Source organism: Apus apus, chromosome 2 (genome assembly GCF_020740795.1).
Source record: "Apus apus isolate bApuApu2 chromosome 2, bApuApu2.pri.cur, whole genome shotgun sequence".
NCBI classification, from domain to species: Eukaryota; Metazoa; Chordata; class Aves; order Apodiformes; family Apodidae; genus Apus; species Apus apus.
Window position 1 is genome coordinate 141,961,814 of NC_067283.1, and position 142,488 is coordinate 142,104,301.

The 142,488-nt window shown below is 39.3% G+C and overlaps 2 protein-coding genes across 2 annotated transcripts; one reads left to right on the forward strand and one right to left on the reverse strand.

Moving 5' to 3' along the window:
- Positions 1-8,069: 8,069 nt before the first annotated feature.
- Positions 8,070-96,894, reverse strand: EIF3H (eukaryotic translation initiation factor 3 subunit H). The gene is made up of 8 exons (XM_051609792.1): positions 96,749-96,894; positions 76,053-76,209; positions 23,620-23,787; positions 22,042-22,141; positions 20,513-20,662; positions 13,014-13,134; positions 10,342-10,474; positions 8,070-8,328 (listed from the first exon to the last, which is right to left on the reverse strand). The coding sequence occupies exons 1-8, from the start codon at positions 96,866-96,868 to the stop codon at positions 8,231-8,233; spliced, it is 1,047 nt and encodes a 348-aa protein (XP_051465752.1). The 5' UTR covers positions 96,869-96,894; the 3' UTR covers positions 8,070-8,230.
- A 12,755-nt stretch (positions 96,895-109,649) lies between these two features.
- On the forward strand, positions 109,650-113,797 carry UTP23 (UTP23 small subunit processome component). Its single transcript, XM_051609794.1, has 3 exons — positions 109,650-109,866; positions 112,251-112,425; positions 113,298-113,797. The coding sequence occupies exons 1-3, from the start codon at positions 109,679-109,681 to the stop codon at positions 113,655-113,657; spliced, it is 723 nt and encodes a 240-aa protein (XP_051465754.1). The 5' UTR covers positions 109,650-109,678; the 3' UTR covers positions 113,658-113,797.
- The last annotated feature ends 28,691 nt before the right edge of the window (positions 113,798-142,488 follow it).

The window sequence follows — 142,488 nt, forward strand, 5'->3', positions numbered from 1 at the left end:
CCCAGCAACTCCCACCACACTCCCCTGAGCTGGAACAGTCCCGAGAAATCCCAGAGCTGCTGCTGGAGGAAGCACAGAGTGATGAGGGTCAGGAGAGCTCGAGCCCGGGGTCAACGGTGCTGGATGGACGGAGTCCTCCCCGGATGCCGGCCATGGACAGAAGAGAAGGGAAGAACAAGAAGGAAGGAAGTTGTCTTCTGTGATCTCTGACCTTCCTCTGAGCTTACATAGATACATGGAATGGAATATCTCTGGCCAGTTTTGCTGTCTGTCTAACTCAGCCTCCTACGGGGGGGTCATAGATCTCCCCATAGTGTCTGAGCCGGCAGAGTGAAGGTGCGACCTTGAAGACCCAGCAGTTAGAAAAACATTCCAATGTCTTATCAGCCTAGCTAGAACAGAATGTTGCTAGTTAAAAGAAAGTTTACTGAAGGAAAAAAAATCAGTGAAAAGGAAAATTGGCTTCATCCTGGCTCAAACCAGGACAGTCCTTAGTCCAAGTCCCCTTTCACCTTTTTCAATGAGGAAAACCCTCCTTCGTTTTGTAGGAGAAAAGCAAGGCTTCTGTTGTCCCAAGAGAGGAAGCAGCAGACGCCTACGAAGGGAATGAGAAATTTCAGATAGATTCCTGATTTGTACCACAAGTAATTTAAGACAGCTGAAAAATACCATAAATATATGAGACAATTTTTCTAATAATGTTGTGATCTAATGAAAAGCACAATAACGAAATATACCAACAAATGCTATAGGATTTGACTTGTACGCAAGCAACTGCAATTTGCAGACAGCCACAAACCAGTCACTTCATAAGTGTGTAACTGGTTTCATGCTCCATTCAGAAACCTCTTTTCTTCTTTTAGTATTTCCCTTCTGCTGATACATAAAATTAAAATGCCTAGGTATCATTCCTAAGTAGAAATTTTTCCTTTCAGAGTAGGGATACACTGAAGATTCCTTGAAGTTTTATGAAAATCAGTTAGCAAACTGGAGAGTTTTTCGTTTCCCAGAGCCTTGTTCAACTGCAATCTTCGTTATCCATCCCAGGACAGATGCTGATGGTCCCTGCAAACCCAGATCTTCACAGATGCCTCTTCACACACATACTGTGCTATGCACAGCTGTTAAAAACAGCAAAAGAAAAGGGTTACATTGAGCTTTTTAAGGAAATAAGGCTTATGCAGTTATGCTGTTGCTTTAACTCCACTCTGATAACTTCAAAACTAATTTGTCAAGGTCAACGAGATGACAGATTGGTGGGATAAGCTGCTGAGAGGAGATCTGCATCACACACAGCCCAAGAGGGGCCGGGAGCAGGCAGCGCTGCTGAGCCTCCCACCTGGCCCGCCAAGAGCCAGGCAGTCAAGGTCAAGAGCTGGATCAGCACCCACTCAGAAGAGGAAGAGTAAGAAACTCCTGCAGGGAACTGAAGATGTATTGTGGCAGTTGTGTGTAGGAGTCATTGTGAACAGCTATTTGTGGTTGAACTAAAAAGACCAAAAAGCCACAAGAAACCAAGTCCATGACTGCTTGTGCTCACATATGGAACTGTAGAAAGTGCTTTTCTATAAACAAAGTAGTTGTTTTTTATCCCTGATTAAAAGCCTAGTTGTACTAGAAACCTAGATAGTCCTAGAATATGAGGAGCCAAGGTTAAAAATTGTTAAATTGAATGCTATCTTGTTGTCCATGTAAACAAGTTGCTAACATCATTGAAGCTCGTAATTGCTAATACTTTTGGAACTAGTTTTTCCATTGCTAGTAACAACAGATTTGCTTGACTACAGTGTTAAGTTAAATGTTACAGCAATTAATATAACCACACTTTTTGCTTAGGTATAGCTACAAAAAAAAAAAAAAAAATCAATATGAAAATCACACACTTGGTTCAAAGCAGAAACTGCTCAAGAGTTATGAAGTTTTAAGACAGACCCGTCTTGATCAACATATTGTTTACTGCTTCTCCTAAAATATATAAATTGGTTATTATTAAATTTCACTTTTAGCTATATTTATTACCACAGCTTGAAACAGGCAAGCCTGTTGTCACTGGTGCATGTCAGTTCTATGTTTTCTTGTCTTACATGTGATCTGCAAGTTAATACCTAAATCACTCACGTTAAAGAAGCCAAGTGAAAGATTTGGGAACAAAAAATTAACCAGTTCTGTGATAGACAAAACGTAGATTTGTTTTCAACCATCACGATATGCAAGTAAAAAAATGAAACTCTGAGTCTTTCAGTCAATTTTCCAACCTGTTGGATGTGACTCCTACTCCATCAGTTTACTAAGACAAAAATCACACACTGAACGATGAAAACAAGACACTTTTTCATATAAGACTAAATTTGCATTGCTCAAATCCAGAAAATAAAAAAGATTAAATGACCTATTACACAATATTTAAGGAACACCACCATCAGTAATGATAAAAGATTAATAAATTAATAATTTGAACCAGAATGGAAATCTTCATGCACACATTCTTTTCATCTTATAAAAGCTTCTGAAGTCTTTAGCTGTGTTTTCCCTGGATAAATACCTTGCTACCCTTGCCTGTTTATTTTACTGACAACCCAATCCCTTTTATTATCATTGTAAAATGTATCTGGCCATTTTTCCTCCCATATAAATGCTTGCTTTAATTGAAAGAAGACATTATTTTTTCTCTCACTAAAGAGACTTTTGCCAAAGCTGTTGTTTTTCAAGACATCCTCTACAGCTCTGTGCCATTCGCTACCGCTCAGCATATGACGAGCTGTGTCACCAGCAATCTGGTCTGTCAATTAAAAGATCAAAAAATAAAACACAGGTCTGACTTTGTGTAAACCACTTTCCAGTTGTAAAGATGGTATGAACAGCTTTTGAATCACTCCCTCTGGACTAGTCGCAAGGAGCAGCACCACCAACTCCTGAGCAGTGTCAATGCATTCAGTCCCCTGCAGCTGAACACCAGGGTCATGAGAAAGTTGAACTTGGGGCAATACCTGACCTCTGAACAACCAAAGCTTCCACTGTGAATTTGATATTCAGCTCCCAAAATTTAAAATATCTTCCCAGTTGCAAACAAAGCTTTCCAAAAGAACTAATGGAAAAGTAAAGCACATGCTGACAGAAGGCTCTGGATTTAAAGCAGCATGTTCCTTTTGCTTAAAAATCAACAAGCTGTAGGCAAAATCTGAAAATTAAAAGCAAGTATAAAATCCAGGGGAAGAAAATTCACAGGCATGGAAAATCATGAGGGACGTATCCTTCACCCAAGGGCTGGCAAACTGGATGAGAAGTAGTTCTACTGAGAGCAGTTTGATTCCTCTTACTGCACACATTGCACATATTTTGGATGGTGATATTATTTGCATCACCAGCTCCTAACAACTTCTTAACAGAGCACCAGGAGTCCATCAGCTACCAAGGGAGAATAATTAAGTAGTGCTTGCTTCTTAAAGACTCCTTTTAAAGATTCTTCTCAGATTGTCACCAGTAATTTTTGTCATTTCAGAAATTTATCAGAAGGTAAAAAATCAGGCAAGGTTGACCAACAAGAAGATTAACTAATGACTGTGCTCAGGAACTTGCAAAGCACAAGGAACATAATAATGAAGACATCAGATATTCTTTACAAGTGTTCCCGTTTGCCACTGCCAATCCCACCCAACGTCAAGGATCATCTGCCACCTCACTCAGACTTTCTATACTCTGTGCAGTTGTTTACATCTGCACAAACCCTACCAATTCTTACCTGGCAGTATCTTACGCTCAAGCTGTTCAGCTCTGCACAGAAGTCCAAGCTTTGACACAATGCAGAGGACTAGAAAGTTATCCTCTATAATTTGTAAGTATTTGGGGGAACATGGTGTGGACCTGAGAAAAAGCACATTATAACCTATGTACAAGGGGGGAAAGCACCCCACGTTTCCTCCCTGTGGGCAGTCAGAAGCAGAATGCTGTAGTTTAGGTGAAGTTTGAGAACAACAAAAGGAAAATTGAAATAGCGCATCATATCTTGATGTTAAGATAATGGGCACACCAAGTATGTCTGGATTACAGAAAAGTTCTCCCATGTAGTTTCATTTTCCTTAATCATAGAACCATAGAACCATTTAGGCTGAAGAAGACCTTGAAGATTATCAAGTCCAACCATTAACCTAACTATACCAAGTCCACTGCTTAACCATGTCATTAAGCACATCTACACAACCTTTGAACATGTCCAGGGACGGTGACTCCACCCCTTCCTAGGCAGCCAGTTAGAGAGCTTGACAACCCTTTCTGTGAAGAAATTTTTCCTAATAGCCAGCCTAAACCTCCCTTGGTACAACTTGAGGCCTTTTCCTCTCGCCATACCACTTGCCACTTGTGAGAAGAGACCAGCACTTGCCTCTCTATGACCTCCTCTCAGGTAGTCGTAGTTCTACCGTCAGCCTTCTTTCCTCCTGACTAAATAGCCCCAGCTCCCTCAGCCACTCTTCATAAAACTTACCCTCAAGACCCTTCACCAGTTTTATTGCCCTTCTCTGTACTTGCTCCAGAACCTCAATATCCTTCTCACACCGTGGCGCCCAGAACTGAACACAGTCATGAGGAGTGCCTTGGTAAGCACATCTGCTAACTCCTTTAGCACTCCTGGGTGTAACCCATCCAGCCCCAGAGTTGTGTATGTCTAGTTGATGCAGGTGACTAACAATTTCCTCTTGGATTAATGGAGGCCTCCTTCTCTTCCCATCTCTGTCTTCCAGCTCCAAGGGCTGGCCACCCAGCAAACTAGTCCTGTTTTTAAAGACAGGGGTAAAGGAGACATTAGGAACCTCAGCCTCTTCCTCATCCTTTGTCACTATGTTTCTCCTTGCATCCAATAAAGGACAAAGACTATCTCCAGTCCTCCTCCTGTTGTTAAAGTCTTTATATAAGTATTTTTAATTGCCTTTTACAGCAATAGCCATTGAAATTATTTGGGCTTTGGCCCTTCTGATTTTCTCCCTGCATAACTTTGCTGCATCTTTGTAGTCCTCCTGAGTGGCCTGCCCCCTTTTCCAAAGGCCATAAACTCTCCTTTTGTTCCTGTGCTCCAGTCAAAGCTCTCCTTAATGTTAAGGACTAGTCTGTGACAACTGTGGTATTTGACCGTATTATTACATTTATTTTTTTACTTAAGGAAGTCGATGGTCCAAAGTTTAGCATCCTTTCCTACTGCCTGCCCTGAAGATAACCTCAGGGCTGTCAGTACAGCCACATTTTGGATTGTTAAAAAGGCTCAGAGATTAACCTATTCCACTTCATGTGACTGAGCAGGAGCACAAACCGCCCATTACTGTGACTCCTCAGTGAGTGTCACCTCAAACTATAGGAGCACTGACCTTCCAACTCCATGCAACACCCCACCTTGAACCAGCAAAGCCCTTATGTTTGGACAACACATTGAAAATGGAGTTGGGACAGAGGCCCACACCCTCCTGTAAGCAGGCAGTCACAGCGCTATGACCAAGCTAGAGCACTGATTAAGGGAGATGACACTTCACTTCCCACAGACGCTCTAATTATCAGCACAATTGGAACATGGTACAAGTAGGACTGGAGCAGAGGCAGTAAATGTCACAGCAAAATTTGGGCTATACTGGTGAAGATTCCTCGTATTGACCAAGTAGAAGAAATAGTGTTTTTATTTCAGCATCAAAAGTAAAATAATCATCCCTTTTCTGTTCCTTTCAATCTTCACATCGTAAAGACTTGTATAAAATCAAGCTTGGAAGACTTGCCTGTAAGACTCATGCCAATTAGAGCTGGACTCCACAGTAACATTTTCTCTTAGGAGTTCCACACAAATAAAAACCAATTACAAAACAATTATCTCAACACACACTTGCATGGTTAGGAGCATGGCAGGACAGATGATGGCTAGATGTGGACTCTGTGTGTAACTCATGACTGCAGGGAAGGTTTTCTCTTCCACACACATTTTGTCTCCTGGGTGCATAGGCATTACCTGTGGATTCAGGACAGAGACAGAATCACAGGGCAGAGGCCTTGCTTGCCTCTGCAATAAAAATAGGTTAACTGACCAAAAATATCTTCTAATTTCTTTAGCAGTGATTTTAAAAGACTCAATGTCACTATATTTTTATTAGTATACAGAAAAGCATTTCACAGCCAAGGATAAAAAAAAAATAGGTAGTGCTATGATAATTAGACATAGAAGGGACTTATCTTATGGTGAATGAGCTGCCAGCTCACTTGCATTAGGAAGAGAACATGTAAAGCAAAGTTCCAGGAAATGAGAAATAGTGAGGAAGGCTCACACCAGAGACATAGCCTAGAGACACAGCCCCATCCCTTTTTAATTCCTCATCTCCACAGCTGTTGATTCTCATTTACAGGCTTCATTTGACTCCACCTCCCTCGTTCAGGGAAGATTCCTCTAATGATTTTCACCACGACAGAACAAAGTGTGATTCTGAACAGAATAGTCAAAATCATCACCAAAGTCTACTTCCATCTCATCCACTTCTGTATCTCATTTCCTTGTCTGACTCAAGCACATAGTTTTAGAAGCCACAAACCTTTGCCAAAGTCTTCCAGATTTACTCATGGACTTTAATTGACATTTATTTAGCACACTTGATCTAGCTATGTAAAAATTCATTGATTTTGCTAAACTCCAACACAGCAGAATATTACTGCCCTCTTTCTCACATTTACATACTCAATCTTAAAGAACTAATTCAAAACACACAGCTTGTTTTTAACATAGTCCAAGTACTTATTTTGCTAACACCTCCTTTGCAGGCCTTCTAGTATGTATAATGTTACTGATGCTTCCGTCTATACACAGGCACTACAGAGCCAGTCTTCTATCCCCAGTTATCCGGAAGATCATTTTTTCTATCTCAAATGCCTCATCTTAGTCTAATTATCTGATCCTATGTTTGTTCCCTGGGGGTTATTTTGATCCTTCATAAATTAGAAAATTAACACGGCTTGAGTATTATTTGTATAGGAAATGAAACTCAATCATGTAGCACTGTAGCAGGATACTTGACTAATCTTAGATTTCAGAGAAGTTCACAAGTTCACTGTAACAAAGCTAACAAAAGGGTGCCCAAAGTTTCCAAGGCAAAGGATCAAGCTGGCAAATTGCAATTTGCCAGATATGTGATAATGTGATTATATATATATATATATATATATGAGCTATATATATAAAGATCCATATATATAGATACATGTAAATGCTTCAGTTACTATAGTTTAGACTGGAAAGAGTAAGTTCTTCGTCTCACCCTCAGTTTTCACACACTTCTGACTTTCCAAAACAGTCACTTTAAAGGCTGAAATAGTCCATGCTACGTCCATATTTAGAAGATGTTACCAAATCACATCCTTCAGGCATTTTAATCTCTCAGAACTCAAACAATGACATACAAGAAAGAACCCAAGAAAAAAATCATATATTTGTAGTCACATGCCAATCCTTTAAATTAACACGCTTGTTAAAAAGATAAGTAGCCCAAGTTCAGGAATAAAGGTATGTCCAGATGGCAAAGTTAATGTAGAGTAAGCACGGTGTCCATTTACACCACACTAGCTGCTCCAGTTCAGCTACTTCTACAGTTTCTGTCACGAATGCTTTAGCAGCATCACTGGATTTCAATCCAATTGGTGGTGACTACGGAAAATGGGAACACCCGTTAGCATGATATGGTGGGGATCAGTCTCCACATAACACTAGTTTTGTATGTTCTGAATGTGAAGTTGTCCATGAAATATTTGTCATATGGAAGACCCATCACACCAGGCTGTCCAAACAGATTAAACTAAAAATAAGCAACTGCTCCGAGTGACTAGCACATTGTGGTTCAAAGTTCTCAACCGAAACTGGGAAATCTTAAATTTTGTCTGTGAAGCTGGCTATACTGAACATTTGTAATAATTTGTTTTTATTTCATATTCCAAGTTAAATAAAACCTGTATTATTTGCTATGACTAAACATGAATAATTGCCAAGCATTCAGAAAACTTGAGTGACCACAGAAAATTCCAGTCCAGTAGGGCCAACAAATAAGGAAATACTAAAATATCATTAAATTTTGCTTTTATTTGTCTTACAGGAGAATTCTACACAAACCAAGGTGACTGTTTTACAAGACTCTTTTACCAATATACTAAATTTTCAAGAGAATTATGAACAGCATAAAACTGTAAATAATTTTTTCTGATGAGGGCTACAGCAGTTTGTTCAGTTGTTGTAATCTTGGAGAGCCTGAGCCATGAAAAGCTTGCCCAGGTTCTGTGCATTGAACTCCTTAATATTCTGGCAGTAGGTGTTAATTTGACCTGTTAAGAGAAGAGTAAACCCTTGTCAGTTTTGAAACTTAAAACAACATCCTAGAACATAATTTTTAAAAAGCCAAACATGCATGAGTCATTCATGATTTATACAGAGATGCAACCATCAGCTTGACTATTCTACACTTTTGGAATACTGAAAACATAATTCCTAACAGATTTGGTAACAAGAAGAAACTAAATTAGCAGAACAGGTAAGCTGGTATACTCAAACACCTCTTAATTATCCTACAATTCTATTACGTAACATTTCTGAAAAGATATGGGACAACAAAAAATAACTGTCCATTCATGCTGCTGTACTGAAGCTTAATCACATTAATTGTCCAATTTAGTTGCCCAAGAGATACTACAAGACTGAATTTCAGTTCTGTTTTTGTGCATCTGCTGTCCCTATTAAAATATTTGTAACCGATATTTTCCAGTAGCAGACTGAAAATTGTGGTACTCCTTTTTTATATTTTGCTAGCCTTTTTTTCCACCTAATATTTCACTTTACTAGCTATTTCAGAAATCATCAGGGTACAAAGACTTGCCAGTGCTTTACAAATCAAACATGCCCAGCAAAACATCTTTATACAAGTAGTGCTACAAGTTATTTCCCTTGTTAGGTAGGAATAGCAAAATATGAAGCCAGTTTAATCAAAATTAAGACTGTTTATAAGGCCTATAAACTCTCAATTTAATGCTCTATTCTAGAAGTTTTTAAATGTCTCAGAGACAAAAGAGCTAAATTTTTATTCTTTATCCACAAACTTTACTTCATCTAAGCTGAACTGGATGCTTTCAATTTTTCCCCTGACTATGCTAAAAGCAAACAAAGAGAGTGCTTTGGCTGAAAACTGTTTTTCCCTTTAAGTATAAGAGTTTCAATTCCTCCTCTTACAAGAGATGATTCACCCTAAGCTATCATTTTCATAAAACACAGATGTACACACATACACACTTTTGTTGCATTTTTAAGCTATGCTAAAGCGAATGTTTAAATACTTTAATGCTGCTAGTGTTCATTAACTGGTAAAAACTACAAACCCAGTATTTTTTTAAAAGACTCTGGAAGGAATAATAAATCAAGAACATTATTTCTTCTAAAAGCAGTATGTATTAGCAGCACAAAAAAGTATTAATATTAAAAAAATAATCTCTTGGTCACTCTAAAATTTAAGAGTGTTAGCTCAAGTTAACTACCTCTTTTTCTTTTAAAATGTCAAATCATTCTTTTGTATACACTAAATCGCCAGGACTTGAGCTTAGTTTTCTCTCAGTACAAAACATGTTGATAGCTAACATCCAAAAGGCCTGCTATAGTTAAACAACTGCCTTTCTCTTGATATTTTCCAAATATTGTCTCAGGGCATGTGGGCATTTGGTCTCTACTGCCATTGTAAGGTCCCAGGTACTTTTGCCCCTCTAGAAGGCACAGGACAGGCCCTGACTTTTGTACCCACCTGCAGCTACATCCTAAAATATACCAGAAAACTGAAGAAAGTGAGGACACAGGACACTGCCAAAAATACCTATGCTTTGTTACTATTTACATCCTAATTTGCCTTGGGGTGCAGGGAGATGAGGACAGTTTCCCTATAACTCTGGACATAGAGATAAAAGAAATTCCTCCAATTCAATCCCAATGACTTGCTTTCAAAACAAAACAAACCTATGTTCCTATCAGTAATGACCCAATTACTTCCCTAGGTGGTTTTAAATACTTTTGTGTGTGTATGCTCAATTTCTGACAGAGGCGCGGACTGCAACAAGGTTGTTTTTCTTAGCTACTTTTATTCCCCCCAGCTCTTCAGATACAAGGGCTGTAGATCACAGGTCGAAACCACTGCCTTTGTCCAAACAAAGGCATATGTGGAATACTGCCAGTGCCAAAATATCACACCATAACTGCAAAGCTAATGAAAAATGAAGATGCTTTCTAAGGTAAGAACTGTATTTTTCCTCCAAGATAACATTCATATGCAAGATGAGTTGAGAAGGCTGCTAGAACATTACCTGCAATAAGGAGTGACTCCATTCTTGGAGGGGGTTGTGGTGGTTTAAAAAGCTTATTGATGTCCTCCTCAGGAAGAGGGGCTTCTCCTCGGCTTTGACGCTGTATATTTTCTTGCTGACGTCTCTGCTGGTACTGAAAATAAAGCAACAGAAACTGAATGCAACAGGACTTCCAAAGCAACAAAAAGTTTTTATTTTCAGATGCTCTTTACCTAACCAGCAAGTACATTTTAAAAATTATACTTAGTCAATGCAACTCAGTTTATTTCAAGTCATGCAAACACAGTTCAGTTTATTTCAATTCACTGGTAGCAAGTATTCCCCCATCTCCCCCACAAGCAAGGTACTGGAAAATTATGTGGTACTGAGGTGTTTGGGTTAATTTATAAGATATTTTTTTTTTTTAACAGACATAAATACTGTATCTGATGGAAAAAAACAGATCATACCAGATAAAAGTCTCCATTTCCCCAAGCAAAAAAGGAAAACAAGGATGGTATATGTAGGTATGAGAAGCCATTACCTCAACTAGTTCTACAAACCAGAAATACTTGATTTAATGCAAGTTAAAGGTCAAAATGATATATAAGGTGAAAGGGGGAGAGAACTCGATTAAACAAGGTATTTTAAGCCCAAAAATATTAACTCTAAACTGAGAACAAAGTGGTGGCTGAAACAAAGCATAATGGTTCATTTCTCTATTCCGTTTATTTAGATATTCTGCCACTTTGATGTAATTTTTTGTGGGTTACCAGAGCACACACTAGAGTGGCAGTTTGTAGAAATTATTTTTCTATTAAAAAAACCCCTCAGATTTGTTTTCAGTGCTTCCCTTTGCCACGTAGATTACTCAAACTTTATAAAAAATAAGGCAGACCATTTCCTCAGCTATCGGATAAACATTTGATCCTGCAGAAGTACATACATTCCAAAACACATGTATTGTGTGTCACAGCCAGGAATTAGGTGTAAGGTTTGTCTATCAAAGCCTTCATATTCAACACAAAGAATATTTAAATTAAACAGGCCAACTAGTATAGTGTGTTTTCTCTCATTTATTTAAACATATTGCTGCATAGGAGTCTGAGAACAGTTCATACTTGGTGGCATACTCAAACGAAGTAATTTTTTTTCCAGTAGTAGTGACAAATACATGTTTTTGGACAATGTTAAAAATAAAATCTTAAATGCCCATATTTGTATGTGAATTGCATGTAGTTTCTTCTTTCTTTGCATTACTCCATTCACTTCTCAGCAGTCTGCCTATTATTCTCTATTGAAATGGCTTGCCCTTAATCAGAGATGCTCCATTTTTAAAATGAAGCTAAGACCACTAACTATGCTACAATGTGCCACTACTAAAGCAGCTATAGTTAGTAAAGAAATGAAGAGAGGCACCATGGAACCAATTTTTCAATATAAATAGGGCCCCTTGCTTTTAACAAAAACCTTTTAAGATGATGCCATCTTTCTATTCAAATTAAGAAGCAAAGGAAAATAATTTTTCTGAAGATAACATGGATGAAGCTTCTATATCCTCAGGAGTTACAAAGCCAGGAGAGACCACTGATGATGTGTTGCTTCCCTCAAGCACTCCCTGTTCAAGCTACACTTTACTTAAGTGAAAAAAGCCAATTTTTATTTTAAAACAGTCAGTGATGAAGCACTTCACATGAACCACGGGTGCCCTTTTTAATAATTAGCTGCTTTGTGTAGCAATACCTGCAATATTTTATCTTTCAAGTGGCTGGCCCATTTTCAGTTGGCCGATACTGAATCTTGTCATACCTCTGTCTGCTAGATTAAAGAGTTCAAATTTATTTTCCATGCAGGTACTTCTTGAGTAAGCAAGTCACTCGTTAATTTATCACGTGAAGTGAATTGCACTCACTAAGATCTGCTTTCCAAGCTGTTAAATCATTCTCAGAGCTTTTTTCCAATTTACCAGCATTCTTCTATAATTAGACCCAGTAATGCTTGATGAGATGCAGAATCAGCAAATCAAGTAATACTGTCTCCAAATCACAGAATGGTTGACGTTGGAAGGGACTCTGGAGGTCACCTTGTCCAACCCCTTTGCTCAAGCAGGGCCACCAACAGCCAGTCTCCATACTCACTATTCTCTAATCAGACTATTTTGGATTTTGAAGAGGCCCTTTGGCATCAGTAGTTAATGTCAGCATCACCTGACCAGTTTCACTATCTACTGAACAACAACAACAAAAAAAATTCCAATCAGAGGACAATCCACTGTCTTTTAAATATGGGCTATGTTTCTTTATTTCTAGATGCATGACTACACGTGGTCGTATCAAAACATGGTTTGTTTTGGTACCGTTTACTTGTAGTTTCAGCTTTCATTTCATTTACTAAACCTCTAATCCCCATGTCCGCAGCATATTTATCATTTTTTTTTTGTTTTATCATAAATCACTAACAAACATGTAAAATGGCAAAGAAAGAGGAATCCACACTACATATCAGCAGAAGTGAATTTATTTGATGATTCCCCACTGACTAGCACATTTTATAAATCTACTTAATGGATATGTTTCCATAAGAATTTTCTTTTGCTTAGCTCCAAATCCATCTGCCTTCAACAACAGAACCCAAACCGCTCTTTGTGGGGGGTGGGAAAAAATCCTCTCATTCAGGTTTTCCATGTTACCAACCTGGTGTTTCTGCTGCTGCTGTTTGCTTACATTCCTCAGGTAGGTATTGTATTTAACAATGTCTTGGCTCATCTCATCCACTCTGTCCATCAGTAGTTGCAGACTCTTTCCGAGGTGATTACTGAAATACAATACATTTATTTCAAAAAAAGAAATTTAAAATTCATCTCAAGTCACTTCACCAGCATTTCTGCACTAATGGCACAGTTTGTTAAATTTTAAGTTCCTCATTATCTTTGTTTATATATGTATTTTATGATAGTTTACATGGCACTTCCTTTAGCACCTTTGCCATATAACAAATACTTAAGTGTTTTGGTCTGTGCAGGGAAGCTCATCATTATGAAAAAGCAATGCCTTGTGTGAATTTACTGATGAATTTACAGATGCAGGTGAAATGTTTATAAGAAAAAGTCTGATGCTTTTGTGGCATGCAACCCTGAGCAACATTCCAGGAGTTTGGTTTCAAGTTCCTGCTAGCTTTTTCATGGAAATTTAACTATCCCTCTGCAGGGATAGTTAAAATCTTCTTTAGAACTCCATCTCATTAACTAGTCTATCAAACCACACCTGGAAGTTCAGTAGGTATGGCTTGATCTTAGCTGTTGAGAGTGAGTGTTGCATTCTGTCCAGCCAGCTCCACATTCCATACCATAGGCAACATGGAAGCAGCTAGGCTGGGCGTGTCCAGTTCCAGTTAAGCGATCGACTCCCTTGGCCAGACAAAGGCAGTCTGTTAAACAACTTTTATTGTAACCATTTTTAGCAATGGATTCAATATTTTGCAGGAGCGTTCAACCTAAAGTATAGCTTCCAAGTTAAAGTTTTGGAAGTTTTTAGACTGGTGCCCATGGAGACAGTATTCATCTGAAACTGTGTTTACAGGGCAGTGCAGTAAGAGATGGATACTTAGTGCTCTCTACTGATCCCTTTGATCAGCAGCTAGTTTGCTGGCTCTGATCTAAGCCTTACCCAGTCCTACTTGGCTGAAGACCAATAACTCAAAAAGCCAAACTCCATCTTCCTCCTCAACTGAAATCCACTACTGTTCATGAGAGCTTGTCTTACACAAAGTTTGGTGCACTTCTATGTCAGAATAATATCCTTCAGTCACTGCAGCTTCACAATATCCAAGATTCTACATGTTTACAACGCATTCCCATCATCCTACTGAGGACATTCTTAACCGGAAGACACAGGCATAAAGTGAAAAGGGAACCACATATGTAATACTATGCATACCCCTTTCTAAGTATAAATTATTCCCCAAAACCATAGCTGGAGACAAGCTGGTAAAGTACTGAGGCACTGGACGATACCTGCTGAGAATGTAGCTAAAGACACCCTTATCTCCAAGCACTAGAAAAGCTGTTTCCCTACCTAAGCTGCCTGCTCCCTGGAAAAAAGGCTGTATCAGTAACTTTAGACCACAATTTATTTACAAGCCAGAATTTTAAATCTAAGTTGTGTACAGGGGCAGATGCTGCTACACAGCAGCAAGAAAGGTGCCACTATAGTAACTATTCTTAAACTTCTTAGGGTTTTTTTTAGGTTGAACATTTCAAGCACATGATATTTAGAACTGTGGACTATTGCCACGGCTAGGGGTGTGCATTTTTTTTTTTTTTAATGGAGTTTATATTATACAGAGTTAGTGTTAGAACTGGATATTATCAGAAATGCCTATGTAGGTATATACTAACAGCCTTGTAGGGTGTGTGGACATCAGGAATACGTAATTATTTTAGAGATAGTGTCCATGTGAAATATAGGTGGTTACAAAAAATAATTTTATGTGAACCTCTTTGGGACCAGCTGAGTACAGAAGAATACAGAAACAAAGTTATTGTTAAAAACTGTGGTAATATAGTGTTTGCTCTCATTGTCAGGGAAACAAAAAGCTAAAAAGAGATAACTTAAACAGATGTGAACTGAGACATGAAGTGATAAGTTATGCTACAGCCACAGATCCAGCTTTTTCCTCAGTTCTCATCTAGTTGATACCCCTTTTTGCTCCATCTCTTTAAAAACATAGAAAGACCAACATAAAGTAATTTGTAAAAAAGTATGTATCCAATATTTAAGCATTTTCAAGGGATGCATTTCAGTCAGCTGATTCAGCAAGAGAGTCAACTAAATCAAGTTTATGCTTAGATTAGCAAGTAGTATAGACCAACAAGAATAGATCAATAAAGCAAAACAGCTGGTGCTAAGAAACCAATGTTCATGCTATATGTGTTTCAGGGTGGTTTCTTACCACTATAGTTCTGATGTGGTCCAGTGATCTGAAAGCCCATTAGTGGCTGAATCACAGTAGGTATCCTCCTAAAACCTAATTTTAGTTTAGTTTCATCTGAAACAAGTCAGGTCTGAGATCATGCAATGGTGATGATCTGAGCACAGTCTTGATTTGAACTAAAAGACATAGCTCCACCTTAAGATAGCACCAGAAGAGAACCCCATCACAGGCATCAGTGAAATCTCACGGGAGAAATCTTTCACCCAAAACGGCAGATATGAAATCAAGTCCTTGGCACATGGATGACCTCCGATTCCTTGTTTAACTATCAAATAAAAAGGTCAAGTAATTCTGAGGATAAGAAGTAGAAACCTGTACAGAGTAGCCTAACCTGCAGATAACACTCCTGGCCCTTTCTGTCTTGTTCTTCCCACTGTTCTACCTTGTATTTGGCAGTGTTATGGTCTAGAATTCACAGAAGGGGGAAGAAACAACCATGTATTAACTAAATTCACATATCAGTAACTACACAAGGGCGTCCTGTTACGATACGGATTGGGCTAAGAGACCTTAATGCCAGCCTCTCTCCTCCGGAGGGAATGCTCGTACCACCAGAGCCTCTGCAGATATATTTGAAGGAAAGCAAAGGTACAGTTTACTGTTGCCAGCAAAGTCAGTTTAAGAGATTCCAGCACCAGCATCTTCCTGCCTTTCTCTACCTCTTTGCCCAAGGATTACAGCACTCTCAGCTGTACGGATTCAGCTGTTTGCGTGGGCACACTTTCAGTGAAGTAGTCTCCTGTCAAGGCAAAAATGTTCTAATGGGATTTATTTTTTCTTTTTTAGGGAGGCTGAGGGAAAGGCTGGAAGGGGAGAGTGGGAGCCTGACTTTTTCCACCAGACTATTTCACAAAGCTATTTGTACAGCCATACACTGAAACAGATGATGGGAAAAAAAATCTTTTGAGGACAGGAGGGGTGTAGAGATTAAATGGGGTAGTAGGGAAGAATGATGCAAGCAGCTGGGGCTGGAACCTCAAACTGGCTCCACTTCTATAGGATTCATAACAGGGAACTACACATGAAGCCCACATTTATTTCAGCATCTTTAATCAGGAAAGGACTTCAGACACACTTGCTGAGGGTCTGAAATACCCAAAACTCAACCTCAAGTCAGACATCAAAGCTTCAAAGAGAGGCAGCAATTCACATCATTCTCAGCTTGCCCTGTCCTGCTCATTAGTTTTAACGTCTCTACACAGAGCTCAGGGGCCTCAGCTTGCACTTTTGGAGAAGCCCATCTACATGCGTTGGCCTGGAAGGGAGCAGATGCACCCAGCCTCCAAGACCTGAATCACTGTGCTGTACCCAGGCACCTAAATTTTGGGTGTAACAGTTCTGAAACTGGAGGTACCCAAGAAACATTATTCCCTTGCCTACAAATGACATAAATGGACACCATGCTTTCCTCTCTCCATTTATTTAATTTTATTTTCCTGGCTAAGGAGGATGAGAACAAGAAGCAGCAACAGGAAGTGTAAGAAAATACAGTATCTGCTGCTTGTTTTTTCCACTTGCCATCAGCTCTGCTGAAGCTCCTCTATGAGTTGCCATTTTTTGGGAAAGGTGCCACCCTTTAGAGCATTTCTCCTGGTAGAACAGCTTTGAGTGGATTAGAGAGGTACTGCTGGGCAAAGAACATCTTTTTGATTAAATATTTCTAAGGAACGTTCCCACCACTTAACAGAATTTGTTTACAATTCAGCATTTCAGCTCGAGTTCAACCTGTGCTCTTTTTAAGAGGTTTTTGTCTGAATGAGATATGTAAGTCAGGAATCTCGAGCTCCATTCCCCTTTCTACTCAGACTTTGATGTGTGCCTTTGGGCAACACATTTACCCCCTCTGTGTCAGCTTCCCCCATCTGCAAATTAGAGATTTTCATAATTATCTTAATAATCCGCTAAGCACATTGAGATTTCTGAATAAGCAGTACAATGTATAAAGGTTAATATTGTTTTCAAAAGCCAGAGTAAGTCTCCTTATGTCACTTTTGCAAAAATACTCCATCTGATGTTTGAAAAAATGTATCTGCCAAGTAGATGTTACTGCAGTAAATGTTCAGCACATGTTTTGCTTCTACTGACGCACACTATTAGAAAAATTGCTTGAGACAAATTGAGATATTATAGAACAACCCTATTATAAAGCTAGACCACAAAAAAGCTTTTTTTAATTTAAACTAGATCATCAATAGAATAGGGAAGAGATGGATGAGAATGAGAAAGTTGGTTGTAATTATTTCTCTGAAGATCTGGAACATTATCTGACAGGATTTTAATTCTCGAGTCTCTATCAAAAGACTGGCAGTACTCCAAGGTCTTCAAGACATTTTGGTCCTTAAGGGTAGCAGGAGGATAACAGTTTGAGCTAAAGGCCTTTACTTGCTATTACTTGCTAGCCTTGTGCTATTCTGCCTTCAAATTCTTTCCCTAGAATATTCCAGTCAATTCAGATTTCATAAGAGAAGAGAAACACAAATTCATGCCCAAAAAAGTAAACTACTCCATACAATTATCACAAATGTACTTCAAAAGAAGAAAGATATTAAGGTGCAGACAAAGTACCTCAAATAGGTATAGCTTGAAACTCTGACAAGGTGGGTGGCTGAACATGTGAGAATCTTGATGAAACAAACTCTCCAGAGAACTATGGGTAAATAATTTAATTGCCAAAACCATTGCTTCAGAAGATTAAAAAAGGTCCAGGGATGCTCCCAAAGGACAAAAAAAAACCAACCACCACTAAACCAAAAAAAAGCCCAACGAACACCAAACCCTAACAGAAAAAAAATAGTAGGCTTAAAATTACTGCCAACTAATTCTATAACAGCAAAGTTAAGTAAGGAGGACATGCACCAAAAAATAAGGAAATGCAAAGTGAAAATAAAATTCCAGAATAGTGAGGATTTGAATTCCCCTACTTCAGGCAACATATTCATTGACAGAGAAATCTTCACAGTTGAATTCAAGAAAAAAACTACTTAAATATTTCAGCAGGCAGTATAAGTCACTCTACCTTGAATAAACGAGCATTAAAATGTTTCAATTTGCCAGCTGCTGAGTTGTACAGTTATACTGAACGTAACCTGCCTGGTAACTAAAAGCAGCTATCAAATATTTTTTTAAAAGACACATACAAAAACTCCAAATAAATCCACTGGGGTAATTTGCAAAACTTTCTCCCCTTGAAACCAAACTAAACACCTTAAGATCCTCAAACAAACCAGATGACCTAGAAGAACGCTGCCAGGAAAATAAGCTCAAGAGACATAATTCAGAAACACCTCTGAAAATTCTAGACTTCACATGGCTCAAGAAACTGCTGCCAGTATGTAGAATAATAACTGGGAGAAACACACGTAATTGGAAAGGTGCTCTTAAACCAGGTTTATCAAGAATCCAGTTCCACCTGTGTCATTGTGAAGACTGCTGCACTGCTTCAAGGAAACACACACTTAAAAAAACCCTGATTCACTAAGAAAAAAGATATCCCCTTTTTTTCCTGTTGTGAAGGATTCCTAACACAAACTATTAAGTTTTCTTTTTCTCTTGTTTTGGGCTCATGCTTTTCTTGTTCACTTCTCATCTCAATAACTGATACAAGGACCAACACAGAAGTCTGTCTTGCACCAGGTTACTAACACCATCATTCCAAAAAGGAAATGAAGTTGGACAGTTCTTATCTTTTATCCTCTGTCAGGGCAGTGGTATGGAACAGTTACTACGTAAGATGTAAAGCTGATGACAAACATCAGCTGTGGTTTGTGATCTGCTCAAATTAATTTCCATTTCCAGAACTGTATTGCGTGAGTAGTAGCAGCAGCCTGTGCTAGGATCCAGGATGTTGGGTAATCCCATCTCTTTTTAAAGGAGTAAACCCATAGAAACAATCAAGGACAATGCTGCAGGTCCCCTGAAAACCTGCTGTATCCTCAGCATGGTCCTCCTTTTCACAGAGAAGTGGTACAGCTCATAAGGAATCACTATCATCTCTGACATCCAGTGCTCAGCCTCTCCTTAGACAGTAAAAGGTCTGTGGTCTTTGACCAAGAAAAGAGCCTCACAGAAAGCCTGAAAAGTTAAGCAGACTGAACATCTTGGCAAAAATTCTTCATTTTGTTAATTTCAAGGTTTAAAGCCACAACTTTACTGGACAAAATTACTAAGTATCTCTTGCAACAGTTGTAAATTCCCTGGCAGATTTCAACCTTATACCTGTTCTCGCTTGACTGATTTCTCTAAGAGCAATCAGATCCCTCAGTACATACACAGAAGCTCGAGTAAAGAAAACAAGTAAAGAAAATTTCTGCTAACTGAGGCAACATACAGATCGCTTGCAACAAGTATCAATTACCAGAACCTTTAGGTGGTAGGTGGGGAGGAAGGAGGGGTTTGTGTGTGTATAGTTCAGAAGAGGGTAAAAAGAAAAAAGGCTGCTAGTATTCAGCTCACTTGGTTGGGGATCAGAATCTTGACAGAAAGCACCTCCACGTAAAAAATAGTTTTACATTGAAAAAATCTGTTAGTGAACACATCCCACTTTTTACATGCAACAAGATACAGCATAATTTTGTGTATCTGGTTATTTTGGCCAGCCCAATAATAATCCAATCAACTGTACTGTGTTATCTAAGATTTATCTAAGTATAACAATTTTGTGGTGCTTAAAGTTATCAGAAGATTGTTCTAGAAACTCTTATAAGATTTCTGACATCATGAATACTGGCTGTCATGACAATCAGTTTGAGCGTTTTTGCCAGTTCCTCAGACTGGCTTTATAATTTCATTTTCAAATGCATTATCTTGCCAAAGTAGAACCAATGTGAATATTTTAATTAAATAATTTATAGAATTAAGGAATATTTAATAAAGCCATATTTTCTTTCCAAAGCTATTTGCTTAAATTTACTGAATGCAAGTATTTTCTTGAAGAAATATACACTGCTGAAAAGATTATACACTTCAAGCAGTACAGGTATATGCAGATTACAGTCTGAATTCAGTCCTTGAATCTAATGCCATAGTTTCATCAAGCAGTTTTTCCTTCAGCAAAAGAACATGAAGGGTAAAGTCTTAACCCCATTAAAAGTCAAGGCAAAGCTTCCACAGACTGTAATGAGACTGGGATTTCACCCAAGGTGTTAAACTGTGGTTTGGGAAAGCGAATCAAAATACATCCATTATTGTAACAAGTACTTACCTGCTAGCCAGACTGAGCAATTCATGTCTATCGGCTACTGCGGATTTCTTTTCCAGTTCCCATAACATCACATTGATCAGGTATGAATTCTTAATTACAATGGGCACTTCTTCAAACATGTTTTCATAAGCAATATTTGCTTTTTTCAAACTGTGAAAAAAAAAGTTTAAAAATATTTATTAATATAACCAGTAACTCTCTTGTTCTTTTTGTTGAATTTGGTATAAACTCTTGATTTTCATAGCTCCACAATCAAACAAGAGTGAAATTTTTGTAAAAGAGCATTTGCATGGCAAAACCTCACATTTAGAAAGACTAGGAAAAGCTGCTCTAGGAAAAACTCTCAGAAGTCAAGCAGCCTGCTTTGCTTGCTAATATATTACTTACATGAAAAAGCCTCCAGCAAAAGACTCTACTGACAGGATTAACTCTGCCCCTTCCAAAATACTTTACTGATTTCCCTGCCATCAGGATTTCTTAAACAGAAGTGAACAGGTAATTAACACATGACATTGAATCGCCTTTAAAATCATAACTACTACAATGAAAAACAATTTCCCCAATAGCTGAATAACTAAAATTTTTACTAACCCAAAAAATTACATCGACAAAATAGTGTTTTGGAATAATTTCTTTCTTTTTTTTTTTTTTTTTTTCCACAATATACATAGAAGAACTATTGTTACTGCTTTATAATAAAGCAGACAGTAATACCTTTCATAAAATCTGGAAATAAATGCAGGATCTCTAAGTTTTTAAGGAAGTGTAAATATGACCTGTACTTCTTCGTATTGTTTTGTTAGGGTTTGTTTTTTTTTGCTAAGCACAGATTAGTTTGTTCGTCATGGAAATGTTATGCTTAGACATCAAGCCATAAAATTATTTAATTTTTCCTCGACAAAGGAAGTTTAACAAGTGCTTGTGCTTTTGCCCTTAAACACCAAGCTGTTCGAGGAAAAAGATGACAGGCAAGGCCTACATCTATTACACGTGACTAATCTTTTGAACCAGAGTAATTATCCTACTTTACTCCAAGACTGTCTACGTGGGTAGTTAATTTTGAATAAATACAGAAGAACAGTTACTCCAGAATACCTGTTCAATTTTCCTTCTGGAAAAAAAGAGCTTAAAGACAGACCAGTTATTTCCCCTTCTCCATTTCTTTTCTTTTTTTTTTAATTATTATTTTTTACTCTGTTTCTAGATACAGCTATCCTCACTGCGGTCCTTACAGCCAGCCCACTGACCATTTCCAAAATCTGCTCAAGTTCCACCACTTCAACACTTATTTAGATGCTCAAAGATTGACTTTCCTGCCTTTTCAGCCGACTGTATCAGTGTACATCTGTCACTAGCTTATATATATATATATATATATATAACAGGGATATATATATATATATCCCTGTTTCCCCAGTACACACTGTTACATGGGATTTCAAAATACATTATTTCATCACCCCATGTACCCTTCTGCCTCCCAAATAATCAGCATAACCTATGAGAAAACATTCTTTTAGGTTACTTACGCTTCTGGAGAGAAGTCTTTTTCTTTGCAAACTTCCATCAGTTTGGGAGTCAGCCTATATGCCTTTAGTGACAAAGACCCTTGGGCAGTCTTGATGGGATCTATAATTAAAAATTGAGAAAGCACAGTATTACTAACCACAGAATGCCTTTTTTTTAATAATATCTGAATGACATAAACAGGAGGAAAATAATTACATAGTCCTATTAAAAAAAAAAAATACTACAACACAGAAAAGACACTATAGCAGAAGTAAACCTGTTGTACTGAAATGTAAAATATATCCAAATATATACAGAGAAGCTTAACTTGGAGAACATGGGGGGACCTAGATCCATTCTACTCACATTATTTCTCCATTAAAGGTCTAAGTCACATTTTCTTTTTTCATATGAACCATCCACAGAACTTATGTAAGAGCTACCTCATTTAAATAAAGATTTTTCCCTCCAGTAATTACGCAGTAAATTAAAATATTCATTAAAGTACAATTTATACAACAACCAAAAAAAAGTAATTTTAGAGAAGCAATAAGCTCATTCAGATCAAGTCGCCCTGCTGCTTCGTGCACAACAATGTACCTGGTATATAAAAAGATTAGTCTTGCCTCGACATACTCTTCTGAATTTCTAAACAAACTGTTACATTCCTAGGACAAAGAAGCTTAACACTTGCAGCATGATAACGGCTGAAGCATGCCAACAGGAGAATAAAAGCTGTGTTAACATTCATGTTGTCTGAAACTTAACACAGTAAAACTTTTAGCAATCGGTGATAAAATGAAAACCAAAATAGACTGAAACAAGTGGAAAATTCATCAAGGTCTGATGATGCAATGTTTCCAGCCAATATAAGTATACTTTAACAACTTGTTCTTTACTGTAATCCAATTGTTAACATACTGAAACAATTTTGGGGCAGCTCATAAGATTGATCGTATTCATTAGTATTTTTTCTGACAGATACTCAGGACGTTACATTTACTTCTCAGCTGGAAACTATATGCAAGTCTGCCAGATATGGCAAACTGTGAGTGTTTGGGGAGGGGGAGGCTATAAAGCTGTTAAATTGCCTATGGTTCTGATACAGCACAGAACATCTGGTCTGGAGAGCTTGAGGAAACACCATTAAATAGGCAGAAAAGAAAAAAATCTTTGTGCTAAGAAACAGTCCAGGTTTTGTATGCTTCTGTCAGAGGTATAAAAAAAAAAGTTGGCAATTCATGCGATGATTGGTCAGTCACGTACAGAGCCAGACACGCTAGCAAGCGGGGTTTGTTAGACATCTGGTCGGGTTCCACCAGCCCCTTCAACGAGGGAGGGGAGATGAAGGAATAAAAATGAAGCAGCTACTCCAGCATTCCAAAACGTACACATCAGGGCTCTGATAGCAAGAAAAATAAACAGAAAGAAGGAAACCCTGTCTAGACTTAGCTGCTGCTGAGGCTGCCGTAGACACAGGGTTGGTATTTACTTGAAAAGGCCTGCCAGGCTACTCTTACAGGCAAAAGACAGAATACAAAAATAGTAGTAATAATATTAAGAGGGGAAAAGAATAATAAAGGAAACCTCATACTAACCGTAAATGAGAACTACAGACTCCTCAATTGCATGCTGGTAACTGAACTGGGAGTCCAGGAGGGCACGAGTGACAAAAGAGCCATAGTACGTGGACTGGTACCAGCCAACGTGAAGATGATCAATGTTTACGTGGCGAAGGCTTCGCATCATTTCCATCTGGTATTGAACTAGATTAAATAAAAAGAATGTTTAGAAAGTAAACTTACACGAGCTGTAGTATTTTGAGAGAGAGCTCAAATGAATAAATTGTGTTTTATTTCATTTTAATTTTTGCAACTGCACAGAAGTGTGTTTATTCACTGCTGGAGTGTTTTCAGCAAAATCCAGAGCTTTCTCAGAGAATGAGAGGAAGACCAGCCTGAGTAAGCAGACTTTTTTCAGCTGCAGTTAATTGCTAAAGTGATCAGCAAACAGTTACACGTCATTTGCAGTGTGTATTACCTTGCTCATTCATGAAAAAAACCTTGACAGTGGGTTTCATTAAGCAGTAACATTTTACCATTTAGTAACAAAGAAATATTGTGATTTAAGTTGTAATACTGTCTGGAATTAGATAACTTTCGGAATCAAAAGGAAAACTATTTAATGAGTATATAAAATAGAAGATACACCATTTAGGTTTTTTTCACAACGTAAAAGAACATTTTCAGTATTAAGAGTTTGGGGGACCAGCTATAGATGTCAGATAGTTTTGTCTGCATTTATGTTCAGTTTTTCAATACTGTTTATTCTTTTTAGATGCATATAAATGCTTAAGTATGCATGTATGTATATATTATAAATAGTACACATACATTTATATACAGTAAGTCACCTTGGACAGTAGAGAACATTTTTGTCAGGCTTTTTACACCAACAGCTGTAATGCTTCATTGTACAAATGCATAAATTCTGTTTCTTCTAAATGCATCATTCAAACAGATTGTCTTGATGGAAAATAATTTTATTCAGGAATGTTTAACTTAATCCTATCAAGCAGATCAATACACCTTATCACTTCTCAGACCTTTTAAACAGACAGACATTGTGCCTGCTGGTTAAATTTAAGGAAATAGATTTCAGTGTTATTATCAGATGAACCAACACTCACAGCCAGCTGACAGGAATTCAAATGCAAGAACACTAAATAATCCTTAACTTTTGTCTGCAGCTGCAAAATTCACAAAGATTTAAAAGAACACACCATTTGTTTTTGCTAGTTTTTTTCAAAGCTTCTCCTTGGACATACAAAAATACAATATTAATTATAAAAGAAAGCAACATAAACTAATTAGAGGACAGAATGTGCTACATTTTCAGACCCCACTTAATGTTATTTAAAGAGAAAAACAACCAAATCCAACCATATTCTTTAAAGATATGAGTAGACATTTTTCAAGATTGGGCAAATATTTTTCCAACTTATCATCCTTACAGCACAAACTACATTCTGCAGCCTGCTGGACCTTTTCATTAAATTGCCATATGTTACTGACTGTATTTTTAAAGTAATCTATGTACACTTACATAAACCCTTGCAGACTTTTTTATCAGCATATGTTGGTGCTTGCATTCTATTTCATAATTTCTTAATAGAAATTACTTGCCATTTGTGTTTCTTCCAGGACACCATAATAGTAGAGCATCCCAAAACTAATACAGCAAAACCATCCAGGCTACAATCTGAAATCCCACAATAACACTACAGGCAAAGAAAAGGCCAGCAGCCTTTGGCTGTCTCTAAACCAAGGCAAATCTAAAGATGCCACTACACTCTTCAGGACAGTCAGATAGCAAAACTGATCAAACAGCTAATTTAAAGTCAGCATGAAAGCCTTCTGCCTGAAAAGGGGGAACTTGGCAGATAAAAATCAGTTTTAATTCCGCTTGCATTGCACAGCTTCCAGGAATAGTGGCCAGCTTCAAGCAAGCTCCTTACACAGCAGCCCTGATGCTTTAGCTGGTAGCATCTCAGTGCTTCTCATAAAAGCAAAGTAAGATCTAGCATGTCAAAGAAGCTCAGTCCTTAAACATCACAGTTTTGTTGGGTTTTTGGGCATAAGATCTTAAATTTCTAAATTTTACAGTTAAAGCAAAGAACACAGACCACTCCTTGAAGAAACTAAGAGTGTACTGTGAACACAATTTTGAAATGAAAAAAACATATAATCCATTTATTAAATATAGCTAGAATAAACCATTTTGGTTAAAATAAGCTTTTCAAAGATATATCTGAGTGGAAAGCAAGCAAGACTTACTTTTGACATAACATGCTACAACATGCTAAAACATGAAATCATGGTTAGATCCTTTCTAGGCAAATGAAGTAACAAAGAAGAAAAGCTAGAAAGAAATTTTCAAAAGCAGCTGAAAGAGATAATTTTTTGTTTGAGAATGAAGTTAAATGTGGATTTTTAGATGGCTGACCTAGACTGCTCCCTGCAGTACAATTCTCTTGTAATTGAGGACACTGTCAAGGTAGACGTGGTCATATAACAATGGGAAAATTACTTAGATTCCTATGAAATCATGTGGTTGAGCCATTCAGACAATTTCTCCCTTAAGAGATGTAATACTAAAGAGGAAATACCCTAAGAAAACAAATTTGATTGCCTTCTACGATGCAGGTTACAGCGCTGGTGTTAAAGTAAAAGCAACTGATGTAATTTATGTGGGCTAGTGCAAAGCATTTAACAGTGTCCTGCATGACATCCTTGCCTCTAAATTGGAAAGACAAGGACTTGACCAATAGACCACTTGGTGGATAAGGAATTGGTCAGATGGTCACACTCAAAGAGCTGCGGTCAACAACTCGATGTCCAAGTGGAGATCAGTGGTGAGTGGTGTTCTTAAGGGTCATTTCTGGGACCGGTGCTGTTTAACATATTTATTGATGACACAGACAGTTGGATTGAGTGCACCCCCAGAAAGTTTGTTGACAACACCAAGATGAGTGATCTGATTGACACACTGGAAAGAAGGGAAGTCACCCAGAGGGACCTTGACAGGCTGATGGGCCTGTGCAAACAACATGAAGTTCAACAATGCCAAGTGCAAGGTCCTGCACATGGGCCAAGGCAATCCCAAGCACAATTACAGGCTGGGTGAAGAATGGACTTGAGGCTACTGGTTGATGGAAATCTCAACATGAGCTGGCAGTGTGCACTTGCAGCCCAGAAAGCCATCCATATCACAGGCTGCATCAAAGATACCAAGGTGCTGGAGCGAGTACAGAGGAGGGCAACGAAGCTGGTGAAGGGCCTAGAGAATAAATCTTATGAAGAACACTTGAAGGAGTTGAGAATGCTTAGTTTGAGGAAGAGGAGGCTGAGGGGAGACCTCGTCAGTCTCTACAACTACATGAAAGGTCATTGTAGAGAGGTTGGTGCTGGTCTCTTCTCACAGTGACAGAACAAGAGGGAATGGCTTCAAGCTGCAACAGGGGAGGTTTAGACTGAGCATTAGGAAAAACATTTTCCCAGAAAGAGTGGTTAGACACTGGAATAGGCTGCCCAGGGAGGTGGTTGAGTCACCATCCCTGGATATGTTTAAGGGTCATTTGGATGTGGTGTTGGTGGGTATGGTTTAGGGGAGAACTTTGTAGGGTAGGGATGATGGTTGGACTTGGTGATCCCAAGGGTCTTTTCCAACCTGAAGAGTTCTATGATTCTGATTCTATGAAAAGAAGAATGATCAGCAGGTCAAAGGAAGTGAGTCCCCCCTATTCTTTATTGTGAGGGTGGTGAGATATTGGAACAGGTTGTCCAGGGAAGTTGTGGATGCCCTCTCCCTGGAAGTGTCGAATCATGACAATTCTGAGATTCAGTGGTTCAGTGTTCAAGGACAGGTTGGACAGGGCTTTGAGCAACCTAATATAGTTGGAGATATTCCTGCCTATAGCAGAGGGGTTGGGACCTAGATGATCTTTAAAGTCCCTTCCAACTCCAACCATGCTATGAATCTATCGAGATCTTTTACAAACTTGAATAAAGTTCCACGCTCTTCAAAGTGTTTATCTGAGAGGTAACTCGTAACCAAGTTCCTGGACAACTTTTCTTAAACACAGTATAACCAGCAATATGTAACTGAATGTAAGTGTTAAGTGATACCATCTAGAAGAAAAAGAACTCAGTGAAAACCATCCAGATCTCAAGTCAGCAATTCCTCCTCTCAAGACTGTTAGCAGTTAGATGATAATGAAGGCAATAGCAGAAAAATCTCAAAGAACCAATAAAGCATCAATAGCTAACATCTCTGCCTTGGGAAAACAACTGCAGAAATTAAAACATGATGCAGTCCCCACCAGGGAGAAATGGAAACTCTTTTAACCAAACATGTATACTTTATAACATGTATTAGTAGCTAGATAACTCCAACAAGCTGCCAACTTGCACAAATGGATAACAGGCCCCAGTTTCCTTTTGTTGATTTTGGTACCAGTGTTTCTTTACATCTTTTGCCCAATCTACAGAACATTATCTTTTTACATAGAAGTTTAACACAGACTGGGTAAGAGCTCTCTCCTCCAAGTCCTCAGTCTGCTAGGACTTGGGGCAATCATCCACTACTTCTAACGAGGAGTTCACTGCTTCAAGTCATAGCCCTTCTCAAGGCACATGCAAAAAGTGCCACTAAGTCTGAGAGTGTCCAGAACTGAGATGAGCAAGGAAAAGGGCAGGGGAACAGGTACATCAGGGTATTTCCCCCCCTCTCCCCCACATTTCAATGGTGTACCTATCTTTTAAAGCAAATTATTTGTTCAAGAGTATCCTTATGACAGTCATGCTTGCACTTCTCAGTGTGCTTCCTACTCTGAGTGTGTAGAGCCTCTATCCCCTGAGCCATCATGCATCTCCTGAGCACTTCTCTCGGGTAAGTATTTTTTTAAGAGAAGATCCATTATTATTAAAAAACAAAAGCAAAACAACTAAAAAAACACAAACCAAACCAAACCACAACCTCCTTCCTCTAAAAGGGTAATGTTTTCCTTTGCATGCAAACAAATCGGGGGGGGGGGGGGGGGGGGGCAGGGGGATTAATGCAGCGAGAAAGTGTTACTATCATTTGTCTATAAAAGCTTTAGCTAGGTTTTAATATATAGAAGATATATACCCCACCTTACCAACAAGAAAACTACATATCCAAAATTACATAATAAATGAGAGACAAAGCCAAATACTGAATACTAATGTGATGACCCATTCAACGTTGGGACAACTGATCCATGTTCTCTAAATACCTTAAAATATCCTTGGGTCAATAAAGTCACTATTTGAAAACCTAATTTAGGGATAGGTCAAATCAACTGAGGCGCTGAAAAAAATGTTCATGCAATGATTTAAAAATATAAACAAATCTAAAGACAACAGAGTTTACAACTTGGAAATTCACATCCTTCTTGAAATAACAGCTTATTTCTAAAACACTTCCAAAACAAGTGTTCTTAGAGGAACCTGATACACGATGCAAGTTTATTTATCATTAAAACTGTATTATTTTTATTTCTTTATAAACAATTCATTAAAATCCAACTCTCAGAAGGTCATATATCAATGTATGTGTTGACGAAATTTAGTACCTAAATAGCTGTTATTACCATCAGATGCGATGCATTTCAGCCTGGCCATGTTTAGACTGCTGGTAAATATTACGACATGTGAAATCCTGAACAAAGATGGCATGAAGACAATACATTTGGTGGCACCTTGGATGCTCAAGGCCTTAATTTCCAAAATGTATTTTAAGTTGATACACCTTAAGTAATGTGGTTTTAAGAGCACCAACAAACATATTTCCTAAAAAAACAAGCCAACCAAAGCAGAAGCATGCCATACCCAGTATCATGTACCATAGACTGGTTTAACACTGCTGCTCGCCCAGCTGCCTGCAGCGTCCACTGGACACAGGCAGCGCTACCAAAGGAGGTAACAACCAACTCTATGCTATGAACCACTAACATCTGCATAGCCTTCAGCCTCAACAGTTAAGTGTTTGTCTTGACCTGCATTTCCAAATTTGTCCTTAAACTATGAATTCAAACAGTTAACACGTCTTTATGAAGACCAGGCACTGACTGAAGAACAAGACAGACCTTCACTGCTCCCTCACCTGCAGTGGCCTTGTCAAAGGGACTCTCTGGAGTACCTGAGGACTAATATTGTTTCCCTGCAGAATCCTTGGCATTCACAAAACAGATGAACTAAAACTTGGGGTTGTCACTTACCAAAAATTTACTTGAGACTGGGCATACAAAAATTCATCAGAAGAAACAGCATCCAGCCCCTGTGCTAACACTTCTCTGAATTTAGGTGACAATAGGAACATGACCAATTTTGTTTCTTCTGGTCAAACTGTACAGAAAAACAGCTAAAATATTATTTTTATAGGCCCACTACTAATGGATAGATCTTTTAAGGCAATAATTTGTCTAGTCTGAAGTGCTACCATGTGGTAGTATGCATACTGAACAAGTGCTGTACACTACATGGTACTTTTTAGCAGCACAAAAATTTCTGTTTTTTCTATACATACTAAGCTTTGCCAAACCACATTTATGCTTCAGACAGTATCTTCAATGACTAAAACAAATTAGCAGATGCTAGTTCAAGGAACCAGTGTATGCATTTGAAAAGAAGGAAAATTGATTTATTTAATTTAATTAAGCACAGAGAATTATGGAGACAACAGATTAATTTCTTTCCCTCTACACACACAATCTCAATTAATTGTCTAAAAAACTATGAATCACAATGACTGAATCTAATGATAACAATTCCAATGGTGAAGATGCAAACATAATCAGTGCCACAACCAACTTATTCTGGTTAAAAAGTACAAACATAAAGGATAGACAAAGAGAAATGAGAATTCATTTAATTCCAACTCAGGCAAAGTTTTATCTGAAAAAGCCCTTAGATACAGCTGAAAGACATTTCTTAAGCTTAAGCGTGCAAAACATATGCATGCACAAATTTGCAGATTTTTATCTACATCCAACTCACTCACACTTCTCCCAAGACAAATGCACAAACTCAGTAACTCAACAATTCTCCTATTCAGGGAAAAAAAAAAATTAAAAGTAAATATTGCCTTCCTCAATAATATTCATTTCCTTCTCCAAAATATCAAGTCAGGGTTACACAAAACAGTACTCTATTTTATGCACTTTTGCTATACTCGGCTGAAAGCACCTGATCTACTCAACTTGGAAGCTAAGCAGAACAGGGCCTGTAAGTAGCTGGATGAGAAAAAATCACCTGAAAATGGGCAAAAGTCCAAGAGTCATAGTCACTCAGAAGACCACAAAAGCAAAAGCAAATCAAAAGATTTAATTCAACTCCATTTTAATCGCTAAATTTGACAATGAAAAAAAGGGATAGAATACATTTGTCCAAAGTGGATTAAATTTTTCTTGAAGAAGTATTACATATTAATAACATAGCAACCGTGGTGGAAAAACTGCACACCATCTGAAAAGCATGCTTGACAAATCTGCATTTTCTTTATAGGCTATGGGATAAATTGGAAGCAAATCTGTAACAATCACCTTCATCTACGTCACCGATGCTACTGCTTTAGGAAGAGCAGACCCAACTGCCTTCTGTTTGCAGAAGCTTATTAGAGGAACTGAAGATTTGCTAGTGTCTTAGTTCTTTCTAAAGAAAAAAGTCCTACACTTTATGAAAAGAAGGGGAGAATCTAAAGTAACTATTAATTGTCTATGCTCAGTGAACTCACTCATTTTTTACCTCAATCACAAGTCAGTATTAGTTTTATTACTACACTGTGTGATATTAATTGTGCTGTAGAGAAAAGTAGGGGACAAACACCCAGAGGGGATATCACAGTAGGTGAACAGTGAAAAGTAACAGGAACATTAAAAAAATAATTGGAGTGTTTATATCTGGAGACACTTATCCAAGATGTAAGCTTGTTTCTCCAGACTGGCATTTATTACCAGTTTAGGCAGCAGTTGCCCGGGCATAGTCTCCACCAGTTGATGACTAGAAGCTTGGAAGCAAGGCACAGGTAACCATCCTGGAGTCAGGGACACCACACCAGTGCAGGCAGTGACTGTCCATCACTACCTTGTTGCTTTACAGAGGTGGCTCCAGCACATGGGCCAGCACAAGGACATACCTCCTAGCAAAGCAGGGAAAGGTAGGAAAGGGTAGCTCTGTTGCTGGTGGGAAGAGAGGAGAATAAGGAAAAGTTTTCAGAGAAAAGGAGTAAAACAGAGGAATGGGAAGCAAGGGGACGTGCGTGACGGGATGACGGGAAAGCAGCAAATGGAAGCACACCACTTCCTGCACATGTGCTGGCACTCACCCAGTGTTTGCTGACAGCAAGCCTGGGGCTCTGGTCTAAGCACACAACCACTAAATTAGGAGGCAATCTAACCCATTAAGATATCAAATAATTTTATTAACACATGAGCAAACGCTCAGATAAGCCTTTGGACAAACTAAATACATCTCACTGACCACACAATTCTCTACACAACCCAAGATAATGGAAATACTAAAGCACTCAAGTCTTCTAAAAGCAATTGTTACTTCAGAAATCCATTTTAAACTAGTCTTGAAATTAAAGTTGAAATCAAGCAATACAATTTCACTATTTTGTTGACAACGATCTTTAAGAAACAATTGCTTGAAGAAAATGCAACATATTTTGAAGGTTTTCTGCCATACATTTGAAGTGGTTTTCTTGGCATTTATACACAAAGCTCCATCTCTACAGTATCTTACAAACAACACTTAATGTCTTCCTTTATGGCAGGTAAACATTATCCATACGGAAGCAAGCATTTGGCTTACTGCACTACTATTTTATGTTGACTGGAGCTGGATTTGCTACAAGATTAAAATCTTTATCAAGAAAAAAGTTTCAGTCAGCCTACATTGTCATGACTGCAGTAAAGTTTCCTACTAAAAATGCCATTTGAGCAACTTAATTCTTGCTTTCCTTGTAAAAGAACAAGAAGATGCTATCTCATTTCCTAATAAATATCAAATGCCTAATGAAAGCATTGAATATTTTCTATTAGGAATGCATTCCCATGAACTTCAGCATCTTGAAGCCTTTACTTACACAATTTTTGTCCAATGAGTATCATTCTAGCAAGTGCAAAGTAGGATTAAAGGCATGAAAGGGAATCCACATGGTCAAAAAAACCACTATACATTAGAGTAACCTATGCGACTAAACACCTCCTTTAAAAAAAATCAAGATAAAAATTCAAGAGTTTATTAAGATTTCCTTAAGTTTCTTTACTGACCACTGACTTTTGCTTGTTTATTCTAGTAAGGCTACATCAAGAGGTAAAAACTCTTTTGATACAAAATATTTTCAATTTACCTACCTTAGTGATACAAGTTACAAAGCAATTAAGCACGCAACAGCACTAAAATGTGTGGTGAAAATCTAATTCCTTTCCTACAGAAATGTCAAACAGATCCATGTATTTCTGTAAGGTTTTATATTACAGAAATGCTCAGAGAGGTTATTAAATTATCTGGAAAAAGATTAGTAATGTTTAAAGATTAATGATTACAGGGTCATTTTTACTTTTTTAATTTATTCAGTAATTTGAAAGCAGAATGGGGACAGACACTGAAAAGGAAACAACTTAGCAACCACTGAACCTTGAAAATCAGTAATGTCTTACAGCACACATCACATAAAAGTCATTTTTTTAAGAACTTTTCAATAAGTGGAGATAAATAATACTGACTTCACATCAGGGGTTTTGAGGCTTTTAAATCCCCCATATTCACTTGAAAAGCACAAGAGACTCTTATTTTTTGTAAAGCTTCGAAGTTTGGGTATGGTTTGCACTATTCTTAATGTTTGCATTGCAAAAATTCAAAGGGCAAGGGGAAGAGAACAGACATCTTCAATAGCTTACTTAACGCCAAAATACCTACCTTGTCTTATCAGATCCAATAAAGCAAGTGGTTTTCCAATGCCTTGGTATTAAATACCCACACGTCTGTTTTGAAGAATCTCTCACACTAATCTTAAGTTTCAAGCTCACAAAATGTGGTCCAAACACTGAAGCAGACACAGCCTCTGCATACCATTTTCCTAAATTGTCCTAACAGTAAATCAGGATTCATGCAAAGAAAAATCACAGCTACAGACAGCTTTTAAATTTGAAAGTTACATACATTATTTGTTTTCCATCAGCCCATGGTGTAGGAATAACAGTGTTAAATGTTTGGCAGGAGTAATTAATCAATCAAGTTCCAATTTTTGGCAAAACAGAACAATATGGTAGCTATCCCTACAAACATGGCTTTAGAATCAAAATCACACAAGTATCTTGTTTTCAAATGTGCTAAATGCACTTGGGGGGAGAAAAAAAGACAGACATGAGCATGTCTTCAGCCTCAGGCTTAGAGCTTCTTCCATCAGGGCCCTACGGTGCAGAGCAACATCTTCCAGTTCACCAGGAAGGCTTGAAGAAGTAAACATCTATTACACCTTTAAGGGAGAAAAGAAGACCTCACACACCCCAAAATTCATATTAGTTTTATAAAGTCTACCAGTTTCATCTATCCAGGTGCAGGTACTCACTAATCAGACAGTAGAAAAATGCTGCATTAACTTAAGTAAGAACAGCACTTATATCTCACCCCTTATTTAAAGCAATAACTAGGAGCTTTGTATAATGAACACAATGTCACAAGAACATTTCAGAATACCTCTTAGAACAGTCTTAAAACACCACCTGATATCTCTCCATAACACATCCCATTGAGCAGATAGTCATTTAATTGTCCATGACAAAAAGAAAGACTGGGACATCCTAACCAACTAGCTTAGAGAGCAGTGATTAAACCATATGAAGGCTCAAAGGGTAGCTTCATGTGGATGTCTGCTGTACTACTGGCTGCGTGCACTCCTCATTGCTGTCAGTAAAGTCCCCAGGCCATGAGCAACCTAACTTGAATTCACAGAAGGTATGAGTGAGTCAGAATGCAGGCAAATTCCTACCCAGTAGACAGATGAGAAACAGTATCTCCACTATGAGATCTGGAGTAGCCATCTGCTCAGCAAGCATTGACTTTCTGATAAAATTAATCAAGTCCTCCTCCTTGTATAATCCCTGCCACAATAAAAATCTTTACCCTTCCTTAGTTTGCAGAAAGAAAGATCTAAGAGTGATGGGTCCCCTGCTGGTTTAGTTCTCGAGCTACAGATCCAACCACTACACGGAAGACAGACACATTCAACATCACTTATTACCACTCTTTAAAAGAGAGGAGAGAAAAAAATAAACTTTTACTATCCCAGTGCTAACACAAAACATTCTTAACATTCAGATTTCTGAAAGGATATCTAAACAACCCTTCCATCTAAACATTTCTATATATGAAATGAAAGGCTTATGTTGTGAATGTGAATGCTGTGGATCCATACTTAGCTGATGCCTAATGAGAGCCAGAACTGAGTGTCTGAAATAACTGCTGTATTTTTAAAATATGTTAAAAAATTCATAAGGGATACATATTACGCTAGTATTTTATTGTAGCGTGTTGGTTACCAAGAACTGTTCTCAATTGTCTCTTAGGATAGCTTAGCATTTGTGTAACAATATGAAAGAAACTGATTGTAGGTGCACGCGGCACCTACTGGGCACCTGCTGGGGAAACTCAAGTGGAAGAGGAAAATCTATAGGTCATGGAAGGAGGGACTGGTCACTTGGGAGGAATATAGGAATGTTGTCAGGGAATGTAGGGAGGCAACTAGGAAAGCTAAGGCCTCCTTGGAACTTAACCTTGCAAGTCGGGTTAAGGACAGTAGAAAGGGCTTTTTCAAATACATAGCCAACAAAGCTAATACCAGAGGCAATATAGGCCCACTGCTGAATGAGGTGGGTGCCCTGGTGACAGAGGATATGAAGAAGGCAGAGGTGCTGAATGCCTTCTTTGCCTCTGTCTTTACTCCTGCAGGCTTTTCCCATGAGCCCCAGATTCATATAACCCCAGAAGTAGTCAAGATAGGTGAGGACATAGTAGATGAGGATTGGGTTAGGGATCAGTTGCATAATCTGGACATCCATAAATCGATGGGTCCGGATGAAATGCATCCAAGGGTGCTGAGGGAGCTGGCGGAGGTCATTGCTAGTCCACTCTCCATCATCTTCGGTAAGTCATGGGTAACTGGAGAGGTGCCTGAGGACTGGAGGATAGCAAATGTCACTCCAGTCTACAAGAAGGGCAAGAAGGAGGACCCGGGTAACTATAGACCGGTCAGCCTCACCTCCATCCCTGGAAAGGTAATGGAACAACTTGTCCTTGGCACTATCTCTAGACATATCAAGGAGATGGGGGTCATCAAGAGCAGTCAGCATGGTTTTACCAAGGGTAAGTCATGTTTGACTAACCTCATAGCCTTCTATGAGGAAATTACTAGGTGGATAGATTATGGTAGAGCGGTAGATGTGGTCTATCTTGATTTCAGTAAAGCATTTGACACCGTCTCCCACAGCATCCTTGTAGATAAGTTGATCAAGTATGGGTTTGATGATCAGGCAGTGAGGTGGATCAAGAACTGGTTGAAAGGAAGAAGTCAGAGAGTTGTAGTCATGGGGCAGAATCTAGTTGGAGGCCTGTGACTAGTGGAGTCCCTCAGGGGTCGGTACTGGGACCGGTGTTGTTCAATATCTTCATCGACGACCTGGATGAGGGCACAGAATGTACCCTCAGCAAGTTTGCTGATGACACCAAGCTGGGAGGAGTGGCTGACACACCAGAAGGCTGTGCTGCCATTCAGAGAGACTTAGACAGGCTGGAGACTTGGGCGGGGAAAAACCTGATGAAGTTTAACAAGAGCAAGTGTAGAGTTTTGCATTTGGGGAAGAAAAACGCCATGCACCAGTACAGGTTGGGGGCTGACCTGCTGGAGAGCAGTGTAGGTGAAAGGGACCTGGGGGTCATGGTAGACAGGAGGATGACCATGAGTCAGCAGTGTGCCCTTGTGGCTAAGAAGGCCAATGGCATCCTGGGGTGTATTAGAAAGGGTGTGGTTAGTAGGTCAAGAGAGGTTCTCCTCCCCCTCTATTCTGCATTGGTGAGGCCACATCTGGAATATTGTGTCCAGTTCTGGGCCCCTCAGTTCAAGAAGGACAGGGAAGTGCTTGAAAGAGTCCAGCGCAGAGCCACAAGGATGATTAAGGGAGTGGAACATCTCCCTTATGAGGAAAGGCTGAGGGAGCTGGGTCTCTTTAGTTTGGAGAAAAGGAGACTGAGGGGGGACCTCATCAATGTTTACAAATATGTAAAGGGTGAGTGTCAAGACGATGGAGTTAAGCTTTTTTCAGTGAAGACCAGTGATAGGACAAGGAGTAATGGATACAAGTTGGAGCATAGGAGGTTTAAGATGAATATCAGGAAAAATTTTTTTACTGTAAGAGTGACAGAGCACTGGAACAGGCTGCCCAGAGAGGTTGTGGAGTCTCCTTCTCTGGAGACATTCAAAACCCGCCTGGACGCCTTCCTGTGTGATGTACTCTAGGTGACCCTGCTCTGGCAGGGGGGTTGGACTAGATGATCTTTCGAGGTCCCTTCCAACCCCTAGGATTCTATGATTCTATGATTCTATGATAGGTGGGCTCCAAAGTAGAAGAATCCTGATTAACATTTTCTGGTGAGCTTAAAGAAAAATAATCAAAAATGAATCTACTTCAATTCCTGAAGCCAAATAATATTATGTAAATGTCAACATGACAGGTGATAGAATTAGTAGGGTAGTAGAGATGCAAAAAGTTATTTAGTGGCCATAGATGCTAGCAGGCAGCAAGAGCTCACAGTGATGAGATACATGACATTTTGACCAGAAAATTATCATCCAGAACCGATGGCATCCAAATTCTCAACACATCTCATCCCATAAAGCTAAGCACCAATGTTAGAAGAAAAATAATGTGTTAAGAATTTTAGAGGTAATCAATTGAGGAAATATATTATGCTTCATCAGATGAAACCTTGTTTTTATGCCAATTCCAACACAAAGATGTTCAAGAACACCGCCACATCACTGTAGTGTCTCCTTACATGACTGCTGCCACAACAGCTATCAATTAAGTAGTATATGCAACATTTAATTAGCAAAATAGGACAAAGGTATCTAACATTTCAAAAGTGTATGATTTCAGGCACAACAGTACAGATTTCTGATAAACTCCTATATGATGCTGTAACACAGGGTTAGCAACTTACAACATAGGTGCCACAGAAAGCCAGCAGGTTAAGTTTTGAAGGGCTCATAAGCAGCCTATGGAAGTAATTTTTTTTGCAGTTTCTACTACTTTTCTACCAGAACACTCACTCCTTAAGCCAGAGAAGAAAAATAAAATTTAGTATGCCACACTTGGCAGGGGAGGCAGGACAGGACATGCCAGTCTTTAACACACAAGAATCTACTGAAGTACTGAAACAAGCATTGTTTAGTCTTCAGAAGTTTTCTACATGGAGGTGAACAAAGGGAAACCTGGTACAACTACATGACATTTCAACTGGCAAAGAAAGATCCAGACAACTGTGTTGATGAATTAGCATTCTCCAAATCCCAAAACTACTTTTGTATCAGACTTCCAACCTTGTCTTCTACAACCTGAATAGTTAGCTATTACAGGTTCCATTTTCTTCCCAAAGAAATCTGATTTTTCCTCATCACTTACTGCTTCTTTGTTTTCACTTATGCGTGTGTGTACAGATACACACACATACATGAAGGGAAGGGAGGGGAGAAAAGAGATTGAGAATATACACAAACCCCCTATATTTAAGTATAATTTCACCACAAATCAAGGTGGATACTGTGGCAAATGCTAATACACATGGCCATACTTTTCTATACATGGAACAAGGGTGCTGCTAAAGCAAGTTCAACAATAAGAAATGGAAAGGCAATTTCACAGCAACAAACAAGACACATAAACCTGACAGCATGTGTGTGTTTGCAGCATTACAAGGTTCATCTCCACCCTCCTCCCTATACCCCCCCAAAAAAAATATCCAGGTTAGGATTTGACACCACTGCCCAGATAATAACCTGACAAGGAATTGAGACATAAGTAACTCAAAACAGAAATACCCATTTCATTGTGTGCTAGTGCTACAGTTAGGAGCAATAACCCTGCAAGGTATCTACTGAATGCATTGTCATTGGTATTACTCAGTAGTTTCTAAAGCCCAGGCTAAACCAGCAATGACTGTAGTTGGTATAACTTCTTCAGTGTGTCCTCATAGAAACAATTAATTAATCCCAGCTTCAAAAAGTCTTTTCCACAGCACAGCAAGAGGAACAATAAAAACAGGAGTGGTTAGATACTTGAGGTAAAAGACAGTCATGCCTTCTCACAAGCAGCCTCTGGCATCTAACAATTAGAGATCATGCACTGTGTTCATACGCAAAAGATAGGAAACCGTTTAAACAAACTTCTCAACAGTTTAAGAATATTAAATTTAGAAAACAAAGCTCATTGCTTTTAGATCAAGCCACACAAGATAGAGTTAGGGAGAATTCCTCTCCTTTCTAGGGCTTGTAACATCATATGGCAGGATTCTGCAAGACAAGCCAAAGCTAATATTTCAGCAACACAGCACTCGCAACTTTTATATCTAAGTGTGGCTTGTTATTTTAAAGTAGCCAAGAAAGAACTAAACTCACACCCTGTTTAAAAAAGCAAAAAAAGTGCTCTGTGCCAAGGAGGAAGTTATAAAAAGTAGGTTTTGTACATGGGAAACAAGTTGGGAAGCAAGGGGGCAGATCCACTCCAACCAATTCTTTAACGAGTAAGAGAAAAAGCACAGTGTAACGCGCAGTACATCAGAGCTGGGGGCAGGAGGCTGCGGTTCCACTGCTCATTCAGCTGAAGGACTCCCTGATGGGGCTTGGACAAGTCAATTCTTTCCATTCCTGCTTCTCTGAAGATTATAACCCTTGGGATAGCATTCAGCATTTACTCTGAACACAGCCCCACAGCAGAAGCCCCGTTTGAGGAAAAGATGAATCACTGAATTGCTTGGTGGTACCTACGTTTCACGGACTGCCAAAATGCCTTCATAAGTAAATTATACTTACAAACCTAAATCATAGCTGGAGAAAAACGAGTTCATCAAGATTAATGCTACCCAAACAGACTTCCAATAAAGGACACAGTGATGATGAAGCAGGCAGGTTCAGCAGCACAAAGTCCACTTGGAGGCCAGTCACAAGTGGTGTGCCCCAGGGATCAATACTGGGTCCAGTACTATTCTGTCATCTTCATTAATGATCTGGATGAGGGAACAATGTGCATCCTCAGCAAGTTTGCAGTGACACAAAACTGGAAAGAGTGGTTGATACACCACAGGTTTGTGCTGACATCCAGGGGGACTTCAACAGGCTGGAGAACAGGATGATAGGAATCTCAAAGTTCACCAAGAGGAAATGCAAAGTCTTGTCCCTGGGAAGGAATAACCACGAGCGCCAGCACATGCTATGGCTGACTGCTCGGCAAGCAACTCTACAGAAAAGACCCTGGGGGGGCCCTCGTGGACACCAAGTTGACCGTGAGCTGGCAATGCACCCTTGCAGCAAAGAACACCAAAAGCCTCCTGGGTTGCATTAGGCAGAGCATTACCAGTAGGTCGAGGGGCACTGGTGAGATGTACCTGAGGTGCTGTGTCCAGTGCTGGGCTCTGCAAGAGAGATGTGGACTTACTGGAGAGAGTTCAGGGACAGGCCATGAATATGCCTGGGGACTGAGGACATCTTTTGTATGAGGAGAGGCTGAGAGCTGGGGCTGTTCAGCCTGGTGAAGAAAAGGCTCAGGGGGATCTTATCCATGTGCATAAACATTTCAGCAGTGAGGGGCAGGGATATCAAGAAGGAAGAACTACATTCTTCTCAGTGGTGCCCAATAACAGGATTAGAGGTAATGCACATAGGAAATTCAACTTAAACATAAGACATGATATTTTCAAAAAGAGAAAAAAAAAAAAAAAGCTGTGAGAATGTACAAACTTCAGATCAAGCTTTCCAGAGAAGCTGTGGAGCCTCCAACCTTCCAGACAATCAAAACCCAAATGTACAAAGCACTAAGCAACCTGTTCTAGTTGACCCTGCTTTGAGCAGGGGGATTGGATCAGGGATCACCAGTCATCCCTCCCGACCTCAGCTACTCAAGTGACTGGAAAATATAGCTTAATAAGTTAGGACATGGTAAAGAAAAAAAAAAAAAAAACCAAAAAAACCCAAACCTTAATTCAAGTCACAAAATATTACGGTTTCTTTTTTGTAAGGGGTCAAAATCCTAAAAGTTCTGTTACACACCGAAGAAAAAATATGGTGACCTAAGTAATCCAAATTTGGTTTGAGTAAAATACAGGCTTTTAGAAACAAATCACCATAGTGTGAAATTTCATCAAAGGAGGCTTCTTGTATTTCAAAAGCAGTTATTTTCATTCTGCATTCATCTTTTTGTTAGTTATTGAAAACGCTAAAAGCTATTATGCTGAGTGCTATAAAGTTCTCAAAGAATTCAGCCTAAATACTTTTTCAAATGCAAACAAGACGCTAGTTACAATAGGTACAAAATCTTTGGTTAACAGAAACAGACTTATTTATTTTAGGCACTCTCATCGAACGTGAAAAATGCAACATAAATGGTTTCAAAAAATTAGCATGGGTAAGCCAGTCCAAAAATATTTTGTTTCACAAACTGTGCTTAGATTTGTGACTGCAGTTCAATATGGTAAGCAAACATGAAAATACAAAACTGTCAAAGGACAGAAAACAAAGCCAAGGACTGAATAACACGGAACTGTAATGTCAAGAGGACTTGAAAAGAGAGGCCTAGAGAATTTATTTTGTTCAACAGATGGGAAAACACTGCAGAAAGAAATACAAATTAAAAAGGCATCTTAGCACACTGCCCATGATCTTTTCTGTTTAAAATCACATTTACATGAACAATATTCTGTTGCAGCCGTGAACAGCGAAGTCAGTAAATTCACTTGAATAATAATATAGTCAGAATAAAATCTACATGAGCTGCTGAAGAACCTCGCTCTGCAAGACATTGCAAAGAATGCTGTTTTTTGAGGTATTTCAGTGAAACCCAAATATTTACGTGTGCCACAGATACACACACACATATCAGAAAACGGTTCATAATAATAAAAAATTAGTGACCTGAACAGTGGCAACTTTGAGCGACCTGGAAAGGTATTATTCAGGAAGAATAAGCTGAGTTTCTCTTTATATAAAATAATTATTTTAAATTTCCCAGGTTTGGAGGGGGATATTTGTTTTTTGTTATGTATCACAAGCCTAGCATCAGGTCACAGCACGAAACACTGCAACCTTTGTCAAAACTTTTATCTCCCTCAGAATAAAGATGTTTATAATGTTCTCAATCTCCAAACAAGTACCTAAAAACAGTAACTTGTGTTTCCAACATCTCCTCCATATTTTATGGTAAGAATATCCTCAAGGGGATTGAAAAAAAATATTAAAAATTCCTTCTCTTTGTAGGAAGACTGAATCACAGCATTGCTTAGCAGAGATCATTAACGTATCCATAAGATACAGAGCTTAAGGTGTGTGTGCACAGAGTCCTCAGCCATTAAAAAAGATTTTTTTAATGAATAGTAAGTAATTTCAGTTAGTCTTTAGGTTAAGCATTTAAGACACTTTTTCCACAAATAATCTTTCTTGAGTTTTTACACTTAAGAGTTGAGGGGTCTTGGAAAACATGTCCCACTCCAACAAGCGAAAGAGAAGATTCCATGTGAAAAAAAGCCTCACCAGAGTCCTGTGAGTTAGAAACACTTGACAAACTGACAATTGGGCTACCAAAATCTCAGCTTCCGAGAGCTGAATCCACAATGATTTCACAAATCAAGACTTCAACCAGGAAATTAAGCATAATCTAGTCCACAGGAAGCAGCACCATTTCTGCAACGGACAACACATCAGTCAGGTTTTTAGGCAACTGGCTAGATTAGCTATACAATCATTCCAACACAACTGAAACTTTGCCAGTTCCACTGTCATCTTTTAACAGAGAAGTGGAGCCCAGGTGGTGCTCTCTTCTCTATTCCTCTATCTTCACAAGACCATGTGTCTTTAGAAAAGTCTGTTCTAAAGGCCTCCTTTCTTGGGCATTATTTCAGAAGCATGAGGAGGAACAGAAACACTGCCCTGGACTTAAGGATATGCCAGTTAGCTTTTAAAATAGATCTTCAGATTTTGTTTTGTAGAGCAATTTTTGATCACATCATCCTGGTTCTGGTAGCCAGCTGTTGCTGTTTTAAAAGATAGCTATATGTATAGAAAATACTCTCCTGAAATTACTTTTCTACATAAGCAATTGTAGCTGCTATGAGGAGGCTATGTAACTAAGTCCCAAAGGGGAGAGATGTTTGCATAGCCACAAAAGAGAGATCCACAAACAGAAGAGTATGTACACGAAACAGCTTTTGTTAAGACCTGCTCCATGTTACACAAGAGTTCACAAGTCTTGATTTTCAGTGTTTTTTAAATAACTCTCACTTTTACTTCTCATTTCAAGGACAAAAGCAGCAACTTGTTTTCCAATGGTGTATTTCAAATGTAAGAATTGTACTTGATCTTTGCTTGATTTGTCTGACAATCTTTCTCCAGAACCCCACTGTAAAATTCAGATCTACTGAACAAAGTCAGATTTAAATATTTACTTGGTTCCTACTTACCTTCTAGTTGAAGTTGACTAACAACACACTCAGGGTTTTTGGTATTTCTATTCATGAAACTGATACAGCAATGAAAGCCAAGACAGAAGGCAGAGACAGTACCTGATCAGCAACAATATTAAATGTGCTTAATAAACAAAACCACTAAATGGACTTGACAGACATTTCACTTCTTGATCCCTACAATTTTCATTGGTAAATCTTTCCAAAATTTGGTTTTGCTATAGTCCTGACCCATGAGTGCTAAAATTCCTGTTAACAGATACAAAACACACCAGCTTCAGGACAAACATGCCATGTTTGAGTTACAAGATGACCACATGGCTTTAAGCATGTGAGCAGGTGCAGGAACACAGAAGCTGAATTTCTGACCTTTTATCCTGCACAGAGGTGATGGCTGCTGTGCAAAAACACAGACAGCAAGACATAGAAATGTCCCAAAGATCAATTCCCTTCCACAACTACCAACTGAATTACCCTCCCTGAGGGATCTCTTCTTTAGATTCACAATTGTAACTGAAAATGCTGAGGCTTCTTCAACCAAAGATTATTTTAAACTGTAAACAAAATATTAAATCACATCAACTATTAAGAAATACAAAAGTGGACAATGAGCTTAAACACACAAACAAAACCTGCTCAATTTAGGGTTAGATTATCTTTACAAGCAAGCTTAATGTAAATCAAATTGGATCAATACATGGAATTACAAAGTATCTTGTTGAAATATAGTTTAACAGAAAAATATATTTAATATGAGATATTTACAATGCTTCTTCAGGTTATGAAAGAGTTCCTTTATCTCCAAATACCCATAATACATTTAAAGTACATTCTAGATTTTGATTTCTCACAGTGTTTGATATAAAAAACAAACCAGAAGGTTGCCCTAAAGATAAATGAAACATCTGGTGAAACATGTAATAAGCTTCAGGCTCACATCTGCTACTGAAGTTAGTATTCCCGCACCATAGCTACAAGCTCTATGCAAAGCTCTATAAGAATAACTGAGAACAGGGAGGATTATAGAGAACACATTCCTCAATCTAAATTGATATTTCCTCTTCCATCTGAATCAACATTGTGCTTCCATATGTATGCATTAATGTCCAGTCCTAACCCTCAGTGGAAAATAACTTCTGAAAGTAAAGTCTCATTTAAAGCCTATCCTATTATTTTGTATCAAAGGGGGGTTTAGGCACTTTTATGCATATGCAACCATCAATCTGGGCATATTTATAAACATGCATATATATGTACGTACATCTAGATAAAACTAGATACACTTACATAGTTTTCACTAGCCTTAGACCACAAACAAGCTCATAACAATTAATTCATCCACACATCACTATATTTGACAAAACTTATTTGTCAAAAACATGACTAGACAGTTAATGCAATTAAATAAAAATGAAGAATTTTCAAGCAATAACAGATAAAACTGAATGTAAGATCTTTCCTAAGGAATCAACTATGTGCAACTCGCATTCCTGTGTCTATAAGAAGGTTGCTCAATATTTATCTTTTTTTACCCATTCACTTTTAAACTTTCAATTTCTTCCATAAACAGTGACAGCAAAATGTTTACATTTAATGCCAACATAAATTGCTTTGTATTTGTGACATTTTAAAATGACCCTTTTGTGCCACAGAGAGTTTAGAAAAAGGCAGATGTATCTGCACAGCAGGGAAAAAACCCACCTACGTTTTGCAACAGCTGTGAAAGATCAGTCCTCCAGAGTAACTGAAATCAACGGCAAACTGAGAAGTGTTTAGGAAATAAAATGTTTCCATCACCTCATACTATCATTCACTTCCATTAGTACTGATGAAAGAGAGACTGGATTTTACACAGTGTTATAAATGGTAGGAACATTACTGACAATGGAAACAGAGCTTGGTCACTAAACAATCCTAACATCAAACCTGGGACAAAATTCAGAAGGATAAATACCCTAGTGGGCATTTGGTTAGTCAAACTAAGAAGATGAAGAAGTGATATCCAGACCCAAACTTATTTTTCCTGGATAAAAATTTCACAGTAGAACTTAAAGCAATTAAAATGTTTAATGCCATCACAGGAACACTGAAACTTTTCCACCGAATAGACCACACGTTAACACAAACTGTGTTGCAGACAACTCTCTCAGTACGGGGCCCTTTTCTCCCACTTAACTTTGCATAATAGTCTTTATGATAATAGTAACTTTTACGTGTACTTAATACAAGACCTGAGACAAAAACAGGGAACAGATGACCGTAACATGGCCAACTAGGGAAAAGAGAGATTAAAAACTGGCCATGGAAAATGCGGTTATGTGAGTAATGTCATGATATAAATCATGCACAATACCAAGAATCTATCACGCAGAAGGAGAACTTCGATACCGAGCATACCAAATTATTAGCTGTTGATATTAGGCTTGTGTCCTGCTCCTTGACACTTTGCAGAAAAGTGATGAAAGCTTCCAGGAGAAGAATGGATAAAAAAGGGACCACCTCTGACACAAAGAAAACTGAGGGGCGGAGGGAGCACTTGCATTTGCGTTGTTTTAAGAAAAAGCAAGCAAGCTTCAACTTCTGTTCCAAATAGTCTATCTAGCAATGTAACTTCAAAGACAAATGTGATGTAAAAGCTTTTCATAACTCAAACCAGCTGGGGGTGGTGGGAGCGGATGGGATCATGAAAAAAACAACCAACCAAAAAAACACTCTAACCCCAAAAAAAACCCCAACCAAACCAGGACAAATGACCCAAACATTATTCTGACATGGATAGCCCTATGAAATTTGTACACTGGGGTCTATAAATCATTGTTTGTTTACCCTACCTTGTTCTTAGAGCAGTTTGGAGGAACCTCAAGCAAAGTATTGTTTATAGATAAATACTCAGCTAACCAACCTTTGTGAGGTCATATTTATTTCTTCCCTTAATGGGAAACACAACAGTTGCTCAGCTTTTCTACATTATTTGACAATTATATCTACACCTGTGATACAGATATTTTGCTCAGGCTTATTTCAAAATTACTGTAACTGATATGTTATCTAGATATTTAGCTAAGAGTAAAACAAGTCACCTCAAAAATGTTTACAGCTCTTGATCATTTTATGATAAAATAAACTCTCTGCTGTGTTAACAAACAACAAAGTAAGTAAAATGGGAACAAAACCTGCATTATTTCACATTGCACTAAATCCTTTACCCTGCATTGCTGCTGAAGTTGGTGCCCCCTACTCATTGCTCCTCCTCTCCCACCTACTGCATCAACTTGGATTTGTTTTCCAGCAAATCATCAAACTAATCTGACTCAATCTGTGGTCATGCGACCACTAGATCCCACTCCAGGGAGGAGGCAAAATAACGTGCAGCCAAGCACACAGAGCAGTCAGGACTCCTCCCATCCCTTGGCTGTTCACCTGCAGACAACAAATGACTCCTTCTATAATAAACAGTATCATACCCAGAAACACCCAATCATTTTTTAATTTATGTTTTTATACAAACATACATACATAATTCAAAAATCCTGTCCTACCAAAATAACAAAGAAGGGGCAAATTACACGTTACGGTTCATTTACCATTTTTTGAAACATCCAACTTACTCAATACAATGCTGCTTCCAGGCCTCTGTTACCAAAGACTTGCTTTGCCAGGGAGTGAGCTCTGAATGACAGATACTTGAACTACAAAATTTAGCAGCCAAGAGAATGCTATAGGAATATATTTAAATTAAACACTACCTGCAAAGGTCTCCCTGTAACAATGATCATTTGTTTCAGAAACGGTAGAGCAATGACACAGTCAGCTTCTAGTAACGTGCCCCCTAACAAGAGCTATAAGTAATTAGGAAAATCAAAAGAAATTAACTTAAATAGCACTAAAATTATTTAAAGTCATCCAGAACTTACAGATTTATCAAATAATACATATGGACAGTCTTACTTTGTTCTTCAAGTATGAGAAACTGAAAAAAAAAAAAGTTATAAAACTCAAAGCAAGAGCCCTGTGACATTAACTGGAAACTTTAATTCTCTGAAGTTTAGATTGTGAAGGAGAATAAATGCATACTCAGAGGGCCCTACATACAGATACAGGTTTTTGCAGTGAATTATTAAAAAGGAGTGTCAGAAACCCAAAAGAGTAAGTCTTTTCTGAAAAAAAAAAAATCTTCTGTGTGAAAAGCTGTGTAAAGGTTAGGCATTTGCTTTGCCAACTAAACCAGATATTTTGGGGGCAGTGTGTATCAAGACAGAAAGTATTCTAATGATAAAAGAAAGCTCCAAAACAGTTTGAAATAGCAATATATAAAACAGAATTCATACATATTATATATAAAATACATATTAACACATAAAACTGTGTTAATACTTAAGGTCTCTGGGCTGCTTGGAGTTAGAATTACAGGGCTTGGAAATGTTGACATATCTTGTTTTAAGCCATTCTGCTCCCCATCCCTCAGTGCATGCAAACCACTCCCCCTATACACATAGCTTTGTGGTGCTGTCCGCAGGTCAGGATCAAATTATGCAGAGGAAATAATGGTACACATTGTATTTCACTCTATGACCAATTAACATCTACATGAAATAAGTCAAGACAGGAACCATCAAAGGAAATAATGTCTTCCCCTCTGCAGAATTCTATATGGACAAGATGAACCACAAAGAGTATTATTCAAATTCCAACTGTGAATTTCATTTCTTGTAAGAATGAGAGAGAATAGAGATTTCTATTCTTGGGAGACTGGCAAAATAGCAGAACAATTAAAACGACTGAAGCATATGTTTAATTTTGCAGCAAATGCAGGATCAAGTCCCCAAACTGAGTTGGATCCTTCAGATTAGACTGCAATAGCATCTGTTTTCCAATGCCAGCTAACACCTCCATGCCCTTTCTAAAGAAATTACACCTATTAAATGAACGCTACTTCACTAGCTCAGGCTTTATACCAACAGTCTGAAGCACCTTTTCCCCATTTCTCAAAACCTCTCAATTTCTTCGCTATATAGGACAGCTGGTAATAACTAGCCAGTATATTTTCTACTTCCCAGCTGGCCTTCCTCCTTAGTCTGACATATCAAGCAGCTCATTTTCTTGTCAATCTAAGCAAGCTTTACTTCACATTAAAAATCCCACCTTTGAATACATCTGCTTTTATTGATACATAAAGCTCACTGAATCTACTGCTTAAAGTCACATGAAGTGGCATAAAGAGGGGACCCTCTCAAGTTCTATCCTAGACCCACCCTTTAGAGAAGTCATTCACAACTTGAAACACTTCACTTCCATTCTTATGTACAGGAATAACAAACGGACAATTAAAAGATCCAGACTCCTGATATTTTACTGATGTAAATCCAACATTTGTTTTCCTTTGGCTCTGACCAGTATACTAATAATTTCTTCTTATCAATTCGCAATGCTGATACAGATGGTTCTCCTGTACAAACACTATAATACGCTCTAATAGAGTATTAAGACGACTAGAGAAGAAGGGAAGAGATGCTATAATTACAAAAATGTACGCTTATCTCTCTACTTTTAAGACCTTTGTCTGCATCTCCATTTTCTGAATGTAAATTCTCATTAATTTCTGACAGAAAGGCTCATTTCCTTTTTGCTGTTCCCTCTCCCATAACTTTTTGTGTTATTTCAACTAAACTTACAAAAAAAAAAAAAAGGCAGAAACACTGCCCTTCTTTATTATGAGGAGTGGTCAAAAACAGCTGCAAAACCTCATTATTCTTTAAGAAACCATTCCTCTGTCAGGATGCTTATGAAAGCTTCATAAAACTCTATTAGTTTAGGAGGTTTATTTTTATACCCATGCTCAAGCTGCTAACACTTGAAGGAGGGAAATGGGGCACTGCACAAATGCAATGTGACCACACTTCGGGTTGACAAATTTCTTGACAAAAATAAACAAGCACATAGCAACCCCTTTGGGCCCACCTTCATCAGATAGGTTTTGACTACTACACCATGGAATGGACATTGCAGGGAGAAGGACACTTTGCTTTACACTTAGGAACTGAAGGACCCATGTACAACTTCTGAGTCACTTCAATGTAATTTATGGGAAAAAGACTGAATGTTACGAAAAATTAGTGAGCAGTGCAAGAATGATTCTAAAAATCCATCTGAGACACGCATATTTTAGGCACGTAAAAAACAGCACAGAAAATACTGTGTTTGAATGGAGGCTGAATACTAGGAAGGCTGAAGTACCATAAGGCACAAATAGTTATATACTGAAAGAGTTTTTTAAAAATACTAAGACAACAACACTCATAGATCTCGTCCTCACCATCTCACCAGAAGATTAAGTGCAATGACATTTAAAACATGTTTAACAAAGAATTCATGCGCAGTTTTGTAAATAAATAAATCAATCAAAATGTATCAGCTAAATCAGAGGAAAAACATTATTAAAAGCTAGTGTTTATTTTAAAATAAGTGGTGTTGCACTGAAGGCTCGTTACACCTTGAAAAATATTTCTTGTCTCTAGCAAAATACAAGATATTTCACTTTATCCTCTCTTTGCTTGCATGATTCTGTGAGGGTATAACATGGTATTGCCTTATAAAATTGAGATGACAAATTATCATCCCCTTCAGTAAATACTTTTGACATTTAACAAAGTTAGTTATGCACTACTTTAATAATTTTTACGATTTGTTGCTTTATTCCATTCAGTGATGTGCCTTTATTATGGCCAGTTCACAGATACGTTGTAATACTGTAGTAAAACACCAGTTGAGATCTTCACTGCCACCAAATTAGCTGCTCTCTTTGAGCTTCACCCTCTCATAAATGAAAAGCAAGCCTAGGGGGATCTGCCTCAATAGAATAAATTTGGCCACTGAGACATTGCCAGGGGACACTCAACAAGACACTACCCCATCATTCCTCCACCTTCATATAAACTGCTCCTTTGTCTGCAATTGCCCACCACTTCCACAGCAGCTGGAGCTAACAAGCCACCCAAAAAAACCAAAAACAAACAAACAAACAAAAACACAAACAAAAAAACCCCCACAAACAAACAAAAAAAACACACACAAAAAAAACACAAACAAAAAAAAACCAGAAGCAACTGAAAAACCTACATGTTACTTTCATGTAATTATGAGAAGTCAAAAAAGGAATCTTAAAAACAATAGGATTCCTTCTGTCTACAGCAGTAAGTGTTGAGTGTGACTACACTGGGGTCAACTCAACCTGTCAGTGTCCTTTCCCTCAATTACCTAAGACAAGTAAAATTTTCAGAACTGGGTAGGCAGCTGACTTACTCTACAGAAATGCTTAAAAATCCTATTTCAATCTGCCCATTGCAATGGACAGTGCAGTTACTAGACTTTGTACATCATCTTTTGTGGAATTTTATACAAAATAACTGAAAATCTGTAGGGTTTTTTTCATTACTCATGATTAACTAATACAAATTTCATGGAAAAAAATTTGGGAGACATTAATTAATTATAGTTAGAAAAACAAAATGTTAAAATATTTCTTAAGATTTTACTTTCTCCCTCCCGCTCTTCAGTGTCACAGTAAGAACCACAAGCTTTATTTATTTTGGAATAACTTACAACCCCTTTTCCTCTAGCTGTTTATAGTCCTGTTCACTGTCTTCTAAGAGCTGTGAAGTATCCTTTTTTTCAGTAACAAATTATACAATCTATTAGAAGATCAGCTGTTTTTCTTATTTTTTCAACTTCTATGAAGGTCATCCAGCTATAGTAATTTTCTTCAATTTATTTTCTTCTTAGTTGTAAAGAAAATAAAATATTCCTACAAAAACCCATCAGGTAGAGCAAACTTCAAATACTGAGACTCATATCTGTTCAGATCTTGTTCTCCAGTTGGTTTTACAATGATATAAACATCTCTGACAAAATTTTTTGAAAGTGTGTTTCTGTTGGAGGGGCAGGGAGAAGAGCGAAAACACTGTTTACTGCCCAGTTTTCAGATAAATTGTTTAAAATAAAATCTGGCCTGAAACATCAGAATACTAGTAAGTGTGGTGTGCCAAAAGCACGTTCCAACATCTGATGGCACCTCAAACAGATTCATCTAGTCATTAACTTTGTATGTATCCTCAAACGACAATATTTTGTATAAACAGCTCTCTTACTTAAGAAAATACTCTGGTTTTTTTGAGTAGAAGCAAACATCTTTCCTAGTATGTCAACAAATCACCTTCCATAACATCTACACAGTACAATAAGTTTTTGTAATCTGTACCTTTATGTGTCTATCATGAAATAATCTACCACAATCAAGTACATAAAGTATTTTTAGTAATTTTTTAAAAATATATAAAGCATGTGCTTCTGAAAAAAAAAAAAAAAAAAAGGAAGAGGGTTGGTATGCTCTAGCTCTTCACATGAAGAACTACTTAATGCTCAAGGTACTAGACATTTCACAGCTATTTACTTCATTTTTAGAAAAGGAAAGCCAGAGTTTAATACAAAAGGAAAGGATTAGTCTATGAAAGCCTGAGTGAAAATATATTTTAAAATCTTTTTTAACAGAAGACAAAAACTGGAAATAGAAATTACTATTAAAAAAGAAATCACTAAATGTTCTAGAACAGATGTCCAAATTTTGGTTTTGTAATGTTTATGGAACTGAAGCATTAAAAATCAGATTAGGTGACACAAGCAAAACATTACATCCTCTTGTCAGCCAAAGTACAGATTATTCTCAGTTTATCATGAAATACAATCATTGTAGTCAGATATTCAGCATTTGTGTAACTGGGAGTCACAGAAAAGCCTACAAGAAACAGCATATCTGCATTTCTGGCAAGACTAAGGGAATACAATATATTAGGTTTTCATATGAAAGTTCTCCCTTTACTTAGGTTAGCAGCAGGAGTTATTTTACAGAATTACACATCTCTCTGTGTCAAAAACTTGCAGGTCCTCAGGGTCTCTCATGGAGGTAAAATAATCACTTAACACACAGTTCATCAAATTTCCCAAATGCTGTTTTTATTCATTGAATCAAATAATTTGATTTTTAAAATGTAGGAAATAAACTTACCCATTTTAGCCTTATCTTTATGAAAAGAGAATAACACCAACGTACAACTTACACTATGGTAAATACATTTTTTCATGTATTAAACCCTCTTCCCTCCCTCTGCTTCTTATTGTTATAATCTTTCTTAGGCAATTGTCCCTGCTGCTTAAGCTTCACCTGTTTACTTATGCAAGCCTCACTGAGCAAATACAAAAGTAGTAAATTACCATATTGTAAATATAAAAGTAGTAAGCTATCACCTTTTAACTTCTCTTAAGCATTACTCTTTGATACGTTTTGACAATCCTTTGCTTTTCTACTTGCCACTGGGGACTGGGGCAAATCCATCTAAAACTTTCTCCAAAAGCCTATTAAATACATATTATTCCCCAGTAAAAGTGGTTGCTAAACACTACCTAGTAGCACATTTGTTACTTAAAAATAACAATTTGCTTGGCTCTTTCAAGTCCCAGTATATAATTGTTTGGCATGTCTCTAATCCTCAGCCAAACAAACTTGTAATACTGTTTGACAGCTATGATAGCAATTAATTACCACATAAAGTCTTCATGAATGTGGAATCATATAACTTCCATTATGTTATATAAAATTATTTATTACCAATAAAAATAAGAACATCTACTTCTAACAGCAATGTTTCTTAAATAATGAAAATTTACTTATTTTTAAAGTGTAAATTAATAAAATGGAATCTTCAAAACAATATTTAGCAGTGAGGCTGCTACTGACTTGCACTTCTTGGGAACAAAATGCAATTAACTTGCACTAAAAGTAGCCAGTTTGGGTTTAAAAAATAAAAATAAGAGAATATATATACCAATCTCCTCCAGGGCTGAATCATTAAGTACTAAAAACTTCATTTCCAGCCCACTGTGAAGGGAAACAGCAAATGTGTGTTTCGAACAGGTCAGCTGGACTATTTTCTCTAAAGACAATAAAACTACCTGCAAAGAGGTACATTTTCTTGGGCATGATTAATTTGTGAACTCTTTTGTATAAGAGGCAAAGCAAATAAATCTGTCCTTCAAATGAGCCAGACAATCTTTTAAAAGAAGTCTCTTCATATTTCTGGGGTTTTCTGCATGTTTTAAAAATAATTTTGTAAATCACTTGGGAGTTCCTACTACTTAGCATGATACAATTTAAAAGAAGGAAACATGTTCTTTTGCCAGATTCTAATCAACTTGACATCCAGGCCCGGGACAAAGAACCATCATGCTTGAAAATAACAATTTAATAAAATCCGTGGCATCTGAAGTAGCAATCTTTACCTCAGCATGATACTCACAAGCATGAAATTTACCCAAATAAAAGTTAATCAGAAGTGTTTTAATGTATTGGCAATAAAACAAATTTTATGGCCAGCAGAGTCCGTTATCTTCTGTGTGACAAATTAACTGAGCACAGAAAATGGGCAATGCATCGGTACCATTTCAACAATGAAAAACACATGCAACTCAGCTGGGAGAGAAATCCCACACAAGAGGAGTACCTAAATTAATAAAAACCCTCAAACAATATACACTTTGTACTACACAGAAGAGAAAAAACAACCAAAGGTGTTTTTCTTCAACACAACCATAACTTTACCGAGGCTACAGCAACAGGTTCTCCAGTAATGCCTGCTCTTTAATTACATCCAAATAGTCAGAAGACTTGCAGATATACTTATAAAACAAGGGATTAATTTTGTTCAGCTATCTGTCATGCAAGCTCAAACACCAGTATAAACCTCTGAAACTTGTAACATACCTAACATGACCCTAATTAACTTCCTTGAAGTTATGATGATAAACTGAAGTGAGCTGGTTAATATTACAGGTACATGATACATTACAGGAATAAATGCATAATTTTCTAAAACAGCATCAGCAGATGCACCTAGTTCAAAACCACTCAACTTGTTGTTTTTTGAACTTAAAGCTGTTAAGTTTTCTCCCTGGAAACAATCCATTACCTTTCCCATCATAACAGTCATCCTTCTGTCATCTAAAAAATTCCTAAAATTGCCTCCTCTAACAAAGACAAGCTTTATACCTCTGTTTGAAAAGACCTGTCTTCAAGAAAGTAGTAAAATTATGTTCAGCTCCAAGTTGCTCTTATTTTAAGGAAGAAGCTTTGCTAAATGAGATGCAAACCAGAAAAGTAGAACAATTAAACAGTAGATTCAGGGTAAAAAATACATAACCACTTTTTTTTTTTCTATATTGAATACTTGACCTTATGGTTTTGTCTTGCAGCATGAGATGCATTATTGCCTATTAGGAAGCAGAAAAAAAAATACTTTAGCCTTGTCAAGTCTGAATTATCTTAAGGGAAAGTCCTGTTTACTTTTTTCCAAAGCCAAGGTCAAAAAATGTGCTTTGCTTATTAAGCACATGGCTAAACTAGCTTTCTTTCACCATCTCTCACTGTCCAGTGTCTTAAAACCAGAAGAAAGTCAATACTAACAAGAACGGGTATATGTAATAAGGAAATCACATTTCATGAAGTTTGGGAGTGTGGGGGGGTATAGGCAGTGTCCATTTTTATCCATGATACTTCAAACCAGAATATAAACTGTCATGGTTCCAAAAACGTTTGAAGTACTTTTCTATCTTAAGAACTACTACTCCCAGTTGCCTTTCTAAAGATTGCTTTTTTATATATACTACTATGAAGGATGCAGCCTGTAGCACTCTTTCCCTAAAAGATAAATTTGATTTTCATATTCCAGCACCTCTTCAACTGAATACCCTATGCATTCTTTCCCAGCACATATTAAATTTTGTTTACTCCTGTCCTTATAACTAGTATAGGTAAGCAGAAATTTTATACAGACATGGTTAAAACAATTAAAAATATAGTTATGATTATTTTATACCTAAGAAGAAAAAAGGCCAATTAGAAATAAACTAACTGTGAGGGTTTTCTTTGGGCCACAGAAAGGTGTGTTCATACACTAAAACAGAAATGCAATTTTATTTAATGTTTTTAAGTTCTAACAGAGACAAAGACATGCCTTAACCTGAGCATTACTAGTTAATAATGTCTAGCTAATGTCAAGCATTGCTGGACTGTCACCTGCAACATATACATTTAGTGAATGAGTATGGTCACTTGGCCACTACAGGATTACTGGTTTGATTCCTCCACATGACAAGAACAACAGGGAACACAGAGAGACAGCTGTATGTTGAAGGGAACAGGAAGAAAGTCAAGACTTCAGAGATCTTTTCATGGTAAAACTCTGCTCTTCAGCATCTAAAAAAGGCAGACAAGCTGCAGTGCTTATAATTCACAGTTAAAAGAACACCTCATTTCCCCCTTCCAACAGTTCCCTACAGCTGCCACCTGTAAGACCACAGTTCAAAGGACCACGGGGGAGGGGGGGGGGGGGGGGGGGGGTGGGGAAGAAAACAAACAAACAAACAAACAAACAAACAGAAAAGGAACCCACACAACTGAAGAGCTGGAGAAGCAAGAAAGAGTGAAAATTGCTTATTGCCTTTTGTTTAAGGAAATTAAGTGCCATGATGTTAGACATTCCAAAGTTGGCACGAGACAAACTTCACAGGTTTCTCCCACAACTACCCAGGCATCCCAAAGATGTTACTTAAATTCTTCTATGCATCAGTTTCTTTAACTGTAAACTAGTGATAGTTTACCTCACAGAGAGGTTATGAGGCAATTAACTGATCATAAAGTGTGCCAAGATCCTCAAATGAAAGGTGCTATGCAAGTGCAGAGTATTAATCTCACACTCTAGGTACAAATCATTCTCTTATCCCACCTTCTACCTAGTGTTGGCAGCTTTACAACCATTTAAACTCTCTACTACAAATGTTGGCTAGGTTCCCCACAGCAGACATCTTAGACACAGTGCACTTTTGTGGTTCAGCTACCTACGCTTTCCTGCATAAAACAGGGCATTTGGTTCAAGACATCTGCAGCTTCAGGTAGACTGCCCAAATACACAGCCTGCGAGCTGCGTACAGACGTTGAGTTTTTGGCTGCAGTACTAGGAGATCCAAGAATCTTGTCAGCTGCATGTAACAGATATGTTGCCAGATACTATCTAACTTGCATTAAAGGTTGTAGCTTAGGAGGAGCAAAAGGATCACTTGGTCATCTTTGTAAGCTTAACTTTCAATTGTTTACTTTTTGAAACATGCATTGGGTCTATAACCAGTTTTAACGCTTACATGTCATTCATCAAACTGTTATTTGAAAAAATATATTAGATGAAGATTTCCCTCTAAATTAATAAAACAATCTTAACTTTGGAGCATGAAATAACAAACAGTGGAACATTCACAGTCATGATTCACCAGTGATATGGAACCAGCAGGCGTAGCTAAAAGCACAGTGCAGCAAAGCAACTACACTTTTATCAGCCTGGTCTGCAGGTCAGAGGATCAAGTAGAGAAAAGGTTTCAAAGCAGGAAGTGCAGGGGGAAACGAGCAGCAGTGCAAGCAAGGGCAGATCTGCTCTATGTTAACAGGACAAGCTGGGGGAAGGGAAGAGAAAGATCAAGGGGAGAGACGAAAATAGTCGTAAATCAACCATTAGCCTAATGCCATAATCTGGATGGGAGATGGGAGAAACTTCAGAAAAGAGGTGACAGTAAAAATTAATTTATCATACAGTGATACAGAAGACCCAAGAAAAAGCAGAACACTTCAGAAAGCTAAAGAAAATACAGCATTTGCAAGATTCCAGATAGAACAGAAGAACAGCAGTTTGAGTCTGTACGTGTGGATGACATGATGACAACAAAGCTGATTCAAAGACAGCCTGGTGGGACACTAGGAAGAAAATGCAAAACAAACCATGATGATGATCAAAGTTACGCAACACTGGTTATATTCACTTTAGGTCTGCATTCACTATAGCTTCTAGTTATGATTTACTAGTATAAACAAAGCTTTTTTCTTTTTTTTTTCTTTTTTTTTTTCCCTTCCAGCAGCTCAGAAGTGCTTTGCAGTTCCCCAGGACTTAAACCAAGGTCCCTTTCCATTATTTTCTTCCAAGTCTCTTGAATATTTTTCCCTTTTCACAGAGCCAACAGCAATAGTGTTTTATAGATGCTCAGTGCCCTATACACCTTTCTGCTATACAGAGACAAAAAGAAGCATGCATATACATTTACAGAAATCCTGACTGGAGAAAAGTACTCTGGGAAGAAAAATACCAATGGCAGTTCAAATACTTTAATATTTTTTAAATTAAAAGACTGGTGAAGTGTTTAAAAACACCTGATCAATTATGTTAGTCATGTCACGATATATTAATTCTATTTCTACATAACAAAAATGGGGTTTTATATTAACTTGTAAGACTTTGAATGGATTACTGGACAAAATAGTTAGCATTAGTAGATAACCTTAGTGAAAGCTTTAGCTATTCAACCACATCTACAATTCTTTTAACACTTCTAGCCATTTCTTGATAAAAGTAGAATGGTGATCTTGTTTTCATCAAGATATGACAGTGATCTTCTGTGAGAGTGGAAGCTGTATTCCTTCATTCCCATAACAGTTTCCTGTAATTTTCAACATTTTAATCCAAATTTACAATAAATAAATCATTTGATCAACTAGTTTCCATACTTAAACACATAGATTTGGCAGAAAGACTTAAAGTACCATTGAAGTTCTGTAACTGTTTTAAAATACTTTTTAAAATAAAAGAGTTAATGGGAATTGTATGGGACTAATGGAGTCCATCATATTTGAAAAGGCTTGGCAGTCCAGCTAAGTTCCCACTGACTGAAAAAAGGGAAGCAAAACCATTATTTTCAAAAAGGGAAAAAAAGGAAGACCTGGGAAACTACAGGCAAGTCAGTCTCACCTCTGTGCCCTGCAAGATCATGGAGCAGATCCTCCTGAAGGCTCTGCTAAGGCACATAGAAAACAAAGGGATAATTGGTGACAGCCAGCATGGCTTCACCAAGGGCAAAGCCTGCCTGCATAATTTGGTGGTCTTTTACAATGCGGTCATGGCATCAATGGTCAAAGGAAGAGCAACTAATGTCATCTACTTGAACCTGTGCAAAGCCTTCAACACTGGCCCCAAAACATCCTCGTATCAAAACTGGAAAAATATTAATTTGATGGATAGACCACTTTTTGAGTAAGGAACTGGCTGGATGGTCACATTCCAATAGTTGTAATCAATGGCTCGATGTCCAGATGGAGACCTGTGATGAGTGGTGTTCCCTAAGGGTCAGTACTTGGACCAGTGCTATTTAACATCTTTGTCAGCAACATGGACAGTGGCAGTGAGTGCACCCTCAGCAAGTTTGTTGACAACACCATAGGGTGTGGTGAGGTCAACACAATGGAGGGGAGGGATGCCATCCACAGGGACCTTGACAGGCTTGAGAGGTGGGCTCATGCAAACTGCATGAAGTTCAACAAGGCCAAGTGCAAGGTCCTGCACCGGGGTCAGAGCAATCCCAAGTACAAATACAGGTTGGTGGAGAATGGATTGAAAAAAGAAGCACAACATGAGCTCGCAATGTGTTCTTACAGCCCAGAAAGCCAACCATGTCCTGGGCTGCATCAAAACAGGCATGGCCAGCAGGCCAAGGGAGGTGATTCTCACCCTCCACTCTGCTCTCGTGAGACCCCACCTGGAGGAATGTGTCCAGTTCTGGTGCCCCCAACATAAGAAGGACACAGAGCTCCTGGAATGAGTCCAGAGGAGGACCACAAAGACAACCAGAGGGCTGGAGCACCTCTCTTACGAAAACAGGCTGAAAGAGTCGGGACTGTTCAGCCTGGAGAAGAGAAGGCTCTGGGGAGACTTCATAGCAGCCTTCCAGTATCTAAAAGGGGCCTACAGAAAATCTGGAGAGAGACCTTTTGACAAGGGCATGTAGCGAGTGGACAAGGAGTTAATGGATTAAAACTTGAAGAGGGGAGATTTACATTAGAAATTAGCAGGAAATTCTTCAGTTTTGGGGCAGTGAGACACTGGAACAGGTTGCCCAGGCAAGCTGTGGATGCTCCCTCCCTAAAATTGTTCAAGGTCAGGTTGGATGGGGCTCTTGAGCAACCTAGTCTAGTGGGAGATGTCCCTGCCAACACAGGGGGGTTGGATCTGGATGATCTTTAAGGTCCCTTCCAACTCTAGCCATTCTGTGTTTTTATGATTGTGAGTATACATGGATATTATGCTTTACACTTGGATACAAAAATTGACCACCACCATTTGCTTTATTTAGGCAATACTTTTTTAACATTAAGCATAGTACCACATTTGAGAACTGATCCAGATAGACTCATTCTGCAAGATACTTGGAAGTCTCTTAAATACATGGGCTAGGTGCAGATAACAGTCACAGATCTATCCCTATGCAACACTTTCCAGTTCACTCATGTACCAGCAAGGGCTCAGGTACAGATTTTGCTGGAGCTCCCGCCACAAACCATGTGAGCAGGAGCCCTGGCTGCTCAGGACCACACAACAGCACTGACTGCAAGCAGCCAGAAGCCTTTGCTCATTGCAGAAACAGAACTGGCAGGCATGAACAGGACTCAGGTCCATACAAGTCAGCCCAGCATCTCCTGTGAATACGTTTGAAGAGTTCTGCTTAAGCTTTGATGAGAGTTGAAGGACACAGTGACACAACAACGAGAACCTCTGAAGATAGGAGATGGAAGTAAGCAAGAAGGGTATGCATAAACTGCATGCATATGACCTGACAATACAAACCTCCTGTTATTTTAACTAAGATAATTTCTTTGAATGCAAAAAATGTCAACATAAAAACTAATTAAATATTGGCTTAATAATTAAACTTAATTTGTTCTGAAAGAGAAACATGGATTAATGAAGCAGCAGCTTGCATATATCCAAGAAATTTTAAATTTTACACTGAAATTCCTAAAAAAATACCAAGGAAAAATTGTCTTTTACAGGAAAACAAGTATAAGGCAGCTTTAAGTTTTGAATGTAATCTGGAAACAAGCAAGAAAAATTAAATATGGGGAGCATTTGCCTTATTTCCCACCCACCCCCCCATTCCCCAAATGACAGACTAACATCAATTATTTCCACTGTGTCAAAAGCAGAAAAACTACAACACATACAACTGAGTAAAAATGTCAGATAATTAAAACATTATTTCGCCTTTATACTATTCTGAGATATCTGAAGTAAAACATCTGAGATGTTTTCCTGTGAAGTCCAGTTTTGCATTTCCTAACTCTAAATATTTTCAGTGAAAACAAACCACCTTCCCATCAACCCCTTCACAAATGAAAACTTCCACATACGGGTGTGAGGGGGTTCGTGCATGGAAAATATTACTGCACAAGTTGATCAAATTACAGATGTTGAAATGCATAGATTTTGGTAATTTAAAAGTCTCTTTCGAATTCAGGATAAATAGGATATCAAAATCACAGCAACAGAGTTGGAAGTAATTTGATAGCTGTTTCCTTCCATTACATACTGTTTGTAGCAAGTGTTTGGGTAATGTATCCTTTAGAGACCCCTCCAGACTTCCCGTCAACATGCCACAGGGTACCACTACCCCTACAATGTTTCTCCTTGTGACTCACCTAACCCTCCCTTGATAAAAATTAAACCCACTGTTTTTTCTTGCAGCCAACTAGGGCACATTGAAAAAAAAAAATTTAAAAAATGTTGTTCTTTTGCAAAAAGCTGTTCTCAAATGAGATTTCATCAAATGTTGCTTCAACCTGTGTACTCTGACAAACTCCAAAACACACAAGAGAAATGAAGAAAAATCTCAATTGAGAACAATCATTGTTATTAAACATTATGTTCTCTTATATACTAAAAAAATTAGAAGAAAAAATTATTTTCAGCAGCAGAGCTGAACACCTGATAACTTAAGAAAGAAAAGTACTATTGTTAGAGGCTGAATAATATGCTTAAGTATCCATGACCACACCAAATACACAGATGCTATCAAACAAGCATTTCTCCTATCTCCTATTTCTCTGCCAATCAGGAAAGCATCAAAAAGTCATAGCCTAGGCATTTTGTTTACAGTGATATTTTAATTTCATCCCTGCAAAACTGCATCATGGAATCATTTAAGTTGGAAAAGACCTTTAAAATCATTTAGTCCAATTGTAAATCTAACACTGCCAACCCCACCATTAAACTATGCCCCTAAGCACCACATCTACCCATCTTTTAAAAAGCTCTGTGGGTGGTGACCAGCCCACTTCCCTGGGCAGCCTCTTCCAGTGCCTGACAATCCTTTTAGTGAAGAAATTTTTCCTAATATCCAATCTAAACCTCCTCTGGCACAACTTGAGGTCATTTCCTGTTGTCCTATCACTTTTACTAGAGGGAAGAGACCTACACCCACTGCACTCCAAACTCCTTCCCCCCAGCCTCTGTTTCTCCAGACTAAACAGCCTCAGTTCCCTGAGCTACTCCTGATAAGCCTAGTTCTCTAGACCCTTCACTAGCTGCGCTGCTTTTCTTTGGAAACATCCAAAATTTTACTAAGAGAAAGAATAAAGACATATAGTTCTCATAGTCAAGATGCATCCGATTTTCTTAATTTCTTAGCAAGAATGAGCAGGACCGGAGGTAAGTGGTCCTTCCTTCCTGTTGAAGTACCACTTAAATGTGTTAAGAGAAAGCAAAGGAAAATCATAAGGAGTGTGTCTGCAGCATAGAGAGGGCAGCACTGAAAACCTCAAACTGGACCAGACCCTGGCGGTGTCAGTGCAATGCCAAGCTGTGCAGGTGACGCCGCAGCTGTGCTTACTCGGGACACTAGCTCCTGAGGGACACAGCAGCAACATGCTGTCCTGTCCTGGTTTAGGATGGCAGACCGGAGTGCATGTATGCGCAAAGCAAAATGGTGTTATAAATTATTAAAATGATGTGATTGGGCTAAAGGACATAAATCAGAATATCAAAGTATCTACTACACCACAGTCAGCAATTTAAATGCTTCAGCAATTACTTATTAATTGGCCTTTACTAAAAAACAATAACCAAAGCAATAGTTTAAAGCAATACATTAAAACACTCATTTAAAGCTGGTTTAATTATTAAATAGGTACTTACTCTACCTGATGATGGTGGGGTAGCTCCCTTTCAACTTCTGAGGAGTAATCATTTGAGGGGCATCCCCACTCAACAGGGAGAAAAATCCAACACAACTCATGGGAAAAAGTGTGTAAGAATCCCGCACAATCAAGAGTAGGACTGGGCTGTTATAGAATAAAGTGATTGGCTGTCACTCATTCATTGCCAAGCCAAGCCTCCTCTCCTTTCTCTGGGATCCTTCTAGCTTAGCAAAATACTTCTCACTCATAAAAACACTGCCTCTTTATCAGTTTTCTGTTTTTCTCTCTGTTTGGGCCCAGCTTATCCAGAGTATCTCCCAACACCAAGGTACTGCATGACCTTCCAACTATCTGGTAGTTGATTTTCACCAGAGAGCAAATGTAGAGTCTTTTTCCACTGAGTCAAAGCATCCAACACACCCACATCCTTATTGATGCCCACCCTGATCTCTCCACCCGAGATGGCAGCAATAGCACCTCCACGTGAACTCCTCTCTCTGCTCCCAGAAAGTGTGAGTTACTAACACTGCTCTCCATGGCATGATGCAGTGTGTCCCATATCCACTGAAAATCATCAACTGTTCTACTTTTAGATCACAGGCTTTCTGTAAGAGGCGCTTTTGTTCAAAGGTCGTCAAGTTGAACCAGCATCTCTCCCATGCTGATTTCTGATTTTAGTACTACCTTGGCTTTTGCAATCCCTCTTTGTATTGTGTCAGATTAAAATCACAGAGATGACAAAGAACATTGACACTACAAACAGATAACTCTTTAAATAAAGTTGTGATCAAAGCATCAAGTAGCCTAATAAAACCCAGGTGGCTTTAGCTTATAATACGCCATACTCATTATTTCAAGTGGCCCATTTAATACATTTCCAGGTGACAGCAAAAGGTTTGTTGCCAGTTCTTTCATTTCTGGCTCTGCTTATATATTTGATGCCTTTTGATAAGACAGTCTTATTTTTAAATGATTTAATTTTTTTTAAGTTTAAAAATACTTGTTTAAAGAGTTAGGCTTTTTGCCACATAAATGGATGTGGCTTTGTATTATTCACCATCTACATAAAGCTTAGCTAAATACCAAAGGACTCATGTTTGCCATAGTTTTATGTGGGCCAACGTGCTTGTCCTGGAAAGTAAAAAAAAAAAAAATGAATGGCAACTTTAAGAGACTTAACCTGCAAGTTTCAATTAAAAACATTCAACATTTTTAACTACTTTTGAAAGTCCTTACATTTAGAATGAGTGTAAGCTCTGACAGCAAGGAGACAAAAAATATTTTACTTTTATTCTTAATGCTAACTTTGTACTTTATGCATCCAAATACATAAATTAATTTTTCACTTTGAAACATCATTTTAAGCAAAGTGACTTTGGAGTTTCAGTTAAAAAAAAATCACAGAATGGAGTATGTGAATAACAGGAACCCATTTTCAAATGTCATTTTAAAAAGTAAAACCAAGAGCTAAAATTTCTACATTTGAGGACAGACAGACTGTTTTTAATTCTACACCACTGCATCAAAGCAGAATTTTACAAGGAACTCTCTCATTCCTCAACCTGCCATTCATTATTTCAAGTAGTATCTTGCTTTCTCTCCCGTTCCAAGCATATTTTAATTTCTGACCCACTATTTCAATTCCTTTTCAAACAAAGGAGGGGATGAAATTTTTGCATGGAAACCAGGTTTAGAAGTCTATGAATTTTAAAATGCTATGTCATTTAGGCTTCCAAATCCCCATCAGTCTTCATTTGTAACTGAAATTTCAGTTTCCAAATTAGCCAGGTAGAAATGCCAATATTCCACTGAAGGTCATTAAGACCTGGACACCTAAACTGCTGTGCTACTTCTAAAAATGCTTGAGCAAGTATGTGTTTGTACAACGTTTAGGACAACCAGAGTCTGCTGACACCCCTGGGCACAAGCACAGCTAAGCATAAAACATGCTGCTTTTCCTAGTTTGAAAGCCACACAGCTTTAAGGATTGGAGCACTAACCCTGTTCCAATTTACATCTAAACATTTCTTATTCCCAGTCCTCATTTCCTCAGCATTCCTCTTGTCTTCAGCTCGGTGCCTATTAATAGGAAACCAACACTATATGCATCCAATTCTAGTTTCTGTAAATTGATCAATCCTCAGCTGTCCTTTCATCAAATAACACACCACCCAATGATTTTCAACACTGTACCACTCTAACAAGTCCATGACCAAAAAAAAAAAACCCAACAAAAAAACCTCAAGCAAAAAAAAAATTCCTGGGAGACATTTCATTCCTATTTTTTTTGCTTTGAAATTATTCTTCCTATTCCTGAGGAGAATTGCCATGTTCAGTCTAGTTCTTGAATACTTGGTGCTGCAACCTTGACTTTCTTGTACATGATGGGAGCTACATATCTACAGAGCAACACATCAAGTTTAGAAAATCCTCCTCAGAAGAATTAAAATAATAATTCTAAAAAACCTGCCCTTGTAGCTTTAGTAACTTCTTGTAGCACTCGGGAATGTTTTTTAACTAGAAGAACCACTTGGTTCAGGGGTCAAAGACCTTCAGAACTTCCTGAGGGTAAGACCTCCATTTTTAAGAGCGCTTGTTGTTCCCCTGTGTGAGAAAGGCTTTCGAGCCTCAGTGTGTACCAGGAGTGGCACCCAGTGTCCAAACTGCATCCTTACAACAGCATCTTCAATTCCCTTCTAAAATGGTCTTCCCTCATTCCTTTCTCCCAGGCTGTCGCCACAGAAAATCAGTAGCTCTAGGCTTAAACTGTACGTTTCATGAAGTATACTTTAAGTAAATCAGTTTATATAAAGCTTTGCCAAACTGTTGTAATCAACATTGCATGAGATTAATTAAATTTTCAACTATTTAAAGTGGAGAAAAACTATGAAGCCTGATAATATTCTCCAATTAAGTGATAGAGCTACATATTTAGACTCTGAATGAAATCAACATTTGCGTAGACTATGGTCTTTCAGCTGCACTCAACAACTGATTTAAGAGCCACAAGTGAATTTATTCCCCATCATTAGTAGTGCTTTAATAGCCCAAACCAATTTGCCCAAACATGCTTTGTTAGAGCAGAACTAAAAATCACTTAAAGAATTAGGGAAAAAAACCCTATTCTCATGTTTTGCAGCTACACGGGATTTTAAAGATCATCTATTGTATTTGGCTAAGACAACAGAGTAAAAATGAGACTAACAAATCTAGCAAATAAAGTCCTTTTGTTTCCTCTCAAAATTGATCAGAGGGATAAGACTTTGATTTAAAAAAAGATTCAAACCCAGAGTAAACTACAAAAACAGGAAAGTCTCCCCCAACCTGTCGCAAAAGCTGCAATTTCTGCTTTTTGTTTGTTTCACTATCTCAAACAGTTCAGAGTTGCACAAACTGGATGAAGGTAAAGCATTTAATTATTAGAGTAATTATCTGAAAGCATGAAATAGCTATTACTCTATCAGTAGGTAAGACAGTACGAAGCAATACAAGCTGCTAAAAAACAAAACCAAAACAAACAAACAAAAAAAAACAAACACAAAAAACCCCCCAAAAAACACCAAACCCCAAAAAACAAACAAGTGGGGAAAAAAAAAAGGAAGAAAGAAAACACAAACCAAACAAAGAAAAACAAACAAAAAAAACCACCCCAAAACCGGAACATGCTGGGCAAGGAGAGGGAATCTATATCCATCCTCATGTCAAAGTCAAACTGCAAATACCCCTTCCAGTAATTCTGCCACACTTCAGCTGGTCACTTTTCTAGTTCACTAACATCAAAACCAAAAATCCACCATAACCTTTTGTCCCTCAAAAATGAAGTCTAGTGCTGCCTTTCTTACTATCTGCTTTGCATGTGCTTGTTTGAGGAACATGAAATGCACCTCTTCAGGAGCCAGATGCCTTACAACTGAGTGACATTCTGAGTTCATGAGAACATAAAAGGTTAGATCTCAGTTATACTGCGAAACTCTCTGAACCAGCTTTTCTTTCTAAAGCAAAGGCACAAAACTGGCACAACTTAGCAGTTTACCGACAACTCTAAAATGCTGATGTTCAGTGCGTGTAATGCCTCCCTAACTTACCCCTTTAATTTCTCTGCTGCATAAACGCACACTATAAAGTTATCAAGATATACCACACAGATTAGGTTTATATATATATATACACACACATAAAAATAAATGTGTATTTCTATATATATATATATTCACACTCATATCCATACATAAATATTGAATAGGGTTGTTCAAATCTTGTTGAATTATTTCCCTGTTAAGATTTATTTTGCTTCGATGAGACTTCCACTTGCAAAAACATGCATACATTGCACAGCAAACATATCTCTGTTAGGTGCCTAATATGGCCAGGGAAACCATTTTGATTATTCTGTGCCTGCTTATGCATTGTCCTACAAAACAATAAGATAGAACAGCAAGAAACTAGCAATTAAGAGAGTCTGAATGCACATCGGGAATCACTAAAATCCACACTAGCCAAGTCAGGAACAATATGACTGATGAATAGGCCATATTATATTAAGATTGTTAGCAAGTGTTAAAAAATTATCCTTAGCAGATGTCCCTTATGACCTAAATATATCACACAAAGAACATGCCTGCCCTGTTTTCTAAAAACGTTTTAAGAAATCTTTCCATTTCTATTATTGACTAAAACTCTACAGTGCGGCATATCGGCTAAAGTACGTGCGTCAAGGATTTATCACACTAAACCTACAAAAACATGTATTTTATCCAAGAATAAACAATCTATTTTAATGCATATGTTTCTACTGCATGAATTTATGCTAAACTGAAGCATGTAATCCAATAAAAGAAATCAAACTGTATTCAGCAAACAGCTAAACAAAAGCTGCATACTACAGCAACTTCTCAACCAACACACCACAAACCAAAACAGAGCAAATGTCTTGAAGTTAGACAAATGAGAACAACTTCATCTGCAATAAATACATTTTGTAGATACAGTAAATAAGGAATTACATAAATTTAACCTACTATATATACACTATTACATCTGCTGCTATGCACACCCTGTTCATTTTCAGTAGAGTTTTAAAGAAGCTCTTATTTCCTCAAATGTTGCCATTATTAAGGTTCTATACACTAGCTCACCAAATTACACAAAAATGCAAGATTTGCTCAGTTTGAGCTTTTCCTGTTTCTCCATAAATTTCTGGCTGCACCTCTGGTTTTAAAAACACAGTAATCATAAACAAATAATGCTAAAATATAGGCCTAAACATAAGTTCTGCTAAGGATTTTTCTCTTTTCTATCAAAGACTAGCATTTATCTGGAAAATCTTTTCAGTTTAGTAATCTTTGTGAATCCATTTTTTATCCCTTCAACTCCACTGCTGCAGTAGGTTTCCTGTTAGCAAAACGGATTTCAACATTTTCCCTCAAATATTCAATTCAATATTCAGTACTGAACCTTGGGCCAGTAACACAACTCTGTCTTTCCACCTACAAAATAAACATTATAAACAAAAAAGGTGCAACTTGTTCTCTACAGCTTGAGTATATATCACTTCCTTCTAGAAGAGAAAAATGCTACATAACTTTCCCAGATTATGCAGCTGAAAGATCCATAAAACATTGTGGAGCAAGAAACAAGAACTTAGTTTTTTAATTTACTACTACTACTTATTTCAATTAGTTTCTTTTATTTTCCACCCAGATGTATTGATTTGCATTGTTTTTCAATAGATCTACAGTAATTTCCTTCATTTTGGCTCTCAAAATAAAATATTAGCATGTGGGATTTGTTCATTTTGCCATGCTTTTCTTCAGCTCCCTCAAGTTTATTCCAGCATTCTTCAGGGAAGGAAATGGCTAAATACTTGCATTAGCTAAAAAGGAAAGGAGGGGGAATGGAAAGAGGTAATAAGAAGGTGTTAAAAGAGCAGTCTCTTCCTCTTGGTCCAGTCACATGGGAAGAAGTGTTAGCATAAGAGCAAATGCATGCAGAGTCAAAATATCTGGCCAAACCTACAGGGAAACACAGGGACCACAAGCAATCAGGTCTCTTAAAAAAGGACATGATACAGGATCCAGATGAAAGTAAAACACACAAAAAGCACAGAGTGATCAATCTAGGCAGACCAATGGAAATGTCCGCTCCTGCAGAGCATTGTCTACGACTGAAGACTCATAAACAAGGATGAAAATGTAGAAAGCTTTTACCAGAATTGACAACACCATCTTTACATGGTCTGGGCTTCCTTCTGGATGAAGTCCTACTTCCTCCAAAAACAAAGGTAGCTTAAAACTTCTACTTTTCTAACCCTTAGGTACCCAAGGCGGCACCTACCTCAGTTGGGTACGACGAATACAAGGATCTCCTAAGATGTCTATTGTATGTTCTAGCAATTGCCTGAAAAAAAATCTCTTTCCTTAAAATACAAATGTTTATATCCAGACTTTTTTCCTGAACTGGGGTACAGCAAAATTCAATGCTCAGTAAATGACAGAGTGCATCGGGGGGTGGGAGTGTAGGGGGGAATCCAGCAGCTTCACCTTTGCCATATGTTTGCAGTATCATTTCATAAACTAATTTGTAGCAGAACAGCTAAAAAAATTACTTGGGAGTCTGCTTTTAGTAAGAATTAGTACATTAGATATTGTTTACCATAACATTTCCACAATTCAATGATAAAACGTAAAAACGAGGTAATTTGCATTCGTGTCATTCGAAGTGTGGATGAATATAAAATATTTTCTTAATTCAGAGTTCTTTCATATTCTCAAAACTGAACAATATATTAAATGAAAATGTAAAAATAAAAAACCCTTCATTTTTTTTGTGATTAATCAAAAATTGTTTTAAAAAGTTTCAAGAACTCAGGGTAAATAACCTGTACATTTTCTCCCTCCTAATAAACACTTAGTTTTCAAATTACTATCACAATTTATAACATAAACATAAAATTCACAGACTGATGCCTGAAACCAAAGAGCAGATATGAAACATCTGAATATTCTTTTATTATTTAATTGGTTATCCTCTCCTGTGCACTTTAATGTCTGTAGTCATAGCTGAATTGATATTTAGCAAGAAAAAATCAAATTCAGAATAGCTCACTTGTAATATTTTACCTAAATTTCAGAAAATTTTAAAAAAAATGGGCTTTCATATTGCTTTTTACACAAACATTAATGAGTTTCTGCAAGTGTTACAATATGAAATATCCATCTAGTAAACTGAATTATCACATATCATTATTATAAATAAATAATACAGTTAATATACAACACAAACTATAAAGTATAAATTTCCTGGCTTCAAGTTCAAAACTTGTGTATAGTGAAATGGCTGAATGCAAAACTGAGTTGGATACACTCTTCGAGCTTGATCTAATGCTGCTAAAAGAAAGTGAAATACAGCAAAACACCTCTCACTTAAAACAGATGCTTCTCTAACTTCATTTCAAGGACAATTAAGTGATGATTGTTAAGCATAATTTTCTGTCAAGTTCAGCACAAAAATTTATTTACATATGTTAATATCCATTGCAATCCTGGATTACTTAAAAAAAAATATTAAACAGTGCCTGAGTTTTTTCAAAATCTAGGCAACCACAAGGTTTTTAGGTTTAAAATTAAAGAAAAATGCCATGAAATTTGTTTTCCTTAGGAAAAAAAAGATTGTACAGCATTTCTGTGTTTAAAAGCAAATTCTACTAATTTCTTTCACAGCAAAATCTTAATGGAACTGGATTTAAATAAAACTTTGATATGGCTGGTGCTTAAAGAAGCAAAAATATTTCTCTCTTTTGATTCAAAATTAAGATGCTGAACAAGAGGATTTACCTGCCACTTTAAAGCATTGTCTCGACAGTAAAATATCAACTTGAAAATCCAGAAATGCAATTAAAAAAAAGCATCTCAGACATTTTAGGCAGTACATGTCAGAAAAGAAACAGTTTATACGCAGTTTTTAAGTCGACACAGTCTGGCAGTATAAACCTACTTAAATAAGCTGTCTAATAAGATCCATCACAAGTGTATCTCCATTTTCTTAGTTACTTGTGGTATAATTTGGAAGTGAAGAAGAGAACCTGCAAAACAAGAAAGCTCCTGTTCTGCTTTTAGGATACATATACCCACAAAAAAGTCTCTGAATCAAATTCCACCAAACCTTACAATTCAGTACAACATACAGCACATTTAGGCTGGTTTCAGAAACAAACAAAACACAGTCAGTACAGCTCTATTCAATTCAATGCACTTCGTAACATTTTCAGAATTCATCTGTATAAAAGATGATATGAACCTTATCAGATGAAAATGGTTGTTCTCCCCTCTCTGCCTGCAAGCCCCAGGTTTCCAGGCTCGGCAGCAGCCCGGCCCGGGGCCGGTGAGCTGGGTACGAGTGCCCTCTAATGGGGGCTCTGCCGAGACCGCCGGCTGCCGCGCTGCCTTCAGCCCACCGCCTGGTTTAGACGAGCTTGAAAATGGAGGTGAGGATACTTCCACTCTTCACATTCCTCTGCTATATTAAAGATAATCAAAAGCACTTTTTCGTCGGACATTACAAAAACACACTTAGGGGTTCGTTGCTTTATCTGCTACAGACAAGTCCATGTACCAGTGCACAGAAGGCACTTCAGACTGTGCCCTGAGAAGTAGCCTTTTATCTGAATTTCTTCTTCTTTGCCCAATAAAGGCAAAACCCTCCACAGGGATAACTCTGCACAGTATAAAAACTTAGGCAAAACAGTTACCATGCTGCATGCCTGCTACTCCACTTGAACCATTACAGTTATGCAAACAGTGTCGGGTATTGGTTTCCTTTCAGGAAACAAAGAACTCACACTAGTGACAGGTAAGCACAAAATAACTCAGCTGTGATAAGCAGCTTTATTAAAGAACCCTGATTATGTGATACATCTTATTACATTACAACTAAGCACATCTAACAATCAAACTCTCAGTTAATCAGTATATTCCAGAAACAGTTTTGGCAACTCACAAAAAAACCCCTAAAATATGGAAGGCTAGATGAGACTGTTTTGAGAGCTTAACAACTGATCATCTGTCATAATACTGAGAATTTCTCATATAAATTAATCCTCACCAAGTCTAGGGACTATTTCACTAATTCTTTACACCCAACTATCAGTTGGGTGTAAACCCAACTTAAAATTCAATATCATTTTTACATAGAGGTCTAAGTGAAACTTCATAAATGCACACAAACCTGATGAGCTATTGCCAGCACTTAGTAATTGAAAAGTCAACATTTACGGAGTATAGCTTTCTTCTCAAACTACTATAGGAACTTCTGAAAAACATGGTTGAGGAATTCAGATAAATGGACTACAACTGGAACCAGAACCTAGGTTAGGATTTAGGAGCTTTTGGGTTATCTGTTCCTGTCCTTAGTGAAATAAAAAATTTCACATAACTTTATTTCTGCATTTCATAAACATTCCATTTTCTTACAATAAAATATGCATTACCTACTGCAATTTTTGTCAACTGTTATACTGAAAGAGAATAAACAATGAAAAAAAAAAAACCACTATAAAATCTGTCAGCTAAAATTGCACCTGCCTATTCAGAGCACAGTTACAGCATGCTCAAATTCCATCCTGCAACAACGCAAGAGAAATAAAAGACATGCCTCCAACAATAAACCTCTGAGTTAGAATACCAGCAGATTTAAAATGGGAATAACCAGAATCTGTTTTCATAAGAAAAACTGAAAATATTTAACCTTGACAGAAGTCTTTACAGAAAGGAGATGAATCAACACAGCTAGGGAGCTGTAATTTAATGGCATGAGGACTTCTACAGCAATACTAGCAAAAGAATTCAACCTTCAGAGTCCATTTGTTCCCTACAAGGAGATTCTGGTTTAACCATAAAGGGGTTTCAAGCACCTGAGAGGTTCATGCTACCTTACCAGTTGCACTCACAAGGCTATTTGTGGAATTACACTATTCACTTACGAAAAGAAAAAAATGTAACTTTAAAAGACAGGAGCATTTTTTAGTAAGATGCTTTTTACAAACCCCAAACAGTCCACCAAACACCACTGCACCTATGCACTGAGACACAAGATGCTGGAAAGCCTAAGAACTCCAGTGACTTTAGTATTGAAGCCCCTGTAATGTCAAACCAGCGTAGCAGACCACAGGCTTTTCACTTCAAGAAATACAATCTCAAGAACAAGTCCTCCAATCATAAAACAGGAGGGGCCTAAACACAGCCAACATTCACTCCATTCTCATAGCAGCAGGCAACAGTTCAAATGCACACATTTGGTTAATTGCTTTATCTTAAATTAACTTTTCTAAGCATGTTCCCTTTAGCTGCTTGAAGCCCTCTGTTTCTGCAAGAATCACATATCGCTGATCATTGTACTAGCAGTACTGGAGGCAAGGCTCAGAAGCCTGAACTGCTCCTACCCCCAGCCAATTAAAACGATTAAAAATACTATATAGGAGCCATGACATGTTTGTTCTTATGCAACTGCATTCATTTGAGGCTAAATAGAAACTCGAAGCAAAGAAACTGGTGAGCATTTTTGTGGAAATGTTGCACCACGTTATTTCTAGTTACTGACTAATGATGCAACTAAGAACAACATGCATCACAGAAAAACAAAGGTATTATGATCTTTAAACATCTAGATACCCCTAACCTGAAACTGAAAACCAAAATTAACCTCCTCAGGTAAGAAAGAAAAAAATCATGTTGGGGGAGGGGAGCATGAGAAGGCAGCAACATCACCTTTTCTTCTGTCCCATCTCAGAGGGAATCTAATGAAACCCCCACACAGTTATGAAAGAATAAAAAGTTACAGCCTTCTAGAACTTATTTTGATTGATAATTATATAACTGTCTTGAAGTTTCTATTGGCACAATTACCACAGCATTTAATTTATTATCTCAGCTTTGTAAGTTAAGTACTAAAATACACCAGGTATGTTTCAAAATGTTTCAAATGTTTCAAAACACCTTATCAAAATAACGTCTCACAAGATCTATAATGAATCACAAGATGCATACTACATTTTCAACTGTTGCTTTCCATGAAAGGAATATAAATTCCCTATAAACAGGGTGAAGAGCTACTCAATTAATAGCACTGAACATAAAAACAATGAAGTGCAAAGGACTGAACTTAACATGTCACTTAGAGGCATGATTTATAGTCAAGAATAATGCATCTACTTCTGAGGAAAAAAATACACCTCATACATTACACCTTTTTTGTAAACTTTAACTGAAAAGAAGGAAAAACTATGCTCAGACAAGAGCTTGGAAGTGTCCTAAAGAGAAAGTAATCCTCAGAAAACCACCCTCACAAAGACAAGCTTGGGTACTGCATCATTTCAGAGAAGTGCCTAAGCCAAAAATCCTTACAGCAGAAATCTGAGGTGAATCCATCAGGTGGAGGATGGGGGGGGGGAGCACAAGAATAGGGCTTATGTGTGTACTTAACTGAAAGTACTTTCTTAAAATTAAAGATCTGTGTTTTGAGAAATAAATTTAATGCCTATGAGGATCTAAGTGCAGTAAGGAAACAGTTACTTGAAAAGTAAATGCCTGAACAAGTCCAGAGCACAGCCCCAAAATATCAAACATTCTTGTTGAAGCATCTTCTGCTGAAGACTCAACATACCTCTGTTCTGCAGTCTTCCTCCATTATTTCACACATAATCAACTAAACTTCACGTATGTATTTCTAAAACATACGTCTCTATTTCTTCCAACCCCTCCAAAAATCTCATGTTGCAGCAGACCAACCTAAGAGCTTAAGACTTTCCTGACAGGAAAATCTTACCGAAAAATTACACTTTGTAAAAAAGAACTGTAGGAAGACAACACTGCAGGAGAAACTTTCTAAGATTAAAAACACCTGTGGATTCATAAATGGTAGACAATCTTCCCAGATTTGACATAAAAATTACTCAAAGCTCAAAAAAGCCTCTCATGTTTTCTGTGGTTTCTAGAGTATTTCAATTCTAACTGCACTAAAAAAATTTCTTGCACTAAAATAAGAAGTTTGAGAATCAAAAATTTCATCTTTGAAGGACTTCTGTTGTAGGAAATAGTCAATATGCATTATCTCTGGCATTAGCAGCAAGAGACAAAATGGCACCATAACAAAAGTGTATCTAAGCATATCTGAAGAAATATGATTGTCACTAACAAGTTAAAAATACGTTTTACTCATTCTTAAATGTTATGTACACCTATTTTAAGTTCAAATTAAGGATATTTTATTAGCACCCTCAAAAATGTGTTTTACATTAGATTTGATCAGTTTAAAGAAGGAAAACATTATCTTAAATGTCTCTTGCCAACTATCCAACAGTTTGTTTGCTCAAGTACCACCCTCCTGTACATAAGCTCAATACTCCTAGCAATGATCACCTGAAGACTACATGAGAAATGAGTATTTTTCAGGGGACCTGTTCCTAGAATTCTCCAAAATGATACAGAATAAATTATTTGTTGGTGTATTAATTCAATTCTCAGCACAGCAGATTAGGAGTTTGCCAAGAGACAACCATACCACAGTTGCTCCCTGACTCAAGCACCACATTAATTTAAGACAATTAGGACTCTCTTGTGTCTTGCTTTTTTTTTTTTCCATATAGCAAACCGTCTAATTCCACGACAGAAGCAATGGGCAGCTGAGAAACCTTTACCAGGTTGCAAAGAATTCTCAATATTATCCCTGTTTTAAAGGGAGTCTAAGACTCTTTTGTAATAAGATAAAATATTAATTTTAATATTATCTAACCTCATTAGAAGACTGAGCAGTTTATACTAATCTCACTCTAACTGAACTATCAAAATTAGACAGAATCAAGCTTCCAACAGCAGCTACTTTGAGTTAAACTGTCTTTCTTAATATCCTAACAAAGAAGCATTTCTATTAGCATTATTAAATACACACACATATATCTATTACCCATATTAGAATTGTAAGCCTTTTGAGTCTATTTTATAAATTTTATACTGTTCTGGGTCAAGCCTATTATATTGATATACAGGAGTGATAACAAAACATTACAAGGACCAGTAAGGAAACACTAAGAAAGAGAGAAACCACTGATGCTACTTCTAGGTCACTTGGAAAAAGCCAGAATATCATCCAGATTTCAAGTTAACCAGTGCCTCTTAAATTCAGAAAGCTCTGCACTCCAGGCTTCCCAGGAGTACTTAACACACATAAATAAATCCACAGAGGTAATCTATATGCCTGAATACATGTACAGGTATATGTTCAGACACGTATTCACGGACAGCCATTTTCGTAAAAAGCTTTAGATTCTATATGAATTATAGACTGGAAACTTATGGAACTTCCTGTTGTGAACTGTCTTACTCTAAAATAGGTGTGTCCACATAATACAGTTTTTAATCCCTGTAACTTTCCTTATATAGACAATATTTCAGTTGGATATGCAGCGTGGCATTACGAATAACCAGTTGATACCTTGAGTCTAATAAAAACACTCTCTGACCCTTCAAACAAGTTTCTGGTGACTGGGGAAAAAAAAAATACATATTCTTTTTTTAACATATGGATTATTTTAATTTAAGTTTTGCAAAACTGTAACCATTACCTTCATCAAAATCTGCATCATCTTCTGTATGCTGGGGGAAAGGGAAGCAATTTGTAATTTCAAGTCTGTCATCCACCACAAGACCCAGCAGCACTCCCTGGACCACTTCATTCCCTTGTCCTTCTTCCTGGTAATGTTTAATGATCTTTAACACAACCTACAACATAAAAAACAAGAAAGCCATATTATGCAATGTTGTTTTTTTTCTTCAAACTATATATTTGGAATTTTTAAACAGTTGAAGTGTTTCATAAATTAGAGCTGCAAACCAAATGCGCTACTGGCTTAAACACCAGCAATTTTTACACAGGTTAAAGTACTGGAGATCGTCTTAATATTACAGAATAATAAAAAAGACCAGTAAATGAATGGTCAAAATGCATTGTTAAACCGATTTTCTGAAACATTCTTCTAAAATAAAATGTTGACCTTTTTTATTTTACCTTGTGCTGTAAGTGTTAAAAGCTATCTTGCAGCTCCCTCCTGAGGGAAACATTGCACAAGAAACTACTGAAACACCTTCAAAGTAACTGCAGAAGGTAAAATACATCAAATTTCAGTTCATTAACCTTCAAAATTACAGTTTTACTTCAGATGATAATGCAGTTAATATTTTCACAAACTATGTGTCATAGGATATTTAAGAATAATGAATGTTAACAAAAAAAGGAGGACAAATTACTCATCATATTTTAGTAATATTATTCTCACTTCCTTCCCTAAATCTGAACTCTACAATGAATAATTCTCATGTGATGATATTGCAAATTGAAACAGGATGAACAAACACATTCATAAATAGTCAATCATTTGGTACAAATGCTTTACACTTAAGTAAAATTTTATGCTTAACAAGAATGAAAACAAGACAATAACCACAAATACAGAACTGAAAGAATTTCTGCTTCATTCAGAATACATGGGGTCTAGTTCACCAAACCCTAATCCATCCAAGCAAAATAAAAAAGAACATGTCTGATGACTACGTAGCCATTAGAGCAATACTACTATACTGTCTGTTGGCAAACAGGCTAATCTAAAGGATTTCAGCTCAACCATGCCAAGAATAGATCTTCTACAAATACTAGTATTTACTGAACAGTCTAGAAAGGGGAGTTAAGCTCATATTTACACATCAGGAACATGTATTTCTCCCTAGCTTTCTCCTTTATGTCACGCTTGGAAGTGATTAGTGACATCCAACATGGCTTCACAAAGGGCAAATTGTACCTTAACAAATTTGGTATCCTTCTATGACAGGGTTACAGTACTGATGGATAAGAGAAGAGCAGCTGAGTAGTCCTCATCTACCTGGACTTGCACAAAGCATTTGACACTGTCCTGCACAACATCCTTGACTCTAAATTGGCAAGACACGGACTTGACGGATGGACAACACAGTGAATAAAGAATTGCTTTGATGGCTGCCCTGCATCATGATCAATCACTTGATGTTCAAGTGGAAATCAGTGACAATTGGCATTCCTCAGCGTTTGGTATAGGGACCAGCACCATTTAACATCTTTGTCAGTGACACGGATGCATGCTGGCAACTCATGGATTGAGTGCACCCTCAGCAAGTTTGCCAACAATGCCAAGCTGTGTGGTGCAATAGAAACGCTGGATGGAAGGGATGCCATTCAGAGGGATCTTGACAGGCTTGAGAAGTGGGCCTGTGCAAACTGCATGTTCAACAAGGTCAAGTTGAGAGAGTTGAGGTTCTTCACCCTGGAGAAGAGAAAGCTCCAGGATACCTTACAGCATCCTTCTTGCACCTGAAGGGGGCCTACAGGAGAGCTGAGGAGGAACTTTTTATAGGGGCATGTGATGACAGAAGGGAGAATGGTTTCACACTGAAAAAGGGTAGATTTAGATTGAATATTAGGAAGCAATTTTTTTTTATGTGAGGCTAGTGAGATATTGGCACAGGTTGTCCAGAGAAGTTGTGGATGCTCCACCATTGGAAGTGTTCAAGACCAGGTTGGCTCGGGGTTAGAGCAACCTGGTCTAGTGGAAGGTGTCCCTCCTCATGCAGGTAGGTTGGAACTAGATGATCTTCAAGGTCCCTTCCAATCCAAACCATTCTATGATTCTAATTTTTAAAAGACCATTAATGAATTAAAGCACCACAGTATAAGTTAAGCAGAAGAAAAAGGTAACTAGAAAGGAAATTATTTACAAATGCATTGCCTTCTTGGGGTAAAGAGAGAAAACAAAGAGCCTGAGGACGTGAGGGACAAAGAAACTGAAATACCTTTTTCCAAGTAAGCTGGATGTAAGTATTAACAGGATTAACACTCACTCCTTGTTTACTCACAATACCACTAACTTGTGCTTTCTCTTGCATCTAGACATGCTTGCATTGAAGCTTCTCAATTACTGGTAGATAACACCATTTCACTCTAATTCACATCTGCCTCTCAAATCCCTTGAAGCCATACCTTTTTATTTATCCAATTTGTCGGATTAAAAAAACAAGTCTACAGAGCAGAGGCACAAAGAGAAACTTTGGTTACGTATACCTCATTTCATGGGATAACGGTGTGGAAATTAAGACCAGTAGGCAGTGCTGAAAGCAATACAGTAAACACTATTTCAGGATCACCTGGATGTAGAAGATCTCTTCTACTACAGAGCCAGCATATAAACAATATTCAACTTGCATTTAGTGTAAAATTCAGTTTATCATATATTTGCCATAAGCTCTGTCCTTCAGTCAAGAAATCCGTAACTAACCAGACAGATTACAGCACGGCATGGTCTATACCTACTATATAACTATTCTTAATATCTTTACAATCTTGTAAGTTTCACCTTTTCCAGTATTTTTTCATTTGCTCTTGAGTTTTCTATGCACACTCAGTGTCCCTGTTATTGTGAATCCTGTTTGTCTGTTTGATTCCATTCCAGGAGCATCTTGAGAGAATGCCAATTTTATTGCAGCATTTCTGATTATAATTGCTCACAGAAAGCAGCAGCAAATGAAAAGAGCATGGGCTGTCATTAAGTATTAGTGATTTTTTAGGAGATAAAACTAGGAAGTTCAAAATCCTTAAATGCTAACTAAATACCCCAATACACAATGAAGTTATTACACAAGTCTGCAGTTTTCAACCTTCAGCCTGAAGACCACAGCAGACATTATCCAGGGAGACACAGATCCCAAATAGGCTTGCAGACCTACCTGCAAGCTTATTTTCTGAGAGGGGTAGCAGAGAAGGTCATCAACTCACTACTCCAAATTTTTACACCTGTTAGCAAGCTGCAGAAGTTCAGGTTTATGGCTGCACTGGAAAATATGTTAGCTACTGAAGTAACTTATAAAAAGATAAATTAACAAGTCTGAGAAATGACACACGATGCTTGTTTTCATTCTGTTCTTTGTTCTGGAGAGTTTTATTTAGTGCCTAAGACACAAGTCTTTAGTATAACAGGTTGCCCAGAAAGCTGGGAGACATTCAGGTTTAGGTTGGACCGGGCTATGTGCAACCTGATGTAGTTGAAGACGTCTTTGCTCACTGCAGGGGGGGGTTGAACTAGATGACCTTTAAAGGCCGCTTCCAACCCAAAACATTCCCTCGTTGTGCAAACTGTTTTTAAATACCCTGAGACCTTACACTGCTATACCACTGCTACATGAAATTAATAGTAGCCAAACAACACTTCAACTGTTTCTGTTTAAGTAATGTGGCTGGTCAACCAGAGAGACTATGTACTTAAGTAGAAGAAGTACCAAGTAATTTGACTTACTGTTTAAAAAAAAATGAAGGAAAAAAAATAAATCAGATTTCTAAATTCTGATACCTCTGAACACACAAGTCACTAATCATATGCAGTAAACACAAATAGCATGTAAAAAATATTCAGGAACACAAAGTCTCTAGAAAAGGATATACAAGTAACTCCTAAATGAAAATCAAGAGTCCCCCAGTCTTGTAAATTTAATGTGCAAAATACCAAAGCAATTTAATCACTTGGAGTAGCCACTTGTCAGATTTTAATGGCCACTAATCCTCAATGAGTGAAAAAAAAAAAAAAATAGAGCTTGCAGTTCAGCAGTGCTTACCTTTTAGATCTTAAAAGCATTTTTCCAACATTAAGAATAAAGTCATATTACAAAAAAGAACCATTCCGAAACTACTAAAAACTTCAAACTACCACCAATTGCCAGCATCTGGGGAGAGGATGAGGAGAGAGTGTAAATGACATTGTTACATAGCTGTTTTCAAACCAACCATAACCAACATGGGCATCAAAGGTGCCACTATGCCCCCGCATCGTCTCAATACTTAATGCTAGTGAAACTGTGATTAATATTTAGCTTGGCAAAAGACTCTTGAAAGTTATTACTACTAATAGTGTTTGATATATTCTGAATAAATTTGTATCACATATGGAGCCTTCTCCATATGAATCCTTAAAACTCAGACCATGAGCCTCTACATTTTAAGTGTTACAGCACGAGCAATTTCTCTTAGAATACTAGCATAGACAAAACATTGTTACTGTAGTTCTGTAAATGGATAAATTCCAACTATCATTACTAACAACAACTCATGCAACTGTATTTGAGTTGCGCTAAACTCAAGGATGCCACCTCTGGAAAAAGTTAATAGTTTAATAAAACCCAAACTAAGACATAAGTTTTATGCTTCTTTTTTTTTCCTTCACATCCAATTATATGCTACTTCAGTGGCCCTGCCTGCTTCCCCAGCTCACACTACACCAAAAGCATAACTACAATCTGCATTGTGCTGAAACTCAGCCAATTAGCTATGCAAAAATGAAATTTAATTAAACAGTTCTAAAATCCTCAGGTAAGCACAAAGACTTGGAAATAAAAACAACCAACAAACTAGAGCAAGATACAATGAAGCATGGGCAATGTTAACATTTTTTAATCGTTCCAGATGATTTTTTTTTTCTTTCAGACTACAGATAAGTGCTTATCCTGCACTTACAAAAGACAAGTTCTGGAAGCTGACCAAGCAAAAACTTGCCTTGAGCTGATCTGTCTCCTGGCTATAGCACCACTTGATAAGACAGTAAAAAAGTCTCTCAACTTTGCTGCCAGGAGAAAAGGAACCCTGAAGTAAATTAAAGATATCACTGCAACAGTTAAGAGTAAGAAAACAGATGTCTAATACACATAACGCTCTCCTCCAGGTGATTAAGAAGACAGATGCTTACAGACAACAGAAAAAATTCCAAATTAATGTGCAGTCCACAGAAACATGTTCTAGAAAGCACTGTGTGACAGATAACGCATCAAAAGCGCAAAATCAAGCGGTTGATACCCTAACATCTAAAAGACACAGATAGCTATGAAGCTTTGTGACACAAGACTGCCACCACAAAAAGTCATGCCATGAGGTGCCATACATAAGGTAGTAGAAAATTGAATTTTCTACTTTATACCGATTTTGAGAAATATGACACTCTACCGACACTCAAACCCCGAATTCTCTTATATGCACATTCTAGCTCATCTGCAGAGATTTTTTAATTTTTCTAGATTTTATTTAGCAGTGCTGATTTTTTTACCATTCCTGACACGATCAATGTCTAAACATTTATTCTTTTCTTCCTCATGCTTAACTTTGGAATAAAAGTCCTTAAAATGTCAGACCAATTTTATCCCAGGATAATTTAAAATATATATATATTGTTCTCCATTAAGCCCTTCAACATCCTAAACTAATTTTGTTTACAGATATCTTCAATCCTAACTATGATTCGTAGTCAAAAAAACACAGGTATTTTAATTCCCCGGCAAGTAATCCGTAATGACTTGATTTGAACACACTTTTCAAAATCTAAGGCCAAAAAGGACTGAGGACCAAAAACCACGGTAATTTTAAAGAAATATTGGTTTTGAACAGCAAGTTCAGAAATAAATAGTCTTAGCCCTCAGTGTTCTGTCTAGAAAGTGTAACAGTAATCTTTTGGACAGAAGGCTTCAAATGTCCCACAATGTTTTACCTTTATCTTCACTGGCTAGAGTCTTAACACCAACATTTACAAAAACTTCGAAAATACAGTTCTTGGAACTGTAAGCTTACATTTTATCTCACTCAACAGCTAATAAACATCAGATGTTAAAATCTTATTTCTTAACTTGATGGAAATTTGAAGCTTAAAACCTATAATTATAGAGGAGGCATAACAGAATGATGCATGCCATCTCATACCATCTTAATCAGGTGCAAATACCAAAGTCTTATTTTTGACATGAAAGGGAAAGTGTCCTGGAGCTGAGCCTGAATTCAACTATTATGAACAAAGCATATTGATTCCACTGTTATCAGTCTTAGTTGGGACACTCTGGTATAGGTAAAAGAAAGCTTACTGAAGGAGAAAAAAAAAAAAAAAAAATCACTAAAAGGAAAATTGGCTTCATCCTGGCTCAAACTAGGACATGATCTGAGGTGGTCCTCAAGAAAGGGATACTCTAAATCATAGGTTCCTGTTCATTGTCTCTCATATAGGTCCTCAGTACCAAATAGTTTTGGAAATCCATGTTAAAATTAATGAAATATTCCATCTTGAATGGTAGGGTTTTCTGGGATTTCTTTGAGGGGTGGGGAGGATGTCACTTGTTTCTGGACTATTTGAATACTTTTGAGTATTAGGAAGCATTTGAAGTGCTTCCAAAGCTTTTTGTTCCCTGGGTGACTTATTACATCAGTTAGTACCATATTACCTGCTTAGTTTTTAAACTTTTAAGATTTCAGATGATTTAACTACAAAAGGGAACATAGTAACCTTCAAAAGGGAGTGCAGCTCCACAATATGTATATTAGAAGAAAACTACCAAATCATAACAAATCACTGATTTAACATCAGTATTCTCTGTCACTTCTAATTGGTTTAGAAACCATATGACCCTGTAACTATAGGTATCTAGATAGTTTTCCATATTACCTCCTGCCTCATGAAGTGCTTATAGCCATTTAACTGAACACTCTCCTGTGTCGTCGTTTTTTTCCAACAGGACAAAGAAGATATCCATACATAACATTAAGCTAGATATAACTTGCCAGCTTATCTCAGTAAGCAGCTGACTCAAAGCACAACTCAAAGTCAGTGACATGCCACAAAGCATTTTATCACTCCTTCCTAACATTAACTGCTTTTGTGCACCCTTTGGGGCATGGCTAGAAAAGCTGCTTCTTGCTTACACTGAAGCTCAGTCTGAAAAAACATGACATTCAGTTTCTTTTTCACTTTCTGTAACTCTGTTACACAGATTACATGTATATCAGCAATACATTCCATGCAAACTGAATGCAAAGCTTAAACCGCCATCAGCACATGCCCCATATAAAATATTTCTGAAGTAACCACTCTTTCAGCTGTTTTGTTATTCCTCTTTTTAATAATTACTTCCAAACTGCTGTGATTCAAGAGCTTTAGAATTTCCCTTCAAGCAATGGGAAGCCCAGTTTAACAAGAACGGGGCCTTCCTCCACAGCAATACCTGCACCTTCCAGCAGTCCCAGTCTTCTGGTGCAGGTGGTGTTTGTCACACTGCAAGCCAAGGCTCACTACAGACACTGCCAAGGGGCTGACACATACATTGTACTCACTGGGAGCACACCCAGCTGCTGTTCACACGGGTTAGCTTCTCACTCATTCTATTACTGGGACACTTAAAAAGCTAAAGGATATTTGAAAAAAAAATAAATAAAAAAATAAAGCCTATTTTTTTTAAAAAAAAGCTACTACAAATTATAAAAATCACTGATTTTACATAAAACCAGAGAACATAAAACAAGCCATTAGTTACCACCTAGAACTAAAAATGGTAAATATCTTATATACAATATAAAATGAAATAATTTTGCTACTGACATAAATGGGTAGGTAGAATTCAGCCTGAAGAACTGAAATCGTACAAACAATAAGCTTGTTTCTGTACGAATACATTAGAAGGGGAGATTACTGGGTTTTGGTTAGAGGCCTGCTGGTTTTTAGGCTGTGGTTTTCCCTGACTCTCGTCAGGAACTTAGGTTAATCAACTAATGTCTTATAGGTCCCATGAAACATCTGTTTAAGTCATTTATTTACTCATGTCCAAGTGAGCTGCTTGCTCTTTCAAAGGGAAGAAGTTTAAACAGAAACTGCAGCGCACCAAAGGAAAGTCATTAAACAGTTGAGAAAAGCAAAGTTTCTTAAAACATAGAAAACTATCAGAAGTTAATCAAGGTGTGTTTTAACAAACAGACCAATCTCTTCCTGACTTTTGCCCTGGTACATATGAATTTGGGGTTTTTTTGACTGCTAAACAGTAAAAAAAAACTCACCATGGTTGTTCAAAAGCTATTAGTACACTCCAAATATTGCCTCACCCTAAGTAAAAATGCATCATTACATTTGTGCATTTAAGTTTTCCGTTGCCCCATTCATGCATTGGTATAATGTATTTTCCCCGCAATACTAAGTTTCATAACTCATTTCACAGTACATGGATTCATGCTTATTCCCATGGAAACCCTGAGGGCCACAGGCGCCACAGAATCACTTCCTTGTAGAAACATTTCCGTAAGGCAGCCCCAGGATTTCAATCGTGTGAGCAGCGGGGTATTAGATGTGATTAGCACACGGGTAGGTGGCAGCGACAGGGCTGTACTAAGATCAATATCCCAAATTCTGCTAGTCATAAGTGGGACAGAGCCTTTCCAAGGGAATATGTTGTGCATTTTTTTCTCCTATTTCACAAATCCAACTGAACAAAAACCTTTTGAAAACATCCAGTACTTCAGGCAATTTCTGCAAATTGCCAATATTATTTATTTTTATTATTGTTAATTAATTCATTACCTAACCATCATTTCAAGAATGAAAGCAGATTAATATACGCCTTTAGAGCACAACATATGGAAATTATATAGAAGCAGTAAAAGCAGACGCAGTTTCAACATTTTCCACTCGATACATCAGTCTTCCACTTATACTTCAACATACAGTCAATATGTTCTGTGTATTGTTCAAATATTCACAGTACTCACTGAGCTAGTAATGTATTTGCAAGTAAAAGGTTTTCTCGTCAGCATCAACTTACAGCAACTTCCTATAAAGATACATAAAGATGACAGCAAAAAGCCGCAGTAGCAAATTTCATTTAACATTTATTTTTAATCAGATTGTGCCACGCTGTTTAAGAAAAACCGCATGACAGTTACCCTTATCTGTTTGACATTCAAAAATTAATAAAATAGGGCAGACCTTGAGAAGAAGGAGGGAGCAAGGACTGATCTGAAACTAATGATCTTTTCCAAAGACCATACCCTGCTCGACAGAACTGGAATACATATACTATTTAAGGGTGTGTCTTAAAATCATGACTTCCATATGTATTCAACAGATGCTTCCAAGTAACCAGTAAAATCCCTACTGGACATTACTTCCATGTCACTTTAATAATTTATAAGCTCTTGTGCAACAATTTTTTCCACATTCAGGCACTTATCCTTTCTGGCAAATATGTTCTATGGGGCTGCAACAGGTAGTGCAATCCAGAGAACTGAGCCTGGACTGATACTCAGTTTTCCTGCCGACTTCAAGTAAGAAACTGAGGAAAAGACATGAAAGTCAGTTATTGCTGATAAACTTCAGCTTCCCCATCTTTCAAATAGACGACTTGTCTTTGTATCACCCTCTGAACACAGCCATGTGAAAACCACTTCCAGTAGAGCTCCATTTCTAATAACAGTTACTGTGACAGTGAGATTAAAAAAAAATGTTAATTTTATCACCAAGAACATCCAACTGATAAGGCAGTATGGCTTTCAGACTGCTCCCAAAAAGTGGTATGATAGCTGCAGTAAATACCCTATATGTTATCTGAAATTTAAAAAGCTTCAAAACAGGTAATTTACTTGCATTGACAATAATGTAAGAGTAAAAAACTGAGTCTTAAATGCTCAAAACTCATCCCTACATTACTGAAGAATTTAGTCAATGAGATTGCTTCTTTTCCTCAGATATGCATTAAAAAAACCCCAAATATTGACAAGAAGTGACTTACAGCTCCAATTAAGATCATAAATACCAAATGGGCATGATAATTAACATGAATCGGTATGTATATTGTGTATTGTATAGATAGGGGCTCCATGGAACAGAAGGATGAGCAGCAAACCGACTGCAAAGCAGGATACAACGTTTGAGCAGAACAAAGGAAGAGATGGACAAGCTCACAGCAACATTCTAATCCTCCTTTTCCAGTAGAAGACCAGATATTTACAACAGAGAATCAGCCTGTTATTGCATGCATACAGCAAAATTCAGGTGTATCTTCAAACTCCAGTGAGTAATTGTGCCTATCATCTTTAAATTAGATTTAGCAAAAAAAAAAATTTACAAAACGCTTATCTGAAATAACTATCTGCATACAAGTCATTCAAGACCACTCCCATGGTTATTATTCTTAAAGAACCTTGTGTATGCATGCTACAAAAGACATTATCAAGTCATATTGTCTTTGTTTTGCATTCTTGATATCAGATTATTGAATAATCTTACAAAACGTTAACAAGAATATTTATTACACAGCCTGAATTTTTCAAATTTATTACATTAACCATTTGTTTACTTTCCCTTAATGTGATAGCATTATATTACATGGTAACACAACTGAATTGCTAAGCATTGTTATTAAAGCAGGTATTATATTCATGCAATCTTAATGCTGGCTTAAGAATAAAACAATAAGAAAGAACAGCATGCTCAAAACTACCATCATTGAGAATGTATTCTGAGCATGTCTGTAAATATGGATATATAACAAAGTAATGTTTTGCAAAGACTAAGAAAAAACAAAAGACTTGTTCCTGTTCTTACAAGGCCTCTCATAATGTTTATAAGATTTCTTTAAAAGGTGAAAGAAAAAGTCCTAAGATATAACAGAACATAGAAGATCCTTCTTTTATACCTACCACAAATGGCCTTTCAGTATTTGTACCTAATATTTTTCTACCCATGGCCTGATTTAACTTCTGTGCTTCCCTTCAACTACATCATGCTGCATATCAGAGGTCTAATTTTGTTACAATAAAGTGAAAACCAAAGGAGAATATGTAACAAAGTTTCAGTGTGCAAGAGGATGTGATGCATTGTCTCAGCAACAAAGCCACCAATTGTTTCTTCTGCATTCAGATAACCAAGCCAAATTTTAAAACAAAATAAAAAACACAGTTAATGCTTATTATTTCATTTGTTTCTGATATAACATTTTAAACATTAAAATGTAGTAAGTTATTTGAAATATATTTGGTGGAAATACTCTTTTCCTTGGTATTAACACAGCTAAATAGGTATCACAAGAGCATAATTTACTGTTTTCAACAGCTATGCAAACATAACTACAAGGCAAGAGGCCAGTCTGATATGCAAAACAGGAACAAAAAATAATGAGAAGCATAAGTGTTAATGACAGCAGTGCAGAGGGCAACACATTTCTCCTTGCACCCAGAAAAAAAAGGCTGTTTTGAAGCAGTATTTTCCCCTTCAATTCTTGAAGTGTAACACTGCTCAATACATTTAAACCACCTCCACATTTAGATTAACTCCTTTTGTCAGCACACTAGTTTCATGACATGAAGTGATACCAGATGTTCTAGTTTTTAATGCCTCACTAGAGTACACTTACCGTGACACTTAGTGGATGCTGAGTGCGCCAACGCACTCTTAAAAATCATTGAAAGTTTGTGCTGTTAGCAAGTATACCTGCTATCCCTTGACAAGACACACCAAAATTTTAATCCTCAGACCACCATGACATGGGTACTTTACCTGTTTCATGTTAAGAAATCTCAAAAGGGATAGTGTCTATATTTAAGAACAAAATCAACAGCAAGAACAAGAGTTCACAATTTAAAAAAATAACAACAAAACAAAACAGATGTCTCTTCCTTGTTGGAAGAAACAAGTCATAGAGGAGAACTGAAGGAACCTTAAGTCAGCAAAACAATAACAACAAAATAAAAACCAACAAACAGATTTTCTTTATTTTGGTTTAAACAGAAATGTGCCAACGTAAAGAGGCAAAAAGAACACAGAAAACATGTAAGATTCTTGGCACACTTCATTCAACTCCTTACCACTTTGATTTGTGCCACTGTTACTCTGGTAACAGACAAAGCTAACTCATAAAATCCAGCAGGTCAGACACTGTGGGACATTTTCCACAGAGTGCTATTAACTGTCCTGCTGAAGTGTTACGAGCAAGGCCGCCAGCCGGGGGAAGAAAGGTGAGAAAGCCAACACGATGCAATGCCTCAGAACTTCCCTGGCACTTCACTAAGCCTGAAAAATTGGAAGGCTTATATATATTCCAAGGAAGTTCTTCCCCTCTCAACTAATAAACATCAATGCTTTCTCTTCTTAATGTAAGCATGGATTGTAAGTCAGAAATTCCTCTCTGGGTTATATTCATACACCTCATTTTATCTGAAGACTAACAGCAATATGTACATAACACCCAACTAATAGGAAATGCTTCCATATTCCCCGTGGTTTAAGGTATCCATGAACACATCAAGCTAGTATTCCATTCACACACCAACCCGCAGTGTCAGCTTAGCTGATCTAAATTTTTAGGGAAACATGTCAAAGAAAAGTCAAAGAGATTGAACTTCAACTTAAAATTCCATTCAGACTCCATTGGAGGACACATCAAACACAGCCTGAAGGATGTTATATCCTAATATGGTGCTCTCCAGCTCTGCAGTGCCAAGTAACTGTACTGACAACAGCAGGCAGAACACACAGGCTGGGCATTTCTGCCAAGTCTTCAAAATAGGTGAAGGAGAAGGGAAGAAACCACAAGAAAAGCTAGGAAAAACACCATTTTCACAACTTGAGAAAATTGATAAGATTTTTAGCCAGTTCAATACATGCATCACTATTATTACCAACTTTAAAATGAGAGGTACTCAAATACTTCAGAAATAAATCTGTTTTCCTCCAAAGAGGATCAAAATCTACCATTAAAAAAAAAAAAAGTGCTTAAAAGAACATTTACAACATGAACCTCAAAAACTGATTTTCAGTAAACATGGTAACCTTTTGTTTCATTTACTATGATCAGACAAGTCACCCTGAACAGCTTCTTACCACCCAATAAGCTAACTAAGCCTTCCCCATGGACAGCTGGGGACATGTTATCACATGTGTTTAGGACAAAAATCACTAGTAATATGAAAACAAGCATAAGCAACTTAAATACCACAAATGTGAGTGGGGTAACTATTGAAAAGCAGTTCAATAATAGGCTTTGGGGCTTATTTATGTTTTGTTGTTGTTTTTTAAGGTAAACTCACAAGCTTGTATCTATGTAAAAAAAATTAAGAAAATATCTTCTACATAGCATAGAGGAGAATACAAACCATTAGGCACACTACATCAACACCAAATTAGGTATGATGTAATGAAACCAACAGTAACAATCTCTGAGCAAATCAGTCATATCTGAAACATCTACACTGCAGCCACACTGGTGTGAATATAAATGGCCTACAACTTCTAATAATTTTATTGGCATTTATGTTTTAGTGTATGTTTACATTTAATTTAAATAAATTTACAAGGGTATCTTAAGCTTTTGCTTAAGTTCTAGAGAAACTTTAAAACATGCACCTAAAATTTATATTCAAAGACTCATAGAATTAAGTAGCTGGAACAAATATTACTCGGCATTAGATCATCTTGAGTATTAACACAGCCTCTAACCCTCATCTCAGAGTTTGATGGTCTAAAGATGCAGGCACCGGTGAGAATATCCACACACAGAGGATTTGCAAAGAATGGAACAGTTTCCCGGCAACAACATATTTCCTTGTGACTACTCTGAAGACAAACTTGATTAATAAAAAACATTTATTTGGCCTAGCAGCCAGCACATTTTCCTTGCTAAAAGATCCAGATCTCCCAACCCACAGCTGTTATTTTCCCAGAAGAAAGATTCCATGCACCCATTATCTACATACTAGTGGTCAGACATGACCCACAATCCACCACATGAAGTAACTCTGGTTTTTAATATTTGTTCAATTTCTATATTAAATTAGCTTTCATGCTCATCTTGTAAAAATGTCTCTCATCCTAGTTGATCCTATGTTTCTGAATTATACAGGAGTTTATCTCTACTTTTACAGTTTTCTCTCTTGCCTGGGACCACTACTAAAATTGTGAGAACTGCAGAAACACGCAGAGCAGGCCTTCTTAAGTACAATTTTCGACAGCTGAGCAGGGTTAGAAGTTTCACTACAAAAGCATTCTAGAAAAGTCTCCAAGCTTTGGTGGAAAATCAGAATCTCTTATTAGGACTACACCATTTTTCCAGTACTTTGCCCAGTAGACAATTTAAAAAATGGAGAATCTGCATGTTGCTTCCTTATACAAAACTCAGCTCTGTGCATCTGAGGAATAAGCTTACCAAAGAGTCCAAGTTTGCAAGATGAGGCTATGTAGCAATGGGAAAACAGTCTGTACACAAAGAGGAGCAACCAAAGTTCCCCAACACTCTACAACCATCCACCTGCTACCTCCAGCAAACCATGTAACACTGAGCCTCAACAATGTTATCATATATATGATTACTTTGTTGAAAATAACACAAATATTGTAAAAAAAGTGAAGGCCAAAGAGTCACTGCAAACATGAAACAATGTTACCCTGAAAACTTCCATTGCAATAATGCAGCAAACTGTAAATCAAGACTTCTTAATGACAACAAACTCATTTGCTCCATCTGCTCTCCTGGGCACAGCACAGTTAACTTTAGTACTAGAGTTTCTTTGTCCTCTTTGCCTCATTTATTCGTATTGCTGTGAGAAAGAAAGGATGCAAAGTTACTACAGAGTAAACAGTTGGCACTCATACAGTTAAAGGCTACAGCATTGTGCTCATGTGAAAAAGACCAAATAAAAATGGAAGTGCAGAATAATAATTTTGAATAATATCTTACAATTTAAGGGATAATAAACATCAGGAAATGCAACTAATCATGTTTGCCCATTACACTCTCTTCTATGGTCATAATGGCTCTTATTTAAAATAGCAGATGCAAGAAATCCAAGTATCTTTATCACTAATCCAATAAGCACAAAATTAACATAGTATTTCCTTTCCACTCTCTAATTTCAAATTTTCTACTAGAAGAGAAAAACATAGTGGCATTCTGAAGAAAACAGCAATATTCCACAAGCAGGTTTGTATCTGAAACCCAGTACAACAGGTTAGAGCTTCTTGACACAGCAGTAACACTGAAGAATAACAGAATATTTGTCATTGTTACAGTATGTTGGGTAATTCAGAACCCAAATGAATACAAGACAAACAATGAAAAAAGAGATAAGATCAAGTTTGTTAGCTTTAAGGAAGCAAACACCAAGATATGGGAAAAAAAAAAAAAAAAAAAAAACAAAAAAACAAAAACTGAGCCAATTGTTCTTGTGCTTCCCTGAAAAGGTTACATCAATACAGCTGCCTGTATAAGTCAAAAATATGGCACCACCAACCACACTCACAGAAAATGCACAGTTTTGAGAGATAGCTACAAATGTTTAAGGTATGCAATTGAAGTTTGAATGTCAGACTTTAAGATCAGGTTTTTAAAAACAAGAAAAATGCAAATATTTAGAAACCAAATCTTCTATCTTGCTTTCTTGCAAGAAACAGCACAGCACAAGAATCTTTTCATAGCTTAACACAGAAGGTCACTTGACTGCACAGGCAGGTACTCATAAAACTGCCACATCTTCAGCTAACTTGAAATTTTCTTTCCATTCAAAGGAATAACAACTCCTAATGTTCTAAAATCCATCAGCTTTCAGTTCAAAATCCACTGCACCATACTGAAGGAAAATATGTCAATGAACCAAATTTGTTTAATTTCAGCAGCTGAATTCCAAAAAATTTAGCCCCCACTAAAGAATTTCTAGAAATACAATGAACAAAAATCTGCCAACACCTCTTGGGGGGGGGGGGGGGGTGGAGGGCATGGAAGAGAGAGAGAAAAGTAAGCAAATTATGGCACTGCTTTACATTTATTTCAGACAGTGTGTAATAATTATGACCCCTTTAGGGGAATAACCTGACAGTGGCTTTTGAGTTCTCTGCTATGAAGGGAGATACAACTGTGAAACTGAAAATCTAGTAAGCTTATCAACACTGAAGAAACAACCACAAAGCCATGCACAACCAGTGAAAACCACGCTCATTAGTTTTGTCAGAAACATAAAAGTGTAACATGGTTCTCTTAGATACCTGGACTTCACCATCTGCACAAATAAATCAGAATGGCCTCCAGCAAGAGTAGTAAAAGTTAGACATTACAATACTTGCTGTATCTCTTTCTACTTCTCCATTCAACAGGAAAAAGGGAAAGGACAATACGATGCACAGGAGTAACTGGTAAGAAAGTCTATATTCTTTCCTTCCACGCACTCCTCACACACACATACACCCCAGAGCTATGTTATCCTTTCTCCTTCGCATGTGAAATGTAGGAAAGCACATTATACACCCTTTCCTTCAATGAAAGGGTGGACAGAGGCAAAAATGTATTATCTACAAGAGACAAGACATCCTAGGTGTCTGATGACAACCACTTCCAATCTGTGACATCCCTAAAATTAAATACAGTTGAAATCAACTGCGAATGCAGCTAGTACATCTGGAACTGGCTGCCTTGATCTACCACCAGGCAGGTGTGAACAGGCACAAGTCTCAGAATCAATAATAAACCAAGTAATTTTTAGTCTTCATAAGTCTGAGTTCTGTCATGTTCTCAAATGGCAAAAGATGATCACAGGGTGATCTTAATGCAGTATTTCTTTTGAAACACAACTACAAAGCAGCTTGAATTGACCACACCAGATAAGCATGTTCCAATGATACAAGACACTGACTCAGTGGAGTTATTAGTCTAGCTCCCTATAGAATGAAAACTTATATGATGTCCATGCTCATATGGAAGTTCTTCCACCTACACTTCTGAAATTGCTGGCAACTTTACTTAACTTGAGACAGCTCTCTTGAATAAGTAAGTTCTTAGAGGTTCCATGCAAATAGATAGCTAAGCAGAGTAAGAACCTATTTAAAGCAACAACTCACTCACCTTCTAAAAATGCCTTAATAAAGCAATCTACACAAGGTAAAAAAGCTTACGGTATTGCAAATGAAGAAATAACTTTAAGAAGGTGTAAGCCCTAATTAGATTCAAAAGCCTACTGCAAACCAAGCTGCAAGAACCCAGACACGCTTTTTTTTCCCCCCACTTCTTATATTAGAAGCATAAATTGTTCTTCTGTAATTATCGCAGATGGACACTCACTATAAAATTTACTGTTTCTGAACTCTAGAAGGCATTTAAGAGTCTTCATTAATCTCCTTGTAGTCATAATCATCATAGACGTGAGTGATCAGCTAAGACAGAAACATCCTATGCATATGACCACCACTACTGTGAAAATAAGTTTTCTTTGGGCACTTGAGTGGAGAGAACACGATGGAATCTCTATTCAAGTTTCTACAACAGGAAGCAAAGACAACACAATGTAATGGATTGCACTCGACTTCTGATATTTTCCTTAGGAAGGTCAAATACAAAAAGTACGAGTTTCTAGTTGGCTGGTTTTTACCTTGCAATTTCTAATTTCTTAGAAAGACTAGACCACCTACACTGGGAACTGCTTTCATTATAGGTTTATTCATTAATCATATATATTTTCTGATACACTGTTATATCAACAAAAACTCAAGGAAGAAACTGAAACGTGTGGGATACCTTGTTTGCTGAACCAACACAAGCTGAACCACCACAAGCACTATATGACAGCGTAAACCAGTGACGTACTGGTACTTCCCATAATATGCAACTAAACCCATGTTATCCCTTGCATTTGTATAAATTCCTGTATAGACTACACATCCCTACTCACTAGGGATGAGTCAAACAGAGTGAACTGCAGAACAAGCATAGGCTGCCACTACTAACCTTTATTACTAAACTAACTAAGACAAATCACAATATTGTCTTAAAAGAACAAGAGAAAACTCATCACATACTCTGAACTGCAATACTCATTCAACTGAATAACTTGAAGACAATCAGTTCAAAAAAGAAACCACCTCAAAGGTGCCTTATTTAACATCCTAAACATCAATGGCTCAGAACCCACATGAAATCAGTGCCTTTTTCTGTTCTAAGAGTAACTGGAGAGTAATTTTCCTTTGATATTGCAGTTGTTCCTTGCATTCCTGAGCTGGATGACAGATACCACCCACTTCTGCTTAATGCACCTTACACAAGACATTCCTAATTCAAAACTGCCAATATAACTGATTACATAGATAATTTCAGTACTAATCTCTCAAAACTGGATCAGAAATCAAAACCACATTCAAGTTATCAAAAACATAATAAAATACTTGGGATCTCATTATCATGTTGATAGAGCAGCTAGCCATAGCTAGCTCATTTGATGACTGAGACCTTAATTATCTAGCAGATAAACTGATAGAAAAAGGTAGACTTGCATTTTTCTCCTCCTTTCTGGCAAACTGTGAAGACTGGAAATCTACATTCACATTTAATTTCAGAAGTATTTTATAAACAAGCATTCAGGTACTTCCACCAAATTATTGAGTATCTATAATGTGACACAGTTCCCATAGAATCATAGAATGGTTTGGGTTGGAAGGGACCTTGAAGATCATCTAGTTCCAACCCCTCTGCATGGGCAGGGACACCTCCCACTAGATGAGGCTACTCAAAGCCCTATCCAACCTGCCCTTGAACGCTTCCAGGGATGGACCTTCCACAATTTCCCTGGGTAACCTGTGCCAGTGTCTCACCATCCTCACAACTAAAGAATTTCCTCCTAATGTCTTAACATAAATCTCCCCTCTTCCAGTTTAAAACCATCACTCCTCTTCCTATCATGTAAGACATTTAGACCAGTTAAGATTTTGGAAAAGTTTTAGCAGAATTTCAGTGAGACATTCTGAAGACTTGCAACAGGAACCATTTGGTTTACAAAGGAAGAAAATTTATGTCAACTCTTCTCTCCACCACAGGTGTCATGGAAGTTTGTGAGCCACACTGTTATTGTCCTGGGAAGCTTTGTGCAAGATCCACTGGGTGACATCTCTCAGCAGGTGGAAAGGTGAAAGCTTTTCACTGTTCTCAGAAAGTTTCACTCTTCTTCTATACAGACTCAACGCAAGAGGCAGTACTTGCTGTGCCAGAAGAAAACACAAGGACAAGGAAGAAAAAAGCACAAAGCAAAAAGCATCCACAGATATTTGTTAGACTGTCAGAAGCAGACCATCAAGACCACTCACAGGCAACATGAATGAACAATGCAGATTACACAACTGATAGAGAGCAGTTTTGAAACTTCTGTTCTCTTGATTTGATTACTGCAGGAACAAAAGAAATCAAATTTAACAGCAGTTATTAAGGCAAAAACTGATAAAACAGCTTTTACACCCACAGAAATGGAATAAAGGTACCAACCTGTATCCGACTTTAAACTATTACCTCTTTTATTGTTCCCTCAACCTTGCTAATAAAAAAGTCACATACACACAACACTGTCCATCTGGTTCTAGCCTGCTTGCAACAGCAGCACTCTGCTGACAGCTGCTGTATTTTCAGGGCTACATTTCATGACTAGTCAGTTTTCATCACTCCTTGAAAATGCTGTGCACCAAAGCCAGAGATACAGCCAGGTGAACAGAATACTACAGAAATACTCCCTAGCTCAAATTTTCTCTTTCGTAAGAACCGCTATACACAAGCAAGTTATTCTTCCTCTTCCCAAACATTTACTACATTCCACAATAATGACTGGAGACTATCCCTGATAAATACCAAGTAGGCCTTCAAGCTTGCCCCAAAATGATGATCTTCCTTCTCATTACCAGCACACTGACTCTCCTTCATGCGTCAGCTGCAGTGTTCCAATGACACTTGGGGAAGACCATGAAAAGTAACAATGCCTCTGTCCTTAAAAGGTTTAAGTAACTGTTTTTTCCCCACTTTATGTCACTGTGTGAGACATAAACCATGAGACAAAAACAGCCAGCGGCAAAGCCAAGAACCAGCTTCAACAGATATTCTTCTGCTTAAGGTCTGCAAGGATTGCTTTTATTAGGATGGCTTCGTTCCTTGGTAAACCCCTTTAATCTACAGTTTTATTTTATTTCTTATTAACAAAACACAGTAGGCGTTAGCAGTTCTAACAGAGAAGGCAAAAAGCAGAACGGATGAAAGGAAAACCCAGTGTCCACTATCTCTTATACCTGTGCAGTTTTCAACAGTCTGAGCTATGAAAGGTGGAAACAGAAAACCCGGGCACTAGGGCAGCTTCGCTGAAGGAAGAAAGGGGATATTTAAAAGCAGTTAATGCCTGCCCTACCCCGGCCTTCGCTTCCACACGGGAAGGACTCACTCCCCACCCCGAGGACGAGCACAGCGGGGCCTGGCCACGGGTCAGGACGCTCGGGAGGAGAATGAAGCCGCCCCTGCCCATCGGGTCGCCACGGCGGCCCCGGAGCCGGGACGGAGAGTGTCTCCTGGCACCACCGCCTCACAGCCGGGGCCAGCCCTGCCAGCGGCTCCACGCGGCCTCGGCCGCCCCGCCCTCCCCTCCGCCCGTGGCGGCCCCTGCCCCTCCGCTCACCAGCCCGTCGATCTGCACTTGCTTGACGGCCGAGTCGCCCGTGGCAGGAGCCTTGCCTTTGCCTTTCGAGGCGCCGAAACCGCTGCCGGCAGCCCCGGAGCCTTCCTTGCGCGACGCCATCTTGCCCCTCGCACCGGCCGGAAAGAGAAAACCGAAACACCGGAAGCGGCGGCGCGGCCGCGGCGGCGCGCGGGGAAACGTCTCCGGGCGGAAACGCGGCGGGAGGGCGGCGCGTGCGCGGGGCGGCGCCGCGAGCGGCGCGTTGGTCTCTGGCACCCCCGGGCGCTCCCGGCTTGGCCGTGGGTGAGCCCCCCTTAGCCCCGGGTGAGCCCCCCTTTATCTCCGGTGAGCCCCCCCTTAACCCCGGGTGAGCCCCCCTTATCTCCGGTGAGCCCCCCTTATCTCCGGTGAGCCCCCCTTAGCCCCGGGTGATCCCGCCTTGGCCCCGGGCGCTCGGTCTGCCGACCCGCAGGGCGGCCTGGAGCAGGGGCCGTGTGCCCGGTGCCGTCCCGACTCACGCGGCCCGGGACGAGCGGGCCCTTCCTCCCCACAGGCCGTTTCTGAGCACCTGGGAACCGCAGGCTGCGGGTTTCCGTGGGTTGCTCGGGCGGTTCCGATGCCAGCGGCGCTGCGCGGCCGCAGCGGTGCCTCCGGGCCAGGGAGGCCTGAGGGAGGCTCTGCTCATGGGGAGCTTTGACACCTCATAAACCAGCTTAGTACCAAGGGAGGAGCGCTTGCGAGATATAATAGATTTTAAAGCTTGGAACTTTAGCCTGAAAAAAAAAGACTGCCATGGAGTTATGTGAATATCTCCAGGGCCGCAAAAATCATCTGAGGGCTGAGGCACCTCTCTTACAAAGACAGACTGAGAGAGCTGGGGCTGTTCGGCCTTGAGAAGGCTCCGGGGAGACCTCGTAGCAGCCTTCCAGTACCTGAAGGGGCTACAGGAAAGCTGCGGAGGGACTGTTCACAAGGGTGTGTAGCAATAGGACAGAGGCAGTGGCCTTAAACCAGAGCCGGATAGATTTAGAATGGATGTTAGGAAGAAGTTCTTTACAGTGAGGGTGGTGAAGCACTGGAACAGGTTATCCAGAGAAGTGGAGGCCCCACCCTGGAGACAGTCAAGGTCAGGCCTGATGAGGCTCTGAGCAACCTGATCTAGTAAAAAAGGTCCCTGTGCACCAGGGGGGGCTGGACCAGATGACCTTGAAAGGTTCCTTCCAACCCCACACATTCTATGATTCTGTCTGCTTGGGGATGAATAACGAGTCATTAGTGCACTAAGATGGGACACAAAACCTTAAATACAAAACATTAGATACAAAAAAAAAAGCCTGAACTATCAACTACTCATGGCGTTCCCAGGAAAGGGTTTAAGAACTGTATTAAAAAATTAGCTTCTGGTTTTGCTTTGCTTCCCTTTCTTGTTTTCTTGTGTTTTTTAAAGTATTTTAAAAAGTTTTTAAAGTTTTTAAGTTTTTAAAGTATTTCAGACTCTAGACATTCTTATGAAAAATGGTGTGGACTGAGAAAAGTAGACATACCAAACACTCCAAAGGTTTCCTGACACTGTGCCAAATATGTGACCTCATAAAATTTCACCATTAACATTTTCAACAATGCAGTTGATGCTAAGTTTCCAACTGGGGGAACACAACATATTTACCAACACCAATATGAAGATGCATCTGCATTTTCCAGCAGCCACAGACCCAGCATTTGCCTGTTCTTATAAAATGGCCTTAACATCACAAGCATATTCCCTACAGGCTGCCTGCATCAGCGCTGGAACAAATTAAAGCAAAAAATCTAATCATTCCCACTAGGCACTGATAATCACTGACATGACCTGCATTGATTAACAAGAGACCTAGATACCCAGCGTAGCTAAGAACACCTCAAGATAGATGTCTGAAGTTTGGTGTGATGAATCCCACTTCAGATTTCCTTTTGGAAAAAAATCTGTTAAATGGAGATTAAGGGTGAGGTTTAGAATTGCAGCATCATTAAGGCCAAATGTGCGTTGTGCCCCAAAGAGCCTGAAGAGAGCAAGTGCAGCAGCATCAGGGTGTCTGTTCTCAGAAACAGGTTTGTAGAGAGGCTGATGCAATAACGACCCAGAGTTTCAAGGCAGTTTGCTGTGGCCAGTGAGCTCAGCCATCACACAAGTGTTGCAAATTTGTGTCCTCCCCTTCACAGGTTTCTGTGACTGAATGTTGCACTCCCACTGGCATTGCCTTTTGAAGTTTTTCTAGAGAGCAAAGTTGTTTGATTCAATATTAATACTTCGCTTTGCTGTTATATACACATGCATGTCCAGTTTTAATTTACAAATATGACCTAATAGCTTTAATTAAATAAAACTAAGATAAGGAACCAGTATTATGATAATATGGTGGGTTTCAGCTCCAGTCTGTAGACTTCTAGAGATCTGTGGGCTACTTCAAAGATGCTGATTAAAGGTATTTATATAGAAAAAAACATGCCTTCTGTCAGTAAATGCACAGTGCTTCACCACTGGCAAGTTCTTAGGGATCTGAAAAGGAATTAAATCTCCTGGGATAAGACAAATGTGATACATATTCCTGCCTATTGTTTTTTTAACAGAAACTCAATGTAATTTAAAAATATATATATATATATTAAAAAACCACAACTAAACCCCAAACCAACAAGTAGCTGCAGTACAGAACATCAGCATGTTCAAAGAGGTTGCTGTGGGCACCCAAAATAACCCCAATTGAGGGACTGGCACAGGGTTCACATTACTTAATATACTGCCAGAATAATTCAGTAAATTGGGTTAATTATGATTAGCATGAGAAATGAAACATAAATATCAACTTTCTACTTCACAGAACTCAGCAGATCACTGGAGGCAAGAGGCCACAGAAAATTTCACCATTGAAAATTCTAAATTGTTGAAAAGGAGGCCATGAAACCTGTCAGACTGAAGAATTTTCATAACATTGCCCACGCTACTCAGGAAATCACAAAATATTTTAGAAAATTCAAGTAGTGCACAAACTCCATTAATCATGTTTCAATGATACTCTAAATCAAAAGACTGCTGGAACCAAACAAAACCCTTTTATTCCCCTGTCCTGCTTAAGTAAAAACCTTGGTGTAACTGAGATGTGTCATTTCCCTCCACAGCACCGCCGCATCACATCAGTGCTATGAGCAGAACTAGTGTTGCTAAATAGAAACTATCTGATTAAGGGTTCAAAGATGTAATCCCTTCCAAATTGTCAGACTTTACCTGAAGGGCTAAACCAACTTGAATTTTGTTTGTGTATGCTGCAGGCTAAGACCTTGCACATGGAGAGGTACCAGAGATCAGCTAACCTGCAATGACTTGTTACCACTTGGTAGACGGGTCATGTCTGAATTCTGTGTTTTTTCTCCCTACCTTGTCAGCAAATCCAAATATCTCTAAGTATAATGAACGCCTTAATTTCATTATCACAAAGTGTAGAGGAATAGGGAAGAATCACTTAGGATACACATATATGAGTCTGTACTTGCACTCAGACACAATCATACCCCAAATACAAAGCTGCACTCATAACTACAGTTGCCTAAAACAACATTAATTATCTACAAAAATAAATTGTTTTCAGTAAAATAGTCCCCAAAACTTGGTGGCAACTGGTTGTCTTAACATCAACTTAAAACTGCTGTGTAAGGCACCCTTACAGAAGACTGTCCGGCACCCTTACGGAAGTTTGAAGTTGGAAAAGCTCCATTTTCTTGAGGAGGTGAGGTATTCAGGCTTAAACTTTCAAACATCAAGAAACACGGGCACATGGCACATATCCAGATTAATATATCACTGACCTTCTTCAGTGTGCCATTATATGTAACATATCTACTCTGCCTCAGCAGGTATAGCATTGCTTAAGAATGAAGTAAGAATCTAACATCTTTTCTGTGTAAAGTGAGCCCCGTATTTGGGAGAAGTTTAGTGAATATAAGACTGCACTTAATCCCTACATTCAAGCAGCAAGCTTATTCTACATAATTCTATACACAGCGTGGCCTCTTTGCTCCTTTTGAAATCCCTTTCTTATTCACAGGATGCCTTTTAATAGTAGCCTCTCACCTACCACTTTCAGAGTGAAAATCATTATGACAAAAAGGTCCATCTGTATCAATGGTACCTGTGGTGGGTTGGCCTCGGCCAACAGCCAAACACCCACACACCCATCCAACCTCTTGCTCAGTCCCATCTCATAGGATGAGGAGAAAACAGGAGGAAAACAAGAAGGCATGCAAATCGAGTTTCAGAAGCCATGGGACAGGCAAGATCTCTTAAATGCTGATTTTTTTTCTTTCCTTTGTGTAAAACAAACAAACAGCGTTTAGGAGAAGATGCATCAGGGACCCTGAGATCTTTCCAGTAGATGCAGTTGTGCCATGTACGTGACTACAGCTCTATTCAGTAGCATTGTGTGCCATGTGCAGGCAATTCTAAATACCAACTACAGCTTCAGGAAGCAGCATTGTGTATAAATCCTGTGTAATTCAGGAGTTTCAGCCATTTGTCTTCTGCTGACCACAGCATTTTAAGTCTAAAGGAAATTAAAAATCCCCTGGAGTATCAGCTCCATGTTAAAATGGTTTTCCTTGATAAATATGGTAGCACTGTACACCCACTTGGCTCAGGTATCACTGATCCCTTCCCCAGATCCCAGTCAGTGAAGTCAGGCCCTTTCTTTACTTATGTCTGTAGCATCTACAGGATCTTGTTTCACTAGTAAATAATAATCTTTAGTGTCAGATATTCCAGAGTATACTGCTTTACACAGAGGAGTTCAGTGTGAAAATTTAAGATCAGGCTACATATAACTGCATGGGCATTGTGTGCCAAAGAATTTGTAAGTACTAGTATTTGTCATGAAGCTAATTGTGATTGTAGAAGTTATTGGTGCCAATACTGGAGTCCATAATTTTTTCTAATCTTCTACAAGAGAATCTAAGTGAAGAAACTGGTTTTCTTGGATTTTTATTTGAAATAGGAAATGGAAAGTTATAAGGTACAGGAGTGGTAGAAAAATGGTGAAGGTGGGAGCTGCAACAGTATAGAAACCCCCAGGGACAAACATCAAATGCAATAAAGGAACTACAGGACCAGAATGTGAACTTTGAAATTCAATTTATTTTCTGCAAGAATGGAGGTTTCAGAGGCCATGCATGGTTTCAGCCATGCTCTTAGACAGGCAACCTCTTAGCATTTCCTTGACTAAATGTAAAAGCATTTTATTAAAGCAAATTATGGAGAAGCTATCCTGGACAGTAGCATAATGAGGTGTTTCTGCACATGAAGGAAACTGTAAAAAATACAAGCTTTCTGTTTTTTGCTTTTTGGTTTTGGTCTTGTTTTGTTTTTTCTCTGCTTTTTTTGAATAACTGTTTTCCAATACATGTTTTCAGTTAGCTTCTATTATTGTCTACTCTTTTTTATGTTCCAGGTGTTTATAGTTATTTTTTATTATTAATGGATCATTTAGTATAGCACCTCAAAACTTTTAGTATACAACTAAAAGGAAGAAAAAAAATACATGAGTTAACATATAAAAAAGAATAAAATTACCTAATTGAAAATGTAGTTAATTAAAAAGACTGAGGTATTTTAAGTGCTAATTTTGGCCTATAAAACAAATAAGTTATTTGCACAAAGATATTCATGTTTCTAAGCAAAGCCAGACTCTTGCTATAGTATCAAGTATAGAAAATTCCGTAAGCATAGAGGGTATATATCATTTATCACCAGACTGTAAAGGTTCCACTTCTCTGTTCCCAGTTAACCAATTTCTTCCTGAAATCAGTGAAGGGATAAAATGACGCATATAACAACTCAGGCAACTGAACTGCATTTTCTTCCACAAATCAGAATTTTGGACATGAAGTTAATTTGCTGTCTGAGATAGGCTTCCCATGTAATTTCTCTTTTGATGGCAATTTGTTCAGCCTTATCTTCATGATAAACTAATGCACCTTCTGATTCCTGATGACATGCAAGCTATCACATGCCGAAGATAACAACCTTCTCTAATGAGAACAAGAAATGATGAAACAGATAGAAGTAAGGGTACCAAAAATCCAAAATTTTTTGTCTTCCAGCTTCCTGTAATTGCCAAAGTAAAACTATGAAGCTGTTTAAGAGAACTAAGGGACCCGATATATTCACATTCTATCAGAAATACTAAAAGGGTGAGAGGGATATTCTGATCAACATGAAGCAATGGATACTTTCATAGGCACAACAGGAGACAAGATGTAAAGCATCACTCTGCTCTTCCCTTCTGTCTACCTAGTACATCAGCTACCATATAATCAGTTTGAATTTACAATTCCAGACCTGGATTCACCATGAGGATGTCCCATTTTTCTACATTATGCCACTTTTACATCACTCTTTTGTGCTTCTACAAGCTCTGCAAGTACAGAGGCAGCAGAATAGCAACTAACTAGTGAAGACCTCAACAAACAGTGCAGGGAGGAAAGGCTGCTGCAAAGGACACCCTTGTGTGTCCCCAAAGCAGCACGGCACCAATTGTTTTAACACATACATCTTGAAGAGCTGTGTTGACCAAAAATGCTGCAATAAACTAAATGGTGTATATCAGTGATGTGTATCTATTCAGAAAGACAAAAGATTTTGTTAAATTGGATAAATCTGATTTTATTCATAATTCATGTGAAGGTGAAAGTAAAAAAAAAATAAAAAAGTGAGAGATAGAAAAAAAACTAGTATAACATTTGAGAAACTGTCAAGAATCCCACTGATTATTTTTAGCCCTATAGTTTCTTCCAACTCTAGTAAGAAATCTAAAGCTGCCTGCAAAACCTTTTTTTCTCCAGAACACTCCCAGTGTGTTTGCTACTCTAAGCAGTCACTGAAAAGCCTGTAGAGATATCTGCTCTATAGATATTATTTTTCTTGCCTATAAAAATCACCAGTATGTAGTGGAACTAAATATCCTAACCTCTACATTCTCTACATTAGATGTGCACTTCTTACAATACACAATTGTTCTCGTTTGGTGGGGTTTTTGGTAGCAGCGGAAGGGCCACAGGAGTGGCTCCGGGAAGAAGCTGAGAAGCCCCCCCTGCCCCAAAACCAGCCAAGGAGCCATTAGAGGGACAATAGATGCGCCTCAGGGATTAACATACGAAAGAACTCATGTAACACCTGATCAGAGGAGTGGGAGAAGAGCTGTGCTGGAGGAGAAGAGGGGTGCTGGTGGTTGGTGAGGAAGAAGGTGCCCAAACATAAGTTTCCTTGCAACCCATGGCGAGATGGCAGCTGTCCCTCTGCATTCCTGGAGGAATGTGATGGAACATTCCCTGAAGGCACCAGGAGGGGTGAACTTGGCCAGTGGACTTGGATTTTGTGGCCAGTGGGTTTATTGCCACGTGGACTCTGATTGCGCAGCTTTGGGAGACCCCGGCGCCAGGGGAGTTTGTTCCCGAAGCAGCCCGTGACTGTGTAAGAAGCCCAGGCTGGAGGAGCTCCAGACCTCGTGAGAAGGACTCAGGAAGGAGAGGTTCATGGAGGACTCTCTCCCATGGGAGGGACCCTGTGGGGAAGCAGGGAAGGACTATAAGGAATCCTTCTTCCTGAGGAGGAAGGAGCAGCAGGAACCACCAGCCTGTGAACTGACTCTAAACCCCATCCCCTGTCCCCCTGTGCCGCTGGGGGGAAGGAGGGAGAGAAACTGGGAACAAAGGGATTTGGAGTGGGAAGAAGGGAGGGGTGGGGTAACATATGCAAGCCCTGCTCTGTGTGTTGTCTGTGTCCTGTGTGTGTTTGATTAGTGTGAAGTTAAATTATTATTTTTTCCCCAAGCTGAGTCTGTTTTGCTCAGGACCTTAATCAGTGAAGAACCCTCCTCGTCCTTTGTCTCGACACATGAGCTTTGTCCTCCTCATCCCAGAGCCTGTGTGTGGGAAGAGTTGAGTGAATGACCACAGGGCTGTTTCTTTTGTTGTTGTGTTGGGCCCAAACCATGACAACAATGTACAAGATAGTTAATATGGGACATACTCTGATGGGCAGTTATGTTATTTAAGCCAGAAGTAATTTTCTAACTTAGGATTTTGGTAACAGGAGAGCCAGAAAGGTGCAGAAAGCTTTACCATATATAAAATTCTCATCTGCTGAGTTTGTACCAGTCCATAAAAAAACCCAGGACTTGCCACAGCCATGTTTATTATAAATCCAGATGCTGCATTCCCACGAGATAATAGAAAAATAGGTACTGTGAAAGATGAATGTACCTAATGAAGGCTAAAATTCAAAAGCTCAAAACCAGTCCCAAGGCGATGAAAGGAGAAGCCAGCCATGAATAATAAACACACTGACAAAAACATTTTAGCACATTAAATGCCGCTGAATCTTACTCTGTATATACATACCTCAGAAAAATTCAAAAGTATACCTAGGAAAGTATTTTCAGACACACTTCAGCAATATTTTACCGTCCTGTGTTTATTTATTACAGTTTTGTTTCCAAATGTTCTAATTGAAAACCCTACCCTTTTTTTTTTTTGGTAATTCAGTTAATTTTTCATATTTAAGCATGTCTGGTGCTGAGACTTATTGGAGATAACCTCAGAGCACAACATTTGCCCAAAAGCAGCACGTTCAGATTAAAGAGATCTGACACAGGACAAGTTTGAGAAGATCAAGAGCTGAGATCTTTTTCTCTCATTTGCCAAGTGCCAGCTATTAAGGGAAACCTTTCTTACTAGGCCTACATCAAAGCTCTTTTGATAAAGAACAGATTTCACTTCAAGTAATCCACATGCCATGGCAATTTTACATTCCTTAATTCTACTACTGCATTACCTTGCATTTCAAAACCAGAGCTGAATTCATATATGCCAAAAGATGGTCTTCTTTGCAAAGAGCTGATACTCTGCTGAAGCAATTGTTTGAAGTCCAACCTTGTGAAACCAAGTTCCTATGATACCTATCATTGCTCAGATTTGTTAAGTTCAGTATGAACTTATTTTGTACATATAGGAGGTCTCCTTCAGTAAGATACCTTATTTTTATAAGTATTCTATGTCTACCCACAAGTTATGGATATTATTGATAAAGTCACAGGAACTGTTTTGTTAGATCAGAGCTGTACCCTAGACCACTAAGTGTCCTGTCTGGCAGCAGTCAGGGACTCAGGTTTCAGAAAATGAAATTTCCCATTTCAATTTCTGTTTCCTGTCTTGGAAAAAAAAAACAAGTCAGTTGACAAAGGTTCAGCACATTCCACTCCCCTCGTCAGGCTCACTTCCACAATGATACTGCTAGTCAGCTGTCTGCTGATAACGCAAGTGCTTTGTCAGTTCTTCAGTAAAATGCTCACTTAAAAACAAACAAACAAACAAACAAAACAAACTAAAACTCCAAGTCTTTTAATGGTGCATCCAGATAATTGATGAAACTTCACTATTAAAAATATAAGAGTAAATTATTTGATAAAGGTATCTGCCACTAAGCTTTATGACAAGCTTTGCTGTGCTAGTTTTGGTAAGGGTATGTGGAATGTGAGAGCGTTTGATTTAGACATCTAGTTAAGAACTGTTCAGTATAAAATAACAAATAAGGACAGTGATATATTAAACACACAAAGATGCCCAATAATTGCCAAATAAGGAGGTGGTAACAAAGACAACAGTGAGGAGCAGAACTGTTCAGGCCAGTAAAGGATCTGCTCATGAAGCTACTCTGAGGAGGGTCAGCCTGAGCTTTGTCTCTAGTAAGAAGGGGGAACATGATTATCATGAGTATCACAAGGTATTTGATGGGGTTTATGGGACGGTGCAAAACTTTTTCTTGGATATCAGGAGGGGCTTCTGGGATTATGTACAATTTCTTATGGGATGTTCACAGAACTGGCCAAAGGCAGAGAAAGGAAGGATCAGAGTGGGACTAGGAGGACACATGGGAAAATGGGGTGGAGATGGACTCACATCTGAGCAGGCAGTGGTGAGTGCACTCGTCTGACTGATGATGGTAGCCTGTCTTATCTTCCTATTAAAGCCCTTTCTTAATCAGTTGTCTATCTTAACTAGTTATCTTTCTCCAGTGAATTTAATCATGTGGTTGTCTAATCTGCTAGCAGACTTATGCTGGACTAGCCAGTGAGTAGGAGGAGACATGCATATATGTATGGTCAGGTTAGGGAACTCAAGGTCCAGGCATGGATATTAGATGGACCAAGGGGCCATGCCGGCATCTGCATGAGGGACCCATGAATGTGGGTGTGCTGGTGAGCACAGGGCACACAAATTTCAGTTCTCGTCAGCTGGAGAGGGGGAGCAGGACTTGTATGTGGCTTCTGGTAGAGTGTTGTGTACCATGGTAGTCTGCATGGCTGGCTGTGTTAGTGTCCTCTGGGTGTGCGTCTGTGTGCATAGGCTTGGCCAGGACACATGCAAGCCTAAGAACCCTCCTGGGTCCAAAGAGGGTACCTAGATGGACTTGAGCAGCCAGGAGCAAGAAACCCTGCTGGATTCAGCAGCTCCCATAAGGAGAGAGGCTTATTTTTTAAAAATCCACTCTACAGATGGCTCATGGGAATAGTAAAATAATCAAACTAGAAAGAAATACGGTGAATTTTATTATACAGAAAATACTGTCAAAAATATCAAAGAAAATGTTGAAAAAATGTACTGCTACAGTATTCTTGCAAACATTACTTTTAAAAGTAATTTTAAAGTAGTTTTAAAAGAAACTTCAAAAGAATTGCATAAAGGTGAAATCAATTCACAGAATGGTAATTCAAGTTGTTCATCATACAATTAATGCTGTCTTCTGCAGAAGGAAGAAGGACAAATCTGTGCTGTTGTTTTGACCACTAGTCAGCCTTCTGAACATATTTTACCATACCAATCACATTACAACTTGTCTGTGATAATACTATTCACCAACTGAACAGGGAAAGAGTATCTCATCATGATGGTATTTAACAGCCTACTCTGGATTATATCTTCCTTTGCATTTAGTTCAAATTGTTGACTAGTTCAGGCTCTCATTTACTTGTTTCTCCCTTTTTATCTCCATTCTGCAATAGCAGCAGTTACAATTGCAGATTCCACCTTCTAGCTGTGAGATATGAAAAAGTATTCTCAGTGAGGAATAACTGCTTGTCTTTGGGCACTTAATTAGTCTTTGCCCCTCCCCCCCAATAAAAAAGAACCCCCACAAAAAATGAACTTCTACTTGAAGAAAAATAATTAATCTAATAACGTTTTACTGTGGAGTCATGCTGAGGTTTTATCTAATTTTTAAAATAATCAAAGTATGCATTTAGACAGAAGAACTGGAATACCACACCAGAATGTGAATACATCAGCCACAGGACTGAAGTTTAATAAAGACCAATGAATTCAACGTATCACTGAGCTGATAGAGTAAGGCATGTATCTATGTATGTCCATGATACTCATGAGCGCAGGCAACTGTGCTCTGAAGAGAGCTAGAAATAAGGGTTTAATGACAGAAAAATGCTGTCAACAGCACAATCAGATCCCATGGAAAATACTCTCAATCACGTATTTTTGCACTTTTCACCTTGTAAGTACATTAAAATATATCTTCCCTGTTAAACATCTGAATTTCTAGAATAGTAATTAAGTGCAATTTTTTTGTTTGTTTGCTTAACACTAACTAACCTGCTTAGAAGCAGATGTTTTCCATGTCTATTTGCTAGCAAAAAGACCAATATGGCAGGTAGGTACTTGTTTAAATGACCTTAGAGCAGTCTGATTACAGCTAACTGGCAGGTCCCTGCAATTTTTTGCTTTCAATATTGTTGTCCCTGGCAGAAAAATGCCTTCCATTGTACCTGCATAGCAAGACAGGTGTCTCCAATTATCATTTTGATGGTGTTACAATGTCACATCCCCTTGCCTGCCTAAAATACAGGCATTAAATTCAGCTTCTTAACCACCAAATGTTTGCTGTGTTCATGTCTTCTGTTGGACAGGCAGGAGTTTGTGCAATCTAGCTTTCTGAATGACAGCCATTTCCCCAAACTGCCGTGAAATTATATTCTCTTTTTACAAGCGCATGTAGTGATTGGACAAGCAGGAATGGTTTCCAACCGGAAGGTTAGGTTAGACATTAGGAATAAATTCTTTACTGTGAGGGTAGGGAGACACGGGTACAGGTTGCCCAGGGAAACTGTGGATGCCCCCCTGCCTTGAAGTGTTCCAGGCCAGGTTGGATGAGACTTTGAGTAACATGGTCCAGCGGGAGGTGTCCCTGCCCATGGCCGGGGGTTAGAACTGGGTAATCCTTAAGGTTCCTTTCAACCCAAACCATTATACGGCTCTATGAAAACGTTGAATATATGAATTCGTGCACACACAGCGTGTATCGGCGTAGCCAGCACACAACCGCGTAAGCAGGCATGGAATAAGCCTTTGTGAGCAAAGAGAGCCGATTCATGATTAAACTACAGCCTCTGGGACAGGAATGTAATGTATTCATCACACCGCATCAGGAAGCGGGGAACTGTATTCCTGATCACAGCAAACGGCAGGAGCCGGCACAGCTCGGTGAAACACGGGGAAATGAGCTCGTCCTGAGGCGATCGGCGTGCGAGGCCGGCCGCGGAGCGCGGTTTCCCGCAGGCGGGGCCCGGCCGCTCCCCCGGCCTCCCGCACGCCGGCCCGGCCGCCGAGCGCCGGGAGCCGGGCACGGGCAGCGCCCCGCACCCTCCCCGCGGAGCGCGTGTCCCCAGGCCCGGCCAACACAGACCTGCCCCGCACAGCCCGCACCCTCCCTGCGGCCCCAGCTCCCCCGGGGCTCGGGGGGCGGGGGGCCCCGCAAACCCCGCCCCGCCCGGCAGCCGCCGGGCCCGGCGCAGCTTCCGGCAGAGCGGGCGGCCGCGGCGGGTGCGGGGAAGCGGCGCCATGGGGCTGAGGCGGCAGAAACACGCCAAGAAGCACATGGGCTTCTACAAGAACAACTTCCAGTTCCGCGAGCCCTTCCAGGTGCTGCTGGACGGCACCTTCTGCCAGGCCGCGCTCTGCAACAAGATCCAGATCCGGGAGCAGCTGCCCGGGTACCTGGACGGCGCCACCGAGCTCTGCACCACCCGGTAGGGGCTGCGGGCCCCGCCGGGCGGGAGGCGGGCGGGCCCAGTGCGCATGCCCGGGGGGGGGGGGGGGGGGGGGGGGGGAGCACCGGGAGCGCGCCGCTGTGCGGGGGCGCGCGGTGGGGGGCGCGGGGCGGCGGGCGCGGGCGCTGGAGCTCTCGGGGTCTCGTCCGGGAGCGCGCCCTGGGGCGCGGGAGCCAACCTGCAGGACCAGAGCGGCTCCCGTCAGTACCAGCCGCGTTCCCCAAGGCGAATGTTGAGGGATGAGGTGGGGCAAGGGGTGACCCTGCGGGGAGAGGGGCGTCTGGGTGGGCCTCCTCCCACTGCCAGCGTCTGGAAGTGAGAACAACAGAGTGAAGGTCAAGTCTGCTGGGCAGGGAGGGAATTCTTCCTCTGGTGGAGTTTCAACCTGCCAGTAAAGGTTTGTTTCCGAAGTAGCTGTGCTCAGCGGAGAGCAGGGATGTGCTAGGCAAAGGTGTGGAAGTAAGTAATGTCGTAGGGTTGCAGAATGGTTTGGGTTGGAAGGGACCTTAAAGACCATCCAGTTCCACCCCTCCTGCATGGGCAGGGACACCTCCCACTAGACCAGGTTGCTCAAAGCCCCATCCACCCTCCCCTTGAACACTTCCAGAGAGGGAGCATCCACAGCTTCTCTGGACAACCATGTCTCCCTGCCCTCACACTAAAGAATTTCATTCTGCAGTCTAACCTAAATCCACCTTCTTCCAGTTTAATGCCATTACCTGTTGTCCTCTCGCTACATGCCCTTGTGAAAAGTCCCTCCACAGCTTTCTTAAATGCATACTAAATATTTAAGCTGCCTCAGAATTTACTGGACTTCATATAGTGTATGATAAAATCTCACTTAGATTTCTGCAATGACAGAATAGACATCTGCCCATCATGCAGGCAAGTACTGAAAATGTCAGGAAGATTCATACCCTAGCTACAAAAATTAAATGGTGAACCATCTTGAAAAGCATACAGAACTGGCCTGTAGTTTTGAACAGCAGAAAGTACCAAGTCTTGACCTTAGCTGAGAAAGGCTGGTGAATCTCTTTATCCCAAACTGTATTCTACTCATGTCTAAATGTCACTTATTGCTTCCTTCTTTCAGCAGTACGTGTTGGATCTTTTTGACCTGTTTTCTCTTAGGGCAGCTGAATGGACTCGTTTTCTCTGCTGTCAGAATGCTAAGTTGGTGCAGGAGTACCTCAGTGGCAGGAGCAGAGCTTCCCTGACCTGGCTCTCTGTGAGGGTCTTTGCAAAAAGAACAGGCTCAAGTCTCCCCAGAGACAGTCCTCAAAGGCTAAACTTCCTCTCTGGAAAGAAAAACAGTTTTATTTAATATCTTGCACTGACTTGTGAGATTATTGTAAAATAAATAGAGGTTCCAAAGAGTTTTTTGGCATGCTTACTTCTGATTTATCACCATGCTACCATATCCTTGAACATGTAATTCCAGCTCATGCATGCCTGCCACTGTCCACATGTAATAGTAAAACTCAGTGGCTGAAGTAAGTTAAGTTTCATCTCCAAGTTCATTTCTGAGTATCCAAGCTAGCATCCTCAAAGACTGCTATGCTGTCCTATGTGACTGTGCTCTAAGTGCTGCTAAGAGGAGGATTTAGGTTTGCGTTTTTATTGTTTAGCTGGAATGTTGTGAAGCCATCAATTGCCACATCTTCTTTAATAGTATAGAAAATCTTTTATATTTTTTTTGCTTGAGTCAATTGGATTCTGGTGGCAGGTTTGAAGCAAGGTGATGGATGCCAATACAGAGTTTAACTTGCTTGCAGGGATTAACCAGTTTGTGCTAATTTAAGTAACTTTATTTGTTAAGAAGTAGTTCATAGGCTAGGTGTTATCATAGAATCAGAGAATATGCTGAGTTGGAAGGGACCCATCAGGATCATTGAGTCCAACTCCTGTCGCTGTGTAGGGCCCCCCTAGAATCACACACCATGTGCCTGAGAGCATCATCCGAAAGCTTCTTGAACTCAGGCAGGCTTGGTGCAGTGACCATTTCCCTAGGGATCTTGTTCCAGTGCTCAGCCACCCTCTTGGTGAAAAACCTTTTCCTGATGTCTTACTTAAACCTCCCCTGATTCAGCTTCCTGCCTTAAGGACTTATGCTGTCACCGATACAAAATAGTTTTAAGCCATTTAGTAGAACTTATTGTTACTGGTTAATCTATTTTAGAACCATAGAAATCTTGTTGATGTCTTCAGATGGGCTGCTGCTTTCAGATTCCTGGGTGCCATTTACAAATCATAGCGCCTGAACCGCGGGACATGGCTCGTTCCTAATTAACATCAACCCTTTGCTGTGGTAAAGTGTGTAGTTTTTTTCTCATTTAGAAATCATGGTTGCTTTTGGTTTTCAGATGTGTTCTAAAAGAACTGGAATCACTGGGGAAAGCACTGTATGGAGCAAAATTAATTGCCCAAAGATTTCAAATTCGAAACTGTTCTCACCACAAGGATCCTGTGAGTGGCTCGGCCTGTTTACTTTCCATGATTGAAGAAGGCAACCCTCACCACTTCTTTATTGCTACACAGGTATGTGCACACGTGAAATGTAACTCCATTTAATTTGGAGCAATCCTTTGATAACTAAGGATAAGGATACCTGCAGAAACCTCAATTCGGAGATTTTTTAAATAGCTTCTGGGAATTAATCTTGTAAAGCCTTACTCGCTTTTAAATGTATTGGCTAATTATAAAGCAGGGAATCGGTTGTCCTACTTCAGCAACTAGTTATTTTTGACTCTGGAATGATATTGCTTGGTTTAGCAGAAAGTGTAGAAAACATACTGACTACCTATTGACATGTAAGAAAACAACTGAGGAATGTTATTTGCATATTGCTTGTGTGTGCATCCTCTGCCCTGAACTGTTTACGCAGTAGTCTGAAAAGTTAAATTAAGTGTTAAATGGCCATATAACTTCAATTTTTATCTAAGGAATAAAGATAAAACTTGTGGTAACAAAGGCAGTTTTTAGGTCTGTTACTGGAACTGTATGTCTAAATTATATACATTATATGTATAAAATGGATTACAGTAAAATTCTGTATACATATGTAAGATTCAAATAATTTTGAATTGCTTGTTATAGAAGAAATTATCTTTTTGTGGTGTATTACATACCAATGAACTGGGAATTTTTCTGCAGAAAATGCATGGTTGCTTATAAATGCATTTAAAAAAGGAAATGTCAATAAATTTTCCATCAGAAGTACAGCTATCAGAAGGAGAGAAACTGAAAATTAAATTGGTCTGAAAGGCACTGCCGGGTATATCTTCTAGATGAAGCTTCTTATATTTTTCATAATGTAATTTATCTTCATAGTTTTGTATTTAAAGTAGGTGCATTTGAATTGCAAATATCATTTAATCTCAAAATATTGACTGAAGTATTTAATTTTACAGGACCAGGATTTAGCAAACAAAGTGAAAAAGAAGGCTGGCGTTCCTCTCCTCTTTATTATTCAGAACACTATGGTGCTAGACAAACCTTCACCTAAATCTTTGGCATTTGTTCAAAAGTTGCAGACGAGTCAGCTTGTTCCAGAACACCAAAAACAAAGTATTGTGCAGCTTAAAGAAAAAGAAGGACTAGCAAAGCAAGAAGGTGAAAGGAGACGAAAACGTAAAAGGGCAGGTGGCCCAAATCCTCTCAGCTGTCTGAAGAAGAAAAAGAAGAAAACAGAGGAGGGTCAGGAGCCTTCTGCTGTAAAGAAGAAAAGAAGAAAAAGAAAGAGAAATAGGGTTAAAGCAGAAGCTGTGTAGTCAGTGCAGAGGAATGAAGAAGAATAAACTTGTTTTGGTAAGCATTTCAGGACTTGAACATTGTTTGACCTTTGCAGGAAGAAAGATTAATATGCAATCATGTGAAATCAAGTTGTTAATATTAAAACTTATTTTTATGAGGTGGTACTGTTTATTACTCTATCTTAAGATTTTCACGTTATTGTCCTAATAATTTATTCTGTTGTTTAGTCATGGGGTTTGGGACAAATATTTAGTAGCCCTCATGTTCCATTATTCTCTCCAACACCTTGGTTTGTGTCTGAGGGTTCATATGATTGGTAGCAGTTTTTTAGAAATGCTTATTGGGTTTCGTGTGTATTTCGATGGAATACTTAACTTTCTAAATCTAGGCTGCTATTTGGACTAAAACTAGTTTCGACTGTTGTTCTGATACAGAACATGAAATTTACCTTAAAGAGCATAGTCTCTTATTTATCTGTTTTGTTTGAAAAAAGTTAACTTTTGTAAAGTGGATGCCCTCAAGTAGTCCATTCCAGCCTCAATTACTCTGAAAGCTCCATGTGAATTGATACATCTGTTGTTCGTGATCGTTACTGATGAAGAAGATCCTGGAGGATGTCTGATTGTGTTGATATTCCTGACATTATAATGGCACCTCTACTGTGTCTTGTTTATTCTTCCTTTTTGAATGGGCGGAATGCAGCTTGAAAATGCTGAATCAAAGCACTGGCTGGCACCTACTGCCATCCCAGCATGGCACATCTGTGGAGGAGTGATGAAATACAGCCAGCTGATGGGGATGGCACTCGGACCCTGTTGCATGGTTCACTGTTCTAGATGAATGGAGTAGAACTGGGTTAAAGGGAGGGAGCTGCCAAAAATGGCTCAAGTACCTGTTTTTCTTCAGTAACAATTTCCTATGCTGTGCCCAGTCATCTCTTATAGATTTTTAACTTTTCTTGGTGCATTTCTACTTAACTGAGATCTAATTCTTAAAAGGAAAGCTGTCTTTTTCTTCACCTACGTGAGTTTAAGCCATGTTTTTTAAACAACCCAACCTATGGATCCTACACTTGCAAAACAGTTCTCGTATGTGCGTTACCTGTGCAGGTTCTTGAATGTCTGTGGTACCTACACAGCTGTAATGGATGGTGCTTTCTGTTGGCTTTTCAAATTGGAAGGACAATTATCTCACAGACCTTGAGAAACCAGCTCAAGATGGGAGATGGCCAGTCTTTGCAGAAACTGCAGGGTGGTTTCCTAGAATCTGCAGAGATGTCCCCTGGCAACGCAGGGGAGACAGGTCAGGGTGCTGGGTGCCTGCAGCAGTGCAGTGCTGCTGTGCCCCACTGTGCCATTCCTCACAGCTGTGTTTTTAGGAGGGCTCCTTGCCTTTCGTGTTCCACATGAGAGGCCACATGCTTCTTGGGAACTGACTGTGAGAGATGGAAGCAGAGAGGAAGGCTGCTACACTCTAGGTGAACACTTTAATTAAAAATTAAAAAGAGTCACACTCACTCATTGCGGTATTGCTCCTACATTCATTACTGTTAGCAAGTTATAGAATCATAGAGTGGTTTGGCTTGGAAGGGACCCTGAAGATCATCTAGTTCCAAAGCCCCTGCCTTGGCAGGGACACCTGTTAGACCAGGTTGCTCAAAGTCACATCCAACCTGGCCTTGAACACTTCCAGGGAGGGAGCATCCACAACTCTGAGCAGCCTGTTCCAGTGCAATATTAATTATCACATAAGGTATAAATAGAGGCTACAGTTTCTACAGTCCCTTGCCCCAAGCTGGAGCAACACAGAATACAGTAGTAATTTACTGAGTTTACACTATACACTATAGTATAAAAATCTTTAAATTGTAAGTCACAACATAATCTGTTTAAATATCTGCCAAACTGGGTCTTGAGGAGAATTTTATTAACTCCTAGAAACTCCTTAATGTGGCATATTTCTTGTATGTATATCACCTTTCTCAAGATGTTATATTCCCTTCTCCTTCACTTATTTGTGCACAGTGCCATATTAATGTAGTTTTGCTTCCCATTCCCCCAGATTTCTTCCCACTTCCCAAACCCACCTGCAGAAGGTATTCCTATAAGTAAAGCTGGGAGCAGACAGCAAAAATAGTTCATCTTCAAACTCTGGTTCCAAGTCAAAACTATTAAAGCCCAGTAACTTTGCTATAAATATTGTTTTTAAAAATTGAACAGAAAACACATCCTAGTTACTTACAGCAGTCCCTTTCAGTGCAGTTGAAACACAAAGCTTAAATGCACCTCTTTTGAAGGCTACAGACAGAGAAAAACATAATTACTGCAAAAAAGAGTAACTAATGACTCGCATCTTAAGAAATTCAGAACAATATTTATCTGTTTCCTTAGTATTTGTTAACACAAACTTGAGTCACAGTGTTGCCATTTGGAAGAACTGGAATGAAAAAGGATTGAGCTCCTCAGAGAAAAGCTGTAAAACTTGTCTGCAGCATAGCTGCAGCTCTTCTCCAGCAAGGTAGGTAACTTGCCTTTCAGTTTTGAGAGCTCCTGCCCAGGCAACAAGCAGATGCAAATGGGCCACATGTGGTTGCCATTTTGAAATTTGAAAAAAATATCCCAGCCTGGTTTCTGAGAAAAACAAGTCTGCCAGGCCCAAGCTGGTGGCTGTATTTGTGTCATTATCCAGTAAAGCAAAGGGCAGCCTGTGACACCGAGCTGGGCTGGCAGGGCTGGCTCTGCCCAGGCTGGGCCGTTGTCACGCACACTGGTGTGGCAGCTTGTGGACAGCCCCAGGAGGATGTTCTGGCTGTGCTGCCTTCAGCTGCCAGGATTTGGAGGTTTAGGTGGCCCAGGCTAGAGACCATACTGGGATCCCTTTAATAATTCAGGAACAGGAGTGGTTGGTAGTGTCCTGAGGCACTGTGGAAAATGCTGTGGAAGTGCCTGTAGAGCTAACTCTGCTGGTGTAGGTGTTTGGCTCCACGTTGTGCCCAAAGCCACAGTGGCCAGTCCCATTTCCTTATTTACCAATAAATGGTCTGGATATCTGGCCACATCTTTAGTATAGGCAGGGTTCCCAATGTGACTTTTCTGATAAATTTAGGATCGTTTTGCTGTAGTGTGTTGGAGGGACTTGTTTTGATTTTGAAACTATAGAAAGCCAGAGTGAAATTAAAAGGAGCTCGAGCAAAAACTTCTTTGGGGCTATTGATTTCCTCTTTTCTCAGACAGGATAAATACATACCCTGAATCCTATGTGGTATCTCACTAAATTTTTTAATCTTTTTTTCTTTTAAAAAAGAGACATAGCTGTAGTCGTACCATACAATGCATGCTACACATGCAGAGCAATAGAAGAAGAAAATAATGCTTCAGCTCAATCTGCGGGCCGTTAATGCTGAATTTAGGACAGAGCCTCATCTACCAGCAGCAGAAGGTATTTACCCAGATTGCCTGCCAGTTCAATTGGCTGGATTTATATGTTGGTGGGATCCGGTATTGTACAATAAATCACTCCCTGAGCATCTGTTAACGACACTAAATAGATGGATTAATTAGAAGCTTCTGGAACCTGAGATGTTTATGAATCATTAAAGTAAATATGAATATGGTATGACTTGAAGAATAAATACATTCAGGTGGTGAAAGGAAAATAGGATGTCCAGAGCAGTCCTGCTCATTTTTCAGCTACACTGATATGGTGTGAATGACTTTTCCATCAGCTTTAGAGCGTTCCTGGAGTTTCTTGAACATGTTCTGTCAGATAAAAGATGAAGAACATCGAAGTAATGCCATTATTTATACTCATTGCATCTTTCATATAGGAGTCTCACAAGCAGCTACTGTATATTTCATACCTCTGTGTGGGCGTAATATCTCACACAGGGAGCAGCCAGAGATACAGAGAATGAACAAATAAGAGCCCCAGCAGGTGTTACCAGTTACAATTTCAGGGAGAAAGATTACAGTGTACTGAAAGAGAATGACAGAAAGCAAAAGTTTACGTACCCAGAGAGTCAGGACTGAGAGACAGACTACATCTTGTGATTTAGAAATGGCCTAACTAATGGCAGGAGAGGAGCTTGTGATGTATTTCTGGTAATTATTACGTCTGTGCACTCTGAGCCCCAAATTTGTCTTGGAGAGACCAGCTGTCTGCCCATGGAAGCTGTCATTTTGCAAAAGTTGCTTTGGCTTGTTGCAGAAGAGACAGGCTGAGCTCTCTTGGGGGGATATTATTTTCTGATTTCTTCTGCTGCAGTTGAGAGGGAGAGCATGCAGCTGTGCTCTGTGGTTGGATACAGGGAAACAACGAAACTGTTAGCAAGGGTCCAATCGAAAAACAACTGAGAGCTGTGAGCTGGGAGGAAGAGAACAGACAGTAGATTAGTCACTGGGATTTAAAAGAAACCAAGGAAGAGAGAAAAATATATATGAGGGTTTCTGGGTGTTAACTGGAGGAAAGAATTCATCAGTAGTGAAATGGCTTAGCAGTCAAGGAGAGCAGGGAACAGTGTAATAAACTATAAACAAACAACAATAATTAAAAAATCTTTCTAATTCCCTTAAGAAAACTGAATTGCCCTTTCTGACTCAGTTTCTGCCTTTTGAAAACAGGGAGCAGGACTGACTAACCCACTCACAGATCCTGTGTTGTTAGCCTGAGGATTCCTGCAGAATGGAGGTCTCCTGATGCCAAACACTCCTTGTCTTCATGCAGCACTGTCAGGTTTGCAGCCAAATCCCTCTTCTGTAGAGCTCGCCTGACATTGTGCATGGCTTGCTGCCCAGCACACAGATATTACATCCAGGAGCAACGTTATTCGTGCCATTATTGATAGGGTGAATCCATGTAGTTAATTGCTCCTGAGGGTACTTGCAGCAATGGCTGGGGATAGACTGAGGCTCTTCTGGCTGTGGAAATCATGACTCAAAACGTGGTATGTTGGGGTTTTTTAGGTCTAATATCCTTGCACAAGCTCAGTAGGGGACTTGTGAGTTTCTTGTTGCAGTCTTGACTTCTAGTTGATCCAGAATGGGGTTTTTTTTGCCATGTTGTTTCCTCTGGGACCAAAGATGCTACTGATTTGACTCTTCGGGGCGGTTACTCTTTCAGACTGTCTTGGAGAAACACTGAGGAAATTTTTCACTTTGTGAATTGGCACCAGTTTTGACAGGCAGGTTTTCAGAAAAAAAATAAATAAATAAAAAATGAAGAGAACAGTTTTCTAGAATTCCTGGCTCCCTCTTTCCACCCCTGACCTCTCCTGTCAGCTCCCAAGAATACAAGCAGGGCTGTCCCGAGATGATCCAAAAATCTGTCTAGCCCAGCATCACGCCTCCAATAGAGGCTGAAAGCTTCTCCTCAGGAATAGGATGAAAATAGACAAAACATTTTTTGGTACTTCCCCAGAAAACTTTCCAACTTTCTGACAATTTTTTTAGGGAGTTCCTGACCCAGGAAAAATATTTTGTTTTTAACAGCATGCAATGAGTTTCTGTATCACTAATTTGTCCAGTCTCTCCTTGAGACCATGTAAACTTTAAGCCTCTTATTTTCTGTGGTAAGGAGTTGCACAATTTGGACGTATCTTATGAAAAATACTTTCACATGTCTGTTTTGAATGTACTGGTAGCTAGCCCTTGTAAAGGATGAAACATTAAGCAGTCATTGCTTAGTCATCCTTCCTATGCCTGTTGTGAGTGCATAGACCATTGTGGTATTTCCACTCATTCGTCTCTTTTCCAGGTGGAAGTGTCTTCTTTAGCACTGAAAAGCAGCACCTAAGAGGAAAGCAGATTTAAACTTACTTAAGCCTACTCCCAGGTCCCTTTCAGCAACACTACTCCCCAGCCACACAGGTCTTAGATTGTACTGGGCTCTTTGGTTATGTTGACCCAGGTGCAGGACCTTGCACTTGTTTTTTTAAGGTTCACACAATTCTTGCTATCCCACTCTTGCAGCCTGTCTAGGTCTCTCTGTTAACACCCACTTTGGTGTCATCAGCAAACCTGGTGAGGGTGCTTTCAATCCCATCATCGAGATAATTTACAAAGATGCTGAACAGCTTGAGACCCAGTATCAATCCCCACTTGTGACAGACTGCCAGCCTAAGTGCAAACCATTGATCACCACCTTGAGTGCAGCCTGTTAGCCAATTCCCTACCCATCTCACAGACCCCCACCCAATCTGTATCTTGCCAGTTTGTCCAGGAGAAGGTTGTTTGAAATGGTGTTGAACGTTTTGCTGAAATCCAGGTGAATTACACCTACTGCTTTCCGTGTCAAGAGAAGATGTTCTTTTGTTGTAGAAAGCGATTTGGCTCATTTGGCTATTGGTAAATCTGTGCTGGCTTTTCCCAACCACCAGCTTCATTTCATCAGGGATACTTTCTAGCAGGACTCATTCCATTACTTTCCCAGGGATTGAGGTAAGGCTATGGGGCCTGTAGTTTCCTGAGCTCTTTTGGGCCTTTCTTGTAGATGGGTGTGGCAGTTGCCCTCTTCCAGTCATCAGAGATATCCCCTGCTCTCCACAACTTTTCAAATATTACAGACAGTGGCCTTGCACTGAGAAGTAATTAAGTTTCCCTGCTCCATTTAGCAATGGTCCCACGTCTTCCCTGTCCTTCTGCTTACTGCTCATATGTCTGAAGAATCATTTCATGTTGTTCTTGACATCTCTGGCCAATTTCAGTTCTAGCTGAGCCTTTGCCTTTCTGATGGCCTCTCTGCATGCCCTAGCCAGGATCTTCTAATCCTTAATGGCTGGATGGCTGCATTTTCATAGTTAGAGTCTTCCCTCAAGTCCTGTAACCGTATTTCTATCCCACTTTTAAACCCTCCCTCTCAGAATCCACAGTGAGTTTACAGCATGAGAGCTGCTTGTTTATATTAGATTTTTTTATTAACCTGGATATTGAAAAAATTATATAAGCTTTCTGCATCATCATTAGAATGCTTCCAGAATTGCAGTATTTCTTTTTGTTGTGTAGAAAAGAAGTCAGATTTAGGGTTGTTGCCCTAAAAAATAACAATTCCATTGTTGTCAAGCTTGACTCAGCAAAAATTTGCACAGAAAATGCAAGATTGGTGCTATCAGAACCCAGGTGGGCTTCTGAGCTGAAGATAGTTAAATGAAAAGGGGGATATGGCATTCATACAAATCACTTCTCTGTGCCAGTCAGTGGACTTTTTTCCATCTCTCTGGCTTTTTGTGATGTCTGGGGGACTTGATTTCAAGTCTGTATTTATTTATGCTAGTGAGAACTATAACATTTTTATTGGATATGCTTAACCATATCAAGATGGCAGACAATTAGCTTCAGTTATGTAGAATATCTGAGGAATGTTTAATTTATTAGATTTTTAATTGATCTCTGTGTGTAAAGAACTAGGAAAAGGTAAGAAATAAGACTCTATAATTAATCTGAAACAATGTTGTTTCCTCCCATCATGCCTTCCTTGAGATTTTTTTAATTTGTTGTTGTTATTATTTATAACATATTTAATTATCTGCTTTGGAATAATTTTTTATGGATACTTGCCAGTTTACTAAAATTCACTGCCCACTACTTGATGGTGTCACAAACACACCATCTGTTCACTTGTGCCTTCCAAAAGTCTCTGAAGTAGCTGGCTGACTCAAGCTGCAAGTGGTAGGATTGCCCAAAATACTTAATCACCAAACTTCTAAATAACAAAACTTTTTTGTTCCTATGTGCTTTTTTAAGCTACATTTGATGAAGGCTTTCTCAGTTACCCTCCTGTTATACACAAGCTCATCTCCACCACTAACAAATCTGGTACCATTCTGTTGTAGAAGACTAATGCCTTCCTTTCACATCTTTTTCTTTTTCTTTTTCTTTTTCTTTTTCTTTTTCTTTTTCTTTTTCTTTTTCTTTTTCTTTTTCTTTTTCTTTTTCTTTTTCTTTTTCTTTTTCTTTTTCTTTTTCTTTTTCTTTTTCTTTTTCTTTTTCTTTTTCTTTTTCTTTTCCTTTTTCTTTTCCTTTTTCTTTGTCCTTGTCTTTGTCTTTGTCTTTGTCTTTTTCAAAATTATTTTCTGAATGGGCCAAAACTGTATGTCCCAGTCCCTGAACATATTTTTTCCTGATGTCCTATTCACCTGCTTAGTGGTAAGCACCAATTTTTTGGGATATTTGAGAGTGACATGAACACCACTTGTCTTTCACTGTACCCCTGCACCAGTATCTCTGCATCAAAGCTGGATCCCACCAGCCTTTGCATCTCCTTCGCCCTCTGCTTCTCTCATTCCTCCAATTCTTTCAAAGTTTTCTTCGCTCTGAAAGCCATAGAAACCTGTGGTATTTGGGTGCATTAGTCTTCTGAATGGACATATGAGGTGCATGAACTGTGAAGTGAACAGAGCTGCCTGCCACTTCCAAGATGGAGAACAAGAGTTTGGGGAAGGCACTGGATAGTTTTACATGTATAGGTACATTGGACCCAGAAAATAAAATCTAACCTAAAAAAGGAGTAGATAACACTAATAGTTACTAAGTTGATCTAAATTACTAAGTTTAAGTAAAAGCTCAAGGGTGGAAATTCTGCTCTTCAGTTGAAAGCAGAAGAAACGGTTGAAAAAGGTGTATTACAGTCATGAAAACATTTACTCTTCACTAGTGCTCTTGGCTTTATGACTGTCCCTATCTGACTGTCTTGCTGGTAAACTCTTCCAGGAATGGGTTTCTGATGAGCATCTCCTCAGAGAATCACACGGGACTTTCCCAGTCACCCCTGGGAAATGACACGTTATGTTACCTACAGTGAGCTCCCTGACAGTGTTGGGTGCCTAACACCAGAGTATTTAGGCACATTAAATTACTTTGTAAAACTCCATCTTGGTTCATCCTTCTAATGGGTTGTGGCTGGGAGAGTGGATCTGAAAGCTGGAAACACTGGTTTAGCCTGCTCTCACAGGACAGTGCTTGCACTGGCTTGCAGGTCAGCTGTTCTATGGCTGCTCTACTCTTACCTTCAGTTACTAATGAATTAACCCCTATTAAAACATTTTTGAATAAATCTGAGTAGGTTACAAGAACAATAGCGTGTTTATTTTAAAAAAGGAAATAAAGCAGTATTTTTTTTGTGGGATAGCGAATATCTCTACCGGCTTTTACTTAAACTCCAGTGTTATTTCTGCAACTGAAGATTAATTTCTGTGCCATTATCAAATGTGACCCTTGAGGAATTAATTGCATTTGTATTTCATATAGAAGTCCTATTTGTATAATCAAGCAATCTGGAACAGATAAGCCTCTTCTTGGGAAACCTCTGCTGCTCGACAATATTTGACTTTGCCTTAGACAGGTTGTGGCCCACTGGGAGCTGAGGAGCTCACTAAAACATCATTTGTAATGCAACGTGACAAATCCTGGAGCCAGGGCGATAATCTCTGCAAACTCTGTACAAACAGTCCCCCTGTCTCAGCAAAAGTGATTAATGGGCTCTGCGGAACCAGCATACAGCCCTCTGTATTAATTACTGCAGAGGGCATCTAAATGGTAACCCCGAAGCCCACACAGGCTCTGGGGGAGGACTGGGGGAATTTGTGAGGCCAGGTTGGATGTGGGTCCCTATGCTCTTACCACAAATTGGAAGGGGAGTGAAGCAGCCTGAGCCTTCCAGGAGCCCTGGGAATGACTGCAGAGGTGAAAGAGGGTCCCCAGGGTGCAGCTCCCAGGGAGCCTTAACTATGCCTGTGCTCAGCACAGTGAGTGGGATCACACCACCTTGTCCAGGGCAGACACACGGGCACTGCCCTGCCTCCAGCTGCAGCTCTGCTCCTTCAGGCACTTTTCTCCAGGGCAGAACTGAGGTGTTGCTGGGTGAGAGAACCTCCACCAAGCCTGACTTTAAAGTGGAGGTGGGGAGATCAGTCAAGTGGGGACCAGGAGCTGGAGGGGATGTGGTCCTTCAGAAGAGACAGTAGTTTGCAACATCCCCTCTGTCTCTGCCATAACGGACATGATTTAAAATGCACAGGCCCTCCATAAAGTACTGCAGCTCTACTGCAACGAGCAAAACCATGCCCATTTATCTCTAGGAAAGATCTAAGCCTAAATGTTTTACAGAGAAAGAGAGAATATGAGGAGAAAAGCATGCATTTGTCTTTCCAGTATGTTCTCTGGGCCTCATCCAAGGGGAAAACTACATCTCGTCTCAAGACCTTTAAATCCCAGCTGTGGGACTCTGGTTAGAGGACTTCCACAGAAAAGCCTTAATGAATTTACCATGGATTTTTTCAAATTAATTAAAGATATGTCAGATCCAGTAAAGCCCACTAGCCTGCCTGTGTATTCCTCCTTTTTCACATAGAAATCTATGGCAGGGCTATCATTGCCTGCCCAGCCCTCTAAAGTTACCTGGTGATGGCACAACCCCAGTGTGCTGCCAGATGTGATGTATTTATGCCCAGCAAGCTGAACTCCCAGTCATTACACTATACAAGTAATTCCAGCTGGAAAAAGTCCTTCGGTTATTCTGAGTGTTCAGTGTGATCTGGTGACCACACAGGACCTGCTGTGCATGGACAGGAATTGTATTGATTATTGATGGCATTATATCAGGTGTGGAGCTGACTAGGAAAGATGTCACCCTCTTTCTCATGTGCTAGCCTGTGCCTGTGATGACAAATCTCAACAAAGGAGGGGCACAGTTCCCTACCTTATGTTATACACAAGGAAATAAAGGCAGAAGTAACTTTTCTATGTACATGAAGGGATAAAACTTAACAGTATTTTGGTTTTTTTGTCTTATCATAGTATCATAAGCAAAGATAATTTGATATTATCTTAAAGAGTGTGTTCATCTGACGGTCATCCTCTCCACTGAAGCAATACAAAAAAATGGGTAAACAAAGGAAAATCTATCTGCCATGACACTTCACAAAGTAGGGTGCTCAGTCGCAGTGCCAGGGTGGGTGGTGGAGGGCTGGTGTTAAGCATAGGGAAAGGAGTGAGACAGTTTTTCACTTGCTCAAAACACCCACTTAATGTCAGTTATTCTTTGAAATAAGTAAACTTTTGGGGGAAAATCACATTTGGGAAAAAAATCACATAAAAGAGAACATAAGGGACATGCAGAATAAAAACAGGGTCTAGATAACAGTGAAACAGTAAGAATTAGACAAAACCAAATTCCAATTAGAGAAAAACACTCCCCAGGTAGTCAACAGCCTGGCCTTGAGACAGGCCTGCAGGACACCTGCTAGACAGATGAAAGGTATGGAAAGGAGGATTCCCCACAGCTTGTCTTGGTTACAGCCTTGAGCACTGGGGAAAAACATATACAGTAATTGAAATCACTGTATTAATAATATTAATGAGCCATTAGCATGCTAAAATTCACACCCACAGGCTAGAGGGACCCCTACTAACAACAAGCCCCCCACCTTTTGAACATGTGTGGTGAAATCCCTGAGTGTTGTCACTTTAAATGGAAGCGAGGGACTGGTAACAAATCCTGTGTGCCAGTGATAGAACAGAGCTGGAGATCAAGTTGGGGTTGTTCAGTCTGAAAAATAGAAGGCTCCAGGGGGACCTCATAGTGGCCTTCCAGTACCTAAAGGGGGCCTACAGGAAAGCTGGGGAGGGTCTTTTTACAGGGGCTTGCAGTGAGAGGACAAGGGGTAATGGTTTTTAGCTGAAAGAAGAGAGATTTAGGTTAGAGATCAGGCAGAAATTCATCAGTGTAAGGGTGGTGAGACCCTGGAACAGGCTGCCCAGAGATGTTGTGTGGGCTGCATCCCTGGAGGTGTCCAGGGGTAGGTTGGATGGGGCTCCGAGCAGCCTGTTCTAGTGGGAGGTGTCCCTGCCCCTGCCGGGGATTGGAACTCGATGATCTTTAAGGTCCCTTCCAGCTAAAAAAATTCTGTGATTTTGTGCTTCTGTGAAGTTCTTTCTCACATTTTGGTGTGTAAAAGTAGCTCTTGCATTTTGAGAAACTGAGCTTGCTCTGTAGAATACCACCCTGCTCCCTGTTCTGTGCAGAACTGGATATTAAAGCAAATATCTTGACTCGTGTGTGTGGATCAGCTTCTTGCACGCTGGGTGACAGTTCCCGCTTTTGGGACAACACACTCATTAGGCATTACACCTGATTTCTAAAGGCAATGTTCAGAGTGAGAGTATAGAAACGCAAAAGCTTACAGATCAGCTGTAAAGACTGCACTTAAAATCCTACAAGTTGTCTGTCAGGATTCTTGAGCACCTTTAAATATGTGGCTCTCAAAACTTTACCAGTGGAGCCTGAACTAAATCTCCACAAGTAAAAGCTCACTGTTTTCCTCGCACTACTTTGTCTTGAGAAGAAAATGCATGAAAAGTTTGGAAAATAGCTTAGCATTTAGTTTTACAGAGTATGTTCCCCTGAAATTGCCTGCATAAAGGCTGGGCAGCAAGAAAGCCACAGCCACAGTAAAGAGGCTGAGGTCTTTTTTCTGAGAAATAAGACAGCTTGAATTTTAAAGGGACTTGATATAAACAAGCAAAAAATAAAATAATTATTCCAAACTCTCCTGAATTCTTGCCACTTAATTGGCTGCTTAGTGGGCAGGGAGGGCAGGGAGGGCAGTCATTGTAGAGAACCTAATCCAGAAGTCTGTGGGGAGACTGCTCCATGACAACCATACAAGGGGCTTTCTGTGTGCCACAAACAATTTGATGGACATTTGATACTGGAATAACAAATTCAGAGTCGTGGATATATTAAGAAAGTAAAGTGCCCAGTGAAACAGTGGACTAGCCTCTCCCCAAGGCAAACAGGTCAGATGGGCAGTGCCTGGCAGTTTGCTGATGGCAACAAGTGCTTCAGGAGTGGAACGAGCAATTGGTCTGGGGACAGCGGGCTCCAATTTGTGTCACTTATTTTGCACTTAATGGAAGGAGTCTTTATCCTTCTCTGGGAAATTTCTAGCTTTTGTGGTATTTGGAGAGAACGGTTAACTCGTTGGCAACAGCCAGGCATGAAGAAGCCACGTTGAAGAGGAACTGCTGAGAACACACTAAATTGCATTTCCTCAAAACGAAACAGGATGGGATTACAACGTCTCCTTGGCATGGCTCTAAAACCAAAATGTTTCTTCACTGGGTAAATAATTTAATGCACTGGTTAGAATACAGCCTGCAGCCTCAAATGGAAAGGAATCTGGCTTTTCCTTAAATTCTGTCCCTTGCTCTCACGATATCTTGAAACACAAAGTAATTACTTCCATTGCCAAGCCTGGACTCATTTGATTACTCGCTGCATTAATTTAGTGATTCCATGATTTGAACCCATTGGTTTATTGATTTAGTCTTAATAGGAACCCTGATGCAATCATGGGATTGTTCCATTTTTAATTAACTTAACAAAATGTAGTAGATTAACCCTTCCTGCCTTCAGAGTAAGCTCCCTCACTTAATCTTTTAATTAAAACTCATTTCAATAAAATCCATCACACCAGTTTATTCTGTCAGACTCCTCTATGGGTCAGAAGCCCAAGTGTACATGTAATTTACAATAAGGTATTTCCAGGCCACTTGATTCTTCCTTCAGATTAGTATGAGTTCCTCATATAATATATGGAGAGTGAGAGCTGCATAGAAGGGAATGTGGGAAACAAAGAAGAACATGGGAAAAAACCTGTTTTCTTGTTCTACTTGTTTTTCTATAAACATGCTATTGAATCACTTAATTATTTCTAACTTAACTACTGACAGGTTCAGAAATATGATTTAGGCATGAACAAAATAAGTGTCCTTACTGGTAGATGTATTTCCAGTGTCAGACAGTTCAGTAGGGTGGCTCTGAATAATGGTCATAGTTCATATTTGTACAGTACCTTATAGTCCACTCTGCCTTCTGTCACGTTTGATAAGGAAATAGTCCACTTACGGTATTGAAATTTCAACTGCAAGCTTCTGGAGAGAGTAATCATACATTTTTAGGGCATTTTCCATTCCCATTATCTGGTGCTTTTACTGAACTTTTCAACTGGTTGTCCATGCTTTTTGCAGCATGATCATAGCTTTTGTTTCTTTCTCAGCACTCCTCCTGTTAGCTGTTATAGCAACCTCCAATACTGGATGCCCAGGTATGAAGTAAGGCTGCACAGTTCAGGCCTGTGGACCTTGCTTTTCATTGTCCCCACATTTTAAACAGAGACCTCCTACACTTACTATGTGAATCCTTCTGGCACTGTCAGAAGGATGCTGGTTTTCTCCTTCAGTTTCCCTGTCCATACAAGTATCATATTTACATTTGGTACTCTTGTTTGTAGGAAAAACCATGGGCTGAACACAAGCATTCAGAGATGATAAGCTGTATGAGTTGGTTCTCAAATTTGATTTTCTAAATCAAGCACTGCATAGAAAGGAGGAGGATAATGGGTGTGCTGTTTGCCTAGAAAAAGCGGGATATCTGTAGATGAAAAGATGGGTAAGAAAAGACCAGAAGTTACCAGAATGTCAGTGCTGCTCAATGTCGAACTTTGAAGCTACAAGAAAGAAAGTTAACTGCATCTCAATGACTTCTAAAAGAAACTGGGGTATTGACTACAATGAGCTTGAAGCTGCTCTAATGAAATCATTCCATCAGATGTGTGCAAACAGCTGGAAGAGGAAAACAGCTGGTGTAAAGACCTTGCGCTAAATTGCTCACCAAAGTAACTGAAACTGCAGAATTATGTCAAATTTGTTCAAGCTTCAGGGAGAAGAAACAGCTGCTGACCTCACTGGTGCAAAGGAAAAGGTGGCTGCCAAAAAAAATCAAAGGTTATGAGCCATGAAATGTCCGCAGTGTCAGCAAAAGAAATCCTCTCTTCTCAGCAGCTCTCATCAGGACTTCTGCCACTTTTGGGACCTTGGAGAAAGGAAGAAAACCAGTTGCTGGAAGTTTCACCAAGCTGGCCCTGCACATTCACACAAAAGGGAGCCTCCACTGACAAAGCTGCTCCAAGCAAGACCCTGCTGGTCCCACCGTTGTGGCTGGGATGCACTGAGGACTCCTGTGAACTGCCCTGGGACTCTGCCAGGACAGCAGGTGACAGGGAAGGAAGGTGGCTTTTCTTGGCCCACAGTGCAGCTTGCCAGAAGCTGGCATGGCATCCCCAAGGTTTTGTTGTCTTGTATTTGATATGTTATTGTAATGCTGTCAATATTTGAGCTAATTTTTGATGCAGAAGAAGTCCATCTGCTCTCTGGTAATGGAAATACTTCCTTTATTGTCACACTTTTTCCAGTTTTCAAACTTACCCTGCTGAGAGAGATCAAAGGTAATTCCATGCATCTTGTGAATGGGACAGAGCAAAGAGAAAGGCCACAGCACTACTGGCTCACCCACTCATCCCTTCACAAAGCCATGCTTTCCTGATAAAGTGCTTTACAAACTAATATTATACACCAAAATGATTAAGCTTTTGAAATGAAGGAAGCAGCTGGGTCACAGCTTGGTGTGCAGTGGGTGAACAGTAACTAGAAAAACACTTGTTTAATTTAAAATAAAATGAGAACTTTACAATATATTGTAGGAGACAATTGATTATTTTAAATTTTGTATGCTGGACCATCATCACTCTATTCACTCACACAAGTAAATTGGATTATACTTAATTTTCTGTATCTGCCATGGAAGAGTAAGAGTCTGGGTCAGCTCAACCAGGAGAAATGTGATTACTGCAAGTCCCCACCGATTCCATTCAAAGCTCAGATCAATTAGATATTCCTGTGCCTTAGAATAAAGACTTGTAAATATACACTTGCCACCTGATTCTCTTTGTAATATAACCAGGGGGTATGTCTCAACAAGTGATAATTGGAAAACAACCCCAGGTGAGAGTCGCCTGCCTCAGAAAGGAGACAGCCAAAAATAGAGCTGAGCAGATCATGGCCCAGGGCGTTCCAGGTTCTTTCCACACAAATGAGTGAGTGGAAATGAAATGGCAAAATCAGAGCTGATGACAGCCTGCCTGCCTGCTAGATGTGACCTGTAAATGGATTTTAAAACATTTCCAACTACTATCACAGTTCAGGCTACATATCCTTATTACCTACACACAGTGGGACATTTTAGAGGGAAATGGGTGGCTTTTTTTCTTGCTGCACCTGTTAGTAGGCATGAGGTATCCCAAAACTCCTTGGCTTGGTCTGTGGTGTCTGCTATGCATCTTTCTGTGCCAAGCACTCCTGTTTCAAGTTCAGCAAATCATTTAGGAGTAAAAAAACTGCCATTTCTATCAGATGTGAATGTTGTGCCAGCCCTGGCTTGGTTCTAGGAAGCAGGATCCATTGATCAGGTTGGAGCTTGGCAGGAGGAGGTGGGCAGGATGTGTTTCAAGAAAGTAGAGGGTTTTTAAGAGCAGGAGACCAAACGCAGGGTCTACTAAGTCTTGTGTCCTCCTTTCAACAACATCCAGGGCTGGGTGCCTGCAGGTTTGGTTAGGACAAGATATCCCAGATATCTGAAAGTCTTCTTCTAGGAATGTGTCAGATCACCAGACTGACCACTGCACAGGCCAGGTGTCCATACATCAAGGTAGCTTATTCAGCATCAAGAGCATTTTCATTTTGCTCCTGACAAAGTGGGGGAAGAATGAGATACACTCAGAAGGCATCAGAGAGCCCCAGTGTACCTTAGTTGCCTGCATATCTGGATGGCAACATTGTCCAAGGTAGATGCAGTTTTGTCTGAGGTTATTTTAAGGAAGGATCAAAAATCCCACCCAAATTCCTGCTCTTTGATGGAGACCAGATCCATTTCCCACATAAAATTTTTTTTAACATACCTGTTGAGCAGGTAGAAGTCTAGTCTTCTGACTAGAAGAAATCTGAACCTTAGGATTTGAGGACAGGCTTCTGTTACAGCACATGCCCTCCTCACTTGCCTTCACCACCCCAAACACCTCGAGAGGAGAGTGACCATGAAGATTTCCATGGGCATGGGAACAACTAGCACGTAACAGCTACAACAGGACAGCAAAACAGGGAAAGGAAATAACAGACTAGTGATCAGTATCGAGCTGTGATATTCACCAAGAACTTTCCATTCTCTGCCTAACTCCCTTGGGCCAGGGAGTGGCTAGTGCCAAAGGCAGCCCATGTCTCTTTTAAATCCCGAAAGACACCATCACTTCTATCTATCTTGTTCAACCTGTAAAAAATTAAGGGGTGGTCTTCCTTCTCTGGACTATGGTTTAATTGCACCAGATATTTGTAGTATTTGGTAGGTTTATATTACAAGGGAAGGAGATACTTCTCTGTGCTCCTGTCTCCAGCAATTGTCACATGTTGATGGTGGCTCAGATGAGGAGGTCACTGCTAGGACTCCCTCCTTCTCTGCCAGCCAGAGCAAAAGGACAGCACATAAGCTAACTGACCAAATTGGCCATGGCCTCATAATTTTAATATTTTACTGTTCTTTGTATTCTCTTGGCATAAGGCACAAGGAGAGAGTGAAAGAGTGGCTGACAGCAGTCCAACAGTCCTCTGGAGTGACCACAGTGCTTGCTTGGAGAAGGTCACATCTGTTTGTTACAGCACTGGTGGTGAGCAAGAGTGAGCAGTGACACAGCACCAGCTTCCATGGGACATGATGTACAGTGTTTCTGGCCAAGACCACAGAGTGTCCCCCCCAGACAGCACAGCTCCGTGGTCCCAAACTCCAGAACTTAAGCTCCAACTTCACTGAAATCCATGGGGACGTTTCCACTCACTTCAACAGTGCTGGCATTTCAGCCAATTTTTGCTTAATGTGACAAGATGCTACGCTATCCCAGAGTTATTTTTTTTTGGCCATCTAGCAAAGTTTCCACTAGTATCAGATAGACTTTCAGCTGCCTTTGGCCTAGAGCAGGTGAGATGTCCCTACCTGGATGAAGAGAACCAAACATTTGTCCTGTAGTTTGAATTTAATAAAGAAAAAGAAATAGAGGAAGACAGAGCCACAGCTGAGGAGGCCAGGACATCTGAAATTGGAAAGACCCAAGGAGATGGAGTATTAGAAGGACAGTAGGTCAAAGCTGCACATTGAATTTATCACCAGTCTCTGTTCTGTTCTATATAGCTGTGCCATCCATCACGGGGATGTTTTCTCTCAACGAGTGAAGTGTATGGCAAACTGCCCTTTCTGTTTTGTGCGCATACAGGAGTGAAATACCTTGTCCTAGTTTTTGCCACAGATTTCCAAGTATGCTGGGAACTCAAGGAGATTCTCTTCTGATTCCACTTACTGTAGGAACATTAATTTTCCTCTGTTTTATAATAACCCTGCTCTGAAGGTGGAACATCAGTTGCATTCATTGTACTTTATTTATCAAGTTTGCAAGGATACACAGAAGACATCCATAGAGGGATGGGATGTTCTGATACTCAGAAAAATAAAATTTGATATCTACTTTGCTAGTGTAATGGAACATTTTATTACTTTCAGAAATATATTTCAAGTTGGGAGACAAAGGTTTTAGCTAGATCCTTCAGAGAAAATTGTGGCTTGTTGAAAATGGATATAAAAGTAGATTAAGACTCTTCTCATATATTAATGCAACATGCTTTGATCTGCTTCAAAAAGTCTGAGCAGCTTATGAAAATTCTGAGCTTGTATAACTGATAGTCAAGTTATTTATTAGGGGAAAGCCCAGTGTTTACATTGAAGCATCCTGAACACTGGGAAGTGTCTGTAAGACTGGGCAAAAGAGCACAAAACTAGACAGTCAGAAAATTCATAGTAACTGAAAAAATACTTATGACAAACACCTGGAAAAATCTCAAATGCTGTAAAATAATGTAGCAGCAGTAACTTCAGGAGACGAACTGGAATGGGTGTCTTGGGGACACCATTTTGTCGTCTGCTCTCCTGGCAGTACCTAGATAATCAGCTAAGTTTTTATACCATTGCCTGAAAGTTAGGTAATGTCTCAGAGTAAAACGACATACTCTGGTGTTAATGCTCTAACTTGCCAGTAGATATGTAAAGTAGAGAGAGCAGGACATCACTGGTGAGCTTCAGCTGTGGTGAGTCTCTTACAAAGAAAACAGTCTCTTTCTGAAGGATATGAAGAAGCTGCTGTTAATCAAACAAAAAAATAAACCCAAACTAATAAGTCCTTCACTACTGGAATATTGTTGTTCCTCCCCAGAATTATTCTGAACAAATCTGTTTTGCCACACATTCCCAGCTGTCACCAAAACAAGGTCCTCTGCATAATTTCCCCAGCCCCAGTGTATGTCCAAGCCACCAGTCAGTCAACATCTTCACATACTTCATGTATGGACAGTGCATGAATGGCTCCCTGCCCGGAAGGTTTCCTGACACAGCTCTATTAGAGTGAGATGTCCTCCTTCCTGCTGCTCTTAGGATCAAAAACACCAGGTTCTTCCATATGTCCTTACATTCCAGCCAATGGGTAGCATTTTGTACCCCAGAACAGGCTGTGCAGGACTTTGATTAGCAAACAACACTCACGTGCACTTTCAACCTGATGCACAGTCTGAAGAACTGGAATGTGGTTTGAATGCTGATTCCATTGCATCTACAAGAACAAACTAGAAACTAAGTGATTCATTTGGGGACAACGCAGGAGGGCACTCCGTGCTACTGGAGCTGGATTTGTGATGCCTCACTAAGCTAAGTGTTGCTGGTGATAGCAGGTTTGTGCCAGAAATGCCCTGCTCTGGGAATTTATGGGAGTGGAGAGAGAACAACTGCCAGAAAGGGTGGGAACAGTAGTCCTCCAAGGACTTCCTTGTAAAGAACATTCCCTGCTAGACTGTATCCTAACTGAATAATTTAAAATTTTATTTGACATTGTCTGTCCAGGATATTTAGCTCTTAACAAGTTGTTTTTATCAGTTGAGTAGTTTGGGTGAATCCCTTTACTAGCTGTGGTTACCTCCAGGACAGGTGGCTTGGCCTTTCCTGGGAGGTTTGTGCTCCAGTGCTGATGGTCTACCTTCCTCAAGCCTCCTAAAACCTTCTGAAACCTCCCCTTGTTCAGGAGCAGTCGTTCCCCTACCTACCTGGCTGCAAACACCACCTTGAGAAGCGTAGCTCCTTCAATAGCTTCTTATCACCCAGAGTTGCTACCACTTTTGAGTGTGTGGATGACCTTGGCCTCTGAGATTTCAAATGAAAGCCCCAAAAAAGGTAGTTAGCCTAAATACAAATCAAGAAGGAACTGGACAGTTGCTTTTAAGTTTTGCCACATATCTAAATTACATGGGAACATTGTTATGATGTGATCTGAATATAACTTAGCAGGGTGAAGGGACCCAAGAAGCCTCCTCTGCCCAGAAGGCCTTTCAGATGTGAAAATAAAGAGGAGGTGAATAGAAAGAGTCTCCAAATCTGTTTTCTATATAACTAAACTTCTCCATGGCAGAGAAAGCATATGGTACAAATGCAGAAACTCATTAGTGCAGACCTTTGGGAGACACCATGATTAAGCAAAACAGAGCCAGATGAACATGAGAGAAACAACAAGTTGCCAACACTGGAGAAAAATAACTGAGAGCCAAGTGACTACAGTTGCAGATTCAGGATAAATATTCTCAGGAATGTGATTTCTGAGAAAGACTTTTTCCAAGAAAGGTTTCTGGCTCTGTGACACTGATCCACGGAGGGAGTAGGTTAGCTTAGTCCTCAGTGGTGGTGCAGACAGATATTTAGGTTGGTAGCAGAATGCTGATGACATTTTTCTGTGTACTGTTTCCACCTCATAGTATTTTAAATACTTCAAGAATTGAGGATCTTTTCCTGGACTGCTTAGATTCTTGGTCTTTATTTTTCAGTGAGGTACTCTAAAAGAAAAACATCATGGTAGAAATGCCATGAAGACAAGTTTCCTTCCCCTTCTGGAAGGAAATATGGAGTCACAATGGAAGATAAATACATGTGACCTCACACAGATCCTTCAGTCTGGAGGAAATTAACTTCTTTAAATCTTTTTTCTTTTTTTTTTCTTTTTGTTTTGGCCTTTTGCCCAGTGTTACATGCCTTTCATCAAGAACTCATACCTACCAGACTTTGTTGTGTTCCTAAGCCCTAGGCCAGAAAAAGAAGATCTAATTTAATTGATTGATGGAAAAAAAAAATGGAGAAACAACAGTAAGGGATTATTTTAAATGCTAGCTACTCTTGATATATTTAACTGGCATCTAGAATCTGGTTATAGGTTAAACACATACAGACTATGTATTGTGATGATGATTTGTCTTATTATGAGCCAATTATTTCTGCAATCAAACTTCATAAACATAGCACCTTATTGCTACCTGTACCTCTTGGTTTAACTGAATTTCTCTGTCCTGTGCTTGGTATAGAATGATTTTGGACATCAATCATTAGAAACTGAAGTTTTCAAATAACAGACAGTTTTTGTAGCAAGCTGGTCCAATCACCTTAAGCCATTATTATTTTATGTTATTTTTTTGCTTGAAATGTCAGTTCTAAATTTACTGTAACGTTTTAACTTACCTCTTTGGATTTAATACCTGATGCTAGCTTGGTACCTCTCCACTGCAGTAGGTTGAAGGGAGTTATGGATGAGCATTCAATGCTCACACCTGTGCAACTTCCAGGTGAAACCAGCTTGATTTCTGCTTAAAAGATGCATTTTTGTTCCCATTCCTACTACAGAGCATAAAGATGTCCTTTTTGTCCTTGGGCCTTGTCCTGGTACTCTAGATCTTACCCAAATCATAAAGATCTGATTGTGCATCAGTGACTTGGGTGCAAGGGCTCTGTCCTAACTGTGAAGCTTCTGATGAGAAATGATCTCTCCACTTTACTCCCCACCTGTGCCACCGGCAGGTTGTGCTGTGACGGGGAACACACACAGCACAGGCTTTCCTGTGTAGCTGTGATGTGCTTGAGGGGATAAGATGTAGGAGTGAAAAGTCAGGACATACACCTCAGTCATCTTCATGGGCTCTTTCATGGTTTTATGCTGGTTAGCCACCATCAGGCTTTTTAGTAGGACAGGCTGAGAAATTCCTCTGCCGGAGAGGAGGGAGAGTTGGTGCTTTGTAGTCCAGGTGACATGTCAAGTGCCATTCATGGAGGAGTTTACACACATGTTCTTGCACAGCGCATCCTTGTGTCCAAGGCTGTCAGGGAGCTCTTGGCAGCTCACAGTTGAGTACCAGAGCTGGGGCAACCACATAAGAGTTACAGTTATTTTTCCATCCCTGCCTGCCTATCCGTATTTTTCATTTTTTATATCTTCCTCTGTGATGGACATCATTTCCTGCCCCTCCTTTTCCCTTTGGGCAGAAGAACCCTCAGGCCAAGGTTTTTACCTGTGTACTCAGACATGATATGTGAGCCAGTCACTACACCACAGCAATCCAACAACTGTGGTACTACGGTGGCGCAGACCCCCCCATTCACTGAGCCACATTGCAACATCAACATGAGCCAGCACTGGTTTTGCTTTAGTTACAAGTGCAGTGAGCCCAACATTGTTCTAGTTTCAATAGCAAGTGCAGTAGGCTGAGGCAATCTGGAGCTTTCTGACCTTGCCTATGGGAGCAGTGAGTTAAAACAATTTGGTACCTTCTAGTCCTAGTGCAAATACAGTGATTTTGGGTCATAAGGCACTCCCCAACTGTACCTGGAACTCTGTTGTTTGTGCAATGTACCTGAGACCCCTCCTGCTCAGATCACAAGCCCACTCTGATAGGCCACTCTTGCCAAAGATGACCTAACCCAAATGGTGGCTATCATGGAAAAATATTGACCAAAGTCAGTCATCTTAAGAACCTATAAATATTGGTCCTTAGTGATTCTTTAAGCAAACTTAAGACCTTCTACTTCAGTCCTGTTTGAGGGTACTCCTCTCAAATAGTGCCATCTCCCCCAGCCAGGCACACGCATTGATACCATGTGCCCATTTTCTTCAGAGATCATGTATCTCATTGCCACGTATCCAGGCATTTTGCAACTCAGATCCTCTTCCCATAAGGAAGTGTCAGGTTCAAAAAACTGCTGTTTTTTAGTTGTTAACTAAACCTACGCACATTAGTACAAAAATAGAAATGCCACACTTAGGAGGCAGGAGCATGTAACCACCAGAATCTAAAGAGTAAGAGTAGTCTCGTCTTTCTTTCCAGTATAGTGATCATGTTTTGCTTGTGTTTTTCCACTGATGATGCCTTATTTGCATGTGAGGTAAAGGTGTGCTTTACTTTACAATACAGAGTGAGCACAAGTAGCCTTCATTCCAGAAATCCGGTCCTCTGACAGAAAAAATCTTGGCCCCAAAATGAAGCAGAAAACTGTCTGTTACAGCAAAAAAAAAAAAACTGGGCCTCAGGACCACATAAATGGAGAGGTGTTTTGAAGAACAACTACATGGACATCATACTCATGTTTGTATCCATGGATCTTTTGAGCTGGCGGGTAAATTTGTCATATCCTTGTCCCAGCAGCCAAACTGCAGGCCCTGGCTCTCATCCTGCTGCATCCACCTCCACAGCTGGCAGACCTTATGCCTCCACTTTGTTTGTGATGAAAACCCACAGTTCTCTCACTTCCAGTCCAGCTTCTGGGCTTCAGTCTTAGGGCTCTGCTGTATGAATGCCGAGCACATCTGGCTGGATTTGGTTCTCCTGTTTCCCTCAGGGCATAAATTATCTACACATTATACTGGTCCAGAAAGGCCTCTTCCTAACAGAAATGGCACTTACTGGCTTATAAGAACAAAGTCTGCCGTAAATGCAAAATAATTCGAGGTAAGGTGACATATGTCCCTATCTAGCTAGACCTAATGCTCCTCCCAGAGGTAGGCTCAGCCTCCTTCTCCCCAGGCTCTGGGTGTTGGGAGAGACTGGGACCTGCCCTGCAGGGAGAAGTCCTTGGCCATTAGGATGGAGAGTCCGAGCTGTATCGAAAACTTCCACAGCAGCTGTGAGCACCAGAGACTGAGCTGCTTGCTCAGTTGTGCCTCATCAAAAGCAGCTTGTTGGTAATCAGTAAAACCTGTCAAACATCTGCAATGCTCCGATGGCCACGTCAGCCCTGCCAGGGACCAGCACAGCGAGACAGAGAAATGACAGTGGCTGCAGCACAGAGAGGCTTTGCTGCTCACCGGAGGGGTGGTTTAAGTATTCCTGACACATTTCTCTCACATGCGGTGGGTCTGCTCTGCTTGGATTTAGTTTTAAATCTATTTAGCCCTAGGGCTACCTGCTCAGCTCCCAGCATAGCCTCCCTGTAATTCCACAAGCTCAGTGGCAGAAGCAACAGAGTTCCCAGCTCCAGTCCACACTGTGGGGAGCAGCTGGACACAATTAATGAACTGGAACTGCTTCTGACAGATGTGAAGATGAAACTTTGGACTGGAAGCACCTGGTGTCTTCCACACTTATTTCAGTCTTGAGAAATGATCAAGAAAAACCTGCAGCTTGTGTTGCTAAGGAGCTGCCACCATAACAAACCTTTTCCTGCCTTTTCTGGCTCATTGCTGCCTCCCTCAGCATCATCAAGACTAGCTACAAGTTTGCATTCATGTAATTACAAAATGCAAAATAGTACATTAGATTTATTTTCATGGTCTCTCATCAGTTACTTGACCAATCGGAGAAACATTCCTAAGTTAAGCATCAAATCTGGCTTTTGAATCCAAATGCTAAACTACTTCTCCTATTTTTTCTCACAACATTGACTGTGGTCTCTTATTCCTTAAACATCAGCATTTCTTTTGTTTTGGAGATTAGTCCCGTAGTCAAGGAATATGAGAAGCAGCTTAATTTGTACAAAACCAGATTTAGCTGAACTTTTCTGCAAAAATGCTCAGCAGTGGAACAGTTTCTGGTGTTCCAATCCCTTCGTTTCAGAATTAACAATCCACTGCAATGTGTGGTACACACTGCCTGTGAAGTGCACGTTGACTCTTATTCTGGCTCACTCTCAAGTAACACGAGCACTGGATGTATTAACTTTCACAAAATGAACCGAAAGCTAGTGCAGACACATCCTCTGGCAGAGGTTGAACTTGAGCTCTGTCATAGAAATACCCAATTTAAGGGAGAACATTTAACTTCTGCCTTGGAAAAGCAGAATATTAACACTGGAGCACAAGTTGACGATAAACATGCCAATCCACCCATTTTAGCCAGTGCTGGGACTCCTGAATTCAAACAGCATTATTGTGAATAATTTCCTTAGACTGATTTAACACACATGCAAAGTTGGCACAGCCATCCAAAAAAGCAACCCTCATCCTTTCCCTTCTTTTTTCTCCTGCCTGGTGCTTCTTGTGGTGTGCTGGCACAAGTTTCTGTACGGCTGCCCAGTGTGCAGGATGTAGGAACTGATCCAGCTGGAGGAATAAACCCGTGTTTCTTTTGGTGGGTTTTACCCTGCATCAGTTCATCCCCAAACCTAGATAACTAAATTGTACAAATAGTTGCCAGCCCTACCTGGGCACTGTGAGGCAGAGAAGGGGAAAGTATTCCAAGAGAGTAGCAGAATGGTTCAATTTAGGAGTCCTTGCATGGAGAACACTAGTGGCTTTAAAGCCCCATCTGCTCTAGAAGGACGCTAAGTATCATGAGCACGTCTGTGTTTCTCATCACATGTACTCTTGATCAATGTCAAGCAACATTTATAAACATCCATGATTAAAGGTCAGACACAGAGTCCTCAGTTACTTAGTGTTAGTTTCAGGCTATGTTAGAATGTTTTATTGAAAACAAAAGTTGGGCTGCGGAGGGAAGAACAAGCAGAGATCTAGCTCACGACAGCCAAACTACTTCTTGTGTCCTTCCTGGCTGCTGAGAAATAGCTAGGGCCAAATGAAATGGGAGGGTGTGTTCTCCCAGAAAGTTTCTGGCACTTTATTCTACTTATAACACAACATTAACATTAATGTTTGGCTAATATGAATATTTTCTCCTAGCTGAGTTTTTGGATTTTTTGACTCCGCATGAAAATGTTTTGAAATAAAACAAATGTAAAAACTGCTCCTGGGAGAATAACAAGGTTAAACCTTCCCTTTTTCTACCTCCTTCTTGTCTCTGCAGTGACTTTATCAGATATTCAGAGGTTAGCAAGAAACACAGACAGAATTGTCCTTTCTTCACAGTGTATGGAGACCATGTTTTTACTGGCCCTTTAGCGTTTGTACATATGCATCTTGCAGAAGTTCATAGTATACAACCAAGCCCATTCTTGTAGGGATAACAAAATAAAAGTATTTGAAAAAGCAAAAGGAGGAACACAAAAAAACACTTAAGGAAATATTTTCCACAAGTAGTGAATACTTGGGAGCTCCAGAAACAGAAAAACTTAACAGAACCCCCACTCCCCCCCCCCAAAAAAAAGTTATCTGTTAGGTACCACCACACAGACACATTTGGCAGTGGGATGACAACGGGGAGTGGAAAATAACCCTTCGAGTTTTGTCTTGCTTTATTTGCAGCTGTAGGAGCACGTTAGCTGGAAAGACCAAAGCAAAAGAGACAATTGAGTGTCCACAAAAGATGGCCACAGCTCAACATCCTTAAGATCATGTACTTGGCCCTCCAGCAAAGTCCCTGAAGCAAAGTTGCACATGACAGCAGCCTTAAAACAGGTTGCTAACCGAGTTGGCTTTAAGTCCTGAAGTCTGAGTTCCAGAGACACCTTCAGCCAGTACTTCCAGCTGAGTTAGAACTTACCTTATAAATAACTTGTGAATTATGAAGAGTCCTCTACTCATATCCTTCTCAGAAGCAGAGAGCTATTTAAGCTACAGATGTAGGTAACATTACCTGCCCGACTTCTTCCCTTCTGCCTCAGTTGGAATGAGAACAGAACTCTCTCCAGGGAGAACTGGAGTGGTCTGTCTTCAAGGTGGTCAGACATGCAGAGCAGGAATTCATTAAACAACTGAATCTCCTTGCTGGACTATTTCCTTAGATTAATGAACTGTTTTCCTTTGCAGCCACCAAAAAGCAGTAATTTGGACAGGAGGGCATGCCTAGTAGCCACTGATGTAAATACTTAAGATTTGCAGACAGAATAAACCTGCTGCCAGTGGGGAAAACGCAGCAGTGAGAGGTGTTCACAGCAGATAGTTATCCTCACTGGTACAGTGTAAGGCTGCAGCCAAACACATTAGAGACATTCCAGCCTGAAAGGTAAAAAAGCAGCAGTAAATACATTTTACAGTAACATTTGTCAAATCTAAATCCCTCACAAGAAGATTGGTTTCTGAAAAGTACATGGTGTTACTGATCTGCTAGGAAAATGGCTTCTTATCTAGTAAAACCTAACTGAATACTTATTCCTTTAAAGGTTAATTCCTTTAAAGCCATTTAGACGTTTATATATTTTAAGAGGAACTATAATAAAATGCAGATGCTGCCCTTTGTTGTTGTTGTTCTTTGTAAGGAACATCAGGCATAGGGAAGAGAAGACAGAATAAATGCTGTACCAACAGACAGCCTTTCTGCATCTCCTCATCTGTCTGCACAATGACAAGCAGGGAAACATACTTCTTGTAGATACAGGAGAACTGGAGAGAGTAAATGCTTTTTCCATCACCACTCCTTAGACCTCATTCAACAGCTGATCAGTGGACCATTGCAAAGCCTGCTTTCCAAGAAGTGCACATCTGTCAGCACTACTGGCAGACTGTGTTCAAAACTAGGAGTAGCCATGGCCTCAGATTGTAGTGAGTGTCATCAGGAGCACACCTTTGTGCAAAACAAACTTGTCATTAGTGCTGGTCACAGCAATGTAACAAGGAGCAAAAGTGACTATGAAAATGTCCTAGATTATTGGCATAAGAAAAAGACAGAAAACTACCACCCTTCATTCCAGTCTTGAGTACCTGAGTTCCAATACTTCACCCTTACAGATTGTTAACCAAAGGAACAAAAAAACAAGTCCTCGCTTTCCAGTGGAGATTTCTTGCATATACGTACACATACTCCAGTGAACTCAACACAGGCCAGCCTGCAGCCCACAAAAGAGCCCACAAAATAAGCCCAGCTGCTTCCACAGGTAGCTCAGAAGCAGTAGTCGCTTCTGTATGAAGCCCAGATTAAGTCAGTTTATTGGATCCATGCTGGTTCTTCAAATTCCAGAGACAGCCCATGTCGAATAACAGAGATACTGTTTGATAACTTTATCAGTGATGTGGATGAGGGGATTGAGTGCACCTTCACTAAGCTTGCAGATGACACCAATTATGTGGAAGTGCTGATCTGCTTGAGGGTAGGAAGGCTCTGCAGAGGGACCTGGACAGACTGGATCAATGGGCCAAGGTCAACTGTATGAGGTTCAACAAGGCCAAGTGCCGGGTCCTGCACTTGGGCCACAACAACCCCAGGCAACACTGCAGGCTTGGGGAAGTGTGGCTGGAAAGTGTCTGGCAGAAAAGGACCTGGGGGTTCTAACTGACAAGCAGCTGAATATGAGCCAGCAGTGTGCCCAGGTGGCCAAAAGAACCAATGGCATCCTGGCTTGTCTTAGAAATAGTGTGGCCAGCAGAAGTGATTTTACTTGTACTTGGCCTTAGTGAGACTGAACCTCAAGTATTGTGGTCAGTTCTAGGCCCACCATTACAAGAAAAATATTGAGTTGTTGGACTGTGTCCAGAGAAGAGGGTGACAAAGCACTGACACAGGCCCAGGAGGGTTATGGAGTCTCCTCTGAAGATACTCAAGACACCTGGATGCAGTCCTGGGTAATATGCTCTAGGGGATCCTGCTTTAGCCAGGGAGTCAGACTAGATGATCTCTAGACGTCCCTAGAGGTCCCTTCTGACTATTCTATGATTCCGTGTTGTGGGGCTTGTTTTTGTTGCTGTTCAGGTGGGTTGTTGTTCCCTCACCTCTCTGGGTGGGCAGTTGGCCTAGGTTG

Excerpts from the sequence above, each read along its gene's own strand:
- EIF3H (XM_051609792.1), bottom strand. The coding sequence starts at position 96,868 with ATGGCGTCGCGCAAGGAAGGCTCCGGGGCTGCCGGCAGCGGTTTCGGC. Across the intron at positions 20,663-22,041 it reads AAAGACTTCTCTCCAGAAGC|TTTGAAAAAAGCAAATATTG; the intron begins GTAAGTAACCTA and ends TTTTTTTCACAG. Across the intron at positions 8,329-10,341 it reads GGAGTCACTCCTTATTGCAG|GTCAAATTAACACCTACTGC; the intron begins GTAATGTTCTAG and ends TTCTCTTAACAG.
- UTP23 (XM_051609794.1), top strand. The coding sequence starts at position 109,679 with ATGGGGCTGAGGCGGCAGAAACACGCCAAGAAGCACATGGGCTTCTAC. Across the intron at positions 109,867-112,250 it reads ACCGAGCTCTGCACCACCCG|ATGTGTTCTAAAAGAACTGG; the intron begins GTAGGGGCTGCG and ends TTTGGTTTTCAG. Across the intron at positions 112,426-113,297 it reads ACTTCTTTATTGCTACACAG|GACCAGGATTTAGCAAACAA; the intron begins GTATGTGCACAC and ends TTAATTTTACAG.